This window comes from Phyllostomus hastatus, unplaced genomic scaffold (genome assembly GCF_019186645.2).
Source record: "Phyllostomus hastatus isolate PE091 unplaced genomic scaffold, TTU_PhHast_1.1 phas_contig_468, whole genome shotgun sequence".
NCBI classification, from domain to species: domain Eukaryota; kingdom Metazoa; phylum Chordata; class Mammalia; order Chiroptera; family Phyllostomidae; genus Phyllostomus; species Phyllostomus hastatus.
The window spans coordinates 3946198-4067510 of NW_025333884.1; the positions used below are offsets into that span (position 1 = coordinate 3946198).

Sequence of the window (121313 nt, forward strand, 5' to 3'; positions counted from 1 at the left end):
GTATCCTGAATGTTTTATGTTCTCTATTCGCCTCAAAGTACAATGGTCACATACTGTAATTAAAGATATAATTTATTTAGAGAGAGGGGATGGGAAGGAGGAGAAACATCGATGCATTTGTGTGAATGTGTGAGAGAAACATCATTTGGCTGCCTGTTACACGCCCGCCAACCAGGGACCTGGCCCACCACCCAGGCATGTGCCCTGACTGGGAACCCAGCTGGCGACCTTTTGGTCTTTGGGAGAATGTCCAACTGACTGAGCAACCACACATTGATGTTTTTCTCCCTCCCTTCCCCCTCTGTCTAAAAATAAATAAATAAAATCTTTAAAAAAAAGATTGGCTTACAAGTATCTGTTTGAGTCCCTGTTTTCAATTTCTCTGGGTGTATACGTAAGAGTGGAATTGCTGGCTCATATGGACCCAGAAATATGTCTGGGGATTTAAGGTCCCCAGCCATCAGCCAACATCGACTTGCCAATCATGTGAGTCACCTTGGAAGGGGATCTTCCACCCCAAGCCATCTGCTGACTGCAGCCAAAGGTTACATCTGACTGCACCCTCATGAAAGACCTTGAACTAGAACTTCTCAGCCAAACTGCTTCTGAATTCCAGAAGCCGGGAGACTGTAAGAGATAATGTGTTTGTTGTTTTTAAGTCTCTTAATTTTTTAAACAGATTTTTAAAAGAATTTATTTGTTCATTTTTAGATAAAAGGGAAGAGAAGGAGAAAGAGAGGGAGAGAAACATCAGTGTGTGGCTGCCCCTCTAGTGCCCTGTACTGGGGACCTGGCCCTAAACCCAGGCATGTGCCCTGACTGGGAACTGAACTGGTGACCCTTTGGTTCGCAGCCCGTGCTCAATCCACTGAGCCACACCAGCCAGGACAAGTCTCTTAATTTTACATAATTTATTGCATATCATAACCAAAGAGTAGGCAGGCACTGGCCAAGTTATTTTTTAAATGATCGTGACGTTGGATGAACTGCTATCCCCTTCTGAGTCCTAGAGTTGTAGTCTGTAACAGGGGGTGAAATATCCACCTCTGAGGCACAGAGTATGTACCTCATGAGGCAGGAGCAGATCACATAGTCAGAGCTTAATATACCATCCGCAGCAATACCCCTTAATGATGTGGGCCAGTGAGCCTAAATTTGAATCCCGCTTCACTACTTCTAAAACATAAGGCTTCATTCAGGCTACTAATACTTAATTCTGCTGGCCCTTAGGCTCTTTAGCTATGAAATGGAAATATTAAAGAACATATCTAATTTTATAAGAATTGTAGAAATCACCCATATGAAGCCTATATAAGCTCCATGAGAAGGCAGCTGTTTTCTTTCTCGTCCATTGCTCTATCGCTAGCACAGAACAAGTGCTCAAAAAGTATTTATTGAATAAATAATAAAAAGGCACCTTGCGTACGGAAGATACACGTTAGCTTTTACCAGCCTACAAGGCCCTGCATGATCCCCTACCTGCTTCATCGATGATTTAATCTCTTACCACTTGGCACCCCCTCACTCCCCTCCAACCACCCGGCCGTCCCCACAGTTCAGCTAGCCAGCACACTCCAACCTCAGGCCCTTTGCACCAGCCCCCCCCACCCCCCACGTCCTGGAAATGAGCCATCTTCCGGTTATTCACATAGCTTGATTCGTCATCTTCAGATCTCTACTCAATGTCTCCTTCCCTCAGAGACATTCTGGGGCCAGTTCTGTCACCCTGTAGTCCCCATACCCTGCTTCATTTTTCTCCGAAGCATTTAGCACGGCCTGATGTTTATTTATTTTTCTTTGGGCCCTCTTCAACATGAGATAAGCTCCACGAGGGCAGGACCTCGTCTATTTTATTCCCCACTGTATTTCATAACACCCCAAAAGGCAGTTTTGCAGCAAGTGGTACGTCAATACTTGATGAGTGAATAGTCTCACAACGATCACCTGAGTATCTTCGTGTATCTTCGTGGGGGCCGTAGGCCCGGCTATTGTCGGGCCAGGATTGGCTGGATCCTCTGCCACGTGATTTGCATTAGCCGGCCGCCTTTGAAGCTGGAGAGGTCCACGTGGTCTCAGGCTGCAAGGGCGGGCCGGGCCTCGGAGGAGCTACTGCGCAGACTCAGACTCTGGCGCAAGCGCAGACGCGGGCGGGGTGTGCGGCCGGCGGCGGTTGGCGTGAGCAGACTCGAAGTGCAGGCAGCGAAAGCCGGCGCCATGGTGGAGAAGGAGGAGGCTGGCGGCGGCATCAGCGAAGAGGAGGCGGCGCAGTATGACCGGCAGATCCGTCTCTGGGGATTGGAGGCCCAGAAACGGTCAGGGCTGGTGCAACTTGTGGGGTTGAGGGATCCGCAGGGGGCGTCTGGCCCGAGGCGTCTGCGGCCCTCCGGGAGTGGGAGGGTATAGTTTGAAGAGAGGAGGCGGGAATTCTGTACCCGGGGATGGTAGCCGGTCAGGGACGACCGCAAGGGTTGGTTTCCGGAAGGCGTGGGAAGCGGGATGTCCCAAGGGGTGAGATGGTGGTTCTGAATGATTGGAGGCCTCTGGGAGGGGGTGGGGGAGCCCTAAGGAATTAGGAAGATTTCAAATTTAGCCAGGCGGAAGCCCGAAAGGGGTGGTGGTGGAGTTTAGGTGCGGGGTAGGGGCTTAGGGAATAGGAGGGGCCGGAGATGTGGGGAAAGGATGAAGGGAGGGGACGTAATTCATTCATTCGTGGATAGTAGGGACCCGTTCTTTGCTGGACGCTGGGGAAGACTGACGAATCAAACATGCACTTTACAATCTTGTGTTTACTAAGGGGCGGGCCAGCCTGAAAGAAGGAGGATTTTGGAGGAGTTTGGGCTCCACGTTATTTTTAATGGCAGTCTCGAGAGGCTCAAGGAGCCTAGGGGGGGTTGGAGGTACCTGAGGGGATTGCTTGAGTCGGGAGAGGACAAGCCACTGAGACTGGGCTTACCTGGGGTATTGAGGAATAGTTACCAGAGGAAATGATTTCTTTGAAAGAGGTGATTGATTTGATCAGATATTTATCGAGCACCTTCCACAGCCACTGTTCTAGGTGGAGAATATAGATCCTTGGACTAAACAAACTGCTTCCTTGCATGGAACTTATATTCCAGTGCTAGTGACAAATCTTAATAATATAATTTGAAGTAATGCAAGTTCCTCGGGATTAAAATAAAGCAGGATAAGAGGATTGATAACGGATGGTGCGGTGGAGAGCTGTTTTGAGGGGGTGGCCAGGGAAAACCTCTCTGAAGGGGAGACCCTGTGCCTCAGACCTGTCTGAAAGGACAAGGGCAGCTGCAAGGACCTTCCTGCGGTAGGGAACAGCAACTGCGCAGTCCTGGAGGTCAGGGATGCTTGGCAAATTAAACAGGACGGCTGCAACCAAATGGGTGGGGGAGCAGCTTTTTTTTTTTACTCTAAGCATGCTGGGAAACCGGTTGGAGAGTTTTGAGTAGGAGTAACCTAGTGAGATTTGTGCTTTAAAAGGACCATTCTTGCAACGTGGAGAATCGGTTGAAGTGGGCAGAAGTGGAAATAAGGGTTCCAGTTAGGAGACTACTGCAGTATTTACTACAATAATCCACTTGAGACATAAGTAACAGAGCCAGGAACTCTTGAGAAGGGGCCAACTAATGTACTCTGGATCTATTTTGAGGATACTGGGGGCCAGGATTTGCTGAAGGAGTCAGTGCGGGATAGGAGAGGTGGAACTCAGGGATGGCTGAGACTGGGCCTGGAGACAACAGGTGGGGTTCGTTGATTTTGGCATGTTTGAAGGGTATGGAATTCTTGGGAGGTGGCAGTTTTTCTGGGGGAGTGGAGAGGTATTGAACTCTGTGGAGAGCCTGAGAAGGGTTGGCTGAGAGTCCTGGGAAGGAAGGAGAAGGAAGGAAGGAAGGAGTAATCTAAAATTTGGGAAATATTTGTAGATAGTCTTACAGATTTTATTAAAGGGTTCTCATGTCCATTTTTTCTCCTTCCCCCTTTTTTCCCCTATTAAAAAAACATCTATTTATTTGTTAGAGAGGGCAAAGGAGAGAGGAAGAGAAATATTGACCGGTTGCATGTCTTATGTCCCCCAACTGACTAACTGAACCCACGACCTAGGCATGAGTCCTGACGGGGAATGGAACCCATGACCTTTCCCTTTGCGAAACACGTCCAACCCACTGAGCCGGGCCACGCTCCCACTTTTTGCTTTTTGTCATGTCCATTTGTCAGCCGAGTCTCGCAGCAGGGCTCTGGAGTAGGAAGAGCCGTGATTTCCTCCCTTGTGCAGACAGGAAGGTTGTGCCACAAAGCAGATTGACTCTCCTTTGAGGGAACGCTGGGTGCAATAGGAAAACTCTGGGGCCGGGGGCTCCTTTGTGAAGTGCAAGGGGGTCTGGGATTCTGCAGATGTCATTCTGGCTCCAGTGTCATATCTGACAGAGATGTTGGATGACCAGCGCTGGCAGGGAGCATAGTAACGTCAGGAGGGGCCTTCCCATGGAGCTTACAGTCTAGAGGTCACACTGGACTGTGTCTCACAGTGTTGCACGTTTTTAGAAATTAGCTGCCAGTGTCGAAGAATCTAGAGAATTGGCCAAATTTGGGACAGTTTGAGATTCAGAAAGAATAACATCAACTTCATTGAAAAAAAAGTACTGAATAACTTAGAATTCCTAAGACCAAGGTAATATTCAAACAAAAGAGAAATACAAACTTTTTGGAGGTGATTATTAATAATGTGCCTTCTGATGTGGGCAAATAACAGTGCCTTGTCTTTGAAGATTTCCCTGCTCAGTATCTATTGAAGGATAACATTGAGGTAAATGATACATGTTACAAGACAATCGCAGAAGCCAATGTCATGGGAAAAACAAGTGAAGCCATTGTTGTAGACTGAATAGAGAGGTGGAGCTGCCCCAGCTGGTGTGTCTCAGTGGGGTTGGGTGGCGTCGGCAAACCAAGGGGTCACTGGTCTGCTTACAGATTAGGGTGCATGTCCAGGTTGCTGGGGGCGGCGGACTGCAGGGCATTCAACAGGCAGCCCATTGATGTTTCTCTTGCACATGCACATCCAAGTCGCATGCTCTCTGTTTCTCCCTCCCATTCCATGTCTCTAAAAATGAATGAAGTCTTTTAAAAAAAAAAAAAACAGAAACAAAGAGATGGAGCCAGTTGTAAAGTGTGAACCGTGATTGGGTCCTGATTCAAAAAGAACACTTATAGAATAAAACATTTTTTAGAGAATGGGGGAAATTAGAACATTCAGTCCCATTCGATGATATTTGGGGATTATTTCCTAGATGTGATAATAGTATGGTTATGGAGAACATCCTTTTTTGGAGAGGCACGTTAGAAGCGTGGAATGCCATGGTGTGTGTTTATGGGTAAAGCAAATAGGGCAAAATGCTACTATTTCTACTTTTCTGTATGTTTGAAATTTTTAATAATGAGAAGTTAGGGGCAAGTGTGACCCCCACCTCCATCTAGAAATTTCGTATAGAATCCCACACAGAGTTTCTGATTTCTGTCCATTGGAAAATGGAAAAGTCAGACACCCCCACATTGGCCAGAGCTAAGTGGAAGCGGCCTCTTTTACACAGAGCATGGGTTCTGCACTTTGCTGTCCTCTCCACAGCTCGGCTTCACTTGTAAATACATGGTTTGGCCCCTGTAAGCCTGTGAATTTGCATCTCTTGTTGTGGTGCATGACCCATTTTATGGATGTGGTTCAGAGAAGGGAGCCAGCTCCCTCAACACGGCACACCAAGTAAGTGGAAGTAGGATTGGTACGTAGTCCCTAGGTTCAGGTTAGCTGCTATTTCCATACCAGCTAATTTTCCACCACAGGGGCACATTCTTTCAATCAAATTAACATAAAGGCTGCCAGCTGTGCATGTTCTCTGGAATGTGCGCTTCCCTGGTTTTTGTGCTGCCTTTCACAACAAAGGCATGGCTCCCACTCACCAGTAATTTATCCTGGTACCTAAGAGAGGAAGGGAGCGGGACTGCAAAGAGGGAAGTAGATTATAAACCCCGTAGGGCAAGTAGTTTATATGTGTCCAGTAATTAAGACTGGGGTTCTTACTGGTCTCTTAAATTTCCAGCGCTTGCAGACCTGGATACATTGAGATATTTGTTGAGTGAATGAAATGATTGCACACTGCAAAGAGCTAGGGAGCCGAAAGGCCTGGGTTCGGTTCCCAGCTCTCCTAAAGAGTTCCTTGGGTAAGTCACCCAATTCTTGGCCTTAGGATCCACATCTGCAAAAAGGAAAAGTGAGTGTAACTAAATCTTGAAGGACTCGTTCAACTTTGAAATTCTGACTTTACAAAAAAGGACTATAAAACCTTCCCTATTTTCAGCACTTGGTACCCAACACTGCAGGCTGTACTAAAGCACCGCAGTCGGCTCCGTAGGCACCACCCATTCTCATTGAAGTGACTGGACATGTGCTGCACACTGGTGGATGCCTGTGAGGGCCGGTTTATTCTAGGGGGCGAGAGTGGCAAATGGTTGAGTTTGAATCTCAGCTTGAGAACTTCTGAGTTTTTTAACCTTGGATACGTTTCTTCTCTGTGCTTCTTTTTCTCGTTGATCAAGTGGAGACAATATCCTCCATTGGATGAGATTATGGAGAACGAAATGAGAAAATGCATGAGTAGTGTCTACGCACGGAAGACGTTTGGTAAATTATAGCTGCAATTATTTGATGAGTATAAATCACCAGCAACAACAGAAGGGAAGCTAAATAGGAAGTAGCTTGAGATAAATAAGGTAGATGTGTAGAGCGGGTCAGTGGGTCAAGTGGGGACCCCAGGAGGAGGAGGCAGACTGTAGGAGGAGCGCCTGTGCAGCAGCAGCTCACGGTTGGGAGCCGGCTTGAGTTACAGTTCGGATTTTGACAAGACATTTAAGTGCCTGTAATGAATGGGTAGTTGGATGGAGCAGGATTGGAGATTTACATGAAAAGCTCTGTTAAGTGAAGAAGAGACTACTTTTAGAAGGGGATGGTAATCAGACCTGCAGAATGCTGACGACCCCACCATTTCCTGTTGCACAGACCAGAAACCTCCTAGTTCTTTGTTCTTTGTTCGTCCGTATCCCTTAAGCCCACATCAGGTCTCTTGGGAAGCCCTGTTGGCTCTACTTCAAACTTTATTTCATCTGCCTTTCTGCGTTTTTTAGCCTAAGCCACACCCATCATCTCAGGTGACCTCTGCAGTGTCTTCCCTGGTCTCCCCTGCTCCACTCTTGACTTTGTGTGTGTGTGTGTGTGTGTGTGCGTGCGTGCGCGTGAGGGGAGGGGCTTCATAATTCTGCAACCATATTTCTAATGCTTTAAGATTTTATTTGTTTATTTAGAGAGAGGGAGAGAAACATCAGTGTGTGGTTGCTTCTCATGTGCCCCCCACTGGGGTTCTGGCCCACAACCCAGGCCTGTGCCCTGACTGGGAATCGAACCAGTAACCCTTTGGTTCGAAGCCCGCCCTCAATCCACTGAGCTACACCAGCCAGAGCTTTTGACTCTTTGTAATGTACTTTGCACATAGCATCCAGATAAATGTAAATTGAGGGCTCTGCCCTGGCTCATTTGGTTGGAGCATCATCCTGTGGGCTTAAAGGTTACTCTTCAGTTCCGGGTCAGGGCATATACCCAGGTTTCAGGTTTGACCCCAGGAGGTAGCGCATATGACAAGGCAACCAACAGATGTTTCCCTTTGCCTCTTCCTCCTTCCCCCCTTCCTCCTTCCTCCCTCTCCCCCTTTCCCCTCCCTCCCTCCCTCTCTCTCTCTCTCTCTCTCTCTCTCTCTCTCAAATCAATGAAAAAATGTTCTCAGGTGAGGATTTTTTTAAAAAAAAGCATTCTGCTTAAAGTCTTCCAGTGATTTTTTTTTTCTGGCACACTCAGTAAAATCCAAAGCTTTAAAAATCCGATGCCTGTCGCGCCCTGACTTGTCTGACCTGGCCTGTGTTCAGGCTCCTTGAGTCTTTTGTTTCTCAGATATGCCTAGGCTCTCCCTGGCCTCGGGGACTTCGTGCTGTCCCTCCTTGAAATGGCCTCACACCAGATTTTTGCATGGCTGACTCTCACATATTAGACTCTCGGTCAAGGGTAGTTTGATTTTGAGAGCCGCCTTTAGAGTTGTTAGTCACGAGTGGACTTCATTGACCTGACTTAACTTGAAGTGTGTATTGTGAATTCAAAGATTATATGTAAAGGCTCTGATTCTGTCCTTCCCAGAAATTTGAAAGATGGTCCTGTGGCAGCAGAAGTCTAAAGAGAGGGAGTTGAGTCAGCATGTGTTTATTTAGAACCTACTGTACACAGGGCATTACAGGGGAGACATTGAGAGAAAACAATCGTAGGTTATGGTCATAATCGAATTCTGACCCCAGTATTGGCCGCCCGGTAGCTGTGAGAGCTTTGACGCCTTTTCTGAGCCTTAGTTTTTCCTTCCTCAAGGCAAACATGGATTGTTTCCTGTGGAGACATGATGGGCCCTCCCCTACCCCAACCCCGGGGTCTGTGGAGCCCCCTTGGACTTTTAGGAAGAGAAATTTTATGCAGTGTTTAAGGTGTGTGCATGCTTTTATCTGAGAGAGAAATGGTGAAGAACCACAATCAAGCTTTTGGTGAGGTATGCTACGTAATGTATCTAGCTCGGTGCCCAGTACTTAGTGAGCCCTCTGTGGATGGTGATTACTGTCATTGTTTATTTATTTTCTTTAAGGTTTTATTTATTTATTTTTAGAGATGGGAAGGGACAGAGAGAGGGAGAGAAACATCAATGTGCAAGATACACTGGTTGGTTGCCTCTTGCCTCTTGCACACCTACAACTGGAGACATGGCCCGCAACCCAGGCATATGCCCTGACTGGAAATCAAACCAGTGACCTTTCGGTTCCCAGACTGGCACTCAGTCCACTGAGCCACGCCAGCCAGGGCCCATTGTTTATTTTTTTATTTTTAAAAAAGATTTTATTTATTTTTTTAGGGAGGGAAGGGGGGGAGGGAGGGAGAGAGAGAGAGAAATATCAATGTGCGGTTGTTGGGGGCCATGGCCTGCAACCTAGGCATGTGCCCTGACTAGGAATCGAACCTGCGATGCCTGGTTCGCAGCCTGCGCTCAATCCACTGAGTTGCACCAGCCAGAGCCCATTGTTTAATTTTTTTTTAAGGATTTTATTTATTTATTTTTAGAGAGGGAAGGGAGGGAGAAAGAGAGAGAGAGAAACATCAATGTGCGGTTGCTGGGGGTTATGGCCTGCAACCCAGGCGTGTACCCTGACTGGGAATCGAACCTGAGACACTTTGGTTCACAGCCTGTGCTCAATCCACTGAGCTACGCCAGCCAGGGTCCATTGTTTAATTTTTTAAGATTTTTTTTTTTTGAATGAAACAGGATGTGTGGTGGGTTTTTTTTTTTTTCTTTTACATTTTATTTATTTTGTAGAAAAAGGAAGGGCGGGAGAAAGACAGGTAGAGAAACATCAAGGTATGGTTGCCTCTCACGCGCTCCCTACTGAGGACCCGGCCTGCAACCCAGACATGTGCCCTGACTGGGAATTGAACCTACGACCCTTTGGTTTGCAGGCTGGAGCTCAATCCACTGAGCCACACCAGCCATGGGTAATTACTGCCATTGTTGATACCAGTGTATTATATACACAGCATGTCACAATGTAATTTACATTTATGTGATATTGAGAGACAGTGTAACTTTAAGAGCACATATTGCTGGAGTTGATACCTGCTTTGCCTTTCGGTAGCTGTGTGATTTTTAGCAAGTTTCTTCACTGTGCCTCACTGTATTCCATTTTCTGTTACTGCCGTAACAATTACCACAAATTTAGTGCCTTAACACAAATTCCCTTATAGTTCTGGAGGCCAGAACTCTGAAATCAGTTTCAGTGGCTAAAATCGAGGTGTATACACAGAATTGTGGTCCCTGTGGGGACCACAGGCTCTAGGCTCTAGGGAAGAATCTCTGAGCTTGACTTCCCTCGTGTCTAAGAGTCACCCGAGTTCCTTGTCTTGTGGCCCCTTCCTTTATCTCCAAAGCCAGCAGCATGACATCTTCGAAGCTCTGTTCTTTAACCATGACCCCTGCTCTTGTCATCACTTCTTTGACCTCTTCCTCCGTTCGCTTATCCCCTGTTTACTTGGACCCACTCCCATAAACCAGGATAATCTCCCCATTTCAGAGCCCTTAATTTATCACATTATCTCAATTCCTTTTGTCATCTAGGTAACTTATACTCAGGTCCAACCAACTGAGCCACACCAGCCAGGGCTGGGCCAGGTACTATTTCAAGTGCTTTTCATGTAATTGAGCCAGAAGTCAGCTGTAGTCTCAGGGCCCCTGGCTCAGTTCAGAATTAACAACATCTCCATGATGGTGAGTGGTGATGCACTTGAATGAGAAACCCGCAAGCAGTCAGCATTTGGAGAGCTCTGAGGGTTGCAGGGGATGCTGTGGTTTGAAGTGTGCAGGCGGAAGCTGCTGGCCTGTTTGGGCATGCGCAAAATAAGGCTGGGGGAGTAGGGAGGGAGTCAGTACTGGGTGGCTTTAAATGCCAGCTTTAGATTTTTTTTTTGGTTAGGTTTTATTGAAAATCAAAATGAACTGTTTACTGAGCTGTTTATAGATAAGACAGTAGGGATTGGGGAGTTCAATAAATTAAAGTAACATATACTAAGTATTTGTTATATGTCAGAGATTATGGTGGATGGCTTTGCATACACATTTGACCAGGTTGTGGAAGAGATTAAATAACATGCAGTCAGAATTGGTATCTCCATTTTACGGGTGAGTACCTGAGGTTTAGCGAGATTGTGCAGCCTGTCTAGGACACCCAGGTAGGAAGTGGCAGAGCCAGAATTCAGACCCAGGTCTTCTGACCTGGAAGGCGCGCATGATTGGCACGCCTGTTGCTGAAAGACTGTCGAGAAGAAGGGAGCCTGAGAAGTTGGTGGGCTTGAGATCGGGAGGCCATCGGTAACATTTGAAGGTACAGATTCCCAGAAGAGAACTGGGCCATTCTAGCTGTACCTTTGAGCAGCCAGACAGCAGAAAACCCCGTCACTCAGACAGAAAGGGAGCTCAGGACCTGGAGTTCCAGGTGCGGCAGCATGAGGGCCAGGTGCAGGGAGGGCTCGTAGACTCACAGTGACGGCAGAGACTTGGAGAAGGGACAGCTAAATGCAAGTGTGCTCAGCCTTTCAGATGTCGAATGTCTGATATGGGCACTGCATTCGTTTAGGAAACATTGCTTATATTTGCTGATTCTGGAGGGATTAGAGCTCTTTCAGAAGGCTGCATAATTTGCCTTCCTCCCACACCCATCGCTATGATGCGGTACATCTCGGACAAGGGACCTGCTCATTCCTGGCACCTGTGTTTACCTTGCTCATATCTTGTAAGCCCTCGTCTCAACTTCCTCCTGTTCCAGTGCCGTGGGATTGTCACTCCAGAGGCTGTGCCTGCTAGCCTGTGGTTGGCCGTGGAAGAATAAAAGCAATAATGGAGAAAGCCGAGGCCCAGACAAATGACTTTGAGGGAAATAGTGTCAATATTCTCCCTCTGTCTGCATTTTCTCCTTGATCGTGTCAGTGAGGGACCTCCCAGATCTGCCGACATCAAGAATCAGGGCAGATTTCGGCCACCGTTCTCACCAAACACTTCCAGACTAATGACGGGCCATGTCCATCAAGATTACAGCCATTTTCTTAAAAAAAGAGTTTATTTATTTTTAGAGGGAGGGGAGAGAAAAAGCGATGCGAGAGAGAGAAACATGGACTGGTTGCATCCCATCTGGGGACCATACCTGCAACCCAGGTATGTGCCCTGACTGGTGACCTCTCAGTGTGCAGAATGACGCCCAGCTAACTGAGCCACACTGGTCAGGGCTATTTGAGCTGTTTTTGGAGAAGCATTTCTACATGTTCTCCCCAGTGCTTGTACAGGGTGAGAGAATTGACTCATTGTATAAATTAAGAACAAACTCATTGGCCAGCAGAACTTGGATTTATGTGAGACTGTTCTTTTTTACTTTTTTAATTGTCTTTTTTATTACATTTTTTCCCATTACCATTGAGTCCTCTTATATCCCCCCCACACACAATCACGACGCTCTTGTCCATGTGCATAAGTCCTTTTTGCTCCATCCCTCCATCCCTAACCTCTCCCCTCGTAGGTGTCATCCTCCTCTGTGACTCTGTCTCTCTTTTCCTTGTTAGTTCAGTTCATTAGATTCCACATATGAGTGATGTTATATGGTACTTGTTTTTCTCTGACTGGCTTATTTCACTCAGCATAATGTTCTCCACGTCCATCCATACTGTCGCAAAGGGTGAAATTTTCTTCTTTTTTTATGGCTGAGCAGTAGTCCATTGTGTAAATGTCCCATAGTTGTTTTACCCACTCATCTACTGATGGGCATTTGGGCTGCTTTCATATCTTGGCGATTGAAACAACACTGCAGTGAGTGTAGGGGTGCTTGTGTTCTTTTGAATTAGCATTTGGGGTTTCTTTGGATATATAGTGTTTGGATCCCCCGGAGTAGGATTGCTGGGTCAAAAGGCAGATCCATTTTGAGGTTTTTGATCTATCTACACACTGCTTTCCATAATGGCTGCACCCATCTGCATTCCCAAGCACTTTACTTTTTTTATTTTGTATTCTTTAATCCATTTTTCTTTTTTTATTTATTGATTTGAGAGCGAAAGAAACATTGATTTATTGTTCCACTTAGCGATGCCTTCATTGGTTACTTTCTGTACGTGCCCTGACCAGGGATTGAACGTACAACCTTGGTGTATCGGGATGACACTCTAACCAACTGTGCTACCTGGCCAAGGCAAAATTGACTTTTCATTTACAGTCGACGTGCAAGATCACGTTAGCCTCAGGCATATGACAGGGACTAGACATTCACACTTCATGAAGTGATCACCCCGTGAGACCAGGGCCTGTGTGACAGCATACTCTATTATTCCTTTTTCAAATCTGAAAATTCGGATTCTGCAGCACTTCTGCTTCAAGGGATTTTTTTTTTCTCGTTGAAAGGAACTTATGCTGTTACATATGGGAATTTTGTATATCTTCCTCCCAACCCCGAAAGATTTCAAATTAAGATATTGTGGACCTATATACTGCCTCCGACTGTCCTCAGAGCTAAGTCCAAACTGCGTGGGATAGAGAGCCCAGCCTCTGACTGCCTTCTGTCAGCCCAATCTTCTGTGACACCGTAGTCACAGTTAGAACGACCCAAACATTTCCTCGCTACGCCCTCCTTCCTGTTGCCGTGGTCTTGCTTGTGTGTTGAGGCCTATAGGACCCCTTGCTGCCTCTTCTTGCACTGTCATGCTGGTGCAAGCCATCGTCCTCTCACCTTAACTGCGATGCTCTTCCCCTCCAGGCCCCTCCCCATGGCTTTCCACCAGGCTTCCAGTGAAATCCTGAACCCTTCTGGTGCCCGGGAGAGGTTTCACAATGCAGCCCCTGGTTCTGGCCGCACCCTCATTGCCTACCAGTCTTCCCTCTGCTCGCTGCTCCTCTTCCTGGCCCCGAAACACCGAGCACTCCTGCCCCAGGGCTTTTGCACTTGGGTTTTCTCTGTCAGGAATGCTCTTCTCCCAAATATCTGTGTATTCACTTTCTTGTTTCATTTTGATTTGTGCTCAGCCTCAGAAAGGCCTCCGTGATGAGTCTGACTGAAATAGCATCCTCTGCTATTCTGGGCCCCCATCCCGCTCGATTTTTCATGACTTTTTGACGTGATATACAAGGTGGGGCAAAAGTAGATTTACAGTTGCGAGTATGCAAAATGGAATTTATTCGTGTATTTATTCTTGTATTATTTATTAATTACTGTATTATTTTTCATACAAACGACTATAAACCTTCCTTCATGGAGTATAAGTTATGGAAGGGTAGGGAGGTGCCTGGCATGGGCGCTAGGCAAATACTTGTTGACTGAACTGTTCCCTGCAGGATGGGTCTGAGCATCTCTTTTCTTGTCCAGAGGCTGTGCTGCTTCCATGAAGTTAATTAACGAAAATTAAAGTTACAGCCCTTTCGTTTTGTTCCACAATGACTCGGCACATTCCCACGGCCCTCTGCCATTCCGCTAACAGTGTCTGCCTTTCAGGCTGCGGGCCTCGCGGGTGCTGCTTGTCGGCATGAAAGGACTCGGGGCGGAAATCGCCAAGAATCTCATCCTGGCGGGAGTGAAAGGACTGACCATGCTGGACCACGAGCAGGTGAGACGTGCGGCCACCTCCTCACTCTCCAAAGAATGACCCAAATAGTCCCCCCACCCCTTTTTAAAAATTGTTTTTAGAGAGAGAAACATTGATTTGTTGTTCCACTTAACGTGTGGATTCATTGGTTGCTTCTTGTGTGTGCCCTGACCAGGGATCAAACCCGCAACCTTGGCATGTCAGGATAACACTCTCGCCACCTGTGCTACCTGGCCAGGGCAAAAGCTGTCTTCTCTCTTGGGTATAAACACTTAGAGATTTGGGGAGTTCTGCTTTCCCCTTACGGGCTATGAAAGGAGGGCTGGCCTGAACAGAACGGTAGCCTTTGGAGACCGACAATGTGTCCGACTTCCGTACTGCCACATTCTAGGTGGGCGGTCAGTGAAGACTGCTGGCGGAGCTTGCTAATCCGTAAGTGCAGTTTACTGCTGCGTTGGAGAGTGGTCCCGAGGGACAGAGGAGTAGCTCTCCAGTCTGTGCGTGGAAATCCCCTGGGTAACCGGAAACGCAGAGCTGCCTCGGAGCTCCATCACGGCGGAGCCTGCGCCCCCCAGTGACTGCTTTAGTGCAGAGTCTGAGGGAAGGCTCGGGAACAGATGCTGTTAAAAGGGATCTGGACTCAATTTTTAAAAAGTAAAAAGTAAACAGAGGGTATCCTAGGAGATCTTGATGTGAATGGTTCGCAGGCATCACTTTGGAAAACTCTGGGTTGGAATGGAAGTGTGCGGACTGGTTAGCGTAGTGCCTGCACGTCACAACCAAAGCGCCCAGTGAGGAGTGGTTGTCTGATGTCGTGCTGCTCGAGAATGATCCGGGAATGGTTTTAATGACGTCGTGATGTTTACATCATATAATAAGTACAGTTGTCCCAGAACAATACTTAATGATGAAAGCTACAACTCCAGTATAGCTTTCCTCTGACCTGTCTTTTCTCCATGGTGAAAGTAATTTGTTCTTTCTCTACATTCTCATGCGTCAGTGACATTTTAGGTTTTTTTAATAGAATATTTCAAATATGCATAAAAGTAGAGAGAATAATATTTGACATCCCATCTACCTGATTGCTACACATACCGTGGATTTAAAAAAAAATTTTAACTTCTACCCCCTATTTTTTTTGGACGGTTTTTTAAAGCAAATTCCAGAAATCACATCTTTGGGTAAAATACTTAGGAGATTGTTGTGTCACACACTATAATTTGTGTCACTGTCTCCTTTAGGTGATGAACAGGGTCCTGTCTCATGCTGAGTAACTAGCACACAGTGTGAGGTCTAGGCTCTGTGCGCAAAAGTAAATGTTAATGCAGGTTTTTTGTTTTTATTTTTTTTTTTTAAGATTTTATCTATTTTCAGAGAGAGGGGGAGGGAGAAAGAGAGGAAGAGAAACAGCACTCCCCCCCACTGGAGCCCTGGCCTGCAACCCAGGCATGTGTCCTGACTGGGAATCAAAGCGGTGACCTTTGGTTCACTGGCCAGCACTCAATCCACTGAGCCACACCAGCTGGGGCTGTTAATGCAGTTTTTAAAAGTACACCTTGTTCTGGGTTTTGGAAGAAAACTTTCTGGAATCATTCATTTTTTAAAAGTTTACTGCAATATGAAAGGAAATGTGGGTTGACTCACTTAATGTCACAGTCATATATTGATTTTTTGACATGACTTAAAACCCGAGGAAAGAAAATTCCTGCAAGTAAACTGCCAGGTTATCAACAGTCTGCGTACCTCTGCTTTGAAGTCACAGTGCCCCGAGCACAGTGCCCCCTGGAGGCAGGAGCGACCCATCTATGGGAAGCATTTGTGGTGTAGAGGGTAAGAGGAGAGCCTCGAGGAAAGATGGTTCCTACGCTTGGAGGTTCTTGGTGTGGAAAAGGGGAATGGCAGTGCAACACCAAGGGGCATGTGACATGGTTCTGTCACTGCCCCAGTGCGGTGATGTATGCCACCCAGCGTGGGAGTGAACAGGCTGACTGTCATCCCTTAACTTGTTCAGTTGGAGGACTCACAGTGCCTTCTGCCCGCCTCCCACTGCACGGCTTAACCCTCTGACTGGATCTCCAGGCTGAACCTCAAGGTTCTCAGTCCTTCAGTGCTTTAGCATATGTGGGCGGGGGGTGAGGGTGGTATTTAAAACTAGAAGTTCTTCAGGTGAGGCTGACAGGGTGTTGGGAACCAGTGGCTTCATACAGTCTGGTCCCAGTCAGCTTACCTGGCTTGACCCACACCCCATAAACTGAGTAGGTCACGAATGATCACTCGGTGGTTGGTCTGCCCTTTGCAGTTTGCTTGCGTTCTTCCTCCCCCCGACTAGGAACATGCCAGGGAGATGGTGCTGTGTAGTGCAGAAAGGTTTGGAATCACGCAGACTTGGGCTCAAATCCCCCCTCCTCAAGCTGGGCAAAGGACTTAGCCTCTCAGAGACTGGGTTTGCTCATTGTAAAATGAGGGCGTTATTCCTGGTCTCTTTGAGTTTTTCATTTTGCTACCTCAACAGGCATCCAACACATCTTCTGTTACCCAGAAGCACTCTAGGCACTGGCCATACACAGATGCACAGCATTTGGTTCCATTGTTAAGATTCCTCCGGGAACCAGACTGGGCTCCCTGACTCAGGCTGTGGTAGGGGGCATGAAAGTCTCCTGTGGTTCTGAACTGAGCTGAGTATTCAACGAGTAGAGGCTTGTCGAGGGCTGTATCCCAGGCAGGGGACCTAGCAGTGGCACGAAGTTGCAGGGGAGAAATAGAACATAGCAAGCAGACTGGAATGATTAGAGTGTGGAATCGTAGTGTGGGAGCAGGATGCCACTATGCTCCAAGTCATGAAGAGCGTACTAGTAAGCCCTGCTGTACACTTCCACTTAAAATTTTCCAATGTGGGAGGTGTTATGTGACCTGGTCACCTTTGGGCTTTGGGTGGATCGCTAATTACTGTATCAGCTGTGGTTGGGACAAGACCACTTAGAAGGCTTTTTTAGTAGTTTTGGTGAGAGATGGCGAGGATCTGAGGAATGGTACTGGTGATTGTGCAGGAAGCACACGGCGGTGAGAAACGCTCAGTGGTAGAACTGATAGGGTTGTACGTGGGTGGGAGAGGAAAGCAAGGAATACCTTAGAGCAGCGTACAGTTACGGAAGGTGCTGGGCACTGTTCTAAGAGCCGTGGCTCCAGTACCTCATCTAGTCCTCGCAGCAGCTCTGAGATGCAGGGAACATCATCCCTACTTTACAGATGAGAAAACTGAGGGAAAGGAAGTGAAGTACTGGCCCACTCAAGGTCACAGCTGTCAGTGGGAGACCATGACCCAGTCAGTCTGACTCCCGCTAGAGCCCATGCCCAGCCATCGTAGCAGATGGCTCCTACTGAGGATATGGCGAAGGTGTGAAGACCAGGTTTCTGGTTTGGGTGGCTGGATGCGAAGTTGGCGGGCTCATCAACAAAGATGACACATACAGGAGTCAGATAATGAAGAGCCCTTGGGATATCTGGGAGGAAGTATCTGGTAGGCAGTTAATTTAATACAAGACTCAAAGCAGGAAGAAATCTGTACCGTTAGCAGTTTGAACCCTGCCTGGTGTGGCTTAGTGGATTGAGCCCAGGCCTGCTAACCAAAATGTCACAGGTTTGATTCCCAGTCAGGTCACATGCCTGGGTTGCTGGCTAAGTACCCAGTATGGGGCGCGTGAGAGGCAACCACACATTGATGTTTCCCTCTCTCTCTCTCCCTCCTTTCCCCTTTGTCTAAAAATAAATAAGATCTTAAAAAAAAAAAGTTAAAAGAGCGATTTGAGAAATACTAGAAAATTCTTGGAGGAACTAAAAGGGGCATTGAGTTGGTATGTGGTGGTACACGGAGTGCGATGAGTGACTCTGAGACGGAACTCAGGGACAGCCGCCCCTCAGAGGGCCTGCAGAGGCTGCGTTGTCCAGCAAGTGGGGAGGAAAGCCAGGATCTGCGAAGCCAGGGAAACAGAGCACGGATAGTGATAGTGAACATGGATGGAGTAATTAGCGAGTGCGGTTTTTTTTATTAACATCCTCCTTTTACACCTGGTCCCTCCATACGCACTCAGAGTTACACAGGAAGTAGGTGAGCCAGCATTTGAATCAAAGATTTGAATCCTGCCTGAATTATTTCAGAGCCTTGCCCTCAATCACCATGGTGTTCAGCTTCTCGGAATATAATGAGATCCCTGAAGAAGCAGGATGGGAGGGGTCAAGGATCCTGTCAGAGTGCTGGCCTTGAATGGGAGAGAGACCAACGTATTTTCTTGGAGGAAAGGCAGGAAGGTAGTTAGCACTGTGGATGCTGGCAGGAGGAAGAGGGGAGGGGAGATTACTCCTGGCAAACCCAGTCTTGGGGACGGTGGCAAGTTCGTACCTAGAGAACAACGGTTCAATGTGGGAAGAAAGGCTTTGTGTGGGACAGTACGGAGTCACATGATTATGGTATCCAGCCTTATGGGTGAAATCATCTCTCTACTCTAGCCCCCATTCATCTTTCCTCCTCTGATCTTCAGTTGAACTTGAGTTTATTTCAGGCATTCTTAATTATGTTTTGATTTTTGCCCTGGTCTGATTTTAAACCCCTGTAGGCCGGGACTACATCCTTTAAACTACTTACATTTCTGAGTGCTCAGAGTTAGGCACATGGTAAGTATTTGGTGAATTCTTACCATGATAGTTGTGTCGTTTTGTTAGTTGTTACAAACTGAAGTAGAGGAAAGCATGGGCGTTTCTCTTCAGAGTGAATTTTCTTTATAAACACAAGGGGGCGATCTCTAACCATCAATGCCCAGTAAAAGTTCCATGTCCCCGTTTTAAAGCTGCAGAAGGAAAGGGTGTGGGGAGTCTGCATTAGGCAGATTCTTGCAGGAACAGTGTTGCAATTAGATGCTGGGTATTTTAGTTATCCTTTAAAATGGAAAGGTTAGTTGTCTTGGAGATATGTTTTCCCCAAAATTCAAGTATTTTTAAAAAAATTCTCTGCAGGTATCTCCAGAAGACCCTGGAGCTCAGTTCCTGATCCGCACTGGGTCTGTTGGCCGAAACAGGGCCGAAGCCTCTTTGGAGCGAGCCCAGAATCTCAACCCCATGGTGGACGTGAAGGTGGACACGGAGAACATAGAAAAGAAACCGGAGTCCTTCTTTACTCAGTTCGACGCTGTAAGTTTCACAGAGAACGTCCGATCTGGGGGAGTGCAGCAAATTATAGCGCTAATTGTGTGTGTTCTAGGTAAACTGGAACATTAGAATCTTGAATTCTGTGCTCCCCTCCCCCCCCCCCAAACTTTTGTAAGCTAGGCTGTTTTTCAGGCCTAGTACTCGGCCTCCTCAGTGGGTGGAACAAGTGGGAAGGGGCCCTGGGCCGCGGGTCTGTGCGGGAGTCCCCGGACCAGGCTCCATCCGGGCTGTGTTGTCTTCCTTCCAGAATCTGTGCACATGGCTTTGGTGCATTTAATTGCAAATGTTTTCTCCTGAAAACTTAACAAGTTGGTGATTAATTTCTGTAGCAGAGTCAATTTTTTTTTTCTTTTGCTAGAAATACCAAACTACAGCTTGTGTTTTGTCTTTAGAAAAGAACACACCTGATCTTGGTCTGTCTCTTTCACACAGCCACTCCGACCGCGTTGCCATGGACAACGCGGCAAAATCGCTGTAGTCATAAGCCAAATGAGGCATATCCTGCCCATTCGGCTTCACTGCCAGCTCTCTGCAGAGGTGAAAGGATAAGTTAAGTTCTGTTTCACTGTCTGTGACCTTTCCGACATGGGTCCCGTGCCCTGGAGGAAGCTCGGACGGCTGTGAAATAGTCACAGATGATCGATCTTGCGTTTTAGATGAGAGGCCCGGCCCGCAGGAGGTTAGGCGTTGGGTTGGGCGGTTTGTTTCCACATGCTGTTACATTTCACACGTGCATCTGTTCCGATACCGGCTTGAGATGACGGCTCGTCTGTGCGCTTTGTCCTTTTCTCTCTTTAATTCACTCTGCTTCGTGACTCCAGATATTGGGACGTTTTCCATGTGGAAGAAAGTCTTCTCTTCATTTTTTTTATCCACAGTAACCACATTTGATGTATCCTAGGTGTCCCTGGAAGTTCTAGCAATTAGAAGCTCTGTTAGAGCCGAGGCATGGGGCCGGTTGCTTGTATAAGGCACATGCATGGGGCAGGCCTGACTGTCTTACAGGCCACATGGGACTGCCTGTGACCAGGCAGGCGTCCATTGGGCAGTGACTGCACGTTGCCCTGTGGCTGTCACAGCTTCTTGATTTGATTTTTCCATGGGAGGCCGTGTCTTCTGAATGTCGCCAGAGGCACTTACTTCCCTGTGAGTGTTATTTCAGTGCTCAGGCTGCCAGAGAGGGCCCGTCACATGGAAATACCCTATTGTAATTTCTTCTCCAACTTTGTATGTTCAGATGAGAAAGGTACATGTGAGGAGTTCCCTTCTGGGCTCTGATCACAAAGCTCCTCCCGGAAAGACGATGTTTTGTGCGGTGACGTTTAGCCATTTTCAGTATCCCCACTTACCGGAACAGAACCTCGGGCTTCAGAGCAGCATCGATGATCCCACGGCATGAGCCATGGCTCATTGTCTTAAGTCTGAATGGAAGGTCACTCGGTCCGTAACCTTTCCTTTTGTCCTTCAATTCAGATAAAATTTCACATGGAAAACTGGAAAAACAATCTCAACAGGACTTGTTTATCTTTTTTATCTCAACATATCAATCAAAAGAAGCGGGAGAATGCCCTTGTATTTAAACGTGACCTATGGGTCAGTTTTAAAAACTGGTTTTGCTTCTTGCTGTAGCTTATTCATATTTTAATATCTTTGACCCTTTAGAAATAATTTACACTAAGTTGTTACTATCTTTTCCTTTCGCAAGAACTATGAAATATGGTTTACATATATTCAAGGATCAGGGGAAACAAATTTATCGAATGGCCTTTACTTTCTGGCTAAACACGTTTTGTTTGGGCTACAGAAAGCAGAAAGCGACAGTCTCATCATTTACGTTTTCTACACACTGAACCTGCACCTTCTCTTCCGTCTCTAACTGTTGGGCCCAGGGAACCTGCTGGACCAGTTTGGAACTGGCAGTGGACGCGCCCATGCCCGGCGAGGCTGCGCATTCAGGTTGATTAGACGTCAGGGCAGGGGTCTGCAGTATACAGCACTCAGGCCCGTCCACCTTCCTCTTTCCCCCAGGTCTGCCTGACGCGCTGCTCCAGGGACGTCATCGTGAAGGTTGACCAGATCTGCCACAAAAACAGCATCAAGTTCTTCACAGGCGATGTGTTCGGCTACCACGGATACACCTTTGCCAACCTCGGAGAGCACGAATTTGTAGAGTAAGTGTTGGCGGAGGAGGAGAGGTGACATTTTCAAGGTGTAGTTTTCTTCAGTGGTGGGAAACGAGCCTTTAAGGAAAGTCTTTCACCATAAGACTTAGAACATTGGGAAATCAGTTCATTAAGAGTGTATGATATGTGGATTGTGTGTCAGAATTGTAGGAGATGGGGTCCCCGCCCTGGTCTACTTTACAGTATAAAGAAAGCAGAGTTCTAGGCAGTTGAGGTACATCTATCAGCCGGTCTGGATTTCCGGGAGTGAAGTGCATGTTCTCTGCAGGGGTGCCTGCCTGGTTTGTGCAGCCTCTGTGGCCCAGCTTAGGCATGCGTGCTTGCGGGCTGAGAGGCAGTGACTGAGCACGGAATAGTTAGGTGGGCTGCTCGGGAAGCACGCTTGGTCACCGTCTACCTCGGAGAGAAAGCCCCACGGCCCAGAGACTGCCCCGGTGCAGTGTGCAGACCGTGTCCTCTAATTTTGAGCACTGCGGTCGCAGACCGGGGTGATGATGCTCACGTGATGGGGCCTGCAGTGCTTTGAACTTGGAGTTTCTTGATTAGATGGCACATTACTGTAAAACTGCGTGAGTTGGGTCTTTGCCTGTGATTTTCTCCCTGCTGTCTCCCACCCCACCCCCCCCACTCCGCCCCCACCAGACGTAGAGACCCTGCTGCGTGGCAGGGGAAGCTTCCCACCCAGAGTCAGAAACTGCTTTCTGTAGTCCCGCTTGTCAGGCAAGTCCCTGAAGTTTCTCTGCGAGTTTCTTGCCTGTGAAATTCACTTGGGGGAAAGACAGACAACGTTGAAGACCTCATAACTTCAATTTTTTTTTAAGATGTTATTTATTTACTTTGGAGAGAGGGAAAGGCAGGGAGGGAGAGAGGGAAAGAAACATCAGTGTGTGGTTGCCTCTCATGTGACCCCTATTGGGGACCTGGCCTGCAACCCAGGCATGTGCCCTGACCAGGAATCGAACCAATAATCCTCTAGTTTGTAGGTGGGCACTCAGTCCACTGAGCCACACCAGTCAGGACTTGTAACCTCAGTATTTTATGGCTTTAAGAAAATCTAGTTCTTTGGGTACATTGTAAGTGGATATAGAAGTCCTGGAGGAAAGCAGTCCAGATTAATTTAACGTGAGCTCCCCGTGGCAGAGGGGAGGAACTCTGTTCCGCTTTTCATGATTCAGGTGGAACGTTCACACAGTCTGCCGAGAGCTCACGAGGCAGTGTGCTAAGCAGTGTGTGCTGTTTCTTTCCTTACAACAACCTCTTGTCAGCGGCCGTCACTCCCATGTGCTGGGCGCCTGGCTTGGCAGGTGATGGGTGGCCAGGCAGGGGTTTGAATCCAGGTCTGGTTGACTTCAAAGTTTTTGCCCTTAACCAGCATCCTGCTGTGTGAGGTGGTGATGCTCTCTTTGTTCTCATAACATGATTCCTAGGGTAGAACTGGGTTCCTTCCCTTGTCGCCCTCTAGGGAGAAAACCAAAGTTGCCAAAGTTAGCCAAGGGGTAGAAGATGGACCTGATACCAAGAGGGCAAGACTGGATTCATCCGAGACAACTATGGTCAAAAAGGTATGTCTGGTGTGTGTGTGTGTTTGGGGGCGGGGGGCAGGGCTTAGAAACCCCGGGCCTTGTGGGGACAAGCAGTGACAATGGCAGACGAGGGAAGCCAGCATGGTTGGCTTGAAAGGAGGGTCTGGATACGCTGGGCTGTTGGTTGCCCCACTTAAAGGGGTGCAGCTGCCGTGTAAAGCCGCCCTGTGAGCTGTGGGGAATGTGTGGGCCAAGGGCGCCGGATATGATGATTTTTTAGAGAATCAGAAATGTAGGTTTTGGAGGGGGAGGGTATGCCCTGTCCCCAATTTTGTTTTAAGATTTAATTTTTTTATTTTTAGATGGGAAGGGAGAAGGAGGGAGGGAAGCATCAATGTACGGTTGCCTCTTGAGCGCCCCCTACTGGGGACCTTGGCCTGCAACCCAGGCATATGCTCCGACTGGGGATTGAACTGGTGACCCTCCAGTTCACAGGCCAGCAGAGCCGGTGCTTAATCCACTGAGCCACACCAGCCAGGGCCTGAACTTTTTAATATTGGCAACCTACTCACCCGGATGCTGTTCTCATCAACCCTGGAGGCTAAAGAGAACTTGTTTGCGGGACCTGCTTGGTGCGTGGGATAGTGTCAGAAAGACTGTTTTTGAGCAAAGGCCATTATATTTGTTTTCTTAAAAAGTCAGATTGGCCCTAGCTGGCGTGGCTCGGTGGATTGAGCACAGGCTGTGAACCAGAGCATCGCAGGTTCGATTCCCAGTCGGGGCACATGCCTCGGTTGCAGGCCGTGGCCCCTAGCAACTGCACATTGATGTTTCTCTCTCTCTGTTTCTCTCTCCCTTCACTCTCTCAAAATAAATAAATAAAATCTTTAAAAAAGAGTCAGATTGATAGACAATTCAGTAACATCCAGATGACCTAAATGGGCGGAAGACAGCTTAAACTTGAATTGCTTTTGTTTGTTTAAAGTTTTGTTCTCACTAAATCTTTCAAGAAGAAAGGTCTCAATGTGAAACAAATGTTATCAGGTGTATATTTCTAAATGGATACTTAGGGGGTATGTGGAATTGGCGCAGTAATTTAAAGTCATTTTCTAGAAAGAGGAGTGGGAGTCGGAAGGGAAGGAGAGATGACGGTTTCCTAGTCGGTGGTGAATCTGAGAAGGAATTTGGCGAAGGGGAGAACGAGGTGGAGCAGTCAGAATAAGGTTTTGTCGAACTGAGAGGAAAGAGATGTCCTCTTTGCTGTGCAGATTTAAGTGTTGAGAAAGAAAAACAGCTGGTCAGAGCGTGGAGTTAGACTCACTCTGAGGGGTTGGGAGGGGCGCTTGTTCTGAGAGGGCAGAAACCACAAAAGAGGCTGCGGCAGCCACAGAAGGGGGACTCCTCAAGCTCCCAGCAAGGCCGAGCTGGAGGTTTTCTTGCTCTTGCCTTTTATGTTTGTGCTGGAATAGTTGGATGCCGTGAGTGTGATACAGAGGAATTATTAAGCCCTAATTTTAGTGTCTATTCACAGGACCGTAATTATCCCATGTTGGTGTTTTGGCCAAAACTTGGGTCCTTTTCTTTCTTCCTTTCTTTCTTTCAGAGGCCCAGTCGGGCCTTATCTGAATAGCTCCGTGAGTTTGGTGGGGGGAGATAAATTGTTAACTAATGTCGGAGGACAAAAGCAGCTTTGTGGGTGCTGTCAATTTATAAATCACACCCTCTTACAAGCGTGACACTTGGCCTTGGTGTGAAGGGTTTTACAGCTTCAGGGCTTCCCCGGTGGAGGCGGGCCTTTCACATTCAAATGGAGAGTGCCCGGCTTTGTCCGCCAGCACAGCTGGAAGTGTCCTGGGAGTGGGTTCTGAAGATGCCCACAGGGCGCTCTGGACACCCCTCTGGGGGGGCCACTGTATGTCGCTATGAGGGGAATGTGGGCGGCGCAGGCAGGCACTCGCCTACCATTCTGGGGGCTCCTCAGTCACAGCGCTTCACGTGGCCCCTTCCTACGTGGGGTCGAAGTGGAAGGTATCAAAACATGCCCCAGCTGACATTGTTAGTCAGCTGTTTCACTGGGACAATTCAGGCCTGGATTCCAACCCAAGCCCTTGAGGTTGCGAGGCATTCGGTGCATTCCTGATGCCGATCCCCGGGATTCCAAACCTTGCCTTTGTGTGGCCTCCCCAGGGGCCTCGTGGAGGGCCTGGGCCGTCCGGGTCCAGGCCGGGGCTTTGTCCCCTTGTAACGGGGAGGCTCTATTTTGGCCGAGACTGCCCTATGCTGTGGACGTTTTCTTCCAGCTCAAAAATTCCTTGATTCAGATTCTGCCCTTTTGCCCAAATCGGCCAGAACAACTAGTTGGGTTATGGTTGGGGTGCAGCCTGGGGGTGGGGGAGCAGCCACTTCCTGTTTCCTGTGAAAGGTTTCTGGTTAGGTTCCAAATGTGGTAAAGCCACTTTTGCTTCAAGGTACGCATTGTGCTCCCAAATTAGAAACGTTAAAAAACAAAGAGGGAAAACAGAGGTTGTGGTTTTCACACCATCGAGGAAGACACGGGGCCTTTCGAGCACGGGTGCCATCATGACAAATAAGGCAGCGGGGAAAGCGCAGCCCAGAGGCGGGTGCTCAGAGGTTGCTTGCTGTGTGTGGTGCCCAGGAGAAGTCGAGTAACAGGTTTCATAGGAATCAGGTCTTGGGCACAAACCCACGTGGATGCTGATGTGCAGTGGATAGTGTTCGGGGAGTTTACCAGAGAGAGAGTCGTTCGAGTGGGTGTGGAAACGCCGGTTTGCCGGCCCTGAAGCTGGAACCAGAGTCCAGTGACATGAAGGGGGATCCACAAAGGCACAGACCTAGGACAGAGTGACTCTGGCTTTTCTCACTTGAAACAGCCATCTCTTTCTCTTTCTGTGAGTTGCAGAATTCTTACTGTAAGGCCTTGACCGGGTAGCTCTGTTGGTAAGAGTATTGTCCCAATATGCCAAGGCTGCGGGTTCGATCCCCAGTCAGGGTACATATGAGAATCAACCAGTGAGTGCATACATAAGTAGAGTAACAAAGCGATGTTTCTCTCTCTCTAAAATCAATGAATAAAAAAACAATGCTGTGTGCAAGGCAAGTTCACAGTGCAGGATGAACCCTGTGTCGGGTGCAGGGAGTCACATCCAGCCCTGCTGTCACCCTCTGCAGCTGGTGCTGAAGCTGAGAGAGGCTCGGCGACCCGCCGAGGTCACACGCACGGTGCTGTAAGCAGCAGCAGGTGGGAGAGCACAGGCCGAGCCAAGGGCACTGGCTCACCGTGTGACTTACAGGGTGGGTCCCCTGGGAGTTTCTAGGGGCTTTTGATATTTTGTACAGCGTGTAAAGATGGAGATCCTTCCGGGAAAACCTTTGGGAGGAAAGGCTGTTCTCACAGTCCCATTTGCTGTTTGTGTTTCTTTATTGTGAGGGCTGCCAGACACAAGTAGGTGCCTGATGGTGTTACTCGCCCTACTAGCACTTTAAAAATGAAACGTAAAGTAGGATTTGTTCATGACGTGCTAAGAGATACAGATTTAATTTTACCTCTGCTTCTGAAAATAGTAGGTGACTAATTTGGGCGCTGTTAATACTCTGCTCATGAATTAGGTGTAAAATTCCACAGGGAAGTAGTAATTCATTATTTTGATTCCCCCTTTCTGAGCAGTTTTGTTGACAGCTCTGTCCTCCTCCTCTTACCCGCATTCTTAAAGAGACATTCCTGGTGACTGGCAAGTTTCTTTCCTCCTCTCTGGTGGCACCTTGCCTTGTAGAGCTGACTGCTCTCCAGGTCACCTGTCAGTGTCCCCCGTTGGAGTTCAAGCCCCATAAAGACAGGGCAGCTCCCTCCACCAGGCACTGCCTGGTGCGCTCATGTTCAGGAAATGCGTTTGCAGGGTAGTCGTGGCTGTCTGTTACTACAGATCACTGTAATTTTAAACAGAATTACTGAGTTAACTTTCTTTCATAATCAACTAAGCTGGATTATCTTTGTAGCATGTTAGTTCTCATAGTTTAGGTTTTTGAGCTAAGCCAAGAGCAGATTTGTAAGCAAGACACGCTACTTAGCCAGGTGTCTAGAAGTAAGTCATCGAGTTGCCTTGACCAGATCCTTGAAGCCCAAACACTGCTAATTGTCAGAATCACTTGGTCTGGGGGAGAGGTGCGGGGTAGTGCAGGGTGCTCCCCGCAGGGGGTTTGGTGCAGTGCCGCTGGGGGCAGGGCGCCCCATCGCACGGGGGCATTTCTGGGCCCTAGGGATCAGGGAAGGGGGTCTTTCCCAGGATTATAGCACAGTCCAGTCTCTGTGTGTGATATTTGATGCAAAAAAATGATGCCACGAGTATCAGAACGTGACAGTAAAACACCATTAAACTTAAAACCTAAAATCTCTCCAGCGCTGTTATACTGGGCTGTACGGCCCTTCTCTCCCTTCTGCCCTGGGTGCCAGCACGATTGTGTGGGCTTAACGAGGTACCTGGGAGGAGCAGATAGAGCCCTCCTTGGCCTGGCGTTTTATTGCGAGTTTGTAAAATTTACCACATGATGTTGTAGGTATAAATTAAGAAGGATATAGCCGAGCATGTGCCCACCACTTAATTTAGAGCATAAAGCATTATCAGGGTGGTTGGGGCCGCCCCTGGAATCCCTCCCCAACGTAAGTAGCCTCTGTCCTCAGTTGCAGTCTTCGTTCCTGTGCATTTCTTCTTAAGTGTGTATTTCCCAGCAATATGGAATTGTTTGGTATGCTTTTTAACCGCCCCCCCCCCCCCGCCCCCCGAGAGAGAGGAAGGGAGAGTGAGTGAGTGAGTGACATCTATTTATTGTTCCACTTATTTATGCACTCACTGGTTGATTCTTGCTTGTGCTCTGACTGGGGATCGAATCTGCAACTTTGACATATCAGGACGATGCTCCAACCAATGGAGCTGCCCAGCCAGGGCATTTTTAACTTTTTTTTTTCAAGATTTTATTTATTTATTTTTAGAGAGGGAAGGGAGGGAGATAGAGAGAAACATCAATGTGCGGTTGCTGGGGGTTATGGCCTGCAACTCAGGCATGTACCCTGGCTGGGAATTGAACCTGCGACACTTTGGTTCGCAGCCTGCACTCAATCCACTGAACTACGCCAGCCAGGGCTCATTTTTAACTTCTTAAAAATCAGTTTCATAGTGTATGAGTGCCACCACCTGCTTTTTAGGGGCAGCGTTACATCTCTGTAGTTTTAGGGCTTCGCTGTCCATATTGGTAGCCATTAGCCATAGGTAATTATTACACTTAATTCAGGCGAAAATAAAAAAATATTCACTTCTCCAGCATCTCTGACCACATTCCACGTGCTCAGTAACCACGGGTGGCTGTTGGTGTTCATACTGCCAGGACGGGGGTGTTTGACCAGTGCGGCGAGTTCTCTCGGACAGCACCCTGGACGGTCTTCTCTTTTCTTCCTTTTTATATGGCTGCAGAGAGTTTGTTGTGTGACTGCATCACCATTCTGCTGTTGGCGGCCATGTAGGTGTGTGAGTGTTTGCTGTTACAGTTGAGTGTGCGGCAGTTGTGTATGTGTCACTGATCTCGGGCAGCCGTGTGAGTTCTCCAGGGTAGATACGCAGGACGAAAATGGGCTGTGCACCTCTTCAACCTCACTAGGCCCTGCCCTCTCAGTTCCTCCCAAGCAGCTTTATCCATGTGCATCCCAAAGCCAGCCCCTGTGACGGCCGCATGTGTGCACCTCGGCCCTGGCGGCACTTGGCCGAGTATGAGCCTGTCTCCGGTTGTGCTTTCAAGATGCCAGCCTCCCAGGAGAAGGTGTGGAAGTTAGACCTAGAAAGCTGTCGTTTTGCAAGTAGTTTTGATTCTGATTTACATTCCACTTTACATCCAAAGCCACATCACGTGTTACACATGTTCAGCCTAATTTAAAAAGTCTCTTCACAGCCCCAGGTGTGGGAAACACAGGGCAAGTTGAGTGCATGTGAACCTGCCCCCACCCCCCATGGTGACTTTTTGGTATTCCTTCCACGCATACAGTGGCATCCGTAATAAAGTTGGGAGAGCTGGTGAATGTATATGAGTACATGTAAGACACACAAGGACCTGACACACATGACACGTATTGTGTTTGGCTTTCATTACTCTGTTTTCGGAAGCACTCCCTGGCCCTGCTCACTGTGGGGTGCATGGCTTGCATTGCCCCGCTGTGGGCTAGTGAACCGGCTCCTGTTGCATTGACAAGGTCACTGCCATCTCCCAGTCTTGTAAATGGCCCGGCACAGCCCCCCAGTCTGATGGCTAGTAGACCACGTGGAGAATTCATCTTTTATAGTCACCATTGGGCTTTTTGGCACGTGAGAGGCAGCTCCCGGGTGTTCATGGACAATCTAGCCTGCTCGGAATCGTGCCTTTCCCTGCGGTCCTGCCTCAGGAAGCTCTAGGACTTATGGGAAGTTCATTACTGGTCTTAAGGAGACCATGGGATCCTACGCCTTGAGGCTCAGGTTCTCTGGGAAGGAGGGGAGTGTGTTAGGCATTTTAGACGGGGGTTCTGGGGCGAGGGCATGGAGAAGTCGGGGGTAGGGGCCAGTGAGTGAGGGGCGAGTTGCCCAATTTAGTGTGCTCTTTGGGTAGAGATGTGTGGTGCCGTCCTGGGTGCTTCCCTGGGAAGACCCTTCCTCCCCGAGAGCAAGCTCGGGTGTGTTTTCTCTGTAAGTCCAGTGTTGGTAAGGGGGGTCAGGCAAGCACCGCCATTTGTCTGTCCCACCACAAATTAGGCAACTTGGGTACGTTTTGTTTTATTTCTGTCGTGTGTGATGACAATAGACTGGGGGCAGTTGGAAAACCAAAAAAGGGACATTGATTGGAGGGCGGCCGGAGTCGCACAAGATAAAGAAGTACTGTGATTTGAGAGGGGTGAACACCAGGCAGCTGGGGCCTCTGAGGCCGTAGGAATTTGGCCTTTGTCTTTAGAGCTCTGCGCTTAATAGGGGTCTATTTCCAGCTTTCAATTCTCAATTCCCAGGAGAAAGGAGGAGAGGAATCTGATTGGTCAGACTTGGGCCCGAGCTCTCCCCTGGCTCAAATCACCTGTGGCTGGAGGGCTATTCCCCAGCACAGACCAGGGCCACTGTGGGCCTCCTCCCCACATACCCAGGAGCGTCCCTAAAAATCATCTGCCACAGTCAGGCCCAAGCGTAAATTCATTTGCCTGGGGTCACAAATAAGTGACCCAACTGGGAATTGTTCTGCCCTTAGGACAGACTTGGGGAGGAAAAGGGGTCTCTGTCCTTGGCCCTAGTGCTCTAGAAGGTCCCACTCTGTCCTCCTCCCAGCCACCCCCCTCATCGGGTCAAGGAGACACATCCACCTGGAGCGTATAGCCTGTGCCCCTGTTGCAGGCCTCGTGCCGGGTGCCCGGGACCCTGGAACCCTACCTCCGAGGCTTTCCGTCTCGTGTCTGGGGTGCAGACCTCACCACGGTGTCTGCGTGCCTAGGTCTGGGGGCTGGGTATGTTGGTGGGAGAGGATGGGCTGGGGGCCACGCTCAGGTTGTGGGCCATAGCTGAAAGAGAAGGGGAAAGGGCGGGGACAGCCTCCCAGTGGACCTCTCTTGGGCGCGGAACTCCACAGAGTATGGGAATTCCAGATTTGAAGCTGGTCCTTTGAGTGGCTATGGAGAAGGGACAAGTATATTTGTTAAGGTAGGAGAATACAATGTCCTTTATTTAACAGCTTGTTAGTGTGATTTATAATGTAGCTGAACATGTAGGCCTGATATGTGGGTTTTTATTTGTACCCTTGCCCCAGGCCCTGGAAGTGTTATAGAGGTGGGCCTGCTTGGGACTGAGAATAAGACACAACTCAACTCCTCCCCCCGCCCCCCATTCGTCATCAGACAGTGGTCTAACGAATCCATGGATTCTCAGCGTTGCTTTTAGTCAGGCAGTCCTCCAAAACTCTGAATGAAGGTCTTGGTCATTTTTCAAGCGTGATGAAAGTCTGTTGCCTCGTCGTGGTGGCATTCCCAGGCCATGCTGCTGACATCTTGATCTGTGCCTTGCTGAGGAGAGACGGGCAGTCTGTCTCGGCTGCTGAGTGGTCCTAGGCCAACGACATGACTTACCTTCTGAGGTCAGACAGACCCCCAACCAAGGTCTGAGGGCAGTACGGACATCTCGTATGCCACCCCAAAGGACCGATGCTGGGGGCACAGAAAGCCACCTTCCAAACCGTGACCGCTGCACTGCACCTTCACCAGCAGTTCGAACTTCCGTCCATGAAACCCCTTTGGCCCTTGGCAGCTGTGTGAACTGCTGGGAGGAGTTGATGGGTCTTGGTTTACTGAGCTTCCTAAAGTGTCCACTTGTTTCGAGTTTCTCTGTCTCTGTCTTACACACCCGGGGTTGGAGTTTGTGTGGTGTGTGCACAGAGACAGAAGAAAGATGACACGTGCCTCTCTAAGTTTTTACGTATTTATGTGCTCACACCCGTCTTAAACTCAGTAAAAACAGCTGGTACCGAAAACCTCATTTTTTCTGAGCCATCTGAGAGCACAGCACCAGCACAGTGCCCCAACATCACTGCCCGCTGTGTCAGGCCGTTTTCTCAAACAAGGCCGCCTCCACCCCCACAGCCCCGCCGTCAGAGTCCACAGACTCACCGGTTAGGTGTCCCTGCCGCACAGGTCTCAGATCCTGTGCAGGCGTCGCCAGTGGCTCCAGTCACGTCCGTGTTGCAGAGGAACCCAGTTTAGGATCACGTGTGCGTCTAGATTTTCGTGACGCTTTTGAAGATCACACGCCAGTTATTCTGCAAAGTGTCCTTTCGTTTGGGTTCATCTGTTGTTCTCTCATGATTAGATTCCAGCGACATGTTTTGGCCAACACACTGCGGCGTGGATGCTTCTCATCAGAGCCTGCGGTCTGGTGCATGGATTCTGTGTGCCCCTACTGCTCGCACTCGCTGCTGTCGTGCAGAGGGAGACGGTCTGCCAGGCCTCTGGAATACAGTTCCTCTTTGCCCTGTGTGACTAGTGTGCTTTGTGGAGAAGTATGCCCGTTCCTCATTAAACTTTATTAATTTGAGGTCTGTGGACTGATGGATTCTAGCTTATTTAAAGTGGTGTCATTTGCTATTGTTTCTTTTTATCCTCAAATTGTTCCCGATTTGACCGGCGCGTGCTTCTTTGAGCAGCTCCTGTTTTCCGTTTTGGGTCCCCATTGTTCTCGGAGCCCTTGCTTGTTTCGGGTGCAGGGAGACACTCCGGAGTCCTCTTGTGCTCTCCCTGCCTGAGGTTTGAATCTGCCGTTTCTCCAGGGAGAAATGTTTCTCTTGGAGACACGAGAATGATCATTGGAAACCAAGATCTGGGGGTTAGTGGTGTGCTCGTTGCTTCTAGAGTATTGTTGCTTTTATTACTTTTTTAAGTCCTCACCTAAGAATGTTTATTACGTGTAGAGAGAAGAAGGGAGCGGGCAGACAGACGTGGATGTGAGAGGGAAACATCGTTTGGGTTGCCTCCCATATGCGCTCTGACCAGGGATCAAACCTGCAGCTCCGGATGTGCCCTGGCCTGGAATCCAAGCTCACCTTTCCGTGTATGGGGTGGTGCTCCAGCCACTGAGCCCCCTGACTAGGGCTCCACACACACTTTTCCCTGCCCTTCCTCAGTCCCAGCACCTGGCTTTTCGATGGCATTGTTCAGGAATGGGACACCATTTTCTCATTCATATTTAATTGTTTGTGTTTTAAAATACACATTATGGCATTTTCCAAGATTATTTGATTTGGTTTCATAGGTTGTAGCCATGCTGCCTTCCTCCTACCACAGGGTTTTTGCAAATGCCATGGCCATTGCCTGGAGCTGCCGTTTCACCCCCCTCGCTGCTGCTGCTTTCTGTTTCCTGTTTGTTTTGTCGTCCATCAGCAGGAACAAAGCATTTCTCCACTGAGAGACATTTATTAATTTTTGTTTTTGTTTACTGTTACAAAAACTGTCTTACTGAGTATTTTTAGACACTTCTTCACTTGTGCCAGTATTTCTCCAGGGTAAATATGGCCAGCGTTAAAGAGTGAGCCAGGGCTCCAGCTTTGCCCTGCGTCCCCTTAGAGTGGGGAGCATGTCACTCATTGCTGTGGCCCAGGCCTGGGGGGCATGCTGTCCATGCTCAGTGCGCGCTTACTGGACCCAACTACGCCTGTGCCTCTTCCGATGAGCAGCAGGCCTTAGAGAGTACTGTTTCTGGGCGGTGAGGAGCTGCCTTGGGGTTTCACGCCAACATAGTTTACCCCTAAGCAGTCTGGCCTTTTGTTTTTTTTCAACAGAAGGTGGTCTTCTGCTCCATTAAAGAAGCGCTGGAGGTGGACTGGAGCAGCGACAAAGCGAAGGCCGCCCTGAAGCGCACAACTCCGGACTACTTTCTCCTCCAAGGTGAGGGCTCCAGGCGCCCGGCGAGCCAGGCTCTGGTTTCCGAAAGCGTGGCTGCGGGGTCCAGGCAGTTTCTTGATGTTCGCCCTGAGTTGAGGTCCTCTTTAGCCAGTTCTCTGTGGCCACACATCTGAGTGAATGGACACCAGGGCCGTCATTGAGCTCTGGTTTCTTAGTGGGTTTTGCACTTGCTTATTATTTGTTGCAGTGAACAGCCCACTAAAGTTGAACCTGAGATAACATGTCATAAATCAAACAACTTCTGAGACCACTTTTCCCTCTTCAGAGTTCTCCTTGGCCCCAAAATCAGCTCTCCTCGCCTAAATGGTTCTCTCTCTTTCCCTCTTCCCTCCCTGCTGGTGCTCAGGGGACTGTTAGCTAAGTATTGTCTGGCTCCTTCCCCATTGTTCTTCTGCCTGGCACTTAAAAATTTTTTTTTGTATTCTTTTAATAACTAACATTGAGTGCTTAGTACGAGCCGTTGGTGGTGGATATGATTGCCATCCCTTTTTTAAAGAAAAAGAAACTGAGGCACAGAGAGAGAATATTAAGGTTATTCATATTCTCAAAGTTACACAGCAGTTAAGTGTAAAAATATCAGTTAATTAGTGTAAAAATAACTCATTTATTGCAGAAAATACCAGAAAAATACAAAGAAAAAAATCACCTTGACCTTTTGGTGCTTTGGGGAACGTATTCCCCAACTTCTTTCTCAACGTCCCAGTTCACGCCGCACAGGGCGCTGGAGTCCCTCGGTCACCTGTCCCAGGCCCCAGGTGTGCGCCCAGGCCAATGGGGGTCAGTGTCTGCAGAGCCGTGACCCTGAGGTGCAGATGTAGCTCATCCGTATAACAATATCTTCAGTTGCCTTTGGACAGTGTTTGGTCTCCTCTCTCAGTGCTGAGAGGAGAGCCACACCCCCGCCGCCCGCTTCCCTTGATCTGTGCAGACTCCAGGAGCACCCCTCCACATTAGGGCCGACGTGGCTGTGCGGGCTGGTCCACACGCATTCCTGCCTCTCCACAGGGGAATGCGTGGAACCATGTGAAGCCTCCTTGTTATCCTAGTCAGAAGATCAGGTGCAGTTAAAGTTTATCTTTGCATTACTCATGTGAAAGCTCTTCCCCTACTAATTAATGCTGTTACCCTGATTAGGAACAAGGAGAGTTGGGGAATGAACTACTTTGAAACTCTTAATACCCGTTTGCATAGAAATAATGGAATGGCTGCAGTAAGGAATGCATCTGTTGCTTGTGAGTATAGAACTCGGAGAAAAGCCCCTTTAAGGACGGGGACACCTCAGCCAGGAAGTGCCAGCTGCAGTCCCAGCAGTGCCCCCTCTCTGGGGCTCAGAGCGCTGGGCCTGGCCCCTTGGGAGAGGCTGATTGCGCAGTGCCTTCAGGAAATAGTAGCTGTTAGTTTGCAAAGTTGTGGGGGTTTTTTTTTTTCTGTTTTTAAGAGCGATGGGGGGAAAGGGTGGGAGAAAGAGGGAAACATCTATCAGCTGCCTCTTGGATCCACCGCAACAGAGACCAAACCCACAACCCAGGCACATGCCCTCACCAGAAAGTCAACCCAGTGACCTTTCATTTTCCTGCACGGCACCCAACCAGCTGAGCCCCACCTGTCTGGGCAGTCTGCAAAGGTTTTGGGCATAACTGCTGCTTATGTCATTGGTCAGCCAGTGTTTGAGTTTACCATGATCTGGAGATTCCCAGTGGGGGGGCAGTGTGCCTGCCAGTGCATCAGCAGGTCTGCAGACATCTTTGGTTGGGACTACTGGGAGTGAGAAGGTGGTGCTGGTGTCTTGTGGGGAGAGGGCGGGGAGGTTGCTGAGTGTCCCATATCACGAGGCACAAGGATGACTCCCCACGACAGGGAGTTACCTGGCCCCTGGCGACATTACCGCCAAGGTCGGAGAACCCTGATCTAACCCTTCCCATTTTCACAGTGTTTTCTTATCCAGACCATCATCACAGAACCGTATGAGGTCAACACAGTGAGAATGTCCCTGGTTTGGTTTCTCAAGATGAGGAAACAGAGACCCAGAGAGGCTCCATGTTTTGTGTGGGAGGACAGATTGTCGGTGGCTAAGGGGGTGGACGCTGAGCACCCCGTGTCTGCCAGGAGTTGTTCCGAATGCAGTGGGCACCAGGGCCTGCGGTCTTTCTGGGCGTCTCTCTCGGCGCCTCCTTGTTTAACACCCTCAGCTGCCTGCTGCACGAAGGTTCTGGAAGTAAAGGGAACTGCTCTTGTGCTCTTGTTCCCTGGTTACTACTGGCAGCCCAGAGCCCTCAGCTCCCAAGCATTAAGCTGACTCTGTGGACTTGTCACCTTGCTCTTACAGTCAGAGAAATACTTCTTTCCATTTCCAGCTAGGCCATTTGCACACCTGTGAGAATCTCCTGTAATTCGACCCTGTTGGACTTACCCAGGAGAGCACAGATGCTCCCACAGGGGACGTCACCCTCTGCCAAACACGCTTGCTGTCGCCAGTCTTTGCGATCTTGGGCAGATGCGTCAGTTTGCCACTCGAGGATCTTTCTTCCTCACCTGTAAGAATGGAAGGACTACGCTACTTAGCCTGTTTCTGAAATCTTTCCTCATTGTAAATAGTCAGACCTTGTGTCTTGTTTTTCTGTATTTTTTATTTGTATGCTTTTAACAACTTTATAGAGGTATGATTTACTCCAGAAAGTTGATTCATTTTAAAAGTGTACATGAAGTTCTCATTTGATGTCATTAATAGATTCTGTGACCAGTCTCATCTTGAAAGTCATGTAAGTTGTTTTCAGTTTTTCTCAGGTCTTGGTGTTCCCCTTATCAGTGCCATTGGTGGGTTTTAGTGCGTGCCTTGATGGGGGATTGAACCCACCACCTCGGTATTCCAGGACAATGCTCTAACCAACTGAGCTACTTGGCCAGGGCCTCCCAGTCCTTGGAATTTATTTCCAAGACCCTTCTAGGAACATGGCTGATCCACCTGATGGTGCCTTAAGAATTCCCAGTGAGGAAGGTGTTGGCTGCGATGCCCACCTGAGGCTGCCTCACCGAGACCCTGCCTTCCTTGCCCTGTTGGAGGAAGTAGTAGGTGCTTGATAAACACATATTTTCAGTATGAGTGACTCTATTGCTGGTCCGGTCACTTGCTGCACTCTGGAGGGGGGGAGCAGCCTGCCCACCTGTGTCCCTACAGGATCTGGAACCGGGCGGGCCCTGGCCTGCCCCTCCCGCGCATGTGGTTCTTACCGCCCCATTCACAGTTCAGCCCCCTGGGGAAGCAGCGCCCCCCCCCGCCTCCGTGCTTGCCTTGTTTGGGTGCAGAGTGTTTTTCCAGTTCACTATAAGGTAGTGGCCAGACTGAACGCTTCCTGCTGCATTTTTCCACTATCTTGAGAGTTGGCCTCTCACCATCTGTGAGCAGAAAGGCCTCATCTTTTTATTATTCTCCCATGATAAGCTGCAAAACATTAAGCACGAGCTGGTTTCCTGTGGCAAAAAGTTGACTTTGATTTGTTCCTTTTGAGGTTAGTGTGAGTTTATCATAACAGGAGCGCTAAAAATATCAGGTCTAGGATGGAAACAGTGTTCACTTAACCAGCACGAGCAGTAATAGGCAGGGTCAGTCCAGAGCGGGGGAAAAACGGACTTCATCTCAGATGAGAATCGCTCAGCGGAGAATCCTTGGCAACCCTACCTTTCTCTGTCTGGGTTCCAATGATGCACAACAGAGAGCTCAGGCCATCTCTGAGCCACGGGGTTGACATTGCAGATGACCGTAGAGCAGGCTTCTTTGGGAGCACCCACTAGGGCCAGATCCCGTGCCGGGAACCGTCTGAAGTGGGGGAGTGAGCCTTGCTGCCAGAGGGAAAGACAAATGCATCACTGCGCTTCCTGCGAGGCAACCTGAGTGTTCTGTTTCTCAGTGTGTGCGAATTACCCCGTAGTGATCAAAAGCAAACGGTACAGGAGGGAGCCCAGGGGACTGAGGGTGTGGCCGTGTTCGGGGAGTGGGAAAGGCTTCCTGGAGGAGGAGGCATTCATCAGTGCTGGATCTCAAAGGCTAGGCATTTGCCAGGCGGTGAAGGAAGGTGAGGCTGGCGTGGGCTGAGGAGCGGCGCAGGCAGACGCACAGTAGTGCCGAGACCGCAGCCCCGCGAAGTGGGCCGGGTGCACTCCCGCCGAAGGAGACTCTCAGGGCCCTGTGCTTTTAGGGCTTCATCTTAGAGCCAGTGGTTCCCACTGATAGAGTGCCAGAATCACTCTGAGAGTATCTGCAAAATGCAGATTCCCCAGCTCTAGCTCGGATGGACTGAACGAGAAAGCCTCAGGATGGCCGGCATCGCCGTGTTCCTGCAAAGCTCCCAGATTTTCTGAGGGCCAGCCACCCAGAGGGAGACCCCTGCCACCAGTCAGTGGGGACCCGTGTCCTGTGTCAACCTCCATTGTGTTTGAATTTTTAGACCTGTTTAAGTACTGTGTTTTAAATGGGGCCATTACTACACGGAGGCGGAAAAAAAAGGAACTGACTCATGTACCTGTGATGCAGTATTTTGACTGTCTGTCCTCAGACTCAAGAAGAAAGAACTATAAACAAACACTGAACTCTGGTCAGTAGGTGTGTTGGTCACAGCGGTAAGGGTTAGCAGTTCCGAAAGTACTCATCGTGTATTCCAGAGTCAAGCAGACAAGCAGGTGAATGTGCATTGTGGGTAGCAAGACACAGGGTGGTTCTGTTCTGTTTTGTCAGTGCCAGAAGGGTGGTTCCTGTTGGTGTGGAGGGTGTGGGAGGCTAGAAGGAACCTATGGGGTCTGATCAGGATCTGAGCCCTTCCATGAGCCCATGGTTTTCTTATTTGTAGCCATAAAAGCGGACGTGTGTGCCTGTGTATGTTTTCACACTTACACACACGTGTTTTCTAGCCCTGCTCGTTGAGGGGCCTAGAGGCAAAGACAGCTGGTGACAGGGAACCCACCTCATGCCCAGGCTGTAACTGTCGGCATCCCTGGGAACAGGGCTCCTGGGAGAAACGGCCAGTTCTGGGGCAAGAGTCAGAAAACTCCAGGTGAGCTCGGAGCCAGAAAGGAAGGAAGTGTACAGAGAATAATGGGTCATGTCACAAGGACACAGGAGCTGACAGGAAGGGGCTGCTGCTGGCCAGCTCTGGGGACGGTCCACGGACGGAGGAAATGACGATGACAATAGACCATAGCCCATCGAATAAGAACCCTGAGTCTGCACTGACAGGGGACTGAGTAAATAAATGGGGAGAGGAGAAGGTTCTTTTTTATAGTGGACTAGCAATCAGTAAAGCAGGAATGATGCAGGTAAAATGTCTGTTTTCACCACAGAGCTAAAAAGTGTTTCAGTCCAGAATCATTGACAAAGGCTAAAATCCCTGGGAAAGTGTGCTGTAAGATTAGGATAGGTGTCTCCTCCCAGGATGCCTTTTCATGCTGCCGAGAGACTTTAGGGAACCCTGGCAGGTCGTTCCCCAATTCAGAGATCAAAGTTAGCATCGCAAGGGTGGAACAGACAAGCCTCGTGCCTGCTGACAGGCTGTGCTGAGAAAGTCACAGCATGGCGTGGGCTGTTTTGTGCCAAGTGGGCGAGGGCTCAGCGCCACGTAGGATGGCTCCTCCAAGGCTGGTGGTCAGAATCTTACGATGAGGAAATACCAGGCAAACTGGAACTGAAGAGTGTTCTGTTTAAAGAATGGCCTGCACGCTTCAAAAATGTTGTGAAGGACCGAGGAACCCCGTCCCAGATTAGAGAACCAGGAGACGTGGTGAAACGGTGTGGGGGGGTCCTGGGCCGGATCCCGGAGCCAGGAGGGACTTCCTCTTTGCTCTAAGGGCTTTGGTGGATAATTGGTAAAATTTGATAAAAGTCTGTAGATTAAATGATAACACTCTGATCATTGTTGATTTTATAATTTGATCATTGTTTTATGGCTTTGTAAGAGAATGTTCTTTTTTAGGAAATACACAAAAGTATTTCAGGGCACATTTCAAAGCATTCAGGAGAAAGCATGTGTATAGATGTAAACACATATAAAGAAATAACGACCTGTGTGGTAAGATGTTAATTAACATTTGGGGAATCTAGGTGCAGTTATGCACGAATTCTGTGTGCAGTTTTCCTGTACATCTAAAATTATTTCAACAAGAAATTTAAAATAACAAAAAATTACCTCCCAAAAAAGCCAGTTCTCAGCATCTGGGCAAACCTCAACATTTCGTGACCTGTCGAATGACACCTGCAAAGGGCTTCTCCGTCTGTGCAGGTGTCACAGGGAGGGGGGAACATTGAACAGTGTGTCCTCCTCATCTCTTCAGGTGGTGGGAGGTCTTAATCTGATGTTCTTTGTGTACAGCTCTTCTGGAAAGGAGAAGGTGCCCCCAGCTCTGCTAGGGTGCCGAGAGACCCCTGCTGTGGGAGAAGCCCCACACCTCCTGGGCGAGAGCAGCAGGGCCTTGAGGGTCAGGGCTGGAGACAGGGAGGAGGCCTCCCCGCTGAGCGAGGCCGGGCCAGCCTCCCGAGTGGACCTTTACTCTGCCTTTTGGTGGCGCTGGACCCGCTGGAGAAGGGTGTCTTTGCACATAAACCGTTTCCAACTGCAAGAAAGCTGCCAGTTTTTGTCTAGGGCTGGGCGAGACCTTAAATACAAATTGTGGCTTGGAGGCAGGTTCTAGAGGGGCAGAGGACATCCCTTGGTGACCTCGCTTTCCCCCGCTGAGCCCTGCTGTTGGTCGCTGTTGGTCGTGGGTTGGATTAAGGAGGAGGATTGAAGATCAGCTGGGAAGTGTCCTAATGGGCCGCCTGTGTACACCTGGAGCTGGGCTGAGTTTGCTGGAAACCAGCGCTCGTGGTGAGCTTAGTTTTGTCTCAGCCCACGCGTCATTTTCTCTTCTGCAGAGCGTTAATGGAGTTTAGGAACTTCACTGACAGCTCCTTTCACCTAGAGCCCCAGACACACACCATCTGCGGTGCCCCTCGTTCAGCCTGGACACCTCTGGCCCTCCTATTCGTATACCCAGGGGCTCTCCCAGAGGGTCGTCTGCCACCACCAGCTGTCATCAGAGACTTAGCCCCATTACCGGCCGCCTGCTGCTCTCTGCCCTTGGCTCTCCTTCTCCTCCATGGCAGTGACCAACTCATCTGCTGAAAAACTGAAACCCTTCCATGATTCTCTTTTGCCCTCAGATATAAGTTAGCCTTCCTGGATCAGAGTCCCAGGCCTAGGGCCGGCTGACCTTTTTCTTCTCCCACTCCCCTCTGCCCTCCTTGAACCCCACCCTCATATTGAACTGCTTGTTGTCCCCCAGACTTCTGTCACCCTGTGCTGTCACCCTCTTCTGTTCCTTCTGCCTGGAATTCCTGCTTCGGCCCTTCCTTACCCTCACTGCTCAACTCTGCTGTGACCCCCATGACCTAACTCACTTCTCCGAGCTGGGTGTCCTTCCTCTGAGGTCCCACCTCACCCTCTGGACAGCAGAGCCGACAGGAAGGTGGGACCGCAGCTCCGTCGTCTCCACTGCCCAGCATGGGCCGGACGCAGAGCGGGACTTGGTAGATGTGCGTGATTGATTGCTGCGATCACCTGTCCCAGATTTGGGGAATCTTGCTGGTGCTTGTGACTTTAGTGGGTTTTGTTTTTTTTTTTGAGGCCCGTGTAAAGCCATCTAGGTGGTGCTGATTTGCATAGGCGGCCTTTGGCCTTTTCCCTACTGTGCCGCAAAACAGGAAGCACCTCTAAACCCCAGGCTTGGCTGCAGGACGGCGCCTAAACCATCCAGAGAATTGGGGGGTGCTTCCGTGCCCCTTTAACTCCCTGTTTACGGGCAGCAGGGGCTCCTCCCAGCTCCTGTCTCTGCTAGGCCTGGGGTCCCCATGGGGGAGTTGTTCCTGAACCCAGCCAGACAGGTTTGGAGTTCACATGCAGTCACCCGAGCCTGGAGGTCTCCAGGTTTGGATTTGGAAGAAGACGTCAGGGTCCAGCTCTGCCATGTACTTCTAGGCCTTGAGCGAGTCCCTTCACCTGGCGGCCTCTGTTCCGCCGTAGAAATGGGGGTTTGACAGTCCTCCTCCCAGTGTTCCCGTGCGGGAGGGCCTTAGGAGTTCTGTGCTCTCCTTTGTTAAGTTTCAAAAGTAAGACATCTGCTTAGCAAAACATTTAGATAGCTCAGAGGAAAGTACCACTTCTTATGTATTCTTCCAGAACCGGGTATTTTATACCTCATCACTGTGTGGATTTTTTTTTTTTTATGATATATATTTACATTTAGAGAGAGGAGCCTGTGCCCTGACTGGGAATTGAACCGCCAACCTTTTGGTTTATGGGATGACGTTCAGCCACTGAGCCACACCAGCCGGGGTTGCATGGGTTCTTTGGCAAGGTTTCCTAACGACGGACACTTCATAATGTTTTCATTGTTATAGACTTTAGAAAACTTCAATTCCTCCTTCCTCAGTTCTCCCTCCCCCACCACACTCCCAACTTCCCCGTTTTGTGTTTTTTTATTATTATTATTACTGACTTCTGTCTCCAGACCTCAGCTTGATTTGGTGATCCGTTCTCTTCAGAAGGAACTTCCTATTTTAGAACTTGTAAACTTTGTGCACCGGGCCGCAGGCAGCCACCTCCATTTGGGCCTGCTGTCCCCAGGGGCACTTGGTGTCCAGCAGCGATGAGGACTGCTGAGGGGGAGGCGGCCCCCGGGAAATGGGCTCTGATCATGGGGCGGCAGCTGAGCTCTTGTTGATTTGCCGCTGTCCCAACCACAGGTGTTTAAAAATAATTTGTAGGGAGGGAGAAAGAAAAAACAGTGGGGGTTTTTTGTTTGTTTGGTGCCACTGCCTTATCGGTGGTAGAGAGAGGGCAGACCACAGTCATTCAGAAAGGAAGAAGGCACTGTCATACAGAGAAGGGCTGCGGGGGGAGGGCACGGGTGGCCCACACGCGCTTTTCAGCAGATAGTCTGCGAGAGCGCCGGCTCTGGCTAGGCACCTGCCCCGCCACCCGGTGGAAAAACCGGCATCGCCCTCCCTACCGCTCCCTCCTAGGGCGGTTCAGTGGAGGTCCAGCACCTGGTGCGCACTGGCAGGTGTTAATTACGTGCTTTATGCGACTCGTGATCACGTCAGACCTTCCCCGCACCCTCACGCGAGCAGGTCTCACTCCAATCGTCCCGTTTTCATGAGAAGACATCAAGTCTTGGAGAGGCCAAGTCGTTCGTCCAGGCTCGCCACACCCGGACAGTGGTTGCACATCACCTAGCCCTGCGTTTCTCTGAGTGCTCAGTTGGAGTTTAATTACTAGCAGTACTAATAATAGCGCTGTGTCCGTATTCAAAATCCAAACTTCACAAGAGCCTTGTGACATTTTCTTCCTCCACGTCTGCAGATTGCAATAATGGGTGGCTTTGTCAGCGACCCGCCTTGTTTTCTCTTCCCGGCCCGAGTCTCCCCACCCCCGGCTTCAGCCCGTTTGAGCCGCGCTCGGGCCCCAAGCCCAGCTGCGATTCTTGTTTAAAGCCTCCCATCTTGTCTCTGAGTGTCAGACAGCAGTCACGGGAATGTCCTGTGCCATCTTCCCTCGTTGAGAGCTGTTGGCATAGAGCAGCAGATGCTCAGAGTCAAGGTCATGTGCCACTCAAGTGCCGGGCCGGAGAAAAGCCCCTGTCTCCCTGCTGCTTGTGACTGGGGGGGGCTGTGACCCACTCGCTGGTCGAGGAGGGGTGCCACGGGCCGAGCTGATTGATGAGGCACTGGGGTCCGGAGAGCGCTCTGCTAGTCCTCTGCATTTCGCAACTTTTTGTCCTCTTCTTTTTGTAAATTGCAGTCTTTTCTTACTAGTCAAAATGTCCCACTTTAAAGGTGGGAGTCAAGCTCAGGAATCACTTGCCATTTTTTAGAGAAGAAACAGGCCATTTAATGGCTGCAGCATCCTAATAGGTGGTTTGCGTTACCGCAGACTGGCGGGCCTCGGGGTGGGGAGCCACATCCATTTGAAGTGACTTTTTAAAAATGAGCATGTCTTCTATCTTGTCTCTGCCCCTGGGGAGACAGTGGAGTAGAGGCTGCCAGTGCGTTGGCTTCCGAGTCCTTCGTGACCCTGCTGCTCCGAAGCCTCAGTGTCCCACCTCTAAAGTGGGGGCGGTGACAGGTGCCATTGTACCCGTCTCATTCTGTTTCATTTTTGTGTGGGAAAGTTCATTCTGAGTGTAGGGTGGTTATGCCCTCTAAAAAAACCTAAACGTTGCAAAAACTGTGAATGAAAACTCCTTAAACAGAATAATATTTATTCTGTCAGTATATCCTATGTAACTGTCCTGCTACTGGATGTGAGATCATGTCCAGTTTTTCTGGGGCACAGATAACGTGGTGGTGACCATTAACACATAGTTGGATCAGAAGCCCAGGGTCATGACCTTGTGTAAGGATCCTCCGTGCTGCATCTTCACATGGTTTACTGAACATTCACACTTCCACCACCAGCTCTGGGTGGCAGAGCCGACCCATGGCCCCCTTGCTGAGGTTGAGTAATCTTGGTCTTTCATTTGATAGGCAAAAATGGCAACTTGTTTTCAGGCCATTTCTGAGAAGTACTGCTCGCCTTTCCCCCATCAACAGCTTCATCCGGCTGCCGCAGGTTCTTCTCGGAAGAGAGTGCGATGTAAATGAGGAGCAACAGCAGCATGTTTGCTCTGTTCTGAGCTGCTGTGGGGTGGTCGTCAGCTGGGTTACCATAGAGAGGGGTGGCACTCAGGAGGGGCGCTTCAGAGTGAGGCTTCGGGGGAGCTGCTCTGGAGGTGATGTTCTGGAGAAAGAGGTCCTAGTACCGTGTGGCCATGGGGACAGACGGGGGCTTGTGAGTGCGTCCTCTTTGGATTCTGAGCTCTGCATTCACAGGCAGTTCCCAGGGCCTGTTTGTGGATGGAAACAATGAATGAATGAATGAATGAATGAATGAATGATGAACGAACACATGCACACGCATCCTATTAAGTTTCTGGGTTCCAGAGAAAGACTGAGGGAGAGGTACATGAAGGAGGATATTGTGGAGCTGAGCTGAGCAGGTACCCAGATGAAAGGGAAGAGGCCAGGCAGAGGGTGGCTCCCCAAGTGTCCCTGCCTGACACTGCACAGTCGCGCCCCTCCTTTGAGCACATGCCGCCTGCGGGCTGACTTTTCTGCACCTTTAGACCGAGGCCTGGCCTTGAAAGCCAAGCTTGTGTTGTCTCCCTCCTGTGGGCAGACAGGGCACAGGTATCCATTGGCCTCCTTGCTGGGCATTCCTCGTCCAGCACGTTTGTGAGTACCTGATAAGACGCACATCCATCCTGGATTATCTTGAAAACTATTCAGTTCAATCAGTAAGAGACCGGGCCCAGGTAGGATCTGGGAGGACCTTGTGTCACTTTGTCGGGAGCTCTCTCCCCTAGTGTGTGACTGTTGTGTGTCCCCAAACATTGAGGCTTCCCCCTGGGCAGACTCGGTCTCGGTGCCTGCAGGGAGCATCAAATGAGCGCTGGTGACAAAACAGATTTGGTCTCCACCCCACAGAGTGAGCATCTAGCAGAGAAGACAGTTGGTCCTTGTACCAGTGCACTCAACAGGGAACTGTAAATCACAGGTTGAGCCCTGAACAGGTTGAGCCCTGACCCACGTGCCTCGCTTGGTTGGAGCGTGGTCTCGTGGACCAAAGGGTTGTGGGTTTGGTCCCCAGTCAGGGTGTGTGTGAGGGGCCAACCGATCTATGTTTCTTTCTTTCTCTATCTCTCTCTGTCTCCCTTCCCCTCTCTCTAAAAGCATTGAAAAAATGTCCTCAGGTGAGGATAAAAAGAATTTTTATTTTAATCACAAGTTGCAATTAAGAGCTCTGAAGGGAGAACGGGGGTTCAGAGAGCATCTTTTACCGGTCACTGTCTCCAGAGCCCACAGCTGAATCGCTGGTGGCTCTGTTGAATGAGGAAGTTCAGCATGTACACATGTCAGCTCTGGGGGCACGCGGGCTGGGTTTATGGAGATTTGGGGAGGGGGGCCAGGATTCAGGAGCACAGACATTTACTGAATTCCTGCTCCGCATCTTCAGCACTGTCTGTCAGGGTCAGTTCACTTAATCCTTAAAGCCTGTGAGGTGGGTGCTTTTGTGATTCCTATTCTGTAGAGGAAGCACGGGCGCTGTCGTTTGCCCTAGGTCATGGTAAAGGGAAAGGGGTGGGGTCCAGCCTAGGCCGTCTGGCTCCAGAGCTGGGCTCCTCACTGCCGCACTCTGCGGCCTGCCAGTCCCTGGGAAGGGCTTCACAGAAAGACGGGGCAGTGGACCCTCAGGCAGCCCGTGAGCCTTCTGAGGGTGAGAGGATGGGGGGGTGTGTTCAGGCCTGGGGAAACCACGAGGAGGAGGCAGTGGTCCTGTCTCTGGTGGGGAGCCTGGCTGCTCCGTGAGTCCTCCCCACTCCCACACCATCGCACTCTCTCAGGGCTCTTCTTCTGGTTCCCACCTTCTGCTGCCTTGTGAGGCTTGCTCTTCCTTGCCCAGCTCAGGGCCAGGCACAGAGTCTGCTCTTGGTACGTATTTATAGAACAAACAATTAAGTGTCAGAGCAGGTGTTTTGCCTTAGCAGATGGGCAGTTGTCCAAGAGGATAACTACGTCTCACTTTCCTGGACGTTTACGTGCCCCAGGAGTGGCGCTGGTTTCCAAAACGTCCCCAGAATGACCGGCTCCTCTGAGGGAGGAGGCTTATCAGTAGGTTGGGGCGCACCAGATTGGAGTGCGGTCTCTGACAGGGAAAGCTTCAGGTGGCTGTCAGTTAGGCAGATGAGATTTTTATATAGATTTGTCTCCCCACCCCCTTGATTGAGCTGTTTTGGGGGGCAGCGCTAGAATTGGGCTGCCAGTGACCTCAGATGAAGAAGGATTTCATTTCAGAATGGGGATTCTGAAGTGTGCAAAATATAATCACATTGTTTAAATGCAATAAGAGATTTTTGGAAAGAAATACAGTGATTAATAATACTGCTTTCCAAATTCCTGGAATAACAAATCTGGTATTCCGATTCCGATTAAACTTGAATTTGCGTTCATTTCTTCTTACAGCATTAATCATTATTCACACGTGCACAGCTTTCCCCCTAATACACAGAGAGGTGTGTAGTTTTCCCTTCCCAGAGTTTGCCCTTTCTGTTCTGTGGACAAGCTCTCGTCTGCAGCAGAGCCACCAGCCTGTCGTCTGCAGCGGTGACTGTCACTTCCCCGGACTTCAACAACCTGAGTTAATTAAAAGGTTCAGATGAACTTAATCAAGTTTGGAACTCTAATTCTGTGCAATGTTTTGATACATTCGATGAGTCATCTTTTGGCAGAGCCGCCCTCTGGTCCTGAAGATGTTTGATCTTAATAGAGCAGCTTTCTGATCTGCAGCCTGGTGCGGGGGGTGCTCTCCAGAAACGCAGAGTCAACGGTGGTGTGTGTGTGTCTGGGTGTGCGGGCGGGCAGGGGTGGGGGCAGAACAAAGGAGAATTTAATAAGCAGGAACGTGTCGGGGGCCAGGGTCCCTTCTGAGGCCGCCGCCTATCTAGGACATGGGCTTCTTCCCAGCCCCTCCCGCCCTGCTAACTGGAGTGTTGACATTTGAAAAAGAGTAAGAAATGCAGCTTCTGTTTGCTCTGCTGCAAAGAAGTGGCCGGACTGACTGGCCTCCTTCCCAGAGGCCCTGAGAGGGCTTCAGACGTGGTCAGCGAGGTATCTGGACGGTGCCAGCCTGCCGGCCCTCATCCAGGCGGCTGGCACCGGAAGCAGGCGAGGGGCGCAGAGAAACAGCAGGGCCCGCTGCTGGCGGCCCCTTAGTGCCATCTTAGTTCTTCCTGAGACAAAGCCAGCCCAACTCTCCGAAGACTGACGGGCAGGGTTTCCTGTGGCCTCTGCCTCCACTTCTCATGCGTGAACTTGTAACTCACAGTTAACGGGCCAGCCGAGAGCGGGCAGGGCCCATCTGGGAAAGGCATGACGATGCGGTCGTATGGGAGTCCTGGGGGGGCGGGCGTGGGGCAAAGGGCCAGACCACTCGGAACCCTTGGGGCTGCGTTCCCAGTGGCCCTGCCACTTCTGGTTTCGATTTGGGTTAAGCCCGGAGTCTCCATGCCAGAGTTAGCATTTCCACTCCAGCACATACTGGCAGTTACATTGGAGAAGCCACTTAACCTCTCTGAACTTCGGTTTCTGCTCCTATAAAGCAGGGAGGCTGCTAGGACATGCTGACCTCAGCAGGGAGTTCTGGATGAGGGTCAGTATGCAGAGTCTTCATGATGATGCCTGGCATCCAGTAGGCACTGTTGGTTTTGCTGGATTGCTATGATGGTTTGAGCTCTTCTCCAGGAGCTTATGTTTAACTAAAAGATGAAAAGCTTTGTGACGATGTCTATAAAAATGACTTCTTCGCCCCCCCCCCACGGTAGTTGATGCTTCTGTCCCAGTGATCACACCAGCAGCTGTCCGCCACCCTGACAGCCCGAGGTCCAGCGGCTTCTCTCACTTCCCTGGTGGCTGCCGCTGGGCCTTGGGCCGTGCGGTACAGCGGCTGCACTGGGCATTGCCTCCGTCATCAGCGTGGGCAGCACCAATCCACATTCTGGGTCTGCGGTCGTGTCCTCTCGGGAGGGATGGACAGTGCCAGCACTGGCATTTCATAGGGGACACTCAGCCTACCCTCTCCTTGGGCTGGCCTAGCGGGTTTCCGGTTCCTTTGTCTTCACAGGATGCTGCTGGAAAAGAGGCTTGGTCTGAACAGGGATTATCTAACTGCCTCTCCTGCTGTCTCTCCTCTGCCCTGCCCCCCGATGCTTCTGCGGTCACACTGACTTACTCCAAACTGGGGTCCCAGCAGTGCATCTGCAGAGGTAGACACTGAGCTGAGGAGAAAGCAGATCAGTTCAGAGCACCCAAACCGGTCATCAGTCTTGAGCTGGCTGCAAAGTGGTCAGGCACCGTGCAGGGTTCGAGGAGCTACTTTCTTGAAAGAGAGGAGAGTCCTGTTCCCAGATGGCAAACAGTGTGCAAAACAGCTGTTCTCAAGAAGCCCTCCCTCTCCCCTTTCTTTTAAACCCGAGCTGTGCAGAGCCCCACACTGGGCACTTGAGAGTTGCCAGAGAAGCGGACTAGAGCGAGTCTCTGGCACTGGCACTGTGAAAGGCAGAGCCCGGGGGCAGGCTGAGTCTCCTTTTCCCTGGGCTCCGTGGGTGGGGACCCTCTCGGAACACTTGATAATCCGTTTATGAACGTCTCCAGCTTCATTGGAGCCGTCTGCTGTGACTCCTAATTTCCCTGCTCTCTCCCCGCCACCTTCACGCACGCAGACAGCCTGTCCGTCTGCCGGGCGTGGCTGTTCGTCCCCGAGGCTGTTTGCAAGTCTCAAGGAAACAGGTAGAAAGAAGGGCTCACCCCTCAGTCTGCGGTGGGCTCCAAACACATTTTCAAAGGGCCTCACGGCACTTGCCTTGTGTTTTCGATCCACCTTTATTTTGGGGGACGAGCCCCTTGTACTGATAAGAGAGTATAGTTTGCTGGAAAAGTTTACTTTTTCAGTCAGCCAATAAGGATGAGACTTCCATGGAAGCACTTTGTGAGCTGCAAAGTCCCCGTCAGGTACGAGGTGCTGTCCCAGAGCACCCAGGAGGTGCTGTCCCAGAGCACCCAGGATCCATGTGTCTCTGTCTCACCGATACATGCAGCCTGCGTGGGGGGCGGGGGGCAGTGCCCTGGAGACCCGAGGCACGCCACGAGCGTTGTGGGCAGGTACGGTGGGAGTAGGAGAGGTTTGTATTTGGGTCACCCTTAACCATTCTCCTGCCTGTGGCTCTTCGGTGGGCTGAAAATGCAAGCCTTGCGAGGGTCTCATTACATGGTAGTTCTGATTGGCTGCCGTCATCTCAACCTTTCTCCGGCTCACAACCAACATTAAACACTCATTTCTGGAGGCTGACATAATTGCGGCACTGAGGGAGGGTTTGTTTGTAATGACTTGCCTGGCTGATGAGTCTGAGCCCCTGGCCAGCCTTTCTGGCCGACGCAGCCCTTTGAACGGATGCTTGGAGCGCGCCCCTCCTGCTCCTGAGCTCTGCTCTGGCCCCAGAGCAGACCTCCTCCCTGTGGGAAAGGCTGCTCCGCCCCTGCCCACATGTGCACCCCGGTTGGTTCCTCACCTGACACCTCCCCCGCGGTGCCAGACCCCCTGGGACGCTGTCCTGGCCCTCATCACAGGCGTTTTAGTTATTTTTGTAATTAGTTAATTACCTTTCTGACTGTATTTGTTGAATAAATGAAAAGTGTATTTATTGCCTGTCACGTGGCCCACATGCTAATTAGTGTGTGGTTCCTGGAGAAGGAAAAAATGATTCTTTAAACACTCAGCATCTGCAAGCACTTACTGTGAGAAGACTTGCTCTTTAACCTCCCTCCCTTCTCCTTCCCCAGTGCTCCTGAAGTTCCGCACGGACAAGGGGAGAGACCCCGGCAGCGACACCTTTGGGGAAGATTCGGAGCTCTTGCTCCAGATTCGAAATGACGTGCTTGACGCCCTGGGTGTGAGCCCTGACCTGCTTCCCGAAGACTTTGTCAGGTGGGTCTCGGCGTTTGTGGGTTCACCCCAGCTTGGTAAACCCCCTCGGTGCTTGCCGTGAGCTGGGGAGGTGCTGTGCTGAGACTGAAGGCCCTGAGGAGAGCCTTCCGTGCCGCGTCCCGTCCTCCCAGGCCTCTCCTCCCTGGGTCTCTGCGTCAGTGTGGCCACCGCATGTGGGAAACAGGTGTGCCCAGTCTGTTTGCTCGGTAGATGTTTGTATTGGCATGATCCAGAGTTCAGGGGTGTTGAGTCTGCGTGCACTGCTGTGTGCCTTTTTCACTCTGCAGCGCCTCCTCAGGGTGTTCTTTGCAAGGACATCGTTTCCTCCCGCCTTCCTCCAGCACGGGGGCTCCGAGTCCCCTGACTCAGGCCACACAGCCTTGAGTGTGGCCAGGCTTCCGTCCCAGCAGCCTGTGGCCATGTGTGCAGCTCCAGCCTCAGGATGCACTGCTAGCAAGCGAGAAGCTTGCCCGGGAAAATGTGCTTTATTCCTTGGTGGACGCCACCCCACTGCCCTCCACAGGTGGCTCGCCAGTACATTCACCAGTGCGTTCCCTCAGCAGCAAATGTGGTCGTGTCTCCAGCCTCCATTTCCTGGGGCACGTGGGCACTTTCACCTTAACAAAACCGGTCTTCACTGTTACGCAGAATCGGGTTTGGGGTTTGAGGGCAGAAGTCCACATGGTGACTGAGTCGGGAACCCCTTCCTGGCAGTTCTGCAGTCCTCAGCTCACTCTTATTTTCTTATGTTGTCTTTGGGGAAACTTCTGAAATTGCTTCAAGGTGCGGCCAGCTTGCAGCGGTAGTACAGGCGATGGGAGTATGGGGCAGCTCTCGAGGACGCGGCCTCTCCCCACAGCAGCCCTCGTCATGGGTGAGGAAGTGAAGGGCCTCGTGCACAGTTCGTGTGGCTGATGACAATGGCACTGTGTGCTGGAGACCGTCCCTGCTTTACCCCACTTAACTGCTGCCGTTTTCCCTTGAGGTGTGATTATTTCCCCATTATTTAAATGAAGCAACTCAGACCAGAAAGACTTTTCTATCACTTGCTCGAGGATTCAGTAAGCAGCCCTCCGAGGCCTCACAGGCCTGGCCACACTGATCTCTGGCAGCCTCACGCTGCGTGGCTTTTCCTCCCGGCAGTGAAGTGAATCAGGGTCTCATCCTGCCCTGGTCATTTCTTTCCTGCGCCTCGGCCCCTGGGCAGCCCCTGGCAGACACCACAGGTTTAGGACCAGCCGTAGCCTTTGAGCCACCCGCTGAGCCCTCGGCCGCAGAGGCAGCCGTCGATGAGGTGCTTTTGTAAGTTGGCACCGGGAGTTTAGGGGCTGTTGGCACTGTAGGCTGGGATGGGGGGGCGTCGGACTCACAGCCGGGCATGCGGGCTGGGTGAAGGGAGGGCTGTGCGTGGGAGGCAGGCGGGGTCTGCTCAGGCAGGGCTCCGTCTGCCGAGCGCGCCCAAATGCCCAGCCGTGAGCACTCAGCCAAGCGACTAATTTGGGCATTTAGAGTGACAAGTGTCCTGGCTCTGGGACACGGGCCGGCGGCAGAGGCCCCGCTTCCCACAAGGAGAGAGCCGCCACCTGACAGCTAACAGCTAGTTAGCTGCCGGCTCGCTCTCCCTGCAAAGTGCTTTCTACCCCCGCCCGCCCACTCGAGAGAACCCACTTTCCCGTGTGCAGGTCCTCGTGTGCTCAGGTGCTCCCGCTCTATTGCCCTTTAAGTAAGAGGTTTGGTGTCCTCTTCAGAGCCTGAGATGGAGTCACACATCTGGCAGCTGCGCCACCCTCGTGCGACGCGTGCTGCCGGCCCGGAGATGTGCACAAGCCTCCGGGCCCCTCATCTGTCCGCGGGCCGCTGGTGCGTCCTTTGTGGGGCCTGGTTTATTCTCCTCCTGGAGAGCTTTATTGCTTGTCTGATTATGGAAGGAACAGTGCCTGGTGGCAGGAGATGCGGAAGAGAAGAGCACTGCCCACGGTCTGAACGTGGAGAAGTGGCCGCGGCTAACATTTTTTGGGGTTTAGCTTCACAGACTTCTGTGTATATTGTACCCGTATAGTTCTTTTTTCAAAGTCAAAATGAGGTCACACTCTTCACATAATAGCCTTTTTTCAGCATGTCAGACCTATTTCTGTCAAAATTCACATCCATGTCCTTGTCTGACATTTAGTTATGTGTTTAACTGTCATCTTGTTAGTGGGTATTTAAGGTGTTTAATGGATGCAGATTTTCACTTTGAGAGGATTAAAAAGTTCTGGAGATGGATAGTGGTCGCGATTGCACAACAGTGTGAATGCACTTGATGCCGCTGAACTGTGCATTCAAGAGTGGTTCAGATCACTCTGGCTGGTGTGGCTCAGTGGATTGAGCGATGGCCTATGAAGCAAGGGGTTGCTGGTTTGCTTCCCAGTCAGGGCACATGCCTGGGTTGCGGGCCAGGTCCCTGGTTGGGGGTGGGTGGGTGAGAAGCAACCACACATTGGTATTTCTCTCCCTCTCTCCCTCCCTTCCCCTCTGTCTAAAATAAATAAAATCTTTAAAAAAAAAGATTGTATTTATTTATTTTTAGAGAGGGAAGTGGGGGGGACATCAGTGTGCAGTTGCTGGGGGTCATGGCCTGCAACCTAGGCATGTGCCCTGACTGGGAATCGAACCTGTGATGCCTGGTTTGCAGCCCGAGCTCAACCCACTGAGCTATGCCAGCCAGGGCAAAATCTTTTTTTCTTTTTTCTTTTCTTTTCTTTTTTTTTTTTTTTAAAGAATGGTTAAAGTAGAATTTAAACAGTAAAATTTACATTACATACACAAATTATGAATGTTCATTATAAACACATAATAGTGGAAAAACTATAAACACTAACATTCCTTTCTGCCCCGCCCCGCCCTCTCCCCCCCCCAGCCCCTGGTAAATGTTGTTTTCTGTCTCCAAGAATTTGATTATTCTAGGCATCTGTATAAGTGGAACTATACAATATTTGCTTTTTTGTGAAGTTTAACTGGGTTTTAAATTACAGAAATGATATGTGTTATAGAAAGAGATCAGATAGTATCCAATAAATTCAAAGATGAAAATCACTCATAATTTCTATTACTCAGAAAATCACTGACCACTTAGTACTGTGTCGTCTTCATTTTCTATCATAGCATATGTAAAATCAGCAAAATCCTTTGTAGATTTTTAAAAAGATTTCATTTATTTATCTTTGGAGGAAGGAGAAGAGAAAGAGAGGGAGAGAAACATCCACTGATTGACTCTTGTTTGCGCCCCTTGCGGGGACCAGACCTGCAACCCAGGTGTGCGCCCCAACCAGGAATCTCAGCCCTTTACTTTGCAGGACGACCCCCAACCAACTGAGCCACACCGGCCAGGGCCCTTGGTAGGTTTTTTTTTTTAAATACTCATTTATTGTTAGCAAGGGTGGTGGGAAAAGGTACAGCCTTTTAAGGGGAAAGTCTTTGGAAATACGTATCAAGAATCATTAAAATCACCCTGGCCAGATAGCTTGGTTGGTTAGAGCATCATCCCGATACAAGGAGATATTGTATGTTTGCGTTTTTTGTTTTGTTTTTCTTCCGATCCCCAGTTGGGGCACATAGAAGAAGCAACCAATGAATTAATAAATAAGTGGAACAACAAATCAGTGTTTTTCTCTCAAGTCAATAAAAATACAAAATTTAAAAAAGAGAATTATTAGCCCTGGCTGGTGTTGCTCAGTGGATTGAGCACCAGCCTGCGAATCAAAAGGTCGCCAGTATGATTCCTGGTTGGGGCCATGCGAGAGGCAACTGGTGCAAGAGATACCAGCTAGTGATGGTATCTTTCACACATGGATGTTTCTCTCCCTCTTTTTCTTGTTCCCTTCCTTGTTCTCTAAAAAAAATAATAAAATCTTTCTAAAAAGAGGGAGAGTTGTTAAAATGTTCCCTCTTTGACACAGTAATTCTTCTCCTTGCTGATAAGAATATACCTTAAAGAAATAATGTGAGCAAACATTTATATACAAAAGATACTCATCATATTAAAAGAAAGAGAAATTGGAAGGGGGTTTTGTTTGTGTGTATGTGTGTGTGTTTTAATTTATTTTTAGGTAGAGGGGAAGGGAGGGAGAGAGGGAGAAAAACATCAGTGTGTGGTTGCCTCTTGCAAGACCCCCCACTGGGGACTTGGCCCACAACCCAGGCATGTTTCGTGACTGGGAATCGAACCAGCAACCCTTTGGTTTGCAGTCCGACGCTCAATCCACTGAGCCACAGCAGCCAGGGCTGGAAAGGTATTAAAGAGTTCATGATACAAGACAGTGCAGTGCTATGCATGGATTTAAAATGACATTTATCAAGGACAGTGTGAAGCATATAGAAGTAATGGAAAGACTCATTAGTATAACAGTGAACACCTGTTTACCACTCAGCTGGATTCGGTTACTAATAGTTTGCTTTTAGTTTTGGGAATGGAGTGTGATGCTGACATGTGGCTTTAAAAATGCATCCAAGTTTATCTGTTGCATTTGGTTCTGTGTCTCTGTTAATCTAGGGTAGCAATTTTAAACCTTTTCAACTCATGGCATACATAAACTAATTACTACAATTTTGCAGCACACCAAAAAATAGGTATGTATTTTGACTTGTGAGTATTCAATGAACTTTCCCCCGTGTGGCTTCAGGCTCCCAGCACTTGGGCCCCACCAAAGGCCTTCATCTTCTCCTCAGCTCTTCTGCTGAAGAACTTGGCCTTCATGGAGACAGGCTGCTTTGGGAGCGTTCCCTTCCCCGGGGCTTGGAAGGGGAAGCCCCAGGAAGGGGTCATAGCCCGATCGCGCCACACCAGTGACGAGAGCGGCCCCAGTCTTGGTCTCGGCAGTACTTACCTGTTTGTGCCCGCTCACAGTCCGCGGCCACAGCTGGTCAAGGCTGACAGTGGGTGGAGCTCTGCTTCCTCTTTAGTGGTCATGCCACACACCACGTTTCCCAAAGTGACCCACGTGACGTTTGTCCAAGTTGGTCCTGTGGTGACGTGAACTGTCAGCGTTCCCTCAGCCTCCCTGGTGCTTCCTGTGTTGCCAACGCGACCATGACAGTGGCTCACGTGGCCCCGAAGTCTCCCGGTCTTCCTCAGTGCGGATGCATGTTGGTGGCCAAGACACAAGAGCCAAACAATATATTTTTTGCTGATCTGACCACAAAATAGGTATAATTTTGATTCATTCACAGTGGGTGACTATTGTGTTGGCTGTCGTCATTTTTTTAATCATTTGACAGTCAAAAGGAAAAGAGGTCAGTGCCCCTGACTACATAGTCAGGAACTGCACGTTTTAAAAGTTTTTGCGGTGCACTGGTAGAAAATCGCTGACCTGGGGGTTGGCTGGCCCCGTTTCTGTAAATAAAGTTTCACTCTATGCCTACTCGCTCACAAATCGTCTATGACCACTTTCGTGGCTTGTGCAGCCCTGCATGGGCAGGCTGAGTCCACACAGGCCACGTGGTCCGTGAAGCGGAAAGCTTACTGTCTGGTTTTTCACAGAGAAAGTTTTCCGTCTCTTGATCTAGAACAGTTGACCACTTTTTTCTCCCCTCCCTCCCTTCCTTCCTCCCTCCCTCCCTTCCATTCTACCCCACCCCCCCCTGCAGCCCAGGCCAGTTATATTTTAGAATATCCCATATTCTGGATTATTTGATTCTTTTTTTTAATAAATTTTTTTTTTAAGATTTTATTTATTTATTTTTAGAGAGGGGAGGGGAAGGAGAAAGAGGGAGAGAAGAACTTCAATGTGTGGTTGCCTCTCAAGCTCCCCCTACTGTGTACCTGGCCTGCAACCCAGGCATGTGCCCTGACTGGGAATCGAACTGGTAACCCCTTTGGTTTGCAGGCCAGCACTCAATCCACTGAGCCACACCAGCAAGGACTGTTTGATTATTTCTTGAGGTAATGCTTGTTTTGTCTTGTTGTATTTTGTAATTTTTATCATTTAGACTTACAGTGAAATTCATTTTTGCTTCCTCATGGTATATATTTTTTAAAAATACTTACGTAGAGTAATGTGTATTCATTTCACAGTTCTATGAGTTATGTGTGTTGTGTTTTTATTTCAAAACATGAAATGGGGGAAAATATCGACAACTGTAATTGAACAACAATTTAAAAAAAGAAAACACGTGGATTTTTACAAGGGCTTGGAATTGTATAGCCACTGCCACAATCCAGACTTAGAAGAGTTTCGTCACCTGGAAAACCCCCGTGGCGCTGCCGTGGTCCACTCCTGCCCCACCGCCAGCGATTGGCCTCTGCTCTGGTCCCGCAGTCCTGCCTTTCTCGGGCCGCCGCTGGGACTCAGTTGTCAGGGAGAGCTCCGTGTCTGTTCTGGGTACAATTCTGCCGTTTGGATTTGACTGGCGAGCATTTTCCCCCATTTCGTGGTTTGTCCTTTTACTTTGTAATGGAATCCTTTGAGGTTCAGTTTTTAAGTTTCATGAAATGCAATTGATCTATCTATTTTCATCTTTCACTTACCCTTATGGTATCACACCCAAGGAATTGTTGCCTGATCCAAGGTCATAAAGGTTTACTCCTCTGTTTTCTTGTAAGAGTTTTATAGTTTTAGCTTTTACATTTAGGTCTGTGATTCTTTTTATTATTTATTTATTTTTAGGGAGAGGGGAAAGGGAGGGAGATAGGGAGAGAAACAAAAATGTGTGAGATTGCTTGCCTCTCACACGCTCCCAACTGGGGACCCGGCCCACAACCCAGGCATGTGCCCTGCTCAGGAATTGAACCGGTGACCTTTTGAAAGGTTTGTAGGCTGGTGATCAGTCCACTGAGCCACAGCAGCCAGGGCTGTGCTTCATCTTAGAGTTAACTTTTGTGCATGGTGGGAAGTACTGGTCCCATTTCATTCCTGTGCACCCGGAGACCCAGTTGTTCCCATGCCGTCTGTTTAAAAGACTTTCTCATTTCTGTTGAATGGTCTTGTCAAAAAATCATTGACCATACACGTGTTTGTGTATTTATTTCTGGACTCTGGGCTCTAGTTCATTGCTCTCTGTCTGTCCTCACACTGGGGCCACACGGTCGTGATCGCTGCAGCCCCATCAGTGGTGAGGTTTAAAATCGGGACACGTGAGTTCAGTGACTGTTCTTTTGTAAGATTGTTTCGGCTGTTCTGGGTCTCTCACATTCCCATAGGAATGTTAGGGTGGCTTTTCCATGTTTGCAAAAAAGGCAGCTGGAATTTTGATGTAGCGATTTTTGTCAAGTATATAATTTGGGGAGTATTGCTGTCTTAACAATACTAAGTCTTCTGATCCAGGAACATGGAATATATTTCCATTTATTTAGGTCTTTTGTTTCTTTCAACAGTATATTGCAGTGTTTAGAGTATGTTTTACACATCCATTGTTATATTTATTTCTAAATATTTTGGATGCTATTGTAAGTGGAATTCTTTGTTTGTTTGTTTGTTTGTTTATAGATTCTAGGGAGAGAGGGGAAGGTGAAAGAGACAGAGAGACATCAGTTTGTTGTTCCACTTGATGCGATCTTTGGTTGATTTTTGTATGTGCCCTGACCGGGGATCAAACCCGCAGCCTTGGTGTGTCGGGATGGCACCCTGTCCAACTGAGCTACCTGGCCAGGGCTTTAATTTCATTTTTAGAATGTTCATGGCTAATGTATAGGAGTACAATTGATTTTCTTTTTTTTTTCTTTTTTTAATGTATTTTATTGATTATGCTGTTACAGTTGTCCCATTTCCCCCCTTCTCTCCCTTCCACCCTGTACCCCCCCTCCCACCCACGTTCCCCCCCTTTAGTTCATGTCCATGTGTCATTCTTATGAGTTCTTTAGCTTCTACATTTCCCGTACTATTCTTGCCCTCCCCCCTATTTTCAACCTACATTCTATGCTACTTATTCTCTATACCTTTTCCCCCTCTCCTCCTCCCACCCCCCCCCCTGTTGCTAGCCCTCCATGTGCCCTCCATTTCTGTGGTTCTGTTCCTGTTCTAGTTGTTTACTTAGTTTCTTTTGGTTTTGCTTTAGGTGTGGTTGTTAATAATTGTGAGTTTGCTGTCCTTTTACTATACATGTCTTTTCTTTATCTTCTTTTCTTAGGTAAGTCCCTTTAGCATTTCATAAAATAAGGGCTTGGTGATGATGAACTCCTTTAACTTAACCTTATCTGAAAAGCTCCTTATCTGCCCTTCCATTCTAAATGAGAGCTTTGCTGGATAGAGCAATCTGGGATGTAGGTCCTTGTCTTTCATGACTTGGAATATTTCTTTCCAGCCCCTTCTTGCCTGTAAGGTCTCTTTGGAGAAATCAGCTGACAGTCTGATGGGCACTCCTTTGTAGGTTACTGTCATCTTATCTCTTGCTGCTTCTAGGATTCTCTCCTTCATTTTTACCTTGGCTAATGTAATTATGATGTGCCTTGGTGTGTTTCTTCTTGGGTCCAGCTTCTTTGGGGCTCGCTGAGCTTCTTGGATTTCTTGGAAGACTGTTCCCTTTGCCAGATTGGGGAAGTTCTCCTTTATTATTTGTTCAAATACGTGCTCCATCTGTTGCTTTTCTCCTTCCTGTTCTGGTACCCCTATAATTTGGATGTTGGAACGTTTAAAGGTGTCCTGGATGCTCTTAAGCTTTTCCCTCGATTTTTTTGAATTCTTATTTCATCATGCTTTCCTGCTTGGTTGATTCTATCTTCCTTCTGGTCCACTGTATTGTTTTGAGACTCAGATTCCTTCCTTTCACTATTGGCTCTCCTCCGAGTATCTTCCTGCATCTCTTTTATGGTAACCTGCATCCTTTCATCTAAATTGCGCCCAAAATCAACCAGTTCCGGGAGCTTTCTGATCACCAGTGTTTTGAACTGTGCATCTGATAGATTGGCTATTTCTTGGTTGCTCAAAAGGATGAGTCCTGGGGGACTGATCTGTTCTGTTGGAAACATGTCTTATGTCTTTCCCTGTCTCTGGTCGCTCTTGTTACGGTGGGGGGGCGGAGCCTTAGGTGTTCACCGGGGCTGGGCACCCTGGTCGCTAGATTGTGACGTTACATGTGGGAGCGGGAGGGGACAATGGCGGTAGTTCCGTTCTCCTGGGCTCAGCCCCTTCCTTGGGATCCTGGGCTGCGAGCTCTGCCCTGGTCCACAATCGCTGCCCCACAGGGTCCACCAGCCGCAGCTTGCGTACTCAGGGATCACCGCTGCGTTCTTGCGCCCCGGATGGCTGTCGTGCCGATTTCGCGCCAAATTTTCCCCAACCTCCGACCCGCGCCTGCCCCGTGCCCGCCCGGCTCGTTGTCTACTACTGGTCTGGATGTACGGGTCTACTTCAACTTCTTGGCTGTCCGACTTCCATTCAGATAAATCCTCTGTCAGTTCTGAGTGTTATTCTATCTGTAAATCATTGTTGTTCTAATCTTGGTTGTGCGAGGAGGCACGGTGCGTCCACCTATTCCTCCATCTTGCCAGAAGTGGAGTACAATTGATTTTTGTATATTGATCTTGTATCCTACAGCCTTGCTGAATTAATTTAATAGTTCAAATGATTTCTCTGTGAATTCCTTAGTATTTTCTATATGCTAGAGCATGTGACCTTCGAATGCGCCTTCTCCTTCCAGTCTGAAGTCTGGTTTCTTTCTCCTTCCTTAACTGCCCTGGCTGGAGCCTCCAGCATGCCGTGCAGTTGCCGTGGGGAAGGTAGGCGTCCTTGTCCTGCTCCTGATCTCGGGGGAAGCACATACCCGGCCAGCCCCCAGAGCACAGTGTCGGCTGTGCCATGTTCCCAGATGCCCTTTCTCGGGCTGAAGAGGTCTTCTTCTCTTCCCACTTTGCGGAGTGTTCTTATCTTGAAAATGTGCTGGATTTTTTTACATGCTTTTTCTGTGTCTTTTGGGATGATCATGAGTTTATCGTCCTTTGTTCAATTAATACAGCATACTGCATCGATTATTTTTTCAGATGTTGGCCGGACTTTGCGTTCCTGATGTAAGTCCCACTTAATAGTGGTACATAATCCTTTCTGTGTTTTCCCGGTTTGGTTTCCTAGCATTTAGTTAAGAGAATATACTTTTTTCTTAAGATTTTATGTATTTTTAGAGAGAGGAGGAAGGAGAGGAGAAAAGCGTCACTGTGTGGTTGCCTCTCACATGCCCTACTGGGGGCCCAGCCTGCAACCCAGGCATGTGCCCTGACTGGGAATTGAACCTGTGACTCTGGTTTGCAGACCAGCACTCAATCCACTGAGCCACACCAGCCAGGACTAAGAGAATATATTTTTAAGGGGAGGGGGGGTAAGAATATTAAATTGTGTGGAATGATCACAAGAGAATAGGTGTGTTTTGTTTTTCGCTTTTAAATAAAAGGAAAACATTCCCACATTTGGCTATTGTTGAGTAGTTGCGTTCTGGGTGATCTATTTTCTCTGGTGCCATCCTCGGCATGTGTGTCGTGGCTCTGCGCTGGACCTCCACCCAGGAGGACAAGTTCCCTCTGGCTGAGCGGACAGACGGACGGCGGTGCTGGTGCTGGTGGGGGTGTGAGGGGAGGACACGTCCATTCCCTGCTGGTGGAGGGTGTGATGGACATGGCCTTTCTATAGAAGGGCAGTTTGGCAAAATGTATCGGGACCCAGCAGTTTTGTATTCAGGGATTTGCCTAAATTGTGGGGACATCTGTGCCGGTATGTGTGGATGCTATGCTGAACAGTCTGAATGCCCATCAGGAGGTGACAGTGTGGAGTAAATAGTAGTGGTTTTACTTGGTTTTAAAATTACACATGTTTAGACTTGGGCACTGCAGCACATCCAGAAGGATGAGCACAGGCTGGGAAGGTTGCAGGTGGGAGCCGCGCTTTGTTGGTGTCCCCGTTTGCTCACTTCAGAAGTACCATGGAGTCCGGGGCTGGGGACCAGCAGGGCTCGCATCCTCCGGGGAGGTGGCAGGAGCAAGTGTTCCGTCCCCAGGACGGGCATTGGAGGGCTGGTGACAGGATCAGCTAAAATTTGTCCCCTGGATGCCCCATCCTGGCCCGGAAGAGCTGGTATCCACGTGGGTATTGAAGGCTGTTTCGGTCCCCATACTTTAATTTGGGGCCCCAGATGTCCCGAGCCTGCGTGTTAACACAGGCCTCTCCCAGGCATCTGTCTGGGAGCAGCATATAGAACCCAGCGCCCACGGGGGTCAGGAGAGAATGGCGAGAATGTGACCGGGGCACTGAAACATCTGGTATTGGAGGACGGTATTTTTAGGAGGCACAGATATAGTCTTTCCTTCAACTTAAAGGTGTGAAACAGTCCCTGCCTGCCAAGGTTCAGAGGTTTTTCCTAGCCACCCGAGTGCGAGCCCCCATTGGATTGACCTTTCTCACTCCAGGGCGGCATTAGCGTTGCCGTGGGAATGGCCTCCTCCTGGTAGGAGATGATGCATTCGGGCACTGGGCCCCTGGCCACCCTGGTAGCCACTTGTTCCTCAGTGCTTCATCCTGCATGTCCTCTCTTCCAGGTACTGCTTCTCTGAGATGGCCCCAGTGTGCGCCGTTGTCGGAGGGATCCTGGCCCAGGAAATCGTGAAGGTAAATGGTGGCGGTGGAGCGGACCACAGTCGCGCGCGCCCCCGCCCCCACCCCCCCCACGCACCCTGGGCTGTCCAAGCGCCCTGCTTCCTCGGGCCGGCTCCTCCTGGCCTCCCCGCCCTTTTCCTTCCATCTTTTTCCCAGCCCATCCACTGGGCACTCCACACAGGGCCTCCGAGTGCCTGCCCTGAGCTCAGCCTGGAGCCGGGCAGGGTGCTGTCTGCCCGCCTTCAGCTGGGCCAGTCATGTGCCTAGTGCATAGGGTCTCTGCCAGGGATCGTGCTGCTCACGGTGCTATGCAGCGGGTGCTGTCATGGTCCCCTCGGCACGGGAGGACGCTACTGAGGCCTGGGGAAGGGACTCCCAGCCCACGCTTCCTTTCTGTCCATCACCAAGGCCGCACCATAGGTTTTCCCAGAGAAGGAGGGGAATCGGTGCCCGTGGCCTATGCCGGCAGCCCCGTGGGGCTCTCTCTGCCAGGCGGCCTGTGGTGTGTCAGGCAGGCGCCGTTGGCTGTCTTCGAGGTGGTGGTGGTGGTGGGGGCATCTCACCTGGGGTCATGTGACCTGTCACTGGCACAGCATTTTAAATTTCTTCTAGAAGAACATTAGGGTTGCTGAAACTAGAGCGTGACTCACATGAATTTTACGTCCTTTGGGGACTTTGCCGCTTGCCCACAGGTGTCAAATTTACCGTCGTTGGGGTGTCCCTGCTTTAGTGGGCTGGCGGTGGCGGCGTGTTTTTTCCTCCCATGGGGCAGTGTGGTGCCTGGTTAAGTGAGAGAGAGCAGCGGTGGGAAAAGTATAAGGCGGGGGCAGGCGGGGTCTTGTAGCCTGTGACAGAGGACATGCACTGAAAGTCCCCCACGTGCCACCACACTGTTCTTCACACGGCTGAGCTCACCACCCCTCCCAGCCTCCCTGTGAGGTAGGAAGTGTCGGGACCCCTGAGGTACAGAGTGGGGTGGGTGTGGGGGGAAGTGGGGGAGCCAGGACTGGAGCCCAGGCCGTCCAGTTTCCGGCCCAGGGCTGAGGCCCTTGGCCTGGACCCCACTGTTCGCAGAGACTCCACTGCATCCAGCCCTGACCTCCAGTGCGGCCCCTCCCCCGGCCTGCTGGGGACAGCTGTTGCCCAGCATCTCGTTTCTGTTTGTGCGGCGCACTCCGCATTCCTGGTTGCTGGGTGTGTCTGGAATCTCCTCCTGCCCCCATCTGGCTTGGGAGGCACTTTACCTTTTGCCCCGCGCTCACCCCGTGCCCTGCTTCACCCCACATCCTGTTCACCCCCCACCCCCGCCCCACACACGAAGGCAGTGAACAGGGCCCCAGCCTCAGTCAGCTGGCGGTGGGGCCAGCAGTTCGGCCACAGGCCTCCTCCCTTCTCTGAGGAGAGGTCCTCCGACCCCTGGGAAAGGAAGCGGTAGGAGTTGCGGCTATGGGTAAAAGCCTGTCCCCGTAGCCATCCTGGTCCCCTTCCGCCCTCACATGGCTGCAGACACCGGGCATTCTGCCACCTCCCCGTGTGGTGGTGGTGACAGTGGTGGCCCCCCCGGGCTTCACGTTTGGTCGAGTTGTGTCATCTCCTGTAACTTGGCCTCACTGCAGGTTCTCAGGTGCCGCTGTGGGCTCTTGGGCCCTCTCACCTGGGTGCTTGGGGTCCTCAGACGTTGGTATAAGATCGCAGCCCCCACTTACCGAGAACTCGCTCCATGTCAGCGCATTGCCAGGCTGATGGCACCGCAATCTCACCAGCGACTCCAGCAGACAGGCGCTGTTTCTGTGCCTTGTCACGTGTGCGGGGGCAAACCGCCCTCTGAGTGCCTCGCACTGCACCTGGCACCACGTGGGTGCTGGGTGCGTTTCCCAGGGCACGTGGCTGAATGGCCGCTCAGAGCAGGTGTGATTGTCCTCATATCACAGCTGAAGGAGCAGAGTGGGACTGGCACTCGGTTTAAGGAGACACTCGGGATGTGGAGAACAGTTTCTAACCTTGTTCACGAGGCCTTGCTTTACGAGTGACAACCCCGTTCCATGGGGACCGGGGAACACGGCTTATAAGCTTGTGTGGGTGGCATCTTCCTTCAGGGGTCACCTCACTTGTGTTCAGAACCTCACAGGAAAGTCAGGGACGGGCAGGAGCCCAGCACACGCAGGCACGTGTGGATCCGCGTGGGTTTCGGGCTGCCTGACCCTGTCCTGAAAGTGCCGTGTCCTCCTGCTGACCCCACAGGACAGTCGCCGTGCCCGTGAAGGGGAGCAGTCTTGTGTGGTGCGTGTCTCCGCACATCTCCGAGGGTCATGGAGGCCACAGCCAGGCTGTGTCCGGGTGAATCACTGCCTTTCTCGGAGTCATAAATGATTATCCCTGCCATTCACCAGGCAGTGGCCTCCATGCTAGGCATTGTTGAAGGTAGTTGAGGCACATCATCTCTTAACGCCTGGGGTAACACACTTGTGTTTGTTTTACACGGGGAGAGTGAGTTCAGAGAGGCGGAGCTGTCTGAGAGCACGCAGCCGGCAAGGGCGGAGCAGAGAAATGTGATGGTCGCGAATGTCTCAGTGCGCAAGTGTCTGGGGCACACCCCCTCCTTCCCCCTCCTTCCCCCTCCTTTCCCCTCCTTTTCCCTCCTTTTCCCTCCTTCCCCCTCCTTTTCCCTCCTTTTCCCTCCTTCCCCCTCCATCTCCCTCCATCCCCTGGTGCAGTGTCTCTGCCTTCCTCCTGCTGAGCTCCGAAGGTCCTTGGCGCCTCCGTGACGTGTTTCCTGAGCCCACGCAGCCCAGCTGGCTCACTTCTTCCTCCTGTGATTCTTTAAATGAACTTTCACTAGTATCTGGGGGTGGAGAATGTCTGGGGAGGTGGCCGGCTGGCCCCTGGGGAGGCAAAATCAACCTCTATTAGGAAACCACTGCCCACACTGCTTATCAAGGGTTGGGGTTGGGGCTGGTTGGCTTTTTTTTTCCCCTCCATTTTCTGCATTTTCAAGTGCTCCTTGTTTCTCTCCCAGGCCCTGTCTCAAAGGGACCCACCTCACAACAACTTCTTCTTTTTCGACGGCATGAAGGGGAGTGGTGTTGTGGAGTGCCTCGGCCCCAAGTGATCCCCGGCGAGGCCGCTTCAAAGACGCCGGGTCCCCCACGCCCGAGTGTGTCCCCGTGCCCTCCCCCATGAAGGCCTCTCCAGGCGAGAGAGAGCAAAGTCATTGAACCCATCCAGACCATTTCCTGCGGATGGTGAAGTTGGGCAGATGTGCTCCTTGTGAGCACCAGCAACTGCTGTGTGCCAGGGGGCGGAGGGCCCGGCTTTGTCCACCCAGCCCCGCTCAGGACCATGTGCCAGCTCCAGGCCTGCCAGCTCCCGGGTGGCGATCACCTGAGAGCGCCCTCGGACGCCGCTCTGCCCTGGGGCCGCCACGGCGTCGCCAGGCCCCCGGGGCACTGCTGGAGATGCCTGCCAGGAACCAGCTCGCCCGGCTGCCCCGCTGCTCGGGAGCCTCTGGCCGCCTTGGACCCGCTCCCTGCCTGAGGTCACACAGAGAGGCGCGTGACCTCAGGTGGGGAGCAAGGCCCAGGCCGATGCAACACTGGTGGAACCGCAGTTCCAAAGGCGGACGGGAGCCCCAAGAGGAAAAACCAGGGCGGGCAGGATGCATTTCTTCCAGAGCTCGAGACCCTGCAAAACAACAGGTGGCACCTGGCGCGCCGTTCCTGCGTTTCAGTCGAGGATTAGTGCACCCCAGCCTGCACTGGGGACGGAGGCAGCAGTCCCGGGTCCTCCAGGGCCTTTGGGCAAGGCCTTCAGGCTGAAAATTGGGAGGAAAACTCACTTTAAAGGACAGATGCCAGGGTCCCACCCCCGGGGATTCCGACATGCAGGCCACGCTGGGAGGGAGCGGCTGTCCTCACGGAGCCCCAGACCCAGTGCGGCACTGGAGGCCTGCGTCTAAGGGCTGTGTGGGTCCTTCACTCGCCCCCCACCCCTCATGGCAGCTGTCTGTGTGGTTTTTTATACTTTGTAGATTTCCACGGCTCTTTAAACAGGAATGATAGAAATAAAGTTATTTGCTATAGGATTTGTTTGTTTTTCTTCTACATTTGAAACTTCCTTTGACGGGGTGATCCCCACCCTTTGTCTTTTTAAACCTGAAGAAATCCCACTGGGTGCTTGAGTGTGGCCCCCAGATTCGCCTCTCCCACTCTGCTCCTGCCGCTGCTCATCTGCCCTGGGGCAGCAGGGGAGGGGAGGGGTACATGGAAGCTTCTGGTTCCGGTTGTCTGCTGTGGCTCAGTGCACGGTGGCTGCCCTCGGTGACAGAATCACAGACGCTGCAGGAGTGGACCAGGGTGCTGGTGCCACCTCTGTGTAGCTCCTCTGTGTGACGGGCGTCGTGCGGAGTGAAGGTGGGCGATGGCCTCGCTGTGAAGTTAGTGCCGTAACATGGCCCGGTCCCACGGCTCCAATGAGTCGAGGCTGTCATCAGAACACCACGTTTGTCCTGACAATGGAAAACCCTGTGAGGTCAGGGCCTGCCTGGCCCGTTGAAAGGAATGATCAGCTCCTTTCCTGTTGTAATCCCATCACACTCGGGGGAAAGGATCTGGTCTCTGGGGGACAGAACTCAATTCCCGACCCTCCGGGTCACCCCAGCTCCCACCCTAGGTGAGGCTAGGGCTGCGTTTCTGGAGGGCCCCCTCTCTGGACCCCAAGGTCAGCGGTTCTAATGCACCAATCTCAGGCCCTCTGAAACGTTGAGCTAACGAACACCCTTTGCCTTGCAATGCAGGGCCTTGGTCACAAGGGGGCGCAGGCGGGTCTGGAAGGATAAAAACAAAATTGACATGTAGCCTTCTCTGAAGCTTCTCAAACTTTTCCACCCTGTACTTCTCGTGGCAGAGATTGAGTCATCCAGAGAGGACCCCTTGGGAATCAGGGAGGGTGTGCTGGAAGCTGCCAGCCCCAGGCAAGAAATGTGTCTCTTCGCGTCTCCTCAAATTTCTTCTCCCATATTACCCGTCAGTGTTAGCATAAAATGGATTTCCCTAGTCGCCAGGAAGTGCACGGCGGTTATCCTGTGGTTTCTGGCACCTCCAAGAGCTGTGTAGCCCATGTGGGAGGGAGGGTCCTCTCCATAGAAGTGACAGGCTTTCGGGGTGCTGGAGCGACCTCAGGGTGGCCAGATTTGCCCACTGCCAGCCCTGCTCCTGTTGTCTGGTTTGTGCGGTAGCCAAACTCTGCTAAGTGCTGAATGTACCGAAGATGCAGAACGTTCTACTGGGACAGGTGCTACTCAGAAACAAAAAGGTCAAAAATTACAATAAAAAGCTGTCGGTTCCATCCCAGCCCCACATTCTTATGGTGCAGATTCATCCCGTCCATTTTCCTGCATTTCTTGGGTAAACGTGTGTTTATCCACTGAGTGTGTCCTGTTTTCCCCAAAATGCTTCTTATTGAATCCTCACCTGAGGACATGCTTATTGATTTTAGAGAGGGAGAGGAAGAGAAGAACATCGATTGGTTACCTCTTGCACATGCCCCAGCGAGGGACCAACTCACACCCTAGGTGCGTGCCCTGACCGGGAATCAAACATGCAACCTTTTAGTTTACGGGATGACACTCCAACCAACGGAGCCATGTTGGCTGTGGCCCAAAGTATTGTTGCTTTTGGTAAGTTGTTTGGATCCTCACGGCAACCCTGTGGGGGTACATAGATGCTGCTGCTGTTGTGTGCATGTTGCAGATAAGGAAACAGCTTCCCCTAAGAGGTGGGGCATGGACTGTGGGCTGATGGGCAATGTTTTCATGGAGGACATGGAGCGGCCACGCCTCTGATCCCAACGAGGACAAGGAGACTCGGACTCCGCTTTCCCAAGGTCCATAGACTTAGCAGTCACCGCTGAAAACCGCGGGCCAGGCCCAAGTGCTAAGGGAGGGCCTTCAGCTGGTTCTAGGAGGGCAGGTGGACTCTTTTTAAGCTTGTGCTAAAAACTTCAGGTGCCCTGCCTGGTGTGGCTCTGTGGATTGAGCTTTGCCTTGTGAACCAAGAAGTTGCCAGTTCGATTCCCGGTCAGGGTACAGGCCTGGGTTGTGGGCCAGGTCCCCAGTGAGGGTGTGCATGACAGGCAACCACACACTGATGTTTCTCTCCCTGTCTTTCTCCCTCCCTTCCCCTGTCTAAAAATAAATAAAATCTTTTAAAAAATTGTTTTAAAAACCCTTCAGCCAACATACCAAATTAAGAGGAAAGAGATCCTCCCCACCGCATCTCGGCCTGTCAGCTCAATGTCGGCCACAGAGCAGGAGCAGCCGACTTCACAGCCAAACTCGGGATTTCGGAGAGAACCATGAGATGCTGTTTGTGTAGGTTGGCTGTGTCCACTTTCATAACCCAGCTCCCAGAGGTCACCCCTGGCAGCTATGGAGAGTGAATCCCTCCAGGCTGTCAGGTTCGAATCCAGATTCTACCACTTCACTATGGGACCTTGGGGAAGGTACCTTTTGGCATCTCAGTCACCCTATCTGTGAAATGGGGTGATACACATCTCTCTGACACGTGAACATTAAGTGAACTAATATGTTCTCTTAGCTATTACGCATATTTAGAAATAACTTTGTCTGCAACTTGCCTTTTCTCGTTGCCTTGGGGATCCTTGTCAGCGCATCAGGCATCAAATTCCGAAACCACAGATGAACCGTAAGCTATTTAATCAGGCTGCTGTTGAGTGACACCGAGCCCGTGTTCTGCACACACACTTGGGAAAGGCTCTCCAAAGCCGAATGCTCAGGTTATGGGTTATCTAAATGCATTTGAGACGGTGATTCTTTCCAAAAGGCTGCAGGGTGGTAGCGTTGCACGTTCTGCTTGTGGTTTGGGTAGAGAGTACATGCGCACTGAGCGCAGAATTGAAGCTTCATGAAGACACGGTCCTGTTTTTTAAGGAGGGGCAAAACTATGAGCAGTGAAAAGTAAATCTCTCCAGAAGCAACCATTGCAGGACGGGAGCATTTGGAGGTGGTGAGGGGCACAGGTTCATGCATGGGATCAGCTTGCTTGGGGTCACACGGTTTGCAGGTGGCAGGGATTTAGCCGCAGGCCTCACTGCCAGGCCCCCCAGCCTCAGCTCCGCTAAGTTGCAGGAGTGCTCAGGGAGAGCGAGAAGGCCACACGGACGGCTGGAACAACCAGTCCAAGTCCCTGGGTCTCTGCCTCTTAACCATTTAACCTGGGTGCTGGGGTGGGATCCCCCACTTTTCAGTCCTCAATATGATAGGTTTGGTTCTATTAAAAAGAAACCGGCCCTGTCTGTATCTAGCTAAGGTGGTTGGGGCATCATCCCAACAGGCCAAGGTTGCAGGTTCGATCCCTGGTCAGGGCACATACAAGAATCAACCAATGAGCCCTGGCTGGCATAGCTCAGTGGATTGAGCATGGGCCTGCACATCAGAGGGTTGCTGGTTCAATTCCCAGTCAGGGCACATGCCTGGGTTGCAAGCCAGGTCCCCAGTGGGGGCACATGAGAGGCAACCCCACACTGTTTCTATCCTCTTTCTCCCTCCCTTCCCCTCTCTCTAAATAAATAAAATCTTAAAAGAAGAAGAATCAACCAATGAATGTGTCAATAAGTGGAACAAATTGATGTTTCCCTGTCTCTTTGTCTCCCTCACTAAAATCAATAATAAATAAATAAGTACTGTCGCATTAGAAAATTGGAACTCCAGGACACATTGAAGAGCATTAGGAATGGTAGATAAATGGAGAAATTTAAAAAAAATTCTTATTTGAAATATATATGACTAAAGCAAACATTCTGACTCGGTCACTTATAATAAGATGGTTGGCCCTGCCTGGCGTGGCTCAGTGGACTGAGCGCCGGCCTGTGAACGGAAAGGTCTCCAGTTCAGTTCCGAGTCAAGGCACAGGCCTGGGTTGAGGGTTTGAACTCCAGTTGTGGATGTGTAAGAGGCAACTGATCAATGTTTCTTTCCCTCTCTTCCTCCCTCCCTTCCTCTCCTCTGTAAACAAATAAATAAAATCTTTAAAAAAAAAAAAAAGATGGCCAGGCCAGGGTAGCTCAGGTGGTCAGAACATCATCCCAATACACCCAGGTTGTGGGTTCGATCCCCAGTCAGGGGACATACAAGAATCAACCAATGAGTGCATAAACAAGTGGAACAACAAATTGATAATTCCCTCTGGCCCTGACTTTCAGGAGAAGAGTCGTCTCCCGAGAGGAGAGCAGGAAGGGGCAGAGCTGGGATCTGAATCTGTCTGCCAGTCTTGTGTGGGATAGGGCACAGAAAAGCATTTGGCTAGTCGCCCTGTAGGAGCACCCTTCTTTTTTTATATATATACTTTTAAATATTTTATTTTAGAAAGGGGAAGGGAGGGAGAAAGAGGAGAGAAACATCCTGTGTGGCTGCCTCTCGTGCACCTCCTACTGGGGACCTGATCTGCAACCCAGGCATATGCCCTGACTGGGAATCAAACTGACCACCTTTTGGTTTCCAGGCCAGTGCTCAGTCCACTGGGCCACACCAGCCAGGGCCCCTTATATGCATTCAACACCAGTTCTTAACACCGGTACCTAGCCAGGTACTGGGCTAGGCCTCAGGGCAGAGACACAGGTGAACCTTGCTCTGCACTTAGCTCAATGCTCCCCCAGATGTCACTCTGTGCCTTCATGGGAGCAGGGACAAGGTCCATCTCATTACTGACATGTTCCCTGGGGCTCCTCACAGGTCATCCACGTGTCAGTAAATACCGAGCCCCCATGACATACCCTAGCCGAGGTGGGGGAGCAGTAAATGAGAAAGCACCCAAGCCCCCCACCCTCACAGGGCTTTGCATCGAGTAGGAGGAGGACAGGCACCCATGTGGCCGTGGTTCTCGGCCTTTCCGCAGGGACAGCCCCGGACGGTCAGGTGTGCCCATGGGCCCAGACGGGTCAGGGGCTCCGGCCAGACCGGGTCACGCTGCGGGAAAGGAGGGCAGAAAGAGTATCCACTGTTCCAATCTGATTTTATTGAAAAGGAAACATACAAAAATCATGTACAAAAAAAATTAACCAAACATGTACAGAAAATTCATTCCGGTATCTACAGCAGCGCATATACAGAAATTTACAGGCTGGGCCATCCCTCCCCGCTCCCAGACTCCTCCCTCTTCTGAGACTCCCCCCTCCCTGACTCCCCCGTCTTCCCCCCAGCGCTTCGCCCTGGGGACTAAGGCTGGGACGGTTTCCGCCCAAATATCCCACCCCCCCAATGAATGCCAGTGGTCACACGTGCTCTCTCTAAACCTATGCAATGGGATTGATGGGGGCGGGGGGTGGTCACGGGCAGAGCACAGGATTCACAGTCTGGGCCCCTCCTGGCCACCCCCAGATGAAGGTGAGGCAGGCATGCCCACCACCTGCCGGCTGGCTCAGGGAAGACGGCTGGGCACTGGGCGGGGGCAGCCGGCAGGCGCACCCCGTGCTCTGGCTCCAGGAGGCCAGTGGTCAGGTTTGGCTCATTTGCTCTTCACGGGCCCCCTCCCTGGGAGGAGGGGGGGAAGCACCAGGGGCCTGAGGCCAGGCCCAAAGTGAAGGAGCACTGGGTGGGAGACCCCTCCCCCCCAGTGTCACCCCTGCAGCTGGAACGGGCAGCCAGCACCAGCAGCCTTTCCTGAGATGGTGGTGGGCGGCAGAGGCGGGCGGCTCAGTCCCCACCCCCTCGGTCACCGCCGCCTTTAGACGCTGAGTCCATCAGCCCTCTCTTCCCCCCGGCTTCTCCGCCAGGGGCCCAGGAGTCCGCATCTCCCTCAGTGCACCCCAGGCGAGGCCCGGGCTGGGTCTGGAGGGGCTGCCCTGGCCCGCCCCTGGGACAGGCAGGGCTGGTAGTCCAGTATGCTACATGGTGCAGACGACAACCCCTGCGCTGGCCAGGGCGTCAGGAGGCGGGAGGGTCCTGCCCCCCATGTCCCCGACGTCCGCCAGGCGGGTGCAGGCACCTAGTTGGGCTCCATCTCGGGGGCCCCGCGGCCCCTGGGTAAGGGCAGCAGTCCCATGATGAGATTGTACAGGACCCTCCAGGGGGAGGGGCGGTGTCGCTGCTGCTCCTCTTGTCTCTAGGGAAAGAGAGAGGAGAGGAAGTCAGAGAGTGGGCCCGTGACAGGGGCACAAGCGTAGTGGGGTCCCAGGGCATGGAGGAGCAAGGAGGCATGGTCCTCAGGGTGAGCTGCACCCGCAGCCGGCCCACGCTATGACGTAGGCACTCTTATTATCGGTTGGGCTCAAACCCCAGTTCCTCTGCCCAAGTGAGCCCGTGTTGTCACCTCAAGGGAGGACAGAAGTGCATGTCATCGATTTCCAGATGACAGAGTCACCCAACGGAAGTCACTAGGGGCTGAGGGGTGGGGCTGGATCGCCCCTAAAAGGCTTGTGGTGGGATGGAGGGAGCAGGGAGCCTGCAGTCTCAGCGATTCTAGAACAATCTGGAAGGAGGAGAACTGGAAACAGTTCACCTGTGCTGAGGCTGCACAGAAGTATGTCGAGGCAAAGCTGACCCCTGCCCTCTTTCGAGGGGCAGGATGAAGACGTGGGGTGGCCTCTAGGACCCTCTCAGCTCCAGATGGTTAGGAAAGTGGGCAAGAAGGAAGCCAGACACAAGACGACTCCCACCAGGAAAAATAAAAACTTAGTGACAGCCCTCTCCCACTCCCATACTGGGAAGGAGAAGCCCATCTCAGAGTTGGGAACAAGGTCAGATAAACCATCCGAAGGGTAGGGTGGGATGCCTGGTACCTGACCCTGCCTCCTCTTCACTCTCCACCAACTGCCACAGCCAGGAGGTAGCAAAGGGGGGCCCATCAGATTGGCGTGCCTGCCACCCTCACTTGGCTTCCGGGTGCCACAAGGCACAGCTATCTTGGTGAGCAAGTGAGCAAACATTCAATAAGGGTGGGGAGACCACCCGGGTATCCGTTCTGGAGACACATGGGTGCTCCTGGAAAGGTGCTTCATTTGGAAGAGCCAAAAAACAAAAACAAAAAAGCCAATAAATAAAACGTGAAACATTTGTTTTTAAACCCTAAAGATCCAACAGTGAGAGAATGAGCGTGGATGCTGTATGTTGATCCAAAAGAAAGCTAGGGAGCGGTGAAAGTGGCTCAACCGAAGCTCCTCTGCCCATATAGAGGAATCTCCAGCAAAAACGGAGAGGGAAAAAGTTTGCAGGGAAACACACTCTCTGTCTTACAGGTCACGCCACAAACGCCCCACAGTCCTCAGCATTGTTCGTGGCCTGGTAAATATGGAGTAAAAGAATCACACCTGCCAAGGAATGGGACAAGCCAATCTGAGAGGTTTCCTTGGGAAGGGGGAAAGCGATGGGGTCACAGAGGGGGACAAGGGGCTTCACAACATCCGGTTTTTGTTTTGCTTTCAATAAACAGGCAGTGCGGGTGTCAGGTTCGGGCTGGAGAGAGCCGGGTGGGCGCCCTGGCGTTTGTTATTCTCCATTCCCTGCTGCCGGATTCAGATATTTTGTTTTCCTCCGAGGAGGAGCGGCGGGCTCGGGGGCGGGCGCTCCCGCCGGGAGCCCCGCCCCCGCCCGGCTCGGGAAGCTGCGTGGCGCGCCGCTTGCAGCGCGGGCGGGTGGGAGGGGCGGGCGCGGCCGCGCCGCCGCTGCTGACTCACCGGCTATAAATAGCCCGGGATATATGAGCCGCTCAGCGGAGCGCCGCCCTCAGTCCCCGCGGCCGCGGGCTCGGGTGCGCCGCGGCGCTCCAGGCAGCCCCGTACCCCGGCCCGGCCGTGCCAGCCGCCGTGCGGGGCCTTCGGCGGCTCCCCGGCCACGCCGCCCCTCCCACTGGCCTGTCCCCGGCGCGACCCCGCCGTGCAGGGCAGCAGCTGCGGCACATCTGGCGGGGCCGCCCGCAGCCCCCTCCCCGGCGGGAAGTCCCACCTGCCGTCTACCCCTCCCCCAGCACTCACCCGCCGCTCATACAGAGCGTCGAGGTCGTCCGCCATTCGCCGCAGCTGGGCCCCGATCTCTCGGGCCCACTGCTCCTCCTCCCCCCGGACTCCCGGGGCTGCTTGAGTGGGGCCGCCCGCCAGGGCCCCCGGGGCGCTGGGCACCGGCGATTCCAGGTGCTGCTCCGCGGGCAAGAGTGAGGGCTGAGGACCTGGGAAAAGCCGAGGGGTGTGGTCAGCACCCATGATCCCTCTAGGCCCCGAGGTGTTCCTGGGGGACTAGTTAGCCAGCGCCTGCTTCTCCCTTTTCCAGGCGCCTGATCTCTCTTCTGCTTGCCTCCTTATTCCTAGCAATTCCACGGTCCCCTCTTAGAGCCTGAGTTGTTACCTCCTACTCCCCAGACACCAGGAAGCAGTAAGAGGTCTTGGAGCGGCCTCTCGGAAGTCACCTGTCTAGCCCACGTTAGTCTAGAAGGCCTTCCTCTCACCTAATCTGAGTACCTCTCTTCCAAAACGGGGCCAGATTTTGCCTGCTCCATTTAACAGATGGAGAAATTGAGGGCCACCCTAAGAAGTGGCCCAAGGTCACACAGGGATACAGCCACTGGCTACACCCAGAGTCACAAGCCTCAGGTCTCCTGGCCTCTGGTGTCCAACCACAGTGAAGCCACACCTCCGGATGTGGCCTGGAGACCAGAGGCCAGGCTGGCTGTCTCCGAGCACCGGCCTGGGGGGCTGGGATGCGGGGTATGCCTTCCAGCCCCACCCCCTTCTCAACTCCTCTGACGTCTCGTCCTCCCTCCTGTCACCCCAGGTCCTGGCCTGAGGGATCCCTAAGGCCCAAAATCAGGGCCTCAGTTTCCACGGCTGGGACTCTGGTCTTGAAATCGAGTCCCCTCTTGCCCCACTTCCAGGGAACTGAGTCGGAGAAGTTTCTCTGAGCCTCCCTGGGCTCCAGGGACTGGGTGGGGCTGGAGGGCAACCCGGACCGTCTTTTCCCTGCCTCCGAGTGTGCCGGCTGGGATGGGGCTACCGGGCTCCACAGGGTTAACGGCCCATCAGGCAGGGGACCTTTAACCCTTCCCTCCCCAAAGCTCACCCCCCCATACACACACTTTCCTAACACAATGGCCCCTCCCCCCTCCTTCCTCCTCCAGGACTGAGCAGAGGGCGGACCTCGGCCAAAAAGACGCAGATAATGGCAAAAGGCCACCCTCGACCCCTCCCCAAAGTCCTGAAGTGACCGTCCTCCTGTTCTGCCCACACTCTCTACCTCTACAGTCCTCAGGGAGGCTAAAGGGACCCAGGCTAGGGGAGAGGGGCTGGGAAAGGCCACAGGCTGCAACTCGGGGACTGCAGTCAGATTCCAGGAGGGACTTCCCACTCAGCGTCCCCTCCACCCCCCAGCCTCCCACTCCGTCTTCCTGCTTCTTGCAACACAAAGACCACACAGGCCACACCCTCCCTGTGGCCCGGCCGGCTCGCCACCTCCCCCCCCACCCCCCCGCAGCCCGCTCCCACTTGGCCAGTTCCTCAGTGCCTCTCGCCCAGCTCCCGCCATCCCTGGTGTGGGGCGGGCACTCACCGTCGGGGCGTGGGCCTCGGGGGCGGCTGCGGGGGCCCCCAGGCCAGCGGGGGCCCCCCAGGGCGGCAGTGACAGCGGGCAGGGCGGTGGGGGCGCAGAGGTAGGCAGCGGGCAGCAGGGCGGGGGCGGCTGGGGCCGCGGGCAGGCCAGGCTCGCAGAGGCCGCAGGACACAGCCGAGGGCACCAGGCGGCTGAGCGGGAAGGGGCGAGGGCCGTCGCGGGCCAGGCCCTCTACGGGCTCCGGGGAGCTGCCCTCCTGGCGTGCTCGGGCCATGGCACTCCCTGGGGCCTGTGGGACAGGGGGAGAGAGGTGCCGTCAGCCAGCTAGTACAGGGGGCCGCAGGGCATCTCCATTCCCACACACTGCGGTGAGCACACGTGGGGTGGGGGCAGGGAGGGTGCCCGCCACACACACTGGGCCCTGATGGAGATGTAGGTAGGTGATGGCCACACAAGACACACACCTACCCAGGGGCTGCTGAGCCCAGGCTCAGCCGAGGGCAGCCTCCCAAGCACAGGGTGATGGGCACACAGGAGGGACAAGGGGACACAGGACGGCTCTCACAGCAAGTACAAGGGTGTACCCAGGACCCAGAAGCAGGGCTCTGACAGGTGTGCCTGTGTATAAGGGGTGACAGCCACACAACACAGACTCATCCAAACTGACGGGGGCTCACACAGGACAGGCTGGTGGGGCAACTCTTGGGACACAGCGGTGGGCACACCTGAAGGGCACTTAGGCACCCTGGTGGCCCCCCCCAACACACAGGGACTGACTCGGGACCCACATGGTGAAAACCAGAGGTGTGTGTGGAGGGCACACGACACAGACATGTAAGGACTGAGGCAGGACTGGCCAGTGTGACCTCCCACCTCACCTCCCACTTGCACAGAAACACTGAGATGGCCCCAGTGTCAGACACTGCGACTCACTCTGCAGGACACACACAGAAACACTGACCAAAACGTGAACACACACACAGCCCATCAGAAGGGCTATACAATTGGTACGGACTGCCCAGCACAGCCCATCCCCACCACCTCACCCCCACACACGCACGCATCACGCACATACACAAAGTGTCAGCATCTCACTCACTGACCCACTCTTGACGTGCCCACACACACACACACACAAAGCGCAGCCAACACAAGCACAGAAAGAAACACTTCTCAAACACAGATACCCCTCCCCCCGACACACATCCAAGAGATAAGGCATGCACACCTCAGCACTCATACACACATCAACATAGGCATCCACACACACACACAGACCAACACCATAGAAACACACCCACTTGTCACCAACTCTCAGACCCCAGGACACGTGTCCTCGGACCCGGACGCAGCACACCACACGCCGGCAGTGACACCCAGACAGAACAGCAGACGCCCCCCACCCCCCCAACCTCCTCCTCCCCAGCTTTAAAACACTATGACCCACCGTCAGCCCCGGACACGCCACATGCCACACGCACCCACTAACTCTAACCCCACCCAGCCCTGGCAGCACGCACACCTAACGTGCCCACAGAAAACACTGGTCTCACGTGACTGACATAAACACTGCACACACGCAGCCCACATGACACCCATGAGCCAGCCGATCGCGGAGACAAGCCCCTCAGACCCAACACACACACACACACACACACACACACACACACACACGCAGAGACAGCCCCCTACAAGAGGCTGCCAGCAACACCCACTGCCTGTGCTGCACAGACCCCACCGAGACACGGTCTCCGATTCCCAGACACCAGTGCCAGACACATAAGCCAAACAGAGACGGAGACAGCCCCCCACCACACGCGCACACACACACACACCATGCAGAACTCACAGACACCTGGACAGAAAACAGACACGGGCATGCAGCAGGCACACCATCACAAACGCAGAGCTGAGACACATGCCCTGGAGATACGCACAGTCACAGAGAGTCCACACAGGCAAGACGCGCAAGCACACAAAAATACAGCCCGTCGGGCTGGATACAAACACACAAACACGGCTCACTCAAGCAACACACAAACACACAACAACCACACACTAGCACACACAAGCAACACAGCACCACGGAATCACCCCCAAACAGCACACGCAGACAACTCTCGCAGAGAAAACACACACACACAGGTACAGCACACAGAAACAGAGCCCCCACCCCTTCAGGCAGGGCAGACGCACAGCACTCCACACAAACGCGCATGGGGACTCACTCGCACACCCCGGCCGGCCGGACACCACCACTCCCTGCACACCCCAACGCCAACTCGGAGCCAGACACACGCACACACCCAGGCGAGACACCTGCAGATCCACAACCCCGCACACGCGCGCTCCCACGGCGGGGCCAGACGCCCCCCTGCGCTGTCACAACCCCCCCCACCCCGCCGCCGCCACGTGCGCCCGCCCCGCCCGCCAGGCGAACGCGGGGCCAATAACCGGCTGTTGCTGGGGCGCAGCCCCCGCCCGCAGGAGCCGCAGACTCCGCGGCCCGCGAGCCGCCCCCTGTCGCCGCCCCCAGCGGGCGCGCGCCCCGGGTGTGGCAACCCCTCCGTGCCGTACCCCCGCCCCGCCCCTCCCGGACTGCGGAGGCCGGGGCAGCCGGGGTCGACTCACTTCCCCGGGGCCGCACTGGCCACCAGGGGGCGCTGCCGAGCTTGCACCCCATTGTTTGTAAACAAACCCGCCAGACCGCTGAGGCACCTGCGCTCCTCGACCCTTAGTGCCTCCAGCCCAGCGACCCCAGCCTAGTCCAGAGTCCCTCGTGAGAGTGGAGGGCGGGAAGAGAGGGAGGCACGCGGTAGGGATGCAGTGCGCCCCCAGTGCTCTCCGCGTGCATTCCCGCCACCTCCTCCAGGGAGCCCACCCGGCCTGGCCAATCGCGGCCAGCAGGGACTCAGGGTGCGCACACTCACCCCGGGGGCATGAACACGCCAGAGGGGGCGGCGATCGGGGGCGGGCGGCTTCCTTCAGGAGGGCGCGCCCGCCGAGCGCCGCTCGCTGCGGCGACTGCTCCTGCTGCTGCTCTAACTGAAGTGGCTGCTGCTGTCTCTGTGGCTGCTGCTGCTGCTCGGACCGCAAGCGCGTCCACGTTGTGGTCGCCGCTGCTGATTTTGTTGCTGCGGCCGCCAGGCGCCCGCTCGCATGTGGCTCGCGCCGCGTCTCAGGCAGCCCGGCGGATCCTGGGCCAGCTCGGCGGCTGCCCCGCCCCGTCCCGCCCCGCCCCCGCCCGACGGGTCCCACGCCCCGCCCCCGCGTGACGCCACGGCCCCGCCCGCCCGCTGTGGACAAGTCGGGACTTGCTGGCGCGCGCCGCGCCCCCTACCTCTGCACCGGGGGTTTCCCTGCAGCGGGGCAGGGGCGGGGCCTGGCCCAGGGCGACGCGGGACAGCCGGACCCATACTGACACACTGACACACTGACTGGGACTCACAGACAGACACACACACACGCGGAACCGCGCTCCAGGGTACACGGAATCACGTGCTGACAGGGCCACGGGGACGAGCGGACTCACACATGGCCACAGTTTTCCAGATGCACACCTTGGCTGGGGGTGGGGCCACGAAAACACACCCTGACCTGGGGCACACGCACACACACACCCAGACACAAATACAGACACCGACTCTGACACAGGCGCCAGGACAGGGAGACTGACCCAGTGAGAACGACACACAGGTGCACAGACACCCTCACCGACTGAGCTCTTGCATTTGGGACATTCCCACTGAGCTGGCAGGCGTGCGCGCACGCACACACACACACACGTGTCACAGATACCTGGACGTACAGTTTGATCTAGATGACACTCCCACAGGGACACAAACAGCCACCCCAGCTCACAGCTGACACAGTGAACCTGTCAGAAGTTGACCCTCAGAGACAAAGATCAAGTCAGACACAAAAGAAACTGGCCCCCAACAGACAGTCACCAACTCACACCTGTGGGAGGCTCCTGCACGCAGGCTTGCTAACAGGACACACTGCAGAGCAGACACACCTGGCCACACTTGCCACAAGTCTGGCAGTGGCCCCGGGGCCAGAAGGAACCCCAGGCACCTGACAGGAACATGCCCGGGCAGCAGCCCCTGCACTGCCTCTCACCCGCCTGGTGGGTTTCAGTTCCCTTTCTCTTCTCAGCTTCCCATTGTCACTCCCCGCCACAGCTCTGGCTGGCTGGCCCCAGTCCTCTCTTCCCCTGGGACCCTAGGGCTCTGTCTCCCCGGAACTTCTTATTCCCTCCGTGTCACACCCCCATTCAAACCTTGTCCCACAGAGTGAGTTGCCTCTGAGTGCCCAGCACTGAGCTGGCCAAGGAGGGATGCCAGTCCTGAGCAGTGGTGGGCTTGTCTGGTGCTCAGATGGGGCTTCCTACAGAGTCAGATCCTGTGAGTTCCCAAGAGACGCAGGAAATGCAGACCACACTTGAAATCTCCCTACCCTCAGCCCTGGCTGGTGTGGCTCACTGGACTGGGAATCAACCAGCCTACAAACCAAAGGGTCATCAGTTCGATTCCCAGTCAGGGCACATACCTGGGTTGCAGGCCAGGTCCCCAGTAGGGGGCACAGGAGAGGCAACCACACACTGATGTTTCCCTCTCTTTCTCCTTCCCTTCCCCTCTTTCTAAAAGTAAATAAATAAATAAAACCTTTTTTTAAAAAATCTCCCTGCTTTCAATATTGGGGAATAATTCAACTTCCCTCTCTCTTTCCTCTCCTTCCTTCTTTCCTTCCAGAGTTTCCCAAACTGTGGGTCGTGTGCAAACCATGGATTGTGAAATCACTTTTGTGGGTCTTACTGTTTTTATTCAGGTTGATGGAAATATATTTACACACAATAAAATTCACTCTTTCTCAGGGTCTAGTTGGTGGGGCGTGACAGACTCACACCTCAATCAAGATTCAGAGCCTTTCTGTCACCCAAATACCTCCCTGTGCTCCTTCATAGTAGGTTCCTTCCACCTGCACCTCCAGTGGCTCTTGGCCAGGCTTTTTTTTTTCTTTTAAGAGTTTATTTATTTATTTTTAGAGAGAGGGGAAGGGAGGGAGAAAGAGAGGGAGAGAAACATCACTGTGTAGTTGCCTCTTGCAAGCCCCTACTGGGGACCTGGCCTGCAACCCAGACTTGTGCCCTAACTGGGAATTGAACCAGCGACCCTTTGGTTCACAGACCCATGCTCAATCCACTGAGCTACACCAGCTAGGGCTTGACCAGATTTTTAAAAACAATACAAAATAAAATACCATGTTCAAAATCAAGAAGTCAAAGGAATATGCTGTTTTGTGAAAATGTTGATGTGTGGTGAGTACACACCAGGTCACGCAGAAAGTGTATCTTTGACTTTAAAGGCTGAGTGTAAAGGCGTTTGAGAAATGCCACTGCAGGCATTTATTAAATGAGATTGTGCATGGAAGTCATTGAGTGCAGTGGCTGACATGTAGCAGGCGCCTAATAAATGCACTTATCACTCGTGTAACTGGTTATGGCCAGTGTTTGCTCTGTGCCTGGCAGTGATGAAGTTACGAGAGCAGCAGGCCCCAGCCCTGGGTTAGCTCACCGCTCAGGGCCTTCCAGCTGCCCAGTCCAGGACTAAACACCAGGAGGCCAGATGTGCTGGGATGCTTTTCTGAGAAGAAAATGAGTGTGAAGGACTGGAGGACCCTGGCTTGGTGGGTAGGTGTGGGAGAGAATGGGAGAGGACCAAGAGTCACCAGGCCCTAAGTAGTGTCACCAGTGAAGAAGATTTCCACTCTTTAGTCCAGATTCTGCTCCAAATTCCGACACCCTAACCTCCCAGACCAGACCCCCAGCTGTGGCCCATCCCCCCCCCACAAAACCTGCAGGCTGAGCTCACCAAAGAAGGTTCCGGGTCTAGATGGCCTGAGTTAGAATTCCCAGCTCTGCCACCTACTGGCGGTGTGACCTTGGGTTAGTGGTCGTGTCTCCATGCCTCAACGTCGTCATCTGTGAGTTGGGACAGTGAAGGGCCCTATCTCACAGGATTTTGCAGAGTGAGAAGGTCGATAAAAATAAAGCACTAAGATTTAGTGGGTGCTTAATACATGTTACCCAGCATCACTACTACCAGTGTGGGGGGTGGTCTACTGACTCTCTCAGAATCCAAACAAGGACTTGAAGTTAGGACCTCGAGGTTGGGGCAGCGCTTTCAGACCAGTGGCCCTAGGGCCAGTCACTGGTTTCTCACTTTGAATATGAATGCCTCTTAAAGGGGCATTTGGCACAGTGCAGTGATAAACCGGCCAGACTCTGAGCCAGGCGACCTGGGTGCAGACGATGGCCTTGACCAAGTAGCTTCCCCTCTCTGTGCCCCATTTCCTCATCTGTACACGGGGGGATGACCACAGGACCCCAAATTAAATGTGACGATTAAGTGAGTGTGTATTTGTTAGGCAATCAGAGCCGTTTCCGGCGGGAGCAGTCTCCGAGCGAAGTGCCGGCTGAAGAAGTGTGTCCCAGCTAGTATAGGGCAGACCCGCGCACCCTTCCCCAATCTCTTGTGCGCCATTCTGGAGAAGTAGATTTCTCGGCACGGCAAGAGGGAGTTGGGAAGGACTTAACTTTTCACTGCAGGGCCTGAGTCCTGGCCTTCCGCGGTGGAGAGGGGACCTCCTGAGTCCCCTCTGTGTAGTCAGCCTCCCAAGCCCGGAGGCTGGACCGGAGCTGGTGGGGGCTGGGCGGGGGCGCCGGCGTCCGCAGGGTCCGAGAGGCCGGCGCGTGTGAAGGTTACCGCTCCCCGGCGGGGCGGGGGCCGCGCGCTGTTGCTGGGGTCTGCGGGGCCTGCCTGCGCCCGCGCCCCCCCTCCTTCCCGGCCAGCCAGTGAGCGGTACCCGCCGCCGTTGCCAGGGGAAACTCGCCGCCCCGTTACCCAGCAACAAGCCTGGCCCAACCAGGCGCGAGGACCCCCCAGGCCCCGCCCGCCGCTGCCCACCGCGTGCCCAATGCCAGGCGGGCAGAGCCGGCCCGGCTCCCAGAGACGGCGAGCGCGCTCATTGGTCGCTACCGCGCCCGCCCGCCCGCCTGCCCAGATCTGGGGGAGCCCTCGGCGCGGGGGGCGGGGAGCCGGGCCCCGGGGAGCTGCCGGGCGCACGGCCTGCAAGCGTTCAGTGGGCCCGGGTGAGGTCTGGACTGGCCACCGTCCCCCGCCCCCCGAGCCTCCGCCCCGCCTAGCACCATCGGACGAGGATGGACACTTGGGATGGGTTGGAAACGGGCTGCGCATCCCGTCCCTCCCGCCGGGAAGGTACGCTGAGAGTTGGTCTTGGAAAAGCAGGGACCCAGCGTTCCTTTCCCAGGAGGCCTGGGCATCCTGACCCCATGAACACAGGAGCTGGTTGAACCCCCCCCCCCTAAAACAACAACAACAACAACAACAACAACAGGATTCAGGCATCGTGGCGCTTGTAAACAGGAACTGAGGATCCCCCAGAAAAGGACTCAGGCGTCCTGACCCCGTGAAAGTAGGAGTGCCCCTGCCCCTCCCCAAAGGACCCAGGCATCCCCTGTCCTGTGACAATGAGGATGAGTCCCCTCTCCCCAGGAGATGCTGAGTTTCCCAGCCCCAGGAAACAAGGGCTGAGGGTGTCCCCAGAGGGGACCCAGGCCTGTCGGATGTTATGAAAGTTTGAAGTAAGCACCCCGCCTCCACCGGAAATGGGACTCAGGCCTTTGGGTCCCCTGAGATGCCTCAGAACACCTGGGCATTCCAGCCATGGCTGTGTTTATAACGGAAGACCCTCACCCCCTCCAACCTTCCCTTCCAGCAGTGACCAGAACCTCAGGTGTCTGTTCATCCAGATGACCACCTGCCCAGCCCAGAGTGCAGACCTGCCAGCTCCCCTCCGCTCTGCGTTCTTTTCCCCAGGGGCCGTTTGTCGACCCCCCAGGCATCTGACCCATGGCCACTTCCTCTCCTCTCTGGGACTCACACCCCCGCCCCGCAGCAGCGTCCTAGGCCTCCTAGTACCAAGGAACCTGTAGTCTCTCAGACCACCCCTTCCTCCCCCGCCCCCAGACACCGGGCTAGGTCACCCAGCCTCTCAGCGGTCCGGAGGGTGTCCGGGGTGCCCAGGACCCGAGGTCTGGAAGATCCAACCCCCCAGCACCTTTAGGTGGCAAACAGGGATCCTGGGCTGGGAGCCCCCAGCTTCAAGGGAGCCGGATGCGAGACCCCAGGCCACTCTAGAGAGGCTCAGATTCCTCGGTCCCCATCCCAGGGAGACCCAGGGCAGCCAAGCTCCCCCAGCTCCAAAGCCCGCCGAGCCCAGGTGCGGCCCGCCCCTTCCCTGGTACCTGGGGGGGGCGGAGTTGAGGATTACTCAGCCTCCAGAATGAGGCGATGACATCATCCTGGGGGGGGTTGACTAATGGCCGCGCTGGGGGGGGGCGGGGAAGTTTACCCGGTAACAGCGGCTGCCGCTCGGCCCCGCCCCCCGGGGAAGGGCCGAGAGGGGGAGGCATAAGCACACACGTAGACTCACAAACACACACACACAAGTCCACTCAGCATCCCCTCCCCCAGGATCCCACAACACACACATCTTACTGGGACAAGAGGGGGGGTTGTGTGACCGAATGTGTGCTGGAGAGTCCTCTGCAAGTTTGTGGAGACAGTGTGCTGTGTGCCATGTGTCAGGGTGTTGGCCCGTGAGGCTGGTGGTTGTGTCAGGCTGCAGTGTGTGTGACTGTCAGTGTGCTCCTGCAGGGGGTTCTGAGGTGTGTGGGTGTGGTGGTGTATCGCTGTGTTGTTGGTGCCGGCATGCTGTTCTGTGCAATGTGCCAGGGTGCATGGCTGAGATGGTGTGTGTCCATGGGGTCGTGTCTGTGTGGCATCGGGACAAGTGTGGCAATGATGTTGTGTGACCAGGAAAGCCTGTGAGCACAGTGTGTCACGGCACTGTTGTGTTAGTGTGGTTGTATGGATGTGTCCGTGTGTTTGGGACACCACAGGTGTATCTGTGCAAGGCTGTGTGTCAGCAGGATTGTGTGTGTATGACATGGTGGTTGTGTATGTGTGCACAACACTGCACATACATGGGACTGCATGTGCCAGGTGTGTGTCTGTGGGATTGTGTTATGTTGTGCATGGTGGGTGTTCTGTGTGTCACCAGGACAGTGTGCTAACGTGCCTGGTTGTGTGGCAGGGGACACGTGCATGTGAGCCGCTGTTACTGTGTGTGTGCACAATGCTGCCTATAATGGGGTTGTGTGTGTAGCTTTCATTGTGCCTGACATGTGTGTTTGTGGGACTGTGTGTCCCATACAGTATATGCACCTTGCAATGCTGTCTGTCATTGTGAATGTGCCACAGTCATTGTGCTTGTTAAATGATGTTGCATGTCCATGGAGCTGTGTATACAGGTATATCTCTGAGGTTTTGTGTCCACAAGGCTGTATATACAGATACATTACTGAGTTTGTGTGTTCATGGGCTGTATATACAGGTGTACCACTGCATTTGTGTGGGCATGGGCTATATGTACATGTATATATATCACTGTGGTTGTGTGTCCATGGGCTGTGTGCACAGGTGTATCACTATCACTGTGGTTGTATGTCCATGGGACTGTATATACAGGTGTATTACTGTTGTTGAGGGTCCATGGGGCTGTATGTACAGGTGTATTGCTGTGGTTGTGTGTCCATGGGGCTGTATGTACAGGTATATCAATGCAGTTGTGTGTCCATGGGGCTGTATGTGCAGGTATACTTATGAGGTGGGTCAGTGCAATGTTGTGAGTCACAATGATTGTGTCATTGTTGTGACTGTGTTTCACTGTGAGAGAGGGTGTGTTGGGACTAATAGGCAATGGGTTATGAGGGTGTCACTGTGATCACACTTGTCACCAATACCGTGTGTTCTAGGGACTAAAGTCATCGAGACTGCACGTGTCTGGGTGCTGCTGGGTGTCAGTGGCCGGGTGTTAGGGGAATGCTGTTTGTCATTGTGTTGTGGGTCAGGCAGTGCTGTGTATCCTGGGACTGGATTTGTGTCCCTGAGATTTTGGGTGCCTGTGTGATGTTGTGTGTCCCTGCGTGTTCCTGGGGTCGTGTGTATGTCACTGTGTGTGTCACTGTGGTTGCGTGGGGGGGGGGGCGAAGCTGCGTGTCTGGGACAGTGTGTGTGTGTGTGCGCCACTGCGATTGTGTGTCAGCGTGCTGAGCCGGTGTCGGGGGAAGGTGCGCGCGTCTCCAGGCCTCCTGCCCGAGAACAGCGGCGCTGCGCTCTGATTGGCTGAGGCCTCGCCAGTGAGAAGCTAGCGAATCCTGCGGTAACTTGGTAACTCGGGACTCGGCCGCCGCCGCCGCCGCCCCTGCAGGCGACCCCAACCCTGGGCGCCCCTCCCTGGTTCCCCCTCTTCCCACCGGCTCCCAAAACTACAGCCCTGTCCCCTTGACTCCATCTCTGTCCCCTCTGCCTCTGCTTCCCCCATCTCTGCCACTCGTCTAGATATCTCTGCCTCTTCACGCTTGTTTCTCGCTATCACTGTGTCCCTGTCCCTCTATCTTTTGTTTGTCTTCCACCTCTCATCTTTGTCTCTCCCTTGTCTCTGTCTCCACCATCTCTGTCTCTCCTTGTCTCCTACAACTCTCTCTCCCTGTCTCTGTCTCTCTCTGTCCCATTTCTGTCCCGTTCTTTACTTTCCCAGGCTGACTCTCCTCTCTGGGCCTGTCTCCCTTCCTCTGCCTCAGTCTCCCCATTTTTGTCTCTCCCGTGTCTTGTCTCCATCTCTCCCTCTCTCCCTTCCCCCATCCCCTCTCACTCTGACTCTCACTCCTACAGCCATGTTCAGAATTCACTTTTCTTTCTGCGGAGATAGCCAGGGGACCCCCCCCTCTACTTAATCCTCGCCCCTCCCCTCAGGCCCCGGCTTCTGGCAGCAGGCCCCACGCAGGGCAGACTTCAGGAAGGACTTCCCGCCTTGGTAAAGCACCCGGGCTTTATCGTTCAGGCCAGGCGGAGGCCGGGCGGCCCCGTGGCTTCCGGAGGCGCCCGGGCGGGATGAGCTCATTGCGAGTTGGCTAGGATTTCATCAGCTTCCTCTGCTAGAGTTACCCCCGCTCCTCAGCCCGCGCGGGCCTCTCCGGCGAATCCGCCGGGCGCCTGCTGCCCCCGAGTGGCGAAAGCCGGAAGAGCGGGCGCCACACACACACACAAAAGTCCATCTTTGCCCCTCAGGATGTCACGAGCTCGGGAATGCTGCGAATCTGAATCCATTTAATCTTCGTGACAATCCCATGACATAAAGAGTATTTTAAATCCCGTTTACAATGGGGAAACTGAGGTCAGAGAATTGAAGTCAGCTGCCTAAGGTCACACAGCGGGTGAATGGGACGTCTGGGCATGCCCAGGGAGAGAAAGGGGTGCTTGTAACCACCAAGGTGCCAGTGGTCGGTTGGTCATTCATTCATTCATTTATTCATTCAGCAAAGATTTCCCAGGGCGTCCTCTGTGGCAGGAGCACTGTTGTGGGCACTGGGGATACAGCAATAAACAAAACAGCTGAAATCCCTGCCCTCATGGTCTGGGGGAGACGGACAATGGAAAACATAAGCAATAATACAAAGCGAATGTGGAAGTAGAAAAAAGCAGCAGAAAGGGGGGCTGGAAAGTCTTGAAGGCGGTCTTACTCACTAGGATGCTAGGGAAAGTCTTGCTGAGAAAGTGGTAGTTGAGTAAAGGTCCAAAGGTGGTGAGGGAGCAGAGTGCCCCAGGCAGAGAAGGGCAGGCGCAAAGGTGCTGAGGCCAGAGTGGGCGGGTCCAGGAAGGCAAGGAGCTATTGGGCGGCTGGAAGAGCTGAGAGCGAGTAAGGAAAGGGGGGCGGGGGGGCGGAGAGGAGGTCCCAGAGGGCTTAGATCACCGTGAGGACTTGAACTTTTACTCTGAGCGAGGTGGGAGCCACAGGAAGGTTTTTAGTGAGTGAGCTCATTTAGTTCTAACGGGCGCCCTCTGGCGGCCAAGTGGAAAACAGGCCGTAAGCAGAGAGCAGGGAGCCCAATAAGGGAGGAGGCGACTCAGGCTCAGGTGGTGGCCACTGCACCAAAGTGGAAGCTGTAGAGTCAGACTGAAGGTGCAGTGAATGGGATTAGCTGAGGCACTGGGTGTGGGTGAGGGGGCGGGGCGGGGGAGAAGACTCTGGGGAGCTCCAGCTTTGGCCTGAGCAGCTGGAAGTATGAAGAAGCGGAGGCAATAATAATGATGATGATGATGTCATGATGTCAGCTCTCACATTCTGTGCACCTACTTTGTGCCTGGCTTCGTTCAATCCTTATGACTGTCTTGAGAGACAGGAAGTGGAGGTGGCAGATATGATAGGATTGTGGGGTTTTTATTTATTTATTTTAAAAGTAGAATCTACATGATTTCTTCAGTACCTATTTGTGGATTCCATGGATAATAGCAAACACATATAGTGTGTTTCTGGCACCATTCTCAGCACTTCACTTCTTACTCAGCACTTTACTTGAGTCTTGTGCTGCCTCCTCCATACAGGACCCTTTGATTGCCTCCCCGTCTCCCCTCATGCTCCTAGAGGGTTATCTCTTCTCTCTTTTTTGAAAGATTTTATTTATTTATTTTTGGAGAGGGGAAGGGAGGGAGAAAGAGAGGGAGAGAAATGTCAATGTGTGGTTGCCTCTTGCATGCCCCCAACTGGAGATGCTGGCCGGCAACCCAGGCATATGCCCTGACCAGGAATCCAACTGACAACCCTTCGGTTTGCAGGCCAGCACTTAGTCCACTGAGCCACACCAGCCAGGGCTAGATCTTGTCTGTGCCTTAGGCTGCACCACTTGCATCAGAGAATGTACTGCCTTTTGCCTCTGATCAGGCCTGGCTGGGCCTGCCTCAGTCTCCCTTACAGCTGGTGAATGGAGCCACCATATCCCCTTCCTCCCCTGGCACACCCCCATATTCAGCTAGCTTGATCCCGCATTTCACTTTGGTCTCTGTTCAGATGTCACCTCCTCAGAGAAGGCTTTGCGGGTCATCTCTGTCCCCTCAGCTTGACTTATTTTGCTCCACAGCATTCCTATTACATATTACTTTGTTTAGCTGTTTATTGTCTGTCTCCTTTTGGAGAGATTGAGCTCCGTGGCAGCACGGACATGCCTCCAACACAGCTGTACATCCAAATCCCCATTTTACAGATCTAAACACTAGAACCAGGCCTGGAACATAGCAAGTTTTCCTGTTTCAAGGACTATTTGTTGAATGAATGCTTGTCCCACGGCTGAAGAGGCAGGGAGCGCACCACGCCGCCCTCTGGTGGCAAATGGAAAACTTGCACCGCGGAAGTCAGCCTGCTTGGCTCTCAAATTTCTACCAGATCATGCAGTCTAATAATTATGGACTAATGCTAGATTTTTAACTCCATTCTATACATACACACAAAGTACTTTTGTGATTATTTTTGAACTTTCAAATGTTATTTTCAAAATTCTTAAAGACGTTGTTTAAACAAGGGCATAACAGTCACCATTTTGGAAAACTCACAAATCCCCAGTGGAAAACTCCATGTAATCAGCACCCTGGGGAAGAAACAGGACCTTACAAGGTCCCCAGGACTGCCCCGCAGGCCCCCTTTGTTCACTCTCTCCCTGCATAATCATCCTGAATTCTAACAGCAGAGACTGGTCTTGCCTGTTCTAGAATTTCATGCAAGTGGAATGATGCATGTTTGTGAGATTCGTCCATGTTGCATGCAGATAGAGATGGTCCATTTTCAGTGCTGGATAACATTCCGTGGTGTGAAGGCACTACCGACCGTGTGAACTGCTGATGGGCACACCAGTTGTTTTCAGTTTGGGGCTGTGTTCAATTGGTAGGGCTGCTGTCACCAAGTAGCACAGGCTAGGGACTTAAACAACAGAAATTCATTTTCTCGTAACTCTGGAGGCTAGATGTGTGAGATCAAGGTGGCATCTGTGTTGGTTTCTTCTGAGGCTTCTCTCCCTGGCTTCCAGATGGCTGGCTGCCTTCTCCCTGTGTCCTCCCAGGGTCTGCCCTCTGTGCGGGTCTGTGTCTTAATCTCTTCTTTTTTGTTTCAAACCTCTCCCGAGGATATGGTCATTGAATTTAGACAGAGGGAAAGGGGGAGGGGGACATCAATGTGAGGGAGAAACATCGATCAGTTGCCTCTTGTACGCACCCTGACCAGAAATTGAACCCGCAACCTAGTTAGGTACTGTGACCGGGAATCAAACACTCAACCCTTTGATGTATGGGATGACTCTCCAACCAAGTGAGCCACCTGACCAGGGCCTTAATCTCTTCTTACAAGGACACCAGTCATAGTGGATTAGGGCCCATCCTAATAACCCCATTTTCACTTAACTTCCTTGGTAAAAGGCTTGTGTCCAAATAAGGTCATATTCTGAGGTATGGGGGCTTTGGATGTCAACATATACATTTTAAGGGGGGTGGCAAACACAAAGCAGCCCATAAGAGAGGCTGTAATGTTAAAGCATCTACAGACATTCTGGTACACGCCATGTCTTTTGGTGAACATGGCCACGCATTTCTCTTGTGCAAATGCCTCGGAGTGAATTGGCCAGCTCATGGGGTATAAGCATGTGTGAACTGGAGCAGGACTGCCAAACAGTTCTCCAAGTGGCTGAAGTGTATTCCATCCTAACCCCTGGCATGGATGAGGGATCCGGTTGCTCCGTATTCTTGTCAGCACTTGATAGTGTCAGTCTCTTGAATTTGAGACATTACATGGTTGGTAAACACAAAATATTATTTGCATTTTTTTATTTTTAGAGAGGGGAGAGGAGGCAAAAAAAGAGGGAGAGAAACATCAATGTGTGGTTGCCTCTCACGCACCCCCCACTGGGACCTGGAGCCTGCAACCCAGGCATATGCCCTAGGCTGGGAATTGAACTGGCAGCTCTTTGGTTCATAGGCTGGTGCTCAATCCACTGAGCCACAACAGCCAGGGTTATTTCCATGGTTTTAATAGAGCCTGAATTTCCCAAGGATGCAACTACTTCCTTCTAAGGAAAACTGTGGCATGTTTTGTTCACAGGGGTGCTCTGGCTGGTGTGGCTCAGTTGACTGAGTGCCAGCCTGCGGACCAAAAGGTTGCTGGTTCAATTCCCCATCATGGCATCTGCCTGGGTTGTGAGCCAGGTCCCCAGCTGAGGGTGTGCAAGAGGCAATTGATCAATGTTTCTCTCCCTCGTTCCTCCTCCCATCTCTCTAAAAATAAATAAAATACTTAAAAAAAGAAATCAGCCCTGGCTGGCGTAGCTCAGTGGATTGAACGCGGGCTGCAAACCAAAGTGTCACAGGTTCGATTCCCAGTCAGGGCATATGCCTGGGTTGCAGGCCACAGCCCCCAGCAACCTCACATTGATGTTTCTCTCTCTCTCTTTCTCCCTCCCTTCCCTCTCTAAAAATAAATAAAATCTTAAAAAGAAAAGAAAAGAAAAGAAATCAACTAGGGGCTATGCACCATTTCTGGTAACCCTGTCCCCACTGCAACTCCACTCTAGACATCAAAATCACATCAAAGTGTTTCAGCCCTGGCTGGGGTTGCTGGTGGTTCCGTTCCCAGTCAGGGCGCATTCCTGGGGTGAAGGCCAGGTCCTCAGTGTGGGGTTCATGAAAGGCAACCACACATTGATGTTTCTCTCCCTCCCTTCCCCTCTCTCTAAAAATAAATAAATAAAATCTTTTTTAAAATTCAAAGTGTTTCACTACAGCCTGTGACAATCTACTGTCCTAGCTGCTGCGTTCACACGCACCCATGTGCACACAGAGCCCCTTCTCAAAATCTCAGCTGTAACCAGAGGATGTCGACCATATTCCATTGGCGCTTTTTCAAATTCCCTTACACTCAAACACATTCATTACAAGTAGGTAAAAGCATTTGACCATTTATCTTTTCCAGGGTGGTTGTACTAGTGCCTTTGTACATGTTTAGCTTTATTATAAATTACTTTCATTTCTCCTTTATGTTACAGTTAGATTATTATATTGATTTTTACAATGATATATGCTAGTGGGACATACTATCCATGCATTTCATTTCGGGAGAGTAAAAGGAGTGCTAGGAAAATCGCTTTTGTTGTAAAGGGCGTTTGGGAAACCATGGGGCTGGGACCCGCCGACCCAATGGGCTGGGGAGATTGTGAGTGCTCCAGCAGAGTCAGGCTGCTTCAGTTGTTCATTATATACTGAGAGCTACTATGTGCACGGCCCTGGGCTCTTCAGGGCTGGGGACACAGTGGTGACACAGACAACCCAGCCCTGCCCCTGCAGGGCTCAGAGTCTGGGGGCATACAAGCCCATTCCCCAACAATGAGGATGCTGAATGGGCTAGCCTGGGATGAAGGAATGTAGCGGGGGTAGGACAGCCCAGAGGGCCATCTGCCCATTTGCAGTCAGGGAGGGCTTCCTGGAAGAGGTGATGATATCTGAGCTAAGTCTTCAGGATAAGGAGGACTTAACTAGAAGAAAAGGCTAGAAGGGTATCCCAAGCAGGAGGAACAGCCTGTGCTAAGGCCCAGACAAGAGGGAGAATGTGTTGTCTTCAAGGAACGAAAAATACTGTGCCCTGGGCAGCCTCCTTCTGTCTGAAGTGGAGGCTTTACAGTGAGGCTGCTGGGCCCTCCCTTCCATGACTGTCCAACACCCTGGGAGGCCCTGGAATTTTCTCTCATATTCTTTTGTTCTTTTTTTTTTTTAAGATTTTATTTGTTCATTTCTTCTTTTTTTTTAAACTTTCTCTTTTTTAAAGATTTTATTTATTTTTAGAGAGGGAAGGGAGGGAGATAGAGAGACAGAGAGAGAGAACATCAATGTGCGGTTGCTGGGGTCACGGCATGGAACCCAGGCATGTACCCTGACTGGGAATTGAACCTTCGACACTTTGGTTCGCAGCCCGAGCTCAATCCACTGAGCTACGCCAGCCAGGGCTTATTTGTTCATTTCTAAGGAGAAGGGAAGGGAGGCAGAAGGAGATGGATAGAAACATCGATGTATTGGATGTGCAAGAAAAACATCAATGTGTGGTTGCCTCTCATGCGCCAACTAGGGACCTGGCCTGCAATCCAGGCATGTGCCCTGACTGGGAATCGAACCAGTAACCTTTTGGTTTGCACACGAGCCAGCACATGTTTGTTTTCTTCAGGAGGGTTTCCAAATTGTGTAAACTTCAGGCCCTATATAACCTGGGTCCACCTCTGTTCCTTTTGGCTTTATAGTAAATTAACCTTTGATCCAGCAATTTGTCTTTTTAGAAGTCATAAATGGTCTCCATTTATTGAGAACTTACAATTTTTCAGGCCTTGTGCCAGGCACTTTATATGCAGTAACACACTGATCACTGAATTCTGCACAACAGACTAGGAGGGAGGTGTCACAATGTGTTTCACAGACGAAACAGCTGAAATCCAGAAAAGTGTCCTACATTCCCCAAGGTCACACAGTCAGTAAGTGACAGAGCCAGAATACACACCCATGCCTCCTGGCTTCAGAAGGTCCACACTCCACAGTCTTCACCATAACATTGTGAGTTCTCTTTGAGCAAAGTTATGGATCATGTACCTAGAAAGACGTGTGCTTCCAGAAGTTCAAGGCAGCATCGTGGGCAATCTCCCCCAACTGGGAACTACTCAGACGTCCGTGAGGCCAGGTGGGGCAAATTATGGCCATCTGCAGGACAGAACATTGCCCAGCAGTTTGAAAGCTTGTGAACTTTCCCTTGTTAGGTTAAAGATACAGAATTTCAGTCTTTTTAAAAAAGACCTTATTTATTTGTTTAGAGACATGGGAAGGAAGGGAGAAAGAGAAACATTGATGTGAGATAGAAACATCGATTGGTTGTCTCTTGCACACCCCCAACCCAGGACCCAACCTGCAACCCAGGTGTGTCCCCTGACTACAATCAAACCGGTGACCTTTTGCTTTTTGGGACGATGCCCAACCAACTGAGCCACACGGATCAGGGCCACCTTCCATGTTTTAAGTTGCAAAATATAAGTACAGTACTGGCAACCTCAGGAAATCTGGTCTGCCCATTTATAGCTGTCATCACCTCCTATACGTTTTACAGAGCTTTTATTATTGTTTACAATCATTGGTTTATTACGTCTAAGTTGTGGTTAATGCATAATCTCCTGGACTCTGCAGCCAAATCCAGCTGATTCGTAGCTTCTTTCAGTTCCTGCAGTACACCAAGCTCACTCACCATAGGGCCTTTGCTCAGGCTGTGTGTCCTTTGCCTGGACAGCCACCCCCTCTCACCCTCAGGCCTCTCCTCCCGTCTGTTGTACAAGGCCTCGCGCACATTTCTGTTAACAGTTCCTGGTTATTTCGCATTTTCTTGTGCCTTCCCACGTGAGAGTAGGCTGGAGTCTGCCTCATTCATCCCTTTGACACCCCCATTTCTCCCAGCACAAGCCTGGCAGGTCAGGCTTCCAGGAGTCATTGACCAGTACCTGGCACGGACCTAGTTATAGGAACCAGGAAGTAGGGGGAGCATGTAGAGGCCAGAGAGGAAGGATGGTGTCTCCATTCTCTAAAAGAAGCTAATCCAGGCGGAAGGAAGTTGAACAAACTTGCAGAACACCCTTGAGGACCAGCTGCACCCACTTCCGCGTCCACCCATGAGGGCGCGGCGCCTTTAAGGATCCCGGAAACGGGTCGCAGGACCGGAAGTGATTCTCTTTATTTCCCCTCTTCACGTGGTGCAGGTGGGAAGTGACGCGCGCGGCCCGGGAGCTGCGGACGCGGAGGCCGACGGAGCGGGAGTCGCAGACGCCGCGGGGTCTCCGGGACAGGTGATCGGGAAAGGGTCCGAGAGCGCGCCCGGAGAGGGCGGGGCCTGACGCTCCACGCGGGGGGAGCGAGCGCGGGCTGGGGAACGCGCAGCCCGCGGGGGCGGGGTCAGGGTACTCTGCGGGGGGCGGAGACAGGACGCCCACATGGGAAGCTAGAGGGGCGCTGGCGGGGCGGGACGTTAGCGGGTGGGAAGGGCCCGCGCGTGGGTGGGCAGCTGGGGGTGGGGCCAAAAAGTTGTGCTCGTGCTGGAGGTGGGGCCAAAATTGCCCCGAGAGCTAGGGGGCGGGGCCTGTAAGCTGGCGGAAAACACGGGAGGCGGGCCAGAAACTTTTGCCTAATCTGGAGGTGGGTCCGGATCGTTGGCGGGGCAGTCGGGGCGGATCTAGAAGCTGACGTAAGAGGAGGGCGGGGTCAAAGTTGCGGCGATCCAGGGGCGGGTCCAGAGTCCTGGAGGGGCATGGTAAGGTGGAGCCAGAAAGTTTTGCCGAAGCCAGAGGCGAGGTCGGAGCTTTGGCCTGGAAGCCGGCTTCCCAGTCTGAATCTTGGCTGGGGTGTCCGGGGTGAGGCCAGTTGTAGATGCAACGAGGCGGCGGCGGGAGCCATGGGGCATAACCAGAAAGTCGTTGGGCAAATGGGAGGCGTGGCCAGAGTGAAAACTGGCGAGCTGGGGCGGGGCCAGTGTAATGACGCGAGGAGGGGGCGGGTTCCAGTTGTTGCTTAGTGACCAGGGGGCGGGTCCAGAGGATTGGCTTGGAAAGTCAGAACGGGGCTACCTCAATGACGCGTGTGTGGGCGGGGCCAAAAAGTTTGTTCTGGCCTGGGGGCGGGGCCGTGGCGTTTCCTGAGTGGGTGGAAGCTGGAACTTCTCCCTGGAAAGCCACGGGCCGGCGGGGAAGTTTTATCTGCATTGGGGCTGGGAGAATTTTCACTGGGGCGGTCCGGCCAGGCTCGGGGAGCCTCGCCAGTGGGTACCAAACCTGTTTTGAAACCTTTGCACTGGGGCAGCGGCACTTTCTCAGGATGGTGGGCACGTGGCTAGGACAGCCCTGAGGGAGGCATGGGTTTAGGATGTTCTCTGAAGGTCAGGGCAGCCTCTAGGAGTGGCGTTCCAGCTTTCTATTTTTTTGAGTGTGGGATTATGGGATGTTTCTGAACCTTTCCTGGGAAAGAGGTGGACCTATAATGTTCACAGGGAGGTGGGCCTGAAACTTTCATGTACAGGTTCGGGTGAGAGCATGTAGCGAAAACTTTCTTGAGATGGAGGCCCATGTTCAGACTCTCAGCACAGGATTGTAGGGGCTGGACTAGGAAACTTCATTTGGAAGGAAGCAGCATTAGATGGGTTGTTTTTGGTTTTTGTTTTAGTGGTGGAGTGGAGCCAGAATTTTCCCAAGGTGGGTGTGACTCCAGTGTTTACTTGGAAATGGGTGGGTCTAAAGGTTAATGGGCTGGAGCCTAAATTTTCCAGGTAAGGGGGCCAGCTAGTATTTCATGAAGAGCACTTGAGAGTGAGGACTAGATTTCTTTTGTGGTGCAGGTGTGTGTGTAACCCAGGATGGGAGAGAGAAAGCAGATTGGCCCCGGGGGGGCGGCGGGGGCATTGGCCATAGTTTTTCTGTTCCTTTTGCCCTTAGGAACCCCCAGTGCTGTGTGCTGATTCTTCAGGGAAGTTTTACTGGAACCCTGGCCCCAGCCAGTGAGCAGAATGGTGAGATTGCAAGTCTGGAGTTTGAGTTCTGGAGCAGGGGCTTGGGAGGAGGGGACCCAGGTGCCAGAATCAGCCTCTGGATTGAATGTCATTGGTATGGGTATAGGTTTTTCTTACAGTCTCTCAGTGGTTTCCCTATCTCAGTCAGCCACGCTGGATCTGAAATCAAAGGAAGAGAAGGATGCTGAATTGGACAAGAGGATCGAGGCTCTTCGGCGGAAGAATGAGGCCCTCATCCGGCGCTACCAGGTGCCCTAGCCCCGCCCTGGGAGACCCCATCCCCTCTCCTCCCCGCAGTGAGTTTCCCTCACCTCTCCCTTCCTTCAAACCTTTTCATGGTTCCCCTTCACTCTCAGGATAAAAGCCAAAGGCCTTAGCCTGCCATTCTTTCCTTCATGCCATCATTCCATCATTCATTCAACAAGGCCTTCAGAGTACCAGGCCCTGTGCCGAGTGGTGCTGGAGAGACAGCTGTGACTGAGACAGCCCTGTCCCTCCAGGGTTGACAGTCCAGTGGGGGCACAGATCTGTCTTCGGTCAGTGATGACCCAGGGTGGGCAAGGCTAGGATGGGGGAGTTGAGAGGTCTTTGGGAACCCAGAGGGTGTACTTCCCCCAGCCGGCAGGATATTAGGGAGGGCTTCCTGGAGGAGGGGATTCTGAGACCTGAAGGGGGAACATACACTAGCCAGTTGAAAAGGAATGCAGAACATATTGTAAACAGAGGAAACAGTTTGTATAGAAACTTGGAGTTTAAAGTTAGAGTGTCATTTGGGAATGTTGACCTGGAGAGGGCAGCAGGGGCCAAGCTGAGAGATGGGACTTTTTCTGGAGGGTGTTGCACGACCATGGAGGACTTTGAGAGGAGTGGGGCCAGGTCAGAATAGCTTTTTAGGATGGCTCCTCTGGCACCCCTGTGGTGATGGATGGGAGGAGGCAATAGTGGAGACCAGAGCCCAAGGAGGAACCTGAGGCTGGGACCTTGGGGGGAGAGGAGGCGCCTGTTTGGGTCAGGGCTGTTGGTAGGGACTCAGGGACCTCAGTGATGGGAGGTGGGGACGAGGGCAGAGAGTCCAGGACAAGGCCCAGGTCCTTGCCAGAGGTAAAAGAGTAGGCGGTGGGGCTGTCCCTGAGAGGAGGGACTGGGAAGGGGGGTTTCATTCATTCATTCATTCATTTAAAAAAATTATATTGAGTTTCTGTTGTGTGCCAGGCAGTGTTGTAAGTTTGGGTATACATGAGTGAACAAAGCAGGTAGAAGTCCCTGTCCTCTGGCAGATTCTGTTGCAGGGGGACGGAGACAATAGGCAAAATATACATAACGCCAGGTATGGATGGGGGAGGGACAAGAGAATGGCAGGGGAACTGGTTTCTATAAGCTTGTCAGGAGAGGCCGCCCTGAGAGGGGGAACATTTGAGCAGAGACCTGGAGAAAGTGAAAGACTAAAGAATCTCTGGGGGAAGAGTGTTCCTGGCAGAGGGAACAGCAGGTACAAAGGCCCTGAGGCGGGTCTGAGCAGATCAGACCATAGGCTGTGGGGGAGCCTGCGGCTCTTACTCACAGACAGGCAGGTACCACGGGAGGGTCCTGAGCAGGGGAGTTGTGTGCTGCTGCTTTGGGGAAGATACCAAACTGGCCAGCTTACCCATCTAGAGCTCAGGAGAGAGGCCTGGGCTGGGGCCAGACTTGGGAGAAATTCAGGGGGCTGGCCATGGGAGTCATGGGAGTCTGCCATGGGAGTCTGCCATGCTCAGGACCCTAACGCTCGCCTACCTCTGGTGTCCACTCCTAGGAGATTGAGGAGGACCGTAAAAAAGCAGAACTCGAGGGCGTAGCTGTGACAGCTCCCCGGAAGGGCCGCTCGCTGGAGAAGGAGAATGTGGCAGTTGAGGTGGTAAGTTCCACACCAGGGTGGGGGACGCCTGAGGACAGGGTGAGGGAGAGAGCTGATCCCTGAAAGCCCTCCCAGTTGCCCCAGGCCTGTGGGTGACATTCACCCTGGCAGCTTCCCCTAGGCCGTCCAGTCCCCCTGCCCCAGTAACTGGACTTTTCCTCCCTCCTGCCTTCTAGGAGAAGAACCAGGGTCCCTCCCGCAGGACTCCTGGGACCCCTCGGCCCCCAGGGCCCAGCAGGGGAAGCCGGACTCCCCCTCAGCAGGGAGGCCGGACAGGCATGGGCCGGGGGTCCCGCAGCTGGGAGGACAGTCCAGGGGAGCAGCCCCGAGGAGGAGCTGGAGGCCGTGGCCGGCGGGGCCGAGGCAGAGGGTCCCCTCATCTCTCTGGAGGTGGAGATGCCTCAGCTGCTGACCGCAAATCCAAGGTAGGAGCCAGAAGGGGCCAGAGGACTCTGCCTGAGGCTCTCCATTGTCATTCATCCCTCTTCCTACTGTCAAAGGGACCGCTTGCCTGGTTGTCCATCCTTCTGTGTCTCTCCCTTGCTTTCAGTCCCTCCATCTGGCTCTTTCTCTCTCACTTCCCTGACCAGTGCTTGTGTGGACTCTCCCTGGCTCTTCCCACCCGCCTTCCTCCCCTCCCCCACCTCTTCCTTCTCTTGCCAGCACTGTCCATGTGTCTGTCTCTGTCGGACTCTGTGTGTCTGCATTCTCCGTTCAGTGCATGTGCTTTCTCTCGTCTGTCTCGCTCCCTGCATTTGTTTGTGGGGAGCAGTGATGCTCTTTTTTTTTTTCTTTAGATTTTTTAAAAACTTTTTTTTAGAGAGAGAGGAAGGGAGGGAGAAAAAGAGGGAGAGAAACATCAGTCAGTTGCCTTCCGCACGCCCCTAGCGAGGGGCCTGGCCTGCAATCCAGGCATGTGCCCTGACTGAGAATCGAACCGGTGATCTTTTGGTTTGTGGGATGATGTCAACCCACTGAGCCACACCAGCCAGGGCACAGCAGTGACGTTCTTATTGTAACTACTCCCAGTGCCCTGACACACAGGCTCGCAGGGTGGGAGACTGTGTACATAGTGGCTTGGAGCCCCCCATGCACTTTGGGGTCAGCCCAGTTATCTTTGTTCCTTGTCCTTGGGTAGCTCACTTCCCCTCTGGAAGCTTCTGGGTGCTCACTATTAAGTGGGAAGAGTATCTGGTTTAAAGGTTACTGTAAGCATTCTTTGACATCAGACATCGAAGCCCTCAGAGTAAGTGCTGAAGGAACGAGACTCATGGGTGTTTATCATTTGCGTATGCTAAGCTGCTATAACAAAAAGACCACAGTTAAATCAAGTGGAAGTGTGTTTCTCTCTTGTGTGCCGAGCTCTGGCAATGAAAGTGTTACCTCGAGCAGCTTGGCTGTGTGCTCGTGTAAAATTCGGTTACCGTGGAGGAAGGGGAGGATGGATTGTTTGGGGGGTGGTCACCAAGCCATCTGCCCAGGTATCACTGTGGTTATTGTCATCATTACTGTAGCGGCCGTGGTGCATCTGCGTCCCCTAGCCCCTCCCAGGTTCCGTGTTTTGCTAGAAAGAGTCCCAGCTGAGCTTTATTACAGTGAAAGACTCCAAAGCAAATCAGCAAAGGGGAGAAGTGCATGGGCTGCCCTCTGGGGAGGCCCACTCGCCCAGTGGGATCAGACAGGTCGCATTTAATTGCTCAAGCACTGAGCTGTGACAGTGTACCTGAAAGGTCGCCTTCCAGGGACTCAGTAGAGACCTAGTGTCCAGGTTTTTATTGGGGGCTGGCCACGTAGGTCCCCTTTGCTTGTTGTATATCCAAATTCCCAACCCCAGAGTGGTGTTCAGCATGCACCACAGCGTTGGCACAAACCGTGGAGGTGCGGTGAGCCCCCTATCAATGAACTTGCCTGAGAACGCGGTGGAGCCAAATTCCCAGACCCCGGCCAAGGGCTGGCCTTTAAAGCCGCAGACACTTAGGCTGGCCATGTTAACTCTAAAGCACAGAGAGCTGAGTGGTTCTTTCTGAGACCCGGTGTCTCTGTCCCGCCCCCAGGAGTGGGAGGAGCGGCGCAGGCAGAACATCGAGAAGATGAATGAAGAGATGGAGAAGATTGCGGAGTATGAGCGCAACCAGCGGGTCAGTGCCAGGGTGTCCCCCATGTGGGGCAGAGCTGTCTGGGCCAGGTGAGCCTGCCAACCCCTGATCGATTCCTGTGCCCTCAGGAAGGCATGCTGGAGCCCAACCCAGTGCGGAACTTCCTGGATGACCCCCGGCGGCGTGGCGGGCCCCAGGAGGAGCCTGAGCGGGACCGAAGGGAAGGCAGCCGCCGGCATGGGCGCAACTGGGGTGGTTCTGACTTTGAGCGGGTGCGCTGCGGACTGGAGCAGGAGCGGCAGGTGGGTGCTGCAGCCAGACTCTTACTTCAGCAGCGAAGGTTCCTGCGTGTGCGCTGAACGCCAGGCACAGTGGCGAGCAGGGCAGACAGGGCGAGGCGGCCACTCTTTCACCCCAAATTCCTTGTTGGTTCTGGAGCCAGGACCACTGCTTTCTTTTGGCGATGTCCTCTCATTCCTAATATTAGTAATATTTACTTCCCCTCGGGGTGCCGGGCACTGTCCCAGGTGCTGGGACTAAGGGATTTATTTTTTTTTTAAAGATTTTATTCATTCACTTAGAGAGAGAGGGTAAGAGAGGGAGAGAAACATTGATATGTGAGAGAAACATCGATTGGTTGTCCCTCATGTGCCCCCTACTGGGGACATGGCCCGAAATCCAGGCATGTACCCTGACTGGGAATCGAACCAGCGACCTTTTGGTTCACAGGCTGGTGTTCAACCCACTGAGCCACACCAGGCAGGCGGGCCAAGGGTTTTAAACAGGCAAAATCCTGGCTCTAATGAAATTTATTCTGGTGGAAGATAAATGAATGGATATATAATGAGATGTCAGGTGAAACCAAATGTTGTGAAGAAAAATCTGGCAGGGTGAGGAGATAGATCTGGGAAGGCCTCTCTGAGGAGGTGACACATAAGGAGACCTGGGTTTTTTTGTGGGGTTTTTTTTTTTGAGATTTTGTTTATTTATTTTTAGAGAGGGAAGGGAGGGAGATAGAGAGAGGGAGAGAAACATCAATGTGCGGTTGCTGGGGGTCATGGCCTGCAACCCAGGCATGTACCCTGACTGGGAATCGAACCTGCAACACTTTGGTTCGCAGCCCACGCTCAATCCACTGGGCTATGCCAGTCAGGGCAGGAGACCTGGTTCTAATTGCTGCCTGTGTGACCTTGGGCAGGTGGCTCTACCTGAGCTTGGAGGACTTGGGGTAGAGTGGGGCGGGTGACAGAACAGGGCCCTGACTGCCTGTCTGCTGTGGGACAGGGCCGCCGGGCCGGCCCTGGCAGTGCCGGCGACATGACCCTGTCCATGACGGGCCGAGAGCGGTCGGAGTACCTGCGCTGGAAGCAGGAGCGGGAGAAGATCGACCAGGAGCGGCTGCAGCGGCACCGCAAGCCCACTGGCCAGTGGCGGCGGGAGTGGGATGCCGAGAAGACTGATGGGATGTGAGTGTCATCCCTGCTCGCCCCTGTTTGGCCCCTTGACCCTGACTTCTACCTCCTTTGACTGGCTCTGGTGTCTCACTCCAGGGATCAGCTAGCAGTGGTTAGGGCAGCACTGCCTGACCACCAGGTCTCAGTGGCTCATAAAAGCATTTCTTCCTCCTGTGTGCACGGGTCAGCTGGGTCTAGCTAACCCGGGCCTGACTCCCCTGTAGGCCCAGGAGGGCTCGGCTTCTCAGAGCAGGTCAAACTCATTTCTGCTGCACATGTATTCTTCCTGGGGTCCAGGCTGAGGGGGGCAGCAGCCTGGGGAGGAGTAGGTCGTGACTCTGGTGGACGTGCAGGAGGGAGAGCGGGCACACTTCCCCATTCCATTAGCCAGCAGACCCAGGGTCTCCGGGGTGGGAACTCAACCTCCATCTCTAGCGGGTAGCACGGCGTGATTCCAGGGCCGAAGGCGTGGATGTCAGTTGTCAAGCACGGAGGGCAGGAAGAATTGCCAGCGGTGATTACACCTTTGCACCCTCCCTTCAGCCTGCTCCTCTGTGTCAACCAACTCAAACCCCTTGCTGCGGCAGCGTCCCTTGCTCGGGTCTGACTCTGTGCCCTTTCGGGTCCAGGAAAAACCCAGTTATTCAAACTTAAAGCAAAGGTATATTTTTGTCATTGACAGGACAAACTTCCATATCAAATAGACGGAGAAGTTTCTGAAAGAGCCAAAGAAAGTCAGTCTTAAGATCAGCAGCTGTAGTTTTGATGCCAGCCTCTGTCCTTTGCTGCATTGGAAGGTTTCACACCTGGAAGTTTTATTGTTGACGCAGATTTGAGAACGCAGGGGACCTTACCAGTGTGCCTGGTGGTCAGAGCGTTTATTTTTGGGCGGGAGCTAAGCTCGTGCAAGCATGAAATATATAAGGTGGGGCAAAAGTAGGTTCACAGTTGGGCATACGTGAAACAGAATCTATTCTTGTGTTGTTATTTATTAATTATTGTATTATTTTTTATACAAACAACTGTGAACCTATTTTTGCCGCAACCTGCATTTTATTGTTGCCAATCTTCCTAAAATGTAGGCAGCTGGGCTTTTGGGGAGTTGTCCTCAGGGGTTAGGAATGAGAAATTGCCCTGAAGGGTGTGGCTCAGTGGGTTGGGCGTTGTTCTGCGAAGTGATAGGTCACCGGTTCAATTCCTAGTCAGGGCATCAAGGAAAAATCAACAACAACAAAAAAACCCAAAAAGAAATTGTTTTTCTTTCTTTCTTTCTTTTTTTTTTTTTTGAAGACAGGGAGAGAAACATCAGTGTGTGGTTGCTCCTTTCATGCCCCCCACTGGGAACCTGGCCTGCAACCCAGACATGTGCTCCGGCTGGGAATCAAACCAGTGATCCTTTGGTTCGCAGGCTGGTTCTCAATCCACTGAGCTACACCAGCCAGGGCTGTTTTTCTCCTATGTCCCCAAAGCAGCCTGTACCAAGTCTCATTAACACGTGCGCACTGACTTTGTTAGCACATGTTTTTTGAGTCCTTTCCATGTGTCACGGCAGGTTTTAGGTGATGGGGATACAGCAGTGAATAAAACACTTCTGGCTTCATGGAACTTGGAGACTAGTGGGGAAGACGGGTCATGAGTAGATCTAATGTCAGGTGGAGGAATAATGAAGTAAAGGGATGGAGGCTGTTGTTTTAAACTTGGGTAATGTATATAATAAGATAAAATTGTTTTATTTCTTTAAATTCTTTTAAAAATATTTTATTTGTTGATTTTTTTAGAGGGGAAGGGAAGGAGGAAGAGGGGGAGGGAAACATCAATGTGTGGCTGCCCCTCAAGCACCCCCTATTGGGGACCCACCCTGCAAGACAGACATGTGCCCTGACTGGGAATTGAACCGATGACCCCTTGGTTCTCAGACTGGCACTTGACACACTGAGGGCAAGATACGGTTATTTTAGATGGGGATTTAGGAAGGCCTCTGAGCTGAGGTCTGAAGGAGGTGAGGGAGCAGGCCACTGAAAGATCTGGAGAAGAGTGTCCCAGCAGCAGCAGGTGCAAAGGCCCTGAGGCAGGGGTCCCTTGTAGTAGAACCTGCTTAGCTGGGACAGTGGGAGATAATAATAAGAAATGAGGCCAGACAGGAAGCGAGGGATCATGTACTTCCCAAATTTTTTTCCAAAGGGTTCAAATACTGAATTTCTTCTTTCTGTATTTGTCATGTGATGTCAGGCTTACCTCTTGTCCATCACCTTCTCCTATCCCCCTTCTAATTGGTGGCCCCCGTCCGGTTGAACATCTCTTATGATCTTGATTTCCTCTCTTGCTTCCCCCAACTGTCTGCTCACCTTTTTTCTCTCTCCCCAGGTTCAAGGATGGCCCAGCCGCTGCTCATGAACCAGCCCACCGCTACGGTGAGTGGGTGTCCCTGGGTGGGGTGAGGCAGCTGGCTGGGTCAGGTGTGGGGGGTGGTTTGTGCCATGTTCTCTACCCCTCACCCCTCCTGTGTTCTGTTGCAGATGACCAGGCCTGGGCCCGGCCTCCCAAGCCCCCCACTTTCAGGGAGTTCCTGTCCCAGCACAAAGCTGAGGTCAGCCGCAGGAGGAGGAAGGGCAGCCGACCCCAGGCCAAGGCAGCGCCTCGTGCCTACAGGTGGGGGCGCCGTTCCCTGTGCATGCGCCCCCCGGCGGGACTGCGTGGCCCACACCTGCTCGTTCCGACTTGGGTGTTTGTGGGTCTGTGTCTCTCCAGGAACTTGTCTCTCTGTAGGTCAGATGCTTGGTTTGGGGAGGTCTTTCCACTTTACCCCATCTGTCCCCTCTTCCTCTCCCACCCATTTCCCCTTCTGCCATCTGGTTCCCCCACCAACTGCCTGTCCCCAACATCTGAAGACACACACACCCGCCGTTTCCTCCTGAGTACCCTGTCACACCCATCATGTATGGAAATCTTGAAACACCTTGCATTCCCTAAGTCGAATTTTGTACCTCTGCTCTGGGAAGGAGTGAGAGGTGGGAAGCCCCTTCCTCCTGTCCCCACCCAGGTCTCACAACCCTTTCCTCTGACCTCCCCAGTGACCATGATGACCGCTGGGAGACGAAGGAGGCAGTGTCCCCAGCCCCTGAGGTCCCACAGCATACTCCTTTGGAGGAGACGCCCACACAGGTAAGGTGGCCTTATTTCTGGGGAGGGTGTAGGGGTGCTCGGGGCCCTGCCCTCTCTTCCACCTGCCCTGTGTTCCCCACAGCTGCCTGAGATCCCCACCCCTGCCCCCCAGCCTCCTGAGGATCAGGGGGAGGAGGACCAGGGGGAGGAGGACCAGGGGGAGGAGGACCAGGGGGAGGAAGACCAGGGGGAAGAAGACGAAGGTGAGGACGAGGAGTGGGAAGATGTGAGTGAGGACGAGGAGGACATTGAGGAGGAAGAAGAGGCTGAGGAGGAGGAAGAGGAGGAAGAACCAGCTCAAGACCACCAACCCCAAGAGTCTGAGCCCACCAGGAACCCCGGCAGCAAGCAGGCCAGCAAAGAGCCCTTCAGGCCCGAGGAGCCCCCGCCAATTCCCCAGGCCCCTGCCACACCTTCCAGCCCCTTCTCACCCCCTGGGGGCCACCAGCCTGTGTCTGACTGGGGCGAAGAAGTGGAGCTGAATTCTCCCGGAGCCACCCACCCGGCAGATGCCCTCTCTCCGGGTGAGGCCTGGCCCTTCGGATATGCATGAAGCTGGCTGCTTGTGTGTGTGTGTGTCCAGGGGGTGCCTGGGCCGGGGCACCGTGGGGCTGGGCCCTGGGATCCCATGTACCCTGCCGCCCTGGCAACTAGGGAGGACCGTGCACACTGTTCTGTGTGCTGTCCTTACCGGCCTTTCAAGTGCCTGCCCGCAGACGCCGCCTCTGCTCTGGACGTTCCAGAGCTCCCTCCCCAATAAAGAGTTCACATTCAATGACACTCACATTCCAATGACACTCCCCAGGTGTGCGCTTGAACCCCCCTCACCATCAGGGCCTTCTGTCTCCGGGTGGGGGGCTACTTGGAGGGGGAAGGGCTTGACTGGGCCTCCTCCTTCTCCAGGAGGTGACCAGCCAGCCCCTGCCTCCCTGGAGAGTGCGCCTAGCCTCCCTGGAACCCAGAAAGCTGAAGAGGAGGGGTCTGAGGCAGCTCCAGGTGGGGGAGCCCTGGGGCCCTGGAGGTGGCTGCCTGCCTTCCTCTTTCTCCGGTTGAGGGGTGGGGGCGGAGGATGGAGTGGGGCTGGGCTCCATCATGGGTGTGTGCTGTAGCAGCTGGGGAGGGGGGGTGGCTCTGGAACTGGGACCAAGGTCGGGGGTGGAGCTAAGGCTCGGAGTTCTGGGGCCTAGCGACTGGGAGGGCGGGGCTCTGGGGGTGAGGAGGTGGGGGCCATAACGGCGTTAGGAATTAGAGGGTCCTGGAAGGGGTTTTCCGAAGTAACGCAAAGGCCAAGAATGGGAACTAAGGACGGGAGTAGAAGTCAAAATAGATTTTTTTTAAAAGTGGGGAGGGGCAGCGTAATGGCTTTAGCTGTGAGCTGGGTTAGATTTTTGAGGTGTGACTGAGTGGGGTCAATTGAATAGACCCTGTTAGAATTTTGGGTCCGACGGAGTAAAAGCCAGGGGCAGAACCCCGTGTCTCCACCTCCACCCGATGGAAGCCGGGTTGTAAAGCAGGCACTGCCTTCCCCCCACCCCAGGGGTGGGATTGGGACCTGGGGCAGAGCAAAAGGGTAGAAGTCAGGAGGTGGGCAGGTGCAGGTGGGCAGTCACGGTGGAGGTAGGTTTAAGCCCGTGAGAGGGTGGTGGGCTGGGGTCGGAGAGGAGCGAGTGTAGGATAGTGGGTGAGGCCAGGGTACCCTAGCGCTTTTGCCATGTGTTGGCCAAGTGATTACAATCTCGCTATACCAATTTATTTTCTTGACTAAAAAGTTCTGCGGTTTCATGAGGCCACTGCAAGGATTAAAGGAGACTGAGGCTCCTACACCATTTGGCGCTAGGGGTGGCTGTGGCCAGGCTCAATAGAGATGAGGGGCGGGGCTAGGCGGGAGGAGGGGGCGCGGGCGGGGACTGTTGCCCTCCGCTGACCGCCCCTTCTCTCTGCAGAAGTGGGCCGCGAAGGCCAGGAGACTGCGGAGATCACGGACTTCCAGAGGGTGCGTTTCTGCAAGGTGGTGGCGGCCGCCCCACCACCGGGGGCCGCCCGCTGACCGTGCCCTCCGACTCTGCACTAACTTCCCGCAGCCTCGCTCCTCTGTCCTCTGCTTCTGCCACGCTCCAGCCAGGAGAGGGTTAAATGTAAGGGGGGAGGAGCCAGGGACAGCTAACTGGGGTAGGGTCAGCTCAGCAGCCGGGTCTCTCAAATGCGTGGCGCCATGGCACCTGGATGGCTGAGAAGCCTCCAAGTTACCCACCTATGGCGGCCCTGGTGGGTAGGTGCTAGCCTCCGGGAAGAGTTTCCCGCCTCTCGGACATTACATCTAAGGTGTGGCAGCTAGCTGGGGACTCTTCCGAAGGACTTGAATTACTCGGCCACCAGTTGTCTTTATTAAATGCAGCGCTTTCGCTAACCTTTGAACTGTGTTTCAGGTTGGGGGGGGGTGTTGCTGTGCTTTGCAGGCTTTACCGTGGCGGAAGAGGCGCGAAGAAGGGGGTCTTCCTTCCTCCACCCTCCTGATTTGTCTTCCCTCCCCCCTCCTGCAGGCCTCCCCGAATTCCTGAAGATGCTGCTGGGAGGGCCCTGAAGCTTACCCGCCTTGATGGGGAGGGGGCGGCAGGAGGGGGTTGGTCTGCCTCTCCACCCTGTGCTCTCTGCTCCCTGGAGCCCACTCTGGACCCTATGGCTTAGGGAGAGGGAGAAATGGAGGGTGGTGGGGGAGGAGCTGGGGGAGGGGCGTGATTGGAGTGTGAGGTGCAGCTGCAACTTCTGGGTGTGAGTTTAGACCTTAGGACACATTTTGGAGGAGGCTGGTTCCGTAACGGGCGTGGTTAGAGTTTCTGGGAGGGCCAGAATGGTGGGCGGGGTTAGGGCTTCCATTGGCGTTAGGCTCTGGGGTGGGACCACGGGAGCCGGTTTGGGTGGGAGTTCCTAACGCTGGTGAAGGGCGCAGCCACCTGTGGCTGCATTCCGTGCTGGAACGAGTGGGGTGCAGAGGAGAAAAGGAATGGAGCCTGGAATACAGAAGGTGAAGCGAGGGAGAGAAGAGGACGGAATCAAATGCTGGAGTATAGCCTCATTTTGTGTAAAATCAAGCTGGAACTGGAGTGAGGCTTGCAAGGGTCTAGCATAGAGATGGGGATCGTAGCATGGCTAGATTACTGGAGGACTGAGTACCGAAAGAGACCGGGGTTAGAGCGCGGAGAGGAAGTCTCAAAAAGAGGACAGAGGAACTAAGCCTCAGAGCGGGCTTGTATTTAAAAGGCGTGGGTATAATACAGAAGCCTCGCAGTAGTCAGCTGGGCCGACACCTGCCTTTGAGGGAAAAAAATAGGCATTGCAAGTCTGGGGCGGGGCCAGGACGGCTTGGTTAAGCCTTAGCTTGATGCTGATTGGCCGGAGGCTGAGGAGGGGCGGGCCTGGAGAGCAGAGGTGGGCTAACCATGAGCGGGCGTGACCTGGCAGGGGAGCAGTTGGACCAGAAAGATTTAGGGCCGAGAGGCAGTCCTCCGAAAGGGGCTGGCCCTAGAGTGTGGGTGGGGTCTGCGCTGCCGCTTCACAGGCCAAGTGGGCTGTGGAGATGCGGGGCACGAGCTGCGTGGGCGGCGGTGGCGAGAGCCCGGGTGGCTCGGGGCTGAGCGAAGGCCCGCGGGGTCGCTGGCTGCGCCTGGCCCCTGTCTGCGCCTACTTCCTCTGCGTCTCGTTGGCCGCGGTGCTGCTCGCTGTCTACTATGGTCTCATCTGGGTTCCCACGCGGCGCCACGCGGCCCCCGCAGGCCTGCAGCCGAGCGCACCCTCCCCTCTGTGCGCTGCCCGCCAGGGTGCGCCGCCTGCACCGGCGCCCGCCGCTGCCTCGGTCTCTTGCCTCCTAGGAGTCCCTGGCGGGCCGCGACCCCAGCTTGAGCTGCCACGCAGCCGCCGCCGCCGCCACAGCGACCCCAGCCACCGCCCAAGCCACCAGATGCCCCGGGAGACGCAGGAAGCCGTGGAGGGGCGAGGACCGGGGTAACCATCCCTTCCACCCCAAGTCGGCCGGACCACCGGCCCTCGAGAGGACGTGCCCCCACCGTGGATGCAGGGTCCAGGCTGGGCCAAGACTCTCTTCATGAAATCGCCTGGCGCCTCTGGAGCTGTCATCCTCACGAATGGGGGGTGAAGGGGAGCGGGCTCCGGGCCTCGCCCTTCGCAGCATCTCCGGTGTCCGGCTGGGTCCTCCACCATCTGGCAGAACACATCCTGACCTCTCTCTCCCCCCCCGTCCTTCCCTCCATAGGATCTGAGCCCAGAGCCCACAGCCGGCCCCCCTCCTCTCTGGATCGCGGTGTCCTTAGGCTCACCTGCAATAAACTCCTGTCCCAACTGCCTGGTGCTGTCGTCTTGTCTGCAGAGGTGGCTCCCCTCGCCAGTATGCGGGAAGTCTTTCCTGGCATCTGATCTCTCTCTCTTTTGCCCTGGGGTGGGCTGAGTGTGTTCGCCCCTTCCATAGGGGATGCCCCTTTTCTTCTCCCATCGTCATCATGTGATTTTGGGGTTGGGGTGGTAGAAAGAGGCTTACTTGCAAATGGGTAGCTGAAGGTCAGACAGCATGAAGGACTTCATGATTTCTTTGCATGCTTGGAGCGGAGGGCAAGTGAGAAGCAGAGGATCCACCCTCCTGTCTCAGCACAGGAGACCAGATGAAAGGTGGGATGATTTCAAGCAAGAACAGGGGTTCTGGGGTTTATGCTTAGTGTAATTACAACATCGGGGACAGAGGCTAAGTTGCCGTGGGACGCCAGGATGCTGCTGGGCAGGGATGGTGCCTTCTTCCTAGGGCTTTAGGGGAGAGCACGGACAGCGCCTGTGGTGAGGTTTCTCCGCCTCCCTGGAAGTGACAGAGGACGTGCTCTCAAAGCACTATGCTGCGTCTGAAGGTTAGTCCAAGCTCTGGGGCTGCAATGCTGCTGGTAAACCAAGGCAGAGAAACCCAGGCCCTGCTCAAAGAATCGGAGGTAGTTGAATCCATTTTCCTACCTAGAAGACTGAGACCCGGCTCCGGACAGGGCACTGGACCTTCCACACAGGGTGTGGTTTTCCTGGCCAGCACCTCCTTCGAACCGGAGACTTTCCCAGGAGGGCGAAGGCGAGCCTCCCCGCTCAAACTGGAACATCTGTGGATCCCGACTGTGCCGGGCATGTCCGTCTTTCTCTTCACTCCCCTCTCCCCTCTGCTCATTCCCTGGAGGGTGTCTCCAGAAGGAAGGGGGACTCAGGAAGCCAGCACCCCTTTGTGGTAAGCTTAGGTGGTGGCTAGGGGTGCTAATTTGGGGGTCAAGATGTGCAGATTCAAATCCCAGTTTTTCCTCTCACTATCCGTGTGACTTCGGGCAGGTCTCTCAACCTCTGTAGTCTTGTAAAGTGAAAATACAATAATAGTATTTGTCTCATAGAATCTCTCTGGGGATCAAAGAAGCTAGGGCTCTTTGAACAGCATCACATTCCTCCTCTCCACTTGCCTCTGTCCCTCAGGGCTTTAAAAAGCAAAGCTTGGATCCCAAGGTATTAAGTCAGCCCAAAGCTCTGGACACCAGCAGATGGTGGATTTAGAGAGAGGGATTTCACCTCTGTTCCCACCACCCCAACCACCATTTCTATGTTTCAGCTCTTCCCCTAGCCCTGTTTCTTAAAACAAAACAAAAAACCCTCACCCGTGGATATGTTTTTGATATTAAAGAAAGAGGAAGGGGGAGAGGGAAAGAGAGAGAGACATTGATATAAGAGAAACATCAATTGTGCCTCTTGTACACGCCCCAACCAAGGATTGAACTCTCAACCGAGGTATGTGCCTTGACCAGGTCTTGAACCTGCAACCCTTTGGTGTACAGAACAATGCTCCAACCAACTGACCCACCGGGCCAGGGCCAATCCTCTGGATCTTGACTTCTTGGCTTCTCTTCTTGTCTCTGTGTCTCTCTCTCCACCCTCCTATCCCCCGCTTTTCTCTTTCTGTGTTTGTTTCCGTCTCCCAGTTTTTGTCTCTGTGTCTCTCCCTGACAGCTCTCAACATTCCTTCTCTGTCTCTCTCTCCCTCTGCCTTATTCCCTGACACATCCTGTTATCCCTGTTGCTCTCCTGGCTCTCTCTCTACTTCTCCTCCCTTCCTTACTTTCTCCCCCCACCTTGCTCTCCTTTTTCTGCCCCACCCTCCTTTCCCATTTCTCTCCTGGTTCAGCCTCCCCTGCTGCCCCATCTCCTCCTCTTTCTTTGTCTGTTTCTACTCATCTGTTTCCGTTTCTGCCTCTTTTGTTTGCTATGCTCTAATCTTAAAAAAAGGATTTTATTTATTTATTTTCAGAGAGAGGGGAAGAAAGGGAGAAAGAGGAGAAAAATATCCACATGTGGTTGCCTCTCACCAGCCCCTTACTGGGGACCTGGCCTGCAACCCAGGCATGTGCCCTGACTGGGAATCAAACTGGAGACTCTGGTTCGCAGGCCAGCACTCAATCCACTGAGCCATACCAGCTAGGGCTAATCTTTCTTTAAAAAAAAGATTTTTATTTATTTCTTTTGGAGAGAAGGGAAGGGAGGTAAAAAGAGAGGAAGAGAAACATTGATTGGTTGCCTCTTACAAACACCCGACTGGGGACCTGGCCCGAATCCGAGGCATGTGCCTTGACTAAGAATCAAACTGCTGACCTCTCAATTTGCAGGCTGGCAGTTAACCCACTGAGCCACACCAGCCAGGGCTTACTATTTCATTTAACAAATATTTATTGACCTGTGTGTCAGGTCTTATTTTAGCACTGGCGACACAGCAGTGAACAAAACAGGAAAAAATTCCTGCTCTCAATGGAGCTTACATATGAGTGGGGAGACAGGCAAGAAATATGAATAACTTCAACCTATGTTCTGCCAGGTAATAATAAGCACAAAGGAGAAAAATAATCAGAGTAAAGGTAATAGGGAGTCACGGAGTTGCTGGTTACTGGGAAGAAGCCCGAGGAGTGTGGGTAGGACGTGGGGGAATAGTGCTGCAGGGAGTGGGAACAGCACATGCAAAGGCCCTGAGGCTGGCGATGCTTGGCTTGTTTGAAGACCAGTGAGAAGGCCAGTGTGGCTGGAGCTGAGTGAGTGAGGCGGAGAGCAGGAGGAGGTGCCATGGGAGAGAATGTGGAGATTGGGGAGATGGCATAGAGCCTCACGGCGAGGACTTTGGCTTTTACTCTGAGCGAGGTGGCGCCATGGAGGCTTCTAAGCTGAGGAGGGATGGGAGCCAATCTAGTTACTAACAGGCCCGCTGCCTGCCCGGTGGGGAATGAACTGCAGGGGACGAGAGGGGAAGCTGGGACCCCGTGAGGAGGATGCTGACATAATTATGGTGAGGGACCGTGGTGTCTAGGCCGGGGTGGTGCTCGAAGAGGCAGACATGAGTGGTCCGAATCTGTGTGTGTGTGTGTGTGTGTGTGTGTGTGTGTGTGTGTAAAATACACACAGCATGAAAGTTATCATTTAAAAAAGATTTTTTTTATTTATTTATAGAGAGGGGAAGGGAGGGAGAAAGAAAGAGAGAGTAACATCAATGTGTGGTTGCTTCTCATGTGGCCTCCACTGGGGACCTGGCCTGCAACCCAGGAATGTGCCTGACTCGGAATCGAACCTGCGATGCTTTGGTTCGCAGCCGGCGCTCAATCCACTGAGCTATGCCAGCCAGGGCTAAAAGTTATCATTTTAACCATTCTTGAGTGATCCGTTCGAGGCACTAAGCAGATTCACAGAGTTGGGCAACCATCCACCTGTCAGAGATCCCAGAAAGGTTAGACGGGGTGGGGCCTGGGTGAGAGGAGTCTCAGGCTGTAATACATTTCTGAGAAAGTCTGGGTGTGTGTGTGTCCACAGGGGTGGTGGTCCTGGGGAAGAGGTTGCCCATCAGAGGATTCCTGGGTCAGGTAGGAATGGGCTGGCACTGGTACCCACTCTGCTTTGTCACTGAAAGCGGCTGGAGGGAGTTACGGCCTTGGCACCCAAGTGGGGCTGTCAGACAGCTGTGTTCGCAGCAGAGGGATCTGAGCAACGCCCTCCCAGGACCACCGCAGGGACCTAAACGACTTCTGTGTGCAGGACCAACCTCATCCCTAAGCAGCCTCATCGGGTGCCCACAGGCCCAGGCACCTGTGAACTCCCCATTCCCACCCATTGGTTATGAGGAGGCTTGGCCCCTACTGGTGAGCCAAGGGGCTTCCCCTCAATCTGATTGGATCAGCCTGGGTCACGTGAGATAGCCGAGTCAGGTGCTGGTTGGTTAAGGCTTGGGTCCCTGAACCGCCCACTGGCAAATGAAGGCGGTATTACTCTGAAGATTTTGACCAATCAGGACCCATCGCTGGATCTGTCCGACACTAGTAGACATCCTACCTCTGCAGCCGAACTGCAAGGGCTGGGACTACCAGGAGGGGGCGATGAAGAACTGATGTCCTCCTGGATCCTGGGGTTCTCTCCCATGCCCACCCCTAGAATCCAAGATTTACAATTACAGCAGGAATATATATATATACACCTGTGAGGGGCCTGTTAATAGAATCCCACATCCCTTATCTGCAATTCCAAATTCCCAAAAGCTCTGACAGCCAAAATATATATATTTTTTGTGGGCGGTAATTTTTGCCCAATCTCACATGGTGGCAAATCAGCTAATACTAGCTATTGCACTCTTGATTCATATTCTTGGTGTGAATTTTCACACACTTTGCTGCAAATATATTAACATGTCTGATGGGTAGGGGGCTACCCATCAAGAGCCTAGCTTCGGCTCTTGGGAGTGTTACATAATATATGCCATTCTCTCAGAATTACCTTTCTAAAATTAGAACAGTTCTGAGTTCTGAGATGCATCTGTCTCCAAGGACTTCAGCTAAGGGATTATGGACCTCCAGCAGGGCACACCGCCAAATCTAGGTTCATCTTAATTATTTGTTCAACATTTATTTAATGGCTTTGGGCTGGAACTCATTTTCCATTACAATATTTTAAAAATAGAAAATAACGTTCATTTACTAAGTTCCCCTCGTTAATGTTATTGTATTCTTAGTGCTCTGTGTATCTGTGTGTGTGTGACCGTATGTGTGGGTGCCCGTGTGTGAGGCAGTGTCTCTGTATGAGTGGGACAATATTTCCGTGTGTGTTCATATGTGGGTCTCTGTGAAAGGTTGGATGGGCATGTGTTTGATCGTGTGTGTATCTGTGTGATGGTGTGTATGTGTGTGTGATGGTGTATATGTGTGGGTGATGGTGTATATGTGTGAATGTGACAGTGGTCTCTGTGTTTGCATTTGTGTGTGAATGTGCATGAGAGGAAGCGTGGTTCAGGGTTCAAAGTTAATATGCTGAAATAAAGTCCTTATTTCAGGAGACCATCTGTGTCTCTGCTTTAGAATCCCAGCGGAACGTACGAGGTAAATTACTGTCCAGAAATTGTTCACTGTCAAGCAAGACCTTGTATTTCCACTAGAGGGCACCTGTCTACTTTGGCCAGAAGAAATTTTAACATTTTTTTTTTCTTTTTTTTACAATTGAGTTCCTGAGAATTTGCAGATCCTTACAGACAAGTGCCCAGGGCCGTGAGATCAGGCTCACCTCCGCTGTCCTGTAGAGGAGTGGTTATCACACTTGTTGGTCTTGGGATCTTTTACACCCTTAAAAATTACTGAGGACGCCCAAAGACTTTTTGTGTTGGTGGGGTATATCAATATTTAGGTGTTAAAATGAAGATTGAGAAGTTAAAAAATTATTTACTAATTCATTAAAAATAGTCATTAAAATCCATCGCATTTGGGTCAATTATTTTATTGTGGTAAAATACACGTCACATAAAATTTACCACCTTAACCTTTTAAAAATGTCCAGTTCAGTTGTATTAAGTAAATTCACGTTGTGCTGTTGTAATTGTTGTACCAAGGGACTCGAGAACTTTTTCATCTTCCCAAGCTGCAACTCTGTATCCATTAAACAGTAACTCGCCATTTTCCTGCCTCCCAACCCTAAGTAACCTCTATTCTACCTTCCGTCTCTATGGATTTGCCTACTCCATCTCATGCAAATGGTTTATATAATACTTGTCTTTTTGCATCTGCTTCATGACATTTAGCATATTTCCAAAGTCCATCCACTTTGTAGCATGTGTCAGAATTTCCTTCCTTTTTATGACAGTGATAGTCCATTGTATGGATGCCACATTTTGTTTATTGAGTCATCTGTTATGGACATTTGGAAACTCTTTGCATTTTAACATTAAGAAACATTTGGAAATGCTCTATTGTCCAAAATAAAAAATCAGGAGAAAAGCTGCATTTTTATGCATTTTGTAGAAGACTTAACATATGCTTAATAGAAGACTATTGGATTCTCAGAGCTGCTTCTGCATTTGCTCTGCGGCAATATGACAAGCCATCGAGCCCCTGAAAAAAATCTAGGTGAAGCCCAGCCAAGTCACAGGAAGTCCTGAGTGGGACTTTTCCAGCCTCTTAACCCTCAACCACATCACCCTGAAACTTAGGTAGTTGCAAAACTGTCTTTAGCTTTCCATGTCTTCTGCATTTAACATGTGGCCGTGGGTGAAATTTCTTACTATTTTTAAAAAAAGATTTTATTTATGCTTTAGAGAGAGGGAAAGGTGGGGAGAAAGAGAGGGAAACAACTATGTGTGAGAGACACATAGTCAGGTTGTCTCTGGCACGCCTCCAACTGGGGTCCTGGCCTGCAACCCAGGCATGTGCCCTGACTGGGAATCGAACCAGTGACCCTTTGGTTCACATGCCCGTGATCAATCCACTAAGCCACACGAACCAGGGTGATTTTGTCCCTTTCTTGTCTCACATACCCTCACTGGTAATTTCTGGAGTAACCTCCGCAATAAGCTACCTGCCCTCAAGTTCTTGTCTCAGGGTCTGCTTTTGAAGAAGCTCAAGCCAAGACAGCAATGAAGAAGAAGAAGGAGAAGGGAAGGGGAAGAAGGAGTAGGAGAAGGAGAAGAAAGAGAAGAAGAAGGAAAAGGAGAAGAGGAAGGAGAAGCAGCAGCAACAGTAACGGGAGGGGGAGGGAAGGAGAAAAAGAAGGAGGAGGAGAGTTGATGATGGGCTTAATAAGGATGACAATGTTGGTGACAGTCACGGTGATGATGGTAATGGTCAGGTGACTGCTGTAGACCTAGTGCTTGGCAGGAGGTGGGGCCTTTGGGAAATGCTTAGGTCTTGCTGGTGGAGCCCTCATGAATGAGATTGCAGCATGTATAGACATACGCACAATGCAACATTCTATTGTGTTTTATGCGTCGTATTGTTTCTTCATGGCCCTAACCCTCACCTTCGGGCTGTACTGCCTTGGGCTGCTGTGAACACTGGCCTGCAGTGTCTCTTTCAGTTCCTGTTTTCAGCTCTCTGGGGTATATATTTAAGACTGGAATTGCTGGATCAGATGGTGGTTTTATGTTTAGCTTTTTGAGGAATTGCCAAGCTGCTTTCCATAGCAGCTATACCCAGTAATTTTTTAAATTTTACTTCTTTATTATTTCTTTTTAGGCAGAAAAAGAGAGAGGGGAAGGGAGAGAGAGAGAGAGAGTGAGAGCACAAAACATCAATATATTGTTCCATTTATTTATGCATTTACTGGTTGATTCTTGCATGCTCCCTGACTGGGATGTGCAGCCCTACTGTGTGTCCAGAGGGAAAGCCAGAACGTTTGAGGACATCACTAATGACAATCTCCCATGGGCTGTTTCTTGGGTCTGGGCCCATGGCTCACTCATCCAACAGATCTGCTGTGGAAGACACCCTTTCTGATTAGAAATTGGGCTTCCTTCCTCTTTATATAAAAGAAGCAGATCACAGTTGCCCATGAGGGTCACAAGTAAAACAAAAGTCCCACCACCCTCCCACCTGTGCCCTTTCCGTTGTGACTTTGGAGTCAGTTTCCCAACCCCTTGGACCTGGCTGGCCTTGACCGATAGGACTCGGCAGGAGTGACCTGGTGTCAGTCCTGAGTCTAGGTCTCAAGAGCCTTTGTGCCTTCTGTTGACTCTCTCCGACAGTTCCCCCTGCCGTGGGAAGAAGCCTGGGCCAACCTGCTAGAGGGTGGGGGGCCGCCATGTACACCCAGAGCTCCCAGCTGCTGCCCAGTCAACTCCCAGGCCCCAACCCAGCCTGAGGCTGGCGGCGGAAGCGCGAGTGAGCTCATTGGAGACCAAAGCACTGCCCAGCTGAGCCGCAGACTTGTGAGCGGCAACCAAAGGCACTGTTTCAATTCATTCCTATTTGGGGGGTGTTTGTTACCCAGCTGTCTGAGTCCATTTTGGCTGCTCTAACAAATTACCATGGTCCAGGTGGCTTAAACAACAAACATTTATTTGTCATAGTTCTGGAGGCTGGAAAGTCCAAGATCAAGGAGCTAGCAAGTTCTGCATCTGGTGAAGACCCATGTCCTGGTGCAGGGACAGCTGTTTCTTGCTGTGTCCTCGTGGGACAGGAAGAGTGAGAGAGCTCTCTGGCAGCTCTTTTGTAAGGGCACAGATCCCATTCATGAGGGCCCCACCCTTACGGCCTGATCACCTCCCTGGAGTCTCATCTCCTCAGCACCTCGCACTGAGGATTAGCTCTCAGCACAAGAATTTCGGGGAGACACACACACATTCGGTCTGTGTCACAATGGCGATAGTTAACCGACACACCACGGGCTCCTCATTTCTTTTCTAATTGTGACATTAAAGGTCTTGCAACGTTTTCACCCTCTGTCACCTGGTCTTCTTTCAGAACAACTCACAGAGCATGAGAAATCTGTGTTGTGGTCGCCACTGCCCGGGGAGCCTGGGCTCGGGACTGTGGATGGGTGAAGAATTCCCTCTCTGGCAGAGGACGGGCGCAAGGCAGGGAACACCTATGCAGTGCTTGGCCCTGAATTTGCTAGGGAACGAGGGGAGCATGTTTCTTGTTCTCTGGTCACCGTTCTTTGATGTTCTGAAATTCCCACTTCGCTGAGTTAAAAGTGGTCAGCTAGTCGGGAGAAGAGGCAGCTTCCATTGTGGTGGCTCTTAAGACACACTGTCAGGCAGGGGCATGAGGGAGGGAACCGGGGAGGGGAGTGAGGTTGGGAGGGACGGGGAAGCTGAGCCCGAGCGATGGATGATGGATGGATCAAGGGGGCCACAGTGGCTCCGCCATTGCTGCTTCCATCCGCAGTACCCCCTTTGCCTCACCATCCCCAGCAGTAACACACACACTCTCACAACCATCGGGGCTCATGCTGTGGAATCTTTCCCACACGGAGTTAAGAACCCACACACCACCAGCCAGACGGAGGCTGACCCGCTCCAGGCGGGCCTTGCGGGGCTATGACAATGCACGTGGAGTGTTGCCAACTGTGGAAGGTCACCTGAGCCTTGGTGTCCAGAATTTTCATATATACCCTCTTCAGTGACTCCTCCCAACTTATGGAAGGGTGATTTTTAAAAAGATTTCATTTATTTTCAGCCCTGGCTGATGTGGCTCAGTGGATTGAGTGCTAGCCTGTAAACCAAAGGGTCACTGGTTCAAGCCCCGGTGAGGACACATGCCAGGGTTGCGGGCCAGGTCCCCAGTTCGGGGCAAGTGAGAGGCAATCACAGGTCAATGCTTCTTTTCCACTCTCCTTTCTCCTTTCTCTGAAAATAAATGAAATATTTTAAAAAAGGTTTATTTTTAGAGAGAGGGGAAAGGAGGGAAAAAGACTAGGAGAGAAACATCACTCTGTTGCCTCTCACACACCCCCAACTGGGGACTTGGCCCTCAACCCCGGCTCGTGCCCTGACTGGGGCTCGAATGGGTGACCCTTTGGTTCACAGGACAGGGCTCAATCCACTGAGCCACACCAGCCAGGGATTCCTCATTTATTTTTTAGGTATATCTATTCTGCCACTTAGCATACTTGTTGAGTTCTTTAGTTCAATATTTCAATAATTATCTTGTTGATATTCCTTATCTCCAGTTCTGTTCAACTTCATAATCTCCTCTTCTTGTTTCAAGTTTTCAACATCCCTTATTTCTCTAAGGGTATTTATTATGCTTGTTTGACATGCCTTCTTAGCTCCACTTCACTGGGTATGGTTTCTTCCCTCCCCAGCTGACATATCTGAGCCCCCTGGGCATGCTGACAATTTTGCACTTCAGAAAAGACTGCAATCCAGTGCTCCTTAAACCTCATAGTTTCACATTATTTTTCTCTGAGCATTGATTGAAAAGTCTGGAGAAACTGATTTCCATTTGTTTAAAAAAAGGTGGGGTGGGGGCAGAAAGATAATTACCGCTTCTAGCCAGAGCAAAGGCAAGTTTTTGGTAAAAATATTGTCAAGGATCATCCTTGTGCAGTAGACGCTGTGGATGGCCCTCCCCGACCCACCTAGGCCCTCCGGCCACTCTGGCTCCTGTGCCGCGGGCAGCCTCTCAGCTCAGCACCCATGTCTCTCACCTCACAGCTTTCCCTGGCATCACACAGGTGTGACCCAAAAAGTGGAGGGTGGCCCTGGCCTGTGTGGCTCAGTTGGTTGATTCATAGTCCCGTAAGCCAAAGGGTCTCGGGTTTGGTTCCCAGTCAGGGCACACTTCTCGGCTGCAGTTTCAGTCCCCTGTTGGGTGCTTACGAGAGGCAAACAATCGATGTTTCTCTCCCTCTCTCTCTGCTTCCCTGGCCCTCTCTCTAAAATCCATGAGCAGGTCCTCGGGTGAGAATAAAATAAGGTGGAGGGAGATCCTGAGGCATGTTTTGCTGGTCCCTCAGAAGGTCCCCAGCAGGGTGGAGCCCCAGTTGTGCCCAGCTGTACCCCACTGCCCAACACACCCTTCGCTGACTTTTCTCCTGCCCCCGATTCAGTTCTCTCCTCCACTCCTGAGACCTGAGGTCACCTCCCAAACAAATGCGGGTCACCCAGGTCACCCAAGACATCGTCTCAGGGTCTGCTTTCGGGAAAGTCAAGCAAAGGCTCAGCTTCCCCCTCCCTCTCAGCCTCACTTCTCTCTAGATCTCGTTCTATTTTAATTTATCTGATGTGTTTATATCAGACTTCGTCTTCTTGCAGGGGTCATATTAAACAGTTTAAAATTAGAGAATTAGCCCTGGCTGCTGTGGCTCAGTGGATTGAGCACCCGCCTACAAATTGGAGGGCTGCTGTTTCGGTTCCTGGTTTGGGCTCCTGCGTGGGTTGTGGGCCAGGTCCCCAGTTGGGGGCATGTGAGAGGCAACCAATCACTGCATCTCTCACACATTGATGTTTCTCTCCCTCTCTTTCTCCCTCCCTTCCCCTCTCTCTAAAAATAAATTAATAAAAAAAATTTAAAAATATAATGTGAGCATCAAATGCAAGCTTCCTAGGTAATTTTAAATTTTCTAAGTAGCTGCAATGAAAAAGCAAAAATAAAAAAAAATAAAAAAATAAAAAGCAAAAATAAACATGAAATAATAATAGTAACATACTTAATAATATTATTGTTATATATTAGGTTAATATCAATAATATTGATGCTATACTAATATATTACTAATATAATGATTTCAGTGTTACATATTTCTATTTTATTGTTATGTACAATAATCTGTAATTATGTAATAATAACAATAATATAATTAATAATATATTTTGGTTAACCTGATTTATCCAAAATGTTGTCTTAACATGTAATACCATATAAAAATTATTGCTTAAATTTTTTTTTTTACTGTGGGTCTTTGAAACCTGGGTGTGTGTTACACTCATGGCAGACCTCACCTCGGACTCGCCACATGCTGTTTCTTTAGCGACCACACGTGGCTGGTGGCTGTGTATCGCACAGCGTGGGTCCACGTCTTGAGGATGACCAGCGTAGAGGTTACAATTCCATTTCTAGAGAGTTATCTGCCCTAAGTTCTGGGACACAAGCACCAGGACGGATGTACACCACTGTATGAACAGAAATATTGGAAACCACCTAGAATTCCTCCAGTAGGGAAGAGATTAAATAAACCAGTTTCAAATGAATGGTGGTTTTATCATGTTGTTATTACAAAACAAGGTGGTTTTTTAAAAATATATTTTATTGATTATGCTATTACAGTTGTCCCATTTCCCCCCTTCACTCCCCTCCACCCTGTGCACCGTCTCCCACCCATATCCCCCCTTTAGTCATGTCCGTGTGTCATACTTATAAGTTCTTTAGCTTCTACATTTCCCATACTATTCTTACCCTCCCCCTGTCTATTTTCAACCTACACTCTGTGCTACTTATTCTCTATACCTTTTCCTCCTCTCTCCTCCTCCCACTCCCCTGTTGCTAACCCTCCATGTGATCTCCATTTCTGTGGTTCTGTTCCTGTTCTAGTTGTTTGCTTAGTTTCTTTTGGTTTTGCTTTAAATGTGGTTGTTGATAATTGTGAGTTTGCTGTCATTTTACTATATATATATATTTTTAATCTTCTTTTCTTAGATAAGTCCCTTTAACATTTCATAAAATAAGGGCTTGGTGATGATGAACTCCTTTAATTTGACCTTATCTGAGAAGCTCCTTATCTGCCCTTCCATTCTAAATGAAAGCTTTGCTGGATAGAGCAATCTGGGATATAGGTCCTTGTCTTTCATGACTTGGACTACTTCTTTCCAGCCCCTTCTTGCCTGTAAGGTCTCTTTGGAGAAATCAGCTGACAGTCTGATGGGAACTCCTTTGTAGGCTACTGTCCCCTTATCTCTTGCTGCTTCTAGGATTCTCTCCTTCATTTTTACCTTGGCTAATGTAATTATGATGTGCCTTGGTGTGTTTCTTCTTGAGTCCAACTTCTTTGGGACTCTCTGAGCTTCCTGGACTTCCTGGAAGTCTATTTCCTTTGCCAGATTGGGGAAGTTCTC

At 52.0% G+C, this 121313-nt stretch overlaps 4 protein-coding genes across 8 annotated transcripts; 3 read left to right on the forward strand and 1 right to left on the reverse strand.

The window, feature by feature from the left end:
- The first annotated feature begins 2130 nt into the window (after nucleotides 1-2130).
- SAE1 (SUMO1 activating enzyme subunit 1) lies at nucleotides 2131-65843 on the forward strand. Its single transcript, XM_045845280.1, has 9 exons — nucleotides 2131-2312; nucleotides 14152-14263; nucleotides 19250-19423; nucleotides 21470-21612; nucleotides 23087-23186; nucleotides 33486-33591; nucleotides 50066-50210; nucleotides 61705-61774; nucleotides 64779-65843. The coding sequence occupies exons 1-9, from the start codon at nucleotides 2215-2217 to the stop codon at nucleotides 64869-64871; spliced, it is 1041 nt and encodes a 346-aa protein (XP_045701236.1). The 5' UTR covers nucleotides 2131-2214; the 3' UTR covers nucleotides 64872-65843.
- A 4926-nt stretch (nucleotides 65844-70769) lies between these two features.
- BBC3 (BCL2 binding component 3) lies at nucleotides 70770-79395 on the reverse strand. Of its 3 annotated transcripts, none has more exons than XM_045845307.1 (4): nucleotides 79269-79395; nucleotides 75309-75597; nucleotides 73745-73935; nucleotides 70770-71877 (listed from the first exon to the last, which is right to left on the reverse strand). In XM_045845307.1, exons 2-4 carry the CDS (start codon nucleotides 75580-75582, stop codon nucleotides 71761-71763), a joined length of 582 nt encoding a protein of 193 aa, XP_045701263.1. In that variant the 5' UTR covers nucleotides 75583-75597; nucleotides 79269-79395; the 3' UTR covers nucleotides 70770-71760. The 3 variants fall into 3 exon arrangements, with proteins under 3 accessions (XP_045701263.1, XP_045701262.1, XP_045701264.1); XM_045845306.1 differs by lacking the exon at nucleotides 79269-79395 and adding an exon at nucleotides 78239-78516; XM_045845308.1 differs by lacking the exon at nucleotides 79269-79395 and adding an exon at nucleotides 77763-77820.
- Nucleotides 79396-94015: 14620 nt separating this feature from the next.
- CCDC9 (coiled-coil domain containing 9) lies at nucleotides 94016-107146 on the forward strand. 3 transcript variants are annotated; one of them, XM_045845316.1, is made up of 15 exons: nucleotides 94016-94134; nucleotides 95770-95843; nucleotides 95988-96092; nucleotides 97636-97737; nucleotides 97914-98162; nucleotides 99792-99875; nucleotides 99962-100135; nucleotides 101118-101299; nucleotides 103652-103698; nucleotides 103804-103936; nucleotides 104359-104449; nucleotides 104532-104973; nucleotides 105353-105445; nucleotides 106393-106442; nucleotides 106990-107146. In XM_045845316.1, the coding sequence occupies exons 2-15, from the start codon at nucleotides 95841-95843 to the stop codon at nucleotides 107005-107007; spliced, it is 1773 nt and encodes a 590-aa protein (XP_045701272.1). In that variant the 5' UTR covers nucleotides 94016-94134; nucleotides 95770-95840; the 3' UTR covers nucleotides 107008-107146. The 3 variants fall into 3 exon arrangements, with proteins under 3 accessions (XP_045701272.1, XP_045701274.1, XP_045701275.1); XM_045845318.1 differs by lacking the exon at nucleotides 105353-105445; XM_045845319.1 differs by lacking the exons at nucleotides 105353-105445; nucleotides 106393-106442; nucleotides 106990-107146 and having other exon boundaries at nucleotides 104532-105230.
- Nucleotides 107147-107191: 45 nt separating this feature from the next.
- INAFM1 (InaF motif containing 1) lies at nucleotides 107192-108806 on the forward strand. The gene has a single exon (XM_045845320.1). It carries the CDS (start codon nucleotides 108024-108026, stop codon nucleotides 108450-108452), a length of 429 nt encoding a protein of 142 aa, XP_045701276.1. The 5' UTR covers nucleotides 107192-108023; the 3' UTR covers nucleotides 108453-108806.
- The last annotated feature ends 12507 nt before the right edge of the window (nucleotides 108807-121313 follow it).

Coding starts and splice junctions, on each gene's coding strand:
- SAE1 (XM_045845280.1), top strand. CDS start 2,215: ATGGTGGAGAAGGAGGAGGCTGGCGGCGGCATCAGCGAAGAGGAGGCG. Junction 2,313..14,151: donor GGATTGGAGGCCCAGAAACG/GTCAGGGCTGGT, acceptor TCTGCCTTTCAG/GCTGCGGGCCTCGCGGGTGC. Junction 33,592..50,065: donor GGACTACTTTCTCCTCCAAG/GTGAGGGCTCCA, acceptor CTCCTTCCCCAG/TGCTCCTGAAGTTCCGCACG.
- BBC3 (XM_045845307.1), bottom strand. CDS start 75,582: ATGGCCCGAGCACGCCAGGAGGGCAGCTCCCCGGAGCCCGTAGAGGGC. Junction 73,936..75,308: donor CCGAGGCCCACGCCCCGACG/GTGAGTGCCCGC, acceptor GGCTTTTCCCAG/GTCCTCAGCCCTCACTCTTG. Junction 71,878..73,744: donor ACGCTCTGTATGAGCGGCGG/GTGAGTGCTGGG, acceptor CTCTTTCCCTAG/AGACAAGAGGAGCAGCAGCG.
- CCDC9 (XM_045845316.1), top strand. Junction 98,163..99,791: donor CTGCTGACCGCAAATCCAAG/GTAGGAGCCAGA, acceptor TCCCGCCCCCAG/GAGTGGGAGGAGCGGCGCAG. Junction 103,699..103,803: donor TGAACCAGCCCACCGCTACG/GTGAGTGGGTGT, acceptor GTTCTGTTGCAG/ATGACCAGGCCTGGGCCCGG.
- INAFM1 (XM_045845320.1), top strand. CDS start 108,024: ATGCGGGGCACGAGCTGCGTGGGCGGCGGTGGCGAGAGCCCGGGTGGC.